Source organism: Pogoniulus pusillus, chromosome 35 (genome assembly GCF_015220805.1).
Source record: "Pogoniulus pusillus isolate bPogPus1 chromosome 35, bPogPus1.pri, whole genome shotgun sequence".
Taxonomy (NCBI): domain Eukaryota; kingdom Metazoa; phylum Chordata; class Aves; order Piciformes; family Lybiidae; genus Pogoniulus; species Pogoniulus pusillus.
Window position 1 is genome coordinate 3,558,647 of NC_087298.1, and position 140,959 is coordinate 3,699,605.

General features: G+C 51.0%; 1 protein-coding gene and 1 long non-coding RNA gene across 2 annotated transcripts; one reads left to right on the top strand and one right to left on the bottom strand.

Moving 5' to 3' along the window:
- The first annotated feature begins 29,433 nt into the window (after positions 1 to 29,433).
- Positions 29,434 to 78,544, top strand: LOC135190169 (uncharacterized). The gene is made up of 4 exons (XR_010308439.1): positions 29,434 to 29,470; positions 69,568 to 69,761; positions 74,576 to 74,736; positions 77,811 to 78,544. It is a non-coding gene; the product is annotated as an uncharacterized LOC135190169 (long non-coding RNA).
- A 1,345-nt stretch (positions 78,545 to 79,889) lies between these two features.
- On the bottom strand, positions 79,890 to 102,081 carry TNFSF15 (TNF superfamily member 15). Its single transcript, XM_064171185.1, has 4 exons — positions 101,915 to 102,081; positions 91,490 to 91,541; positions 90,794 to 90,841; positions 79,890 to 82,509 (listed from the first exon to the last, which is right to left on the bottom strand). Exons 1-4 carry the CDS (start codon positions 102,047 to 102,049, stop codon positions 82,082 to 82,084), a joined length of 663 nt encoding a protein of 220 aa, XP_064027255.1. The 5' UTR covers positions 102,050 to 102,081; the 3' UTR covers positions 79,890 to 82,081.
- Between the last annotated feature and the right edge of the window lie 38,878 nt (positions 102,082 to 140,959).

Consider the following 140,959-nt stretch of genomic DNA (forward strand, 5'->3'; position numbering starts at 1 on the left):
TCTGCCTCTGCAGGGCTGACGCCTTGGGTTTGCAGATGCATCCCTCTAGATGGTGCTAAGCTAAAGAGAAAAGGCAGGTGGCAAGAGGCCCTGGGGGAGAGATTGTCCTGCTGTGCGCATCTCAGCACCTCTGGCACTGCCCGAGGTCTCCTGGGTGAGGAGAACATCTCAGCTCTCTGCTTGCTCCCAACGAGGTACCCACACACTGGTACAGGAGCTCCTCCATGCTCCTCCTTGTGCCTATTTGCAGCAAACACTTAACAGGCTCTTCTTCCCCTTCATGGTTCCTTCCACAGTGTGAGGCTCCACAAATGGTTCATGGTTTTACTTGGTGCTTCTCCTCCCACCCATATCCTACATCACACCAGTTGGGTTTTAATGGCAAAAATCCATCTTGGCTACTTTTTCTGCTCCAATCAGTTTTGCTAAGCCTCAGCTGAGTCCTCTTCTACCTCATGCATCATTATCCAGAACTTTTACCCAATGCAAGGCCAGATAATGTGTGATTTATTGGTGTGGGCAACCAAGAGCAAGTTCAGCCTGGCTGCCAGAGAACAGCAAGGGTCATTGAGGATTGGAGGTGAAGGGAAAGACTTTTAGATCAACAGATTTGACTCTGGAGACTCAGAGGGGCAGTAAATCAGCTGCTGGAAGAGAGCTCTTGTTAGCAGAGGCCTTTGAAAAAGAATAGCTCAGGTCTGGTTTTTCTTCTCACTTGAGTATAAATAGAAGGAGAACAACTGCTGACCTCAACAAGACTGCACTGATGCAGTGCTGCTGGCAGAGGAGATCTGAGCTCCTCTCCTTGTGCCTTGTCCTGCTGAGGGGAAGGTTGCTCACAGCCACTGATGGTATCAAGGCAGCAGAGCTTTCTGCTGTCAGGAGGGCTGCAGGAGACAGCTCTTTGGCACAAGCCATGAGAGGGCCACAAAGATGCTGAGGGGCCTGGGGCATTGCTGTGAGGAGGAAAGGCTGAGAGCCCTGGTGCTGCTGAGCCTGGACAAGGGGATCTGATCAGTGCCCACCGAGAGCTAAAGGGGGCAGGGGGGTGCAAAAGGATGGGGCCAGACAAGGGGCAAAAGGCATAAACTGGAACCTAGGAGGTACTATGTGAGGAGGAGGAGGAGGAGAAATTTCTTTAGTGTGAGTGTGCTGCAGCCCTGGAGCAGGCTGCTCAGAGAGGCTGTGGAGTCTCCTCCTCTGGAGAGATCCCAAACCCATTTGGGCATTGCAATCCTGGGCAAGCTGCTGTGGGTGCCCCTACTTTAGCAGAGGGGGATAGGTTGGACTGGATGATCTTGGAGGTCTCTTCCAACCTGCTTGATTCTATGATTCTATGACTGAGTGATCTCCAGAGGTCCCTTCCATGCCACACCATGCTGGGATTCTCAGGTTTCAGGCTGGTGTTCAGCTCCCATCCAGGTGTGTAACCTGGAGAGCAACTTGGGAGGTGGCTTTCGGTGTGGATCCTGTTCCTGTGCAGTTAGCTCTGGCTGCTCCCCAGTATCACCACTTCCCTCAGCCATGGGGAGAGGCTGCTGCAGGTTTGAATTATGCCCCAATCTACATTTGTTGGCCTGAGCTTTGCATGTGGTTTCTACTGATAGAGTGGAGAAAGCCTGCTCTTGCCAAGTTTTCCTTCCAAGAATGGCTCAGCTCCATTTGTGATGAGCCCACAAACTGGATTTAGGAGCTCAGGGACAGATCTTCTGGTATTTGAAACCCATGATCTGGCCTGGGCTCTCAGAATAGCTCAGCCCCCTTGTAAGCAGCAAATTCTGGTCAGAGGTGCTTTCAGCTTGCACCTGGCTACTCAAAGCTCTGCTTTCTGTAGAGCACAGCACCCAGCACTGCAGGAGCTCAGGAGAAGCAGGGCAGGGCTCCAAGTGCTGATGTGAGACCTGAGCTTGTCTGAAGCACCTCTGCTATGGAGATAGGTTGAGAGAATTGGGACTATTCGGGCTAGAGAAGAGAAGGCTCTGAGGAGACATTATTGTGGCCTCCCAGTACCTGAAGTGGGCTACAAGAAAGCTGGGGAGGGACTTTTTAGGCTGTCAGGTAGTGATAGGACTGGGGAGGAATAGAGCAAAGCTGGAAATAGGGAGATTCAGATTGGATGTTAGGAAGAAATTCATCATGAGGGTAGCAAGAGCCTGGAAGGGGTTGCCCAGGGAGGTGGTGGAAGCCTCATCTGTGAAGGTTTTTAAGGCCAGGCTGGATGTGGCTCTGAGCAACCTGATCTAGTGTGAGGTGTCCCTGCCCGTGGCAGGGAGGTTGGAACTGGCTGATCCTTGAGGTCCCTTCCAGCCCTGACCATGCTATGATGAGATGAAATTTGTGAGTCTCTTGAGCACAAGCACCTCTAATAAACTCATCAGCAAACTAACCTATGGGCTGCAGACAAACTGTCATCCACTGACACCTCTGATATTGCCCACGATCAGAGCCTGTGAAGTTAATGTGGGACCTCATCTCCAGCCAGCAGCCTGACCCTCCTCTTTCAGATTATCTCTGCTGGAGCCACCTCCAAGACCTGGAGGTTCTGCAGATAGACCTGAAGACACCTTTGGTGTGAATGCAACTAGAGCTGAGGTAAGGAGCAATGTAGCCACAGCTGAATCATAGAATCAACCAGGTTAGAAGACTTCCATGATCATCCATCAGTCCAACCTAGCACCCAGCCCTATCCAACCAACCAGACCATGGCCCTAAGTGCCTCATCCAGGCTTGGCTTCAACACCTCCAGCCACAGACACTCCACCACCTCCCTGGGCAGCCCATTCCAATGCCAATCACTCTCTCTGCCAGGAACTTCCTCCTAACATCCAGCCTAGACCTGCCCTGGCACAGCTTGAGGCTGTGTCCCCTTCTTCTGTTGCTGCTTGCCTGGCAGCAGAGCCCAACCCCACCTGGCTACAGCCTCCCTGCAGGCAGCTGCAGACAGCAATGAGCTCTGCCCTGAGCCTCCTCTGCTGCAGGCTGCACCCCCCCAGCTCCCTCAGCCTCTCCTCACAGGGTTTGTGTTCCAGGCCTTTCACCAGCCTTGCTGCCCTTCTCTGGACACTTTCCAGCACCTCAACATCTCTCTTGAATTGAGTAGCTCAGAATGCCCACGACTGACCTAGTTTTGCTGGTGGGTTTTATCCTCAGCCTTTTTACACCTGCCCTTCTCCTGCTCCTTCAGCTTAGCTCCTCAGTGTTCTTTGAACCCCTTCGAAGAAAGAAGCTGTGAGAGATGTGCTCCGAGGCGTGCTGGAGCTCAGAAGAAAGGAAGGATGATGTTCAGCACCCAGGCTGCTGGCTCACTGCAAACTCTCTGAACATCCTGGCCACAGCTCTGGAGCAACAGGGCAGCAAGGAGGCAAAATGTGCTTCTGGTGCTGCTGCTGTTTAGAGCCATAGAATCAACCAGGCTGGAAGAGACCTCCAAGCTCAGCCAGTCCAACCTAGCACCCAGCCCTATCCAATGAACCAGACCATGGCACTCAGTGCTCCATCCAGGCTTTGCTTGAACACCTCCAGGGTCAGTGACTGCACCAGCTCCCTGGGCAGCCCATTCCAATGGCAAATCATACTTTACTCAAGGTCTGGGAAACAACTCCAGGCTGGTGAGATGTGTCAGGAACCTCACTGGCATCAGGAGGAAGCAAAACATCAGCAAGTCCAAACAAGGCTTTGCTCCAGATGCCTGGCATGAAAGACTGGAGGGGTCTTGGTGCTCAGGAGCTGGTGAGACTCTTGTGGCAGTTGCTCATGACTATGGATAGCAAGACAGGGAAAATCTTTTCCCCAGCCAAAGATGGAATAACTTTTTCCTGGCTGATTTGTTTTTTTGGCATCAGTGGAGGGGAATTCCTGTTGAATCAGATGTTCCTTGAGTGGGACTGGCTCTTGTCACCTTGGTGACCTTGGTGCTGTGGAATGGTGCTTGTTTTTCACAGGTTTGGACCATTGGCCCAACCCGGCTGCAGCCTGGATGCAGTCAGTGCAAAATACATATTTCTGAATAACTGGTATGGCATTTGTAAGCATGAGGAGAGATCAGAGGCTCACAGGATGTTAGGGGTTGGAAGGGACCCAAAGAGATCAAGTCCACCCTGCCCTGCCAGAGCAGGACCATACAATCTAGCTCAGGGCACAGAGGAACACATCCAGACAGGGCTTGAAAGTGTCCAGAGAAGGAGACTCCACAACCTCTCTGGGCAGCCTGTGCCAGGGCTCTGGGACCCTTCCAGGCAAGAAGTTCCCCCTTGTGTTGAGCTGGAACCTCCTGTGCTGCAGCTTCCATCCATTGCTCCTTGCCCTATCCCGGGGAGCAGTGAGCAGAGCCTGTCCCTCCCTCCTCACTCCCAACCCTCAGATATTTGTAGACACTGATTCAATCCCCTCTCAGTCTTCTCTTCTCCAGACTCAGCAGCCCCAGGTCCCTCAGCCTCTCCTCCTCAGGCAGTGCTCCAGTCTCCTAAGCACAGATGTTGCTGAAAGCCTTTCATGACAAAACACCCCAAAGCCTTTACCTGTGCCTTCTCCAGCCCTTGCTGAGAGGGAAGAGAGGCACCAGTGCAGCTCAGAAAATCATAACCATGGCACAGAAAGTGCCCAAGCATCATGGGGAGGGTCTCAGGAGGAGAGGAGGCTTGTGAGAGCCCCAGGGAGAGATGGTGGATTGGTTTGTCCCTGCAGAGTGAAGGCAGATGAGTGGCAGCAGTGCCAGCCCAGCCTGGCTCATCTCCAGGCACTGAGCAAATACTGGTAGTAGAGCCAACAGAGGAGATCCCTCAGGGTGTGCTTCATCTCCTGCTGGTTGCCAATCACTGCAGTGGTACGGAAGCTGTCACCCTGCCTGCCCCTGCTGCCATCATCACCCTCACTGGGCATTTCTAGCAGTCAGTCAGTTCACAGCATGAGCTGAAACTAAAGGTGGCTGTTCACAAAGAAGGGTTGGCAGGCCCTGGAATGGGCTACCCAGGCCAGTGGTGGAGTGCCCAGCCCTGGAGGGGTGGCAAAGCCATGGAGATGTGGTGCTGAGGGCCATGCTTTAGTGGTGACCTGGCAGTGCTGGGTTAATCTTTGCACTCAGTGACCTCAGAGGTCTCTTCCAGCCCAAGTGGGTCTGTAATTATTCTGTGGTTCTAATCCAGAAGTGTAAATTTGCCTTCCCTTTAAAAGCTGGGGTTGGTTTTTTTTCCAAGGGGTGTGGGCACCAGTGCCCACCTTCCACTAGAGCAGGCTGCTCAAGGGCTCATCCAGCCTGGCTTAGAACACCTCCAGGGAAGGGACAACCACAACCTCACAGGGCAACCTGCTCCAGTGTCTCACTACCCTCTCTGTAAGGAATTTCTTCCTGATTTCCAATCTAAATCTCCTCTCTTCCACCTTCAACCCATTCCCTCTCACTCAAGCACTACAAGCCCTTGTAAAAAGTCCCTCCACAGCCTTCTTGTAGGTCCCCTTCAGGTACTGGAAGTCGTTGCACTGAGATTTTTGGTGGTGTCTGACTGCATTTTGTCCAGTACCTTGAAAGGTGGTGGGGAAATGATGCATCCTCTTGGTCCTTAGCCAGGCTGCTAACTACAGCCCTGCTAGTGACAGCAATAAATGGGATTGACCAGGGGCCCAGCTTGCAGCCACTGATGGTGAGGTCTGGCAGCTTGGGGAGCAAGTTGAAGAAGAATGGTTTCTACTTGGTCAGAGAGAGGTGAGGTTTTAGTGCACCCAGGGATTTGACTGGTAATGCTGATGGAACATTTAGGGGGGAACTATTCTGGGCTACTCCACAAATCAGCCCAGGGTGGCTGTGGGCCAGGCTGTTGACTGCACAGACCTGATGTAACCTTGACTCAGAGTAGTTCTAAGTCTCTGGCATTGGCTCCTTGCCTTTTAATGTGGTTAGCTGGGATGTGCAACGCTCCAAGTGAGGCTGAAAGTAACTTTTCTCTGCCTGTTAGAGTGGAATTGGTGTCTTTGCAAAGGGCCCAGCCAGCCAAAGCTTCTGCCATACCAAAATCTCAGGGTGGATGGAAAGTGGGGTGTCCAGAACCACCAAGCAGACCTTCAGGGGGACTGATGGGTTGTGAGGCTTTGCAAATCCCAAGCTAGGACCTGACTGAGTCATAGATTCACTGAGTGCATCAAGTAAGAAAGGACCTCCAAAGGCCATCTTGTTCAACCTCCTTGCAGTCAGCTAGAGCAGGCTGCTCAGGGCACCACTGAGTTTCACCTTGAATGCCTCTAGGGATGAGGCCTCCATCACATCCCTGGGTAACCTCTTCCAGTGTTCCACCAGTCTCATTGTGCAGAACTTCCTCTTGATGTCCAACCTAAATCTGTCCTGCTCCTGTTTCAAACCATTGCCCTTGTCATATCACCACAGGCCTTGAAAACAGTCCCTCCACAGCCTGCCTGTAGGTACCCTTTAGGTATTGAAGGCTCTAAGATCTCTCTGGAGCCTTCTCTTCTCCAGGCTGAACAGTCCCAACTCTCCCACCCTGTCCCCATAGGAGTCTGATGGTTGCCTGCTCCATGCTGTGTGCAGCCATTCACCTCTTTGCAAATGCTGCACATGGAGGTGATCATTCAGAGCAAACAGGACCACTTATTGCTACATGATACTTGCCTGCATCAGGAGCAGTGTGGGCAGCAGGACAAGGGAAGTTCTTGTGCCCCTGTGCTCAGCACTGCTCAGGCCACACCTTGAGTGCTGTGTCCAGTTCTGGGCTCCTCCAGTCAAGAGAGATGCTAAGGTGCTGGAAGGTGTTGAGAGAAGGGCAGCAAGGCTGGGGAGGGGCCTGGAGCAGAGCCCTGTGAGGAGAGGCTGAGGGAGCTGGGGGTGTGCAGCCTGCAGCAGAGAAGGCTCAGGGCAGAGCTGATTGCTGCCTGCAGCTGCCTGCAGGGAGGCTGTAGCCAGGTGGGGTTGGGCTCTGCTGCCAGACAAGCAGCAACAGAACAAGGAGACACAGCCTCAAGCTGTGCCAGGGCAGGTCTAGGCTGGATATTAGGAGGAAGTTGTTGTCAAAGAGAGTGCTTGGCATTGGAATGGGCTGCCCAGGGAGGTGGTGGAGTTACTGCCCATGGAAGTGTTGAAGCCAAGCCTGGCTGGGGCACTTAGTGCCATGGTCTGGTTGGTTGGGCAGGGCTGGGTGCTAGGTTGGGCTGGCTGAGCTTGGAGCTCTCTTCCAACCTGCCTGATTCTGTGATTCTATGAGAGGTGTTTGGCTGTGCAAGAGTCATGCTCTGCTTCTCCAAGCCAGGGCAGGAGCTGGGCATTCAGTGAGCTCCTAAGACAGGCATCAGCCCCACGTGGACATGACACCAGGAACACAGCACTGCTGCTCAGATTGCTGAGGGAGAGCTGCTGGGGCACAGACCACTTCCAGCCTGCTCCTGCTCTCCCCATGGCACAGCAAGAGAGGCTCCCCTGCAGGTAACAGCAGTTGCTGATGTCTGTCCTGTCTCTGCAGGGCTGGGCTGACAGAGACAGGAATTGCTGCCTGATGCTGAACTCGTGTCCCAGTATCCCTGACTGAATTGTTCTTGGGCAAAGGGGATTGATAGCTCCTGAGGGGCAATGAAGTCAAGCAGACATTCCCATGCTGTGCAGCAGATGCTGTCTCCACAAGTCCAGCCCAGAGAGAGTGGTCTAACAGACTTAACTGTGGCAAGATAAAATCATAGAATCAGTCAGGGTTGGAAGGGACCACAAGGATCATCCAGTTCCACCTCCCCCTGCCATGGACAGGGACACCCTACTCTAGAGCAGACTGGCCAGAGCCTCATCCAGCTTGGCCTGAAACACCTCCAGGGATGAGGCTTCCACCACCTCCCTGGGCAAACCCTTTCAAGGTCTCATCACCCTCATGCTGAAGAACTTCCTAACATCCAGTCTGAATCTCTCCATTTCTAGCTTGGTTCCATTCCCCCCACTCCTGGCACTCCCTGAGAGCCTAAAAAGTCCCTCCCCAGCTTTCTTGTAGCCTCCTTCAGATGCTGAAAGGCCACAAGAAGGTCACCTGGGAGCCTTCTCCTCTCCAGACTGAACAGCCTCAACTGCCTCAGTCTCTCCTCACAGCAGAGCAGCTTCATCCCTCTGCTCCTCCTCGTGGCCCTTCTCTGGACACCTTCCAGCCCATCCATAGCCCTCTTGTCCCAGGGGCTCCAGATAAGTGAGCAGCCTGAGCTCTGTGCTGTGAGATGTGTCTGTGCTGTCCTGTTTGGGGCTGGGCTGCACTCAGCTCTCTGCAGGGATCATGAGATAACGTTTGCCACCTGCACATGCCAAGCAAAGTGTTTCATCCAACCTCTCCTTTCTGCTGTCTCATTTTCACCTCAAAGAGCAGTTCTTCAGAGCCAGCTTCCCCAGAGAGGGGTGAGGGAATTCAGAGAGAGAAGATCCTCAGGAGTCACCCCTGCGAGGGACTTAGGGATGCCTCCCAGGGTAGAGAAGCATCAAAAGGCCTTTGCCACTTGGCAAGGTCTGGCAATGCTTTGCCTGTAACCTGAGGCTGTCCTGCCCTCCAGGCTCAGCTCTTCCCGTGGAGCCAGCAGCCTTGCAGAGCTGGCCCCCCCTGCTCTTCTCCCTCACCATCAGACAAGGCAGACATGGAGGATGTGACAAATCCTGTGGGAGGTTTCCCAAAGAGGCACAACAGTTGGGTGCCCAGGGTTGGGCAGGAGATAACAGCTCCACTCCAGGCTCTACTCTCACTGTGCTCTTATGCAAGTGTCCTGGTTTGAGCTAGACCAGAGCTAATTCTGTTCAGTGATGTCACTTCTCACCTCAGGCTCTGCTCACTGAGGCACTTTCAGGGCAGGTTTGCACAGCCAGGAGCTGCTTCTAGCAGTGAGAAGCTGATGGGGAGAACTCCTGTTGGGCTGCAGAAAGGCTCTGGCTTAGAATCATAGAATCAAGCAGGTTGGAAGAGACCTCCAAGCACATCCAGTCCAACCTGGCACCCCTCCTGTGTGCTGGGTGCCAGCAAGAGGCATGGAGGAGGGCAGGACTTGGATGGGAGAGGGTCAGAGCCCACAGCCTGCAGGCAGATCATCACAGGCTCACAGGCTCACAGGATGTTTGGGGTTGGAAGGGACCCAGGGAGATCATCCAGTCCAACCCCCTGCCAGAGCAGGACTATACAATCTAGCTCAGGGCACACAGGAACACATCCAGACAGGCCTGGAAAGTGTCCAGGGAAGGAGACTCCACAACCTCTCTGGGCAGCCTGTGCCAGGCTCTGGGACCCTTCCAGGCAAGAAGTTGCCTCTTGTGTTGAGGCAGAACCTCTTTTGCTGCAACTTACACCCATTGCTCCTTGTCCTAAACCATCATAGAATGGTTTAGGCTGAAAGGGACCTCAAAGCTCATCCAGCTCCAACCCCCTGCCACAGCCAGGGACATCTCCCACTAGAACAGGTCACTCAAGGCTTCATCCAACCTGGCCTTGAATGCCTCCAGGGAGGGAGCTTCCACAACATCCCTGGGCAACCTGTGCCAGTGTCTCACCACTCTCACTGTAAAGAACTCCTTCCCAACTGACTGACATGAGCTGAGCTGCTTAAGGTCTTGTCAAAGGAGAGCTCTCCAAAATTCATCTTGAGCATTTCTCTTATTCCCCCTCCCATAGTAGTGAAGATACATTGATTCCAGGAAAATGTTATTTCCTCCTTGGTATAAATCTCACTAAATAATTCCCTACAAAGGCAATTAATCATCTCCTCCCAGACTTTGGGTTATTAAATATACACCCCTCAGGAGTTGCTGTCTCATCTGTTTTCATTCCTCAAGCCCATTCCTACAGCTGTTCACAGCAACTACCCTTCAGCTAGCTCCTATTTTCCCTTGGCCACCTCATCTTATTATTGTTCCAATTCTTCCTTTGTAAGAACCCAACATTAAAAAAAGGGGAAGAAAAAAAAAAAAAGAAAGAAAGAGAAAGGGAAAGAGAAAGGAGGTGATAAAACCCCACATGACAAAGTAGCAGGGAGATTAAATGTTGCTCTGATGAATTTTGCCAACACTGGAATTTCCTGGTGGGTGCTGTTGAATTAATTTCCTGTGATAGGGCTGTCTGATAAAAGGGGTTTAGCAATTTGCATTCAGCCATTATTGCTGTTGATAAAAAGCTCTGTGCCTGATCTGTCCCAGCAGCTCTGTTGTCTCACATCCCTTGGCACTGCAACCAGGGTTTTGTCATCTCTTTGCTCCTGGATAGCGCTGGAGGTCTGGACTGTGAATTGCTGCGGCAAGGAGTGTGCTTGCTTCATAGAGTCATAGCATCAGCCAGCTTGGAAGAGACCTCCAGGCTCAGCCAGTCCAACCTAGCACCCAGCCCTGTCCTATCAACATAGCATCAACCAGCTTGGAAGAGACCTCCAGGCTCAGCCAGTCCAACCTAGCACCCAGCCCTGTCCTATCAACATAGCATCAACCAGGTTGGAAGAGACCTCCAGGCTCAGCCAGTCCAACCTAGCACCCAGCCCTGTCCTATCAACATGGAATCAACCAGGTTGGAAGAGACCTCCAGGCTCAGCTAGTCCAACCTAGCACCCAGCCTTGTCCTATCAACATAGAATCAACCAGGCTGGAAGAGACCTCCTAGCTCAGCCAGTCCAACCTAGCACCCAGCCTTGTCCTATCAACATAGAATCAACCAGGTTGGAAGAGACCTCCAAGCTCAGCCAGTCCAATCTAGCACCCAGCCTTGTCCTATCAACATAGAATCAACCATGTTGGAAGAGACCTCCAAGCTCAGCCAGTCCAACCTAGCACCCAGCCCTGTCCTATCAACATAGCATCAAGCAGCTTGGAAGAGACCTCCAGGCTCAGCCAGTTCAACCTAGCACCCAGCCCTGTCCTATCAACATAGAATCAACCAGGTTGGAAGAGACCTCCAAGCTCAGCCAGTCCAATCTAGCACCCAGCCTTGTCCTATCAACATAGAATCAACCATGTTGGAAGAGACCTCCAAGCTCAGCCAGTCCAATCTAGCACCCAGCCTTGTCCTATCAACATAGAATCAACCAGGTTGGAAGAGACCTCCAAGCTCAGCCAGTCCAACCTAGCACCCAGCCTTGTCCAATCAATGTAGAATCAACCAGGTTGGAAGAGACCTCCATGGTTGAAGGGTGGTTTGGATGTGGTGCTTGGGGCTATGGTTTAAGGTGAATCTTGTAGAGTAGGGTTCTAGGTTGAACTTGGTGCTCCTGAGGGGCTTGGCCAGCTTGCATGTTTCTTGTGATTCTGTGGGAGGAGGTGACTCAGGAGGAGCTGCTGACCACTGTTGATACAAAACCCACCAGAAAAGAGCCTGCAGGGGCAGGATCTTTGGGGAAGTGCAGATGTGCTCAGCAGCTGCTGCTGCCACGAGCCCACAGCACACATAGGGTTGTGGCTTCCCACAATGTGCTCCAGGAAGCAGCTTTATTGGAGGATGCTGCTGCGTGGCTGTATCCACATGGAGACCTTTCCCTGGCTGCCAGCTGGCAGTGTCCTTGTTGACTCCAATTTGGGAAGAGGAAAACAAAATCCTCTGAGCAGCCACGCAGGCTGGAGGGGCCAAACCTCCTGGGAAGCTGATGAAATGCAGACATTCATAGAGTGGGTTGGGTGGGAAGGGATGATGAAGGTCATCCAGTTCCAACCCCTTTGCTATAGGCAGGGACACCTCCCACCAGCCCAGGTTGCTCAAGGGCTCATCCAATCTGGCCTTGAACACCTCCAGGGAGGTCGTGGAGCACAGAAGCACCCAATGTGATCAAAGATCACATTGGGTGCTTCTGTGCTCCACGACCTCCCTGGGCAACCTGTGCCAGTGTCTCACCACCCTCACTGGAAAGAATTCCTTCCTAATCTCCAGTCCAAATCTGCCCTCCTCAAGCTTTGAGGATACTTTTGCAGTCATTTCCCCCATGTTCATCTCCTATTTTCTTCCCTATATTGTTCTACTTTGAAGCTAGGTGGAATATTTTAGTGAGAGGAATCAGATGCTGGGCTGTACAAAGGAAACAAAGATGATGTCTGCTGCACTCAGAGGCTTGCTGAGGTGGATGAAAAGAAGAACATCAATATAGATGAGACAGAGTTGCTCTCTGGCTCTGGCTGCCTGCACTTCTCTCCCTAACCTGCTGTCTGTGTAACTAATCCTTCTGCTTCCTAACCTCCCTGGCCGATCCTCCAAACTCACCTTGCATGTAAGGCAAAGTAGAGGGATGGAAAGGAGGTGGAAGGGTGGTTGGAAGCCCCCCCTGGGGACTCTGGTTTCTGGGAGGGCTGCTGTGTTTCTGTATCACTTTTACCTTGCTGTCCATAGCTGTAGGTATTGCAAATCTCTGCTTGTGTATTGTGCTAAGCTGTACATAGGAAGCTCCACTCTGGTTTCCAGCTGGGCTTAGTCTGGGTGATTTTCACAAGAGTAGGGGGGCAGGGAACACCCAAACCATCACAAGGAACTACAGCAACAGGCACAAAAGGCAGAGAAACCTCCTCAGGGTGGTTTCCCTCTGCTGGTCTGAAGCTGCTGATGTCAAGCAGGGCAGAGTCAGACTGACAGAATGGTTTGGGTGGGAAGGGACCCTGAAGATCATCCATGGCAGGGGGTTGGAACACTTCCCACCAGCCCAGATTGCTCAAGGTTTCATCCAATGTGGTCTTGAACACCTCCAGGGAGGAAGCATCCACAGCCTCCCTGGGCAACCTGTGCCAGTGTCTCCTCACCCTCACTGAAAAGAACTTCTTCCTTATCTCCAGTTCCAACCTCCCTTCTCCCAGCTCAAAGCCATTGCCCCTCATCCTGTCACTACAGGGCCCTGTAGTGAGCCCTTTCCCAGCTCTCTTGTAGCACCCTTCATGTGCTGGAAGGCCACTAAATGGTCTCCCTGGAGCCTATGCTTGGTGTGATCTTTTAGATTTGATTTCCTTTTCCCTGTGTATCCCTGGTCTGGGGGAGGCAGGGAGTGCAGCATCCAGAGGTACCCAGTCCCCCTCTTTGGGATATTAGGAAACCAAAGAAGCATACAGGAGAAATGGAGTAGACTTTGGTGTAGGCATGGGCCTGTCCTTCCCAAAGAGGCTGCCAGTCTATATGGAGAGTGAGTTTCTAAGCCTCTACACCTGAAAGTGGCCTACAAGAGGGCTGGGAAAGGACTTTTCACAAGGCTTGTAGGGATAGAATGAGAGGAAATGGATCGAAGCTTGAGGAGGGGAGAGTTAGACTGGATTCTAAGAAGAAATTCCCTCCAGTGAGGGTGGTGAGACACTGGAACAGGCTGCCCACGGAGGCTGTGTGGATGCCCTCTCCCTGGAGGTGTTCAAGACCAGCTTGGATGAGACTTTGAGCAATCTGGGCTGGTGGGAGGTGACCCTGCCTGTGGCAGGGGCTTGGAACTGGATGATCTGTAATCATAGAATGGCTCAGGTTGGAAGGGACCTCAAGGATCATCCAGTTCCACCCCCCCTGCCATAGCCCAATCCCTCTGCAGTCAGCAGGAACTAGAGCAGGTTGTTCAGAGCCCCAAACAATTTGGCCTGGAATGGTTTCAATTCCCACCTCTCTGGGCAATCTGGGACAGGGCTCACAACTTGTGTGATGAATAATAAAATGGAATCATAGAATGGTTTAGGCTGGAAGGGAGCTCAAAGCTCAGCCAGTTCCAACCCCTTGCCATAGGCAGGGACACCTCCCGTTAGAACAGGTCACTCAAGGTCTCATCCAACCTGGCCTTGAACTTCTTTAGGGAGGGAGCAGCCACAGCCTCCCTGGGCAACCTGTGCCAGTGTCTCACCACCCTCACTGGAAAGAACTTCTTCCTAACATCTGGTTTGAATCTCCCCTCTGCCAGTTCAAACACCTTCCTCCTTGTCCTGTCATTACCAGACCTTGTCAGTAGTCCCTCCCCAGCCTTCCTGTAGCCCCCTTCAGATCCTGGAAGGCCACTATAAGGTCTCCTTGAAGCCTTCTCTTCTCCAGGCTGCAGAGCCCCAACTCTGTGAGCCTGTCCTCACAGCAGAGCTCTGCAACCCTCTGAGCATCTTCATGGCCTCCTCTGGACTCACTCCAACAGTTCCATGTCCTTCCTGTGTTGAGGGCTCCAGAACTGCACAGAGTAGGTGGGGTCTGATTAGAGCAGACTAAAGGGGTCTCTTCCATGCCAACTCGTTCTATGAGTGCATGATTAAGCAGTGCCCTCACCAGAGCTGGCTTGGGTTGGGTGAGCAGAGCCAAGCAGCAGCGTGGCCGAGCTGCTGGCTGTGACGTTGGGCTCCGTCCTCCCAGCTGGCTGCCTGTCCCGCAGCCAAGAGCCAGGGCTGCAGGCAGAGAGCTGCAACCAGCTATCTCCAACTGCCTTCTTTTTGCAGCAAGCCAGACTCATTTCTATTTAAAACCCAGATCCAGGACTGCCTTTCTGGGCTGCTGTGGTTATTGAGCTGCCTTACATCAGAGAGTGTTAAATATAACCTTGGCTACCGGATCTGAGCTCATCGCTCCGCAAGAGTTCATCCCAGGGCTTTACGTCTTCAGATAAGCACCTCACTGTTCAAACAGGAGCTCCCACTTGGCTCATCAGGACAGGCAAGCTGGGAAATGAGCTTTATTTACTGAGCTAAAAAGCAAACAAGCTGGGTTCCACCTGTCTCTTGTGCTTTGGTGGAAATCCCAGGTTCGTGACACAGCCAAAGGAGAGGGTTGAAGGCAAACCAAGTGCTGTGGGAGCAGAGGTCTCTTCCAGCTCTGCTCAGGCAGGCAGGCAGGCAAGCCACCTGCCTTTCATCAGAGCTGAGGTGCCTGTCTTCCAGCATGCCAAAGGCAAAGCTATGCCTCTTAAAATGCTTTCCCTCAGACCTCTGTCCTGAGGGATGGGTGGAAAAGAAATGCCTCCAGGGATTGGTGATGCTTCACTGGGGTAATGCTGAGGGATGTGCTCAGTGAGTCATAGAACCAGAGCTGTCAAGGTTGGAAGAGACTTCTGAGACCATCAAGTCAAATTGCCTGCCTAAAGCTCACAATCCCTTCTCTGCTGCTAAGATACTACCACTAAACCACATCCCTCAGCACCACATCCACACAGCTTTAAATACTTCCAGGGACAGTGACTCTGTTGGTTGGAAAAGACCTCTAAGATCATCGAGTTCAACCATCAAAGACCACCATGGCCATTCAACCATGTCCCAAAGTGCTGTGTCCACAGCCTTCTTGGACACCTCCAGGGACAGTGACTCCATCACCTCCCTGGGCATCCTGTTCCAGTGCTCAACAGCCCTTGTGGGGAAGAAACTTTTCCTAATATCTAACCTGGCACAACTTGAGGCTGTTTCCTCTTGTCCTGTCACTTGTTGCATGGGAGAAGAGACCAAACCCCTACCTCACTCCAAAGTCATACAGACCACAGAATCATAGAATGGGTTGGGTTGGAAGGGACCTCCAGAGGTCCAAACCCCTCTGCAGCCAGCAGAGGCATCCTCAACTATATCAGGCTGCCCACAGCCCTGCCGAGCCTCAGCTTGAATATCTCCATGGATGGGACCCCAACCACCTCCCTTGGCAACCTGTTCCAGTGTTCCACCATCCTCACGGTAAAGAGCTTGTTCCAGATGCTTTTAAGACAGTCCAAGTGCCTGTGCAGAGTCACTCAGAGCAGCCCCACGTGTAGTGGTGGGTGGTGCACGTGGGACTGCCTGCACACACCAGGTTTATCTGTGTTCCAGGTCCTTATCTGTCAGAAATGGGTGATAAAGGGATCCCTGCATGCTCAGGCTATGAGGCAGCTGCTCTCAGCCTTGTCATTGCAGTGCTGCCAACACACAGACAGGTCCAGGGCTTCACCAAGACAGTGCTGATAAGGCAGCAGCCTTGAGGGGCATTGCCCTTCTCCATGCAGATCTGTAGTGCCCCCCCAGAGGAGCTGGGCATGCAGAACATCAGCCTCTTATGGAAAGGATGGGAGATGAGTGCAGGGGGAGAGTGGCACACAGCTCTGTACAAAGCTGGCACAGAATGTGCCATAGAACCATAGAATGGGTTGGGTTGGAAGGGATCTTGAAGGTGATCCAGTTCCAACCCCCTTGCCATGGGCAGGGACACTTTGCAGTAGGGGAGGTTGTTCAAAGCCTCATCCAACTTGGCCTTGAATACCTTCAGGGAGGGGACATTCATAACTTGTTTGGACAACCTGTTCCAGTCTCTTATCATCCTTACTCACCTGTCTGTGGTGCCAGTGGATCCTCTCACACCATTTACAGAATCACAGAATGTCAGAGGCTGGAAGGGACCTGAAAAGCTGATCCAGCTCAAGCTCTCTGTCAGAGCAGGATCTCCTATAGCAGATCACACAGGAACACATCCAGGCAGGTTTGGAATATCTCCAGAGAGGCAAACCCCACAACCCCCCTGGGCAGCCTGTTCCAGGGTTCTGTCGCCCTCACAGGGTAAAAATTCCTCCTCATGTTTAAATGGAACTTCCTATGCCTCGGCTTCCACCAGTGCCCCTTGTGCTGCCATTGGGCATCCCCCAGCAGAGCCTGGCTGCAGCCTCCTGCACCACCTTAACATATTTGCAAACATTGCTGAGGTCACCTCTCAGTCTCCTCTTCTTCAAGCAGCACAGCCCCAGCTCCCCCATAACAGAAGTGTTCCATTCTCTTCATGGCTCTGTGCTGGACTCTCTCAAGCAGTTCTATGTCCCTATTGCAGTGGGGGGCCCAGAACTGGGCACAGTACTCCAGATGTGGCCTCACCAGGGCAGGGCAGAGCAGAGAGGCAGGAGAACCTCTCTCGACTTTATGGGTACCACTGCTAAACACTCAGCAAAGTGGTCAGGTGCAAGGTGTGGTGCTGTGGGTGACATCCTGCCTCCTGCCTGTCTCAGAGCCCAGGACTCTTACTGGAACTGTTTGACCAAATTAACATTTGCCTATTTATTTTGTTGGCTTTTCCCAGTGCCCCAGTAAGGACAAGTTTGCTGCTGACACCAAGCTGGGAGGCTTGGCTGAGACAGCTGCAGGCTGTGCTGCCATCCAGAGAGACCTGCACAGACAGAGCTGGGCACAGAGGAACCAGAGGAGGTTCACCAAGGCCAAGTGCAGAGTCCTGCACCTGGGGAGGAAGAATAAACTGCAGCAGTCCAGGCTGGGAGGTGACTGATGGAGAGCAGCCCTGTGGAGAGGGACCTGGGGGTGCTGGTGGAGAACATCCATGGCACAGCAATGTGCCCTGGTGGCCAAGAAGGCCAATGGGAGCCTGGGGTGTGTTATTGTGTCTAGCAGATCCAGGGAGGTTCTCCTCCCTCTCTACTCTGCCCTGCTGAGACCTCATCTTGAATACTGTGTTCAGGTTTGGGCTCCCCAGTTGAAGAGGGACAGGGATCTGCTGGAGAGGGTGCAGCGGAGGGCTATGAGGATGATGAGGGGACAGGAGGGCATGGCTGATGAGGAGAGGCTGAGGGCCCTGGGGCTGCTTAGTCTGGAGAAGAGAAGACTGAGAGGGGATTTGATAAATGTTTGTAAGTATCTGAGGGCTGCCAGGAGTGGGGGACAGGCTCTGCTCACTGCTCCCTGGGATAGGACAAGGAGCAGTGGGTGTAAATTGCAGCAAAAGAGGTTCCAGCTCAGCACAAGGAGGAACTTCTTGCCTGGAAGGGTCCCAGAGCCTGGCACAGGCTGCCCAGAGAGGCTGTGGACTCTCCTTCTGTGGAGCCTTTCCAGGCCTGTCTGGATGTGCTCCTCCATGATCTGTGCTAGATTGTGTGGTCCTGCTCTGGCAGAGAGTTTGGACTGGATGATCTCCTTGGGTCCCTTCCAACCCTAACATCCTGTGAGCCTGTGACTGGCACTGACACAGGTTTGAGAAGTTAGAAGTATCAGAGAGTTTAAATGAATCAAGTAACAGATACAACAGTCTGGGTGAGAAATGAACTCACTGCAAGTGATTGAGCACACATTAATAAATCCTGGGCACAAATCTCTGCAGCAGCTCCAATGAATCATAGAAAGGCAGCAAAGGTTCAGCTGTGTGCTGCAGGTAGAATTCTCACCAAGAAATGTGTCCCTCCCTTGAGTGGAGAGAAAGGAGCACAGCCCAGAGACCATCCTTGTGTCTGTTTAGATACACAGAGAGGACAGTGTGCTCAGGTAGCAGCAGTGTGCACAGGTAGTAGCAGTGTGCCCAGGTGGCCAAGAGAGCCAATGGCATCCTGGCCTGCATCAGGAACAGTCTGGCCAGTAGGATGAGGGAGGTTATTCTGCCCCTGTACTCAGCACTGCTCAGGGCACACCTTGAGTGCTGTGTCCAGTTCTGGGCTCCTCAATTCAAGAGAGATGTTTTGAAATGCTGGAATATGTCCAGAGAAGGGCAATGAAGCTGATGAAAGGCCTGGAACACGAACCCTGTGAGGAGAGGCTGAGGGAGCTGGGGGTGTGCAGCCTGCAGCAGAGGAGGCTCAGGGCAGAGCTCATTGCTGCCTGCAGCTGCCTGCAGGGAGGCTGTAGCCAGGTGGGGTTGGGCTCTGCTGCCAGGCACCCAGCAACAGAACAAGGAGACACAGCCTGAAGCTGTGCCAGGGCAGATCTAGGCTGGATGTTAGGAGGAAGTTGTTGTCAGAGAGAGTGATTGGCATTGGAATGGGCTGCCCAGGGAGGTGGTGGAGTTACTGCCCATGGAAGTGTTGAAGCCAAGGCTGGCTGGGGCACTTAGTGCCATGGTCTGGTTGGTTGGGCAGGGCTGGGTGCTAGGTTGGACTGGCTGAGCTTGGAGCTCTCTTCCAATCTGGTTGATTCCATGATTCTGTGATTCTATGATTCTTGAGCTTGGAGAGGAGCCTGAGGTGTGACCTCATTAATGTTTATAGAGATATGCCAAGAGGCTGGAGCCAGGCTCTGCTGGGTGATGCCCAATGGCAGCACAAGGGGCACTGGTGGAATCTGAGGCATAGGAAGTGCCATGGAAACATGAGGGGAAAGAAATTCACAGTGAGGGTGACAGAACCCTGGAACAGGCTGCCCAGGGGGGTTGTGGCATCTTCCTCTCTGGAGGTATTCCAAGCCTGCCTGGATGTGTTCCTGGGTGATCTGGTATAGGAGATGGCTCTGGCAGGGGGGTTGGACTGGATGAGCTTTTCAGGTCCCTTCCAGCCCCTGGCATGCTGTGATTCTATGATTCTATGATTTTGTGCAGCCTTAGCTAAGAGAGACCTTGGCAGCAAGTCAGGAGCCAAGGTAGATGTGATGGTTGGTGCATGCTGACAGGGTTTATGTGTGAGGTTAGTGCCAGCATGGTGATAGCATGCACTAGGCATGGAGCTCAGGTAGCCACTAGGCAATGGGTATTTCCCCTCCATGGAGTCTAGGGTCAGCTCTCTGTCCAGGTGTTGGGCAGGAGCCTCCTCCAAGCAGCTCTAGAGGCAGGGTAGTGGTGAGGACTGGTGGAGAGGAGTCTGCAGAGCTGTTCAGGGGATGCATTGTCCCAGAGGTGCTGTTCTGGGGATCAGAACATCTCTGTTGGGCTCAGCACTGAGTTCAGAGAGCTCCTTGAAGAGCTTGAAAATTGAGTGAGAGGAAAGCTGAGGCTGCAGGACTCTCACTGCAGTCCTGGCTCAAGAGCAGCATGAATTTGCACATAATGCTGCCAAGAGGCTGCTGTGGGGCACCTGCAGGAGGACAACTGTTTGGATACACCTTCAGAAATGCTTTTCTACCTTTTTTTGCAACCCATTGAGCAGTAGGCTCAGTCATGGCAGAGCCATGACAGGAGGGAAGTGTAAGGATCCAAAGGAAAGGGTCAGGTCTGCAGTTTTTGAGGGACTAAGAATCATGTAATGAAGCCATTGTGAGTGGTTGACTGGAAGCAATCCTGGGCTGAGCTGTGGCCTTGTGGAGAGGGTTCTCAGGAGAAGGAAAATCTCTCAGAGTAAGCAGTGGCACTGGAGGCTTCTGTGGTGAGTAAGCTCAAGTGGCAGAAGGCTTCTTTATCCCTTGGCAAGCAGAAGACTTCCACACCCTGAAGCTCTGGAGCTCCCAGTGGTATGAGAGTAACATCTATGTCAAAATCCAGATGTGCCCAACAGCTGGGAGCTGACTTCAGGCTGTGGCAAGGGAGGCTCCCTGCAGTGTCCCAACAGATGAGATCCTGTTGGATCAATGCCAGGGATGAGCTTTTGGGTCAATGCCAGGGATGGTCTGGATGGGATATCTGGGGAAAGGTTGATTTCTGCCCTCACTCTAAATCCTGGTTTTCCTTTCCCATGTCAGAATCAGAATCACACTCCACAAAGCTCTAAGAGACAGATTCATCAGCAACGAAGGGGACAAACAGACTCAGGTTGTGCCAGGGGAGGTACAGGCTGGATGTTGTTTAGCCTGGAGAAGAGGAGGCTCAGGGCAGAGCTCATTGCTCTACAACTAACTGAAGGGAGGTTGTAGCCAGGTGGGGTTGGGCTCTTGTGCCAGGCAACCAGCAAAAGAAGAAGGGGACACAGCCTCAAGTTGTGCCAGGGGAGGTCTAGGCTGGATGTTAGGAGGAAGTTGTTGTCAGAGAGAGTGATTGGCATTGGAATGGGCTGCCCAGGGAGGTGGTGGAGTCTGTGTGGCTGGAGGTGTTGAAGCCAAGCCTGGCTGGGGCACTTAGTGCCATGGTCTGGTTGATGGGCTAAAGCTGGGTGCTAGTTTGGAGTGGCTGAGCTTGGAGGTCTCTTCCAACCTGGCTGATTCTATGATTCAATCATTGCAAGGCCTGAGGGTATTTCTGCTCAGGGGTTCTGGGAAGGGTTGGGATGGCCAGGAAAATCAAAGAGCATTACAGAAATCCCCTGCCTGAGCACACATAGACCAGGAGGCACAAAGAGGCTTAGTCCTCTTTGTGCCCAAATGACTAAGGTGCCCTTAGTGCAAAGAGCAGTGAAGACACAACCAGGTCTGACCCAGAGCTGCCTTCCAGCATCACTCTGTGGAGGGAATGCTAGAGAAAAGAAACCAGAACGAGTGGCAAAGTGAGTAATTTGCCCAGGGGGATGATGCCTGAGTAAGCAGTCAGTCATTACAGGATTCAGGGTGCTGAAAAGCCCTTTCTGTGTGGTTACCTTGAAGGTCACAAGGGTGCGAGGTGCTGGGAAGCAGCCCCGAGGCTCTCTGCTGAAGCTAACCTCAGAACCTTCCTTCTTTGCTCCATTTCCCTTCTACCTCGTTTCATTTCGTAGGGGTTTTGTTTTGAAATGTCCTGATTGAACTTCATCTCCTCTGTGAGTTTGAAACTGAGAGAGCTGAAGAAGGGATGGGGAACTTCTGCTGGGACCACAAAGGTGCAAATAACGTTTGAACTCTTTTCTGTTTGTCAATGTTTATCTGACTGAATGGAAAGATGAGGTGGGATTTGGGGGTTGGCTGCTTAATATTTCCATGCTTTTTATGAGGTGATTTAATGTGAGGTTGCTGAAGTCACTTGTGGTAAATGAGTAAGAGGCATCAGACTCAGCATGTGCCCAGCCCAGACCTTCCCAGGGTCTCAGCGCTGATGGTTCGGACGCATCCATTAAGTGTCCTGGTGCTGATGGCCCTGATGCCACCTCTAAAGCCTTGCCCTCTGTGTGTGTGTGCACAGAGCTGGCTGCTGGGGATGAGATCAAATGCCAGGAATTCTAGGCCTGGCACAACCTCTGTTGGTAGGGGCAGGAGGTCTCAAAGCAGCATCAGCACTGCTGATGCAAAGCGCAGCACACAGAGGAAGGATGGGGACCTTGTGAGATGTCATCTGCAGTTCTGGGGCCAGCTCTGGAGCCCTCAGCACAGCATGGACAAGGACCTGTTGGAGCAGGGCCAGAGGAAGCCACAGCAGGGCTGGAAGGGCTCTGCTGTGAGGCCAGGCTAGGAGAGTTGAGGATGTTCAGCCTGGAGAAGAGGAGGCTCCAGGGAGACCTTCTGGTGGCTTTGCAGTGTGTAAAGGTCTGATCAGAAAGCTGAGGACAGGCTTTTGAGCAGGGCATCTTGTGACAGGACGAGGGGTGATGGTTTGAAACTAGAAGAGAGAGATTCAGACTGGAGAGAAACAAGACATTTTTGCCCTGAGAGTGCTAAGACTCTGTCCCATCTTTTCCAGAGAGGTGGTGGCTGCCCCATCCCTGGAACCATTCCAGGTGAGGTTGTTTGGGGCTCTGAGCTACCTGCTCTAGTTGCAGATGTCCCTGCTGGCTGCAGGGAGATTGGGCTGGAGGGCCTTGAAAGGTCCCTTCCAACCCAAACCATTCCATGATTCTGTCATTCTGTGATTCCATGGAGGTGCCTCCTAAAGGGCTGCAGAATCCCCCTGGCATCAAAACACTCCAAGCAAAGCAAGTGGCAGGAGCCTGGCTCAAGCTGCTTTGATTTTGGAAGCTCTCCAGTCCACTGTTTCAAATGATTGATTTTTTTCCCCTCTATATTATTTTTTATCTCCACAGCTTGGAACTGGGTAGAAAAGTAAACAAAACCTGGAGCAATGTCAGCATCCAGATGTCACCCTGGACTGCCCTGGTGTTTTCTCCACTGCTGTGACCTGCACATCCTGTCCCAGGGGCATGCACAGCTCCACATTCACCCTGTTACAGACACTTGAAGATATTGGAGAACCAGTATCACAGTATCCCAGTATTATCAGGGTTGGAAGAGACCTCACAGATCATCAAGTCCAACCCTTTAGCACAGAGCTCAAGGCCAGACCATGGCACCAAGTGCCACGTCCAGTCCTGCCTTGAACAGCTCCAGGGACGGCGACTCCACCACCTCCCCGGGCAGCCCATTCCAGTGTCCAATGACTCTCTCAGGGAAGAACTTTCTCCTCACCTCCAGCCTAAATCTCCCCTGGCACAGCCTGAGGCTGTGTCCTCTCGTTGTGGTGCTGGCCACCTGAGAGAAGAGAGCAACCTCCTCCTGGCTACAATGTCCCTTCAGGTAGTTGCAGACAGCAATGAGGTCTGCCCTGAGCCTCCTCTTCTCCAGGCTAACCAATCCCAGCTCCCTCAGCCTCTCCTCGTAGGGCTGTGCTCAAGGCCTCTCCCCAGCCTCGTTGCCCTTCTCTGGACACACTCAAGCATCTCAATGTCCCTCCTAAACTGGGGGGCCCAGAACTGAACACAGCACTCAAGGTGTGGGCTCTGCAAAACCAAGGCAGCATCAAACCTTCTTAAACTTCACCCAACCCCCACCTAAACACAAGCTGGGACCTTATAGGAGTGGGGTTGAGCTGGGTCTTGCATCAAGGCTTTCAAACCTTGCTTATAGCTGCCCTGCAGACACCTTGGCGTTGGTGCTGGGTGGATGAGATGAGTTTTGGGATGCAAGGCCTCAGTGGTAAGGAGCACAGAGCAGCAGTGCTGCCTTACTGCTGGTTTCCATTTCCCTGTTCTGGTTGTAACCGGAGGTTGCGCTTCTGAGCACCGAGATGGCAAAGCCTCACGCTTGCCCCTGTTTAACTCTGCTGAGCCAAGTGTGGTTGCAGCAGAAGTGAGCCTGGCACTGGGTTCTATTTTATTTTTAGCCTGACTGGAAGGAGAGAGCAAAAGAAATTTTGTCATTGAGCAATTTCTGGACTGGTTTTGCAAACTCTAGAAGATTCTGCTGCTCAGGTAGACATGCAAAGTACCCCAAACTTTCCACCTCTTTGTCATTTCCCATCACCTCTGTCTACCTCTAGCCACACTAAACTGAGGTGAAAACTTGAAGCAGTCATTTGGGGTTTAGCTGGCTGGCATGTTGAGCTTTTCATCACCCCAGACCCCCAGGGCCTTTTCCTCAGAGCTTCTCTTAGCCATTCACCATCCAGCCTGGATTTGGGCTTGGGATTGTCTTGTTTAGGTCTAAACTTAGAACAGAAAGTCCACACCCAGAACAGAAACAAGGGGATGCTCCATCTGATGGCACTTAAAAGAACTCATTTGCATTAACCTAGTGGAGAGGCCTGTGCCCCTTCACTGCATGGGGTTGATCTCTTCTCCCAGGCAACCAGCAATAGAACAAGGGGACACAGTCTCAAGTTGTGCCGGGGTAGGTCTAGGCTGGATGTTAGGAGGAAGTTCTTCACAGAGAGAGTGATTGGCATTGGAATGGGCTGCCCAGGGAGGTGGTGGAGGCACTGTCCCTGGAGGTCTTCAAAAAGCCTGGATAAGGTACTTAGTGCCATGGTCTGGTTGACTGGATAGGGCTGGGTGCTAGGTTGGACTGGATGAGCTTGAAGGTCTCTTCCAACCTGGTTGATTCTATGATTCTATGATTCTATGACTGCATCCCCAGTCCCACAGTCCCAGCATGGTGAGGGTTGGAATGGACCTGTGGAAATCATCCAGTCCAAGCCTGCTGCTAAATCAGGGGCACCCACAGCAGCTTGGCCAGGATCACAACAACCAGGTGGGTCTGGGATCTCTCCAGAGAAGGAGACACCATAATATCTCTGGGCAGCCTGCTCCTGATGGAGGATGCAGGGATGCTCTCAAGTTGGGGAGGTTGCAGGTGCTGTGGGAATGGTGACCATGTCAGTGGCAGCTGTCAAGAGCTGCCATGCTGATGGCATAAGCAGAGGCAAGTTTGAGCCTCCCGAGCGAGCGCGCGGCTGTGGCTTGACAGTAAAGCTGACACATTGAGTAATCCTTCGCCCGGTTACGTCAGAGCCAGGAAGCTCTTCTCAGGCAGAGAAATGTCCTTTCCATGACAAGATGCACCCATTGCTTGCTTGACTCACAGCTCTCTTAATCCCAGTGGCCTTGCCCAAACATCCGCTCAGGAAGGCTTAGTCTTGGAGCTGAGATAACCAGAGGCTGCAGGCGCTCAGCTGTCATCTGTGATGCCGTCTGTAGGCAGCCACAAGACAGGCTTTGGTCTTCTGCTGACTCTGGTGGTTTGCAATCAGGTCTGGCAGTAACTGGCTCAGGTGTTTGCTGCTTCCAGGAGCATCCCAGTTGCCTCTTCTGCAGCGATGATCCAGGTGGTACCACAGAGTGGGATGAAAAGAGAGCAGCTCACCCTAACAAGTCTGCAAACTGTCTGTTGAGTGCTTGTATTTCCCTTTTCCCTCTGAGATCTGCCCCCTGGCTCAGAGCTGGCTCATCTTCTGCTGCTCTTGCACCATGTAGGGCTGGGTGATAGGTGGGACTGGATGATCTTGGAGGTCTCTTCCAACATGGTTGATTCTATGATTCTATGTACACGCTCCTTATATGCACCAACACCTACAGAAGCACAAATGAAGTTGCAGTTCTCTTGGTTTCTTTCCCCAGTCTACTCCTTCAGCTACATCTCTGTGAAAATAACAGCTACTTCCATCCTCTGTGGCTGACTGTCCTGGGGACACCTTCCTCCACATGCTGATAGACCTATCTGAGAGTGAAGTGCTGCTTTCTTGGTCTACAACTCCAGAGTCAACAGTTATGTTCCTGTGCTGGTTCTGTTTTAGCCATCTGAAAGGGAGCTGTGGCTGTGCTGGACTAAAGCTCCTAGCTGGCCATCTGAAAGGGAGCTGTGGCTGTGCTGGGCCAAAACTCCTAGCTGGCCATCTGAAAGGGAGCTGTGGCTGTGCTGGGATAAAGCTCCTAGCTGGCCATCTGAAAGGGAGCTGTGGCTGTGCTGGGCTAAAGCTCCTAGCTGGCCATCTGAAAGGGAGCTGTGGCTGTGCTGGACTAAAGCTCCTAGCTGGCCATCTGAAAGGGAGCTGTGGCTGTGCTGGGCTAAAGCTCCTAGCTGGCCATCTGAAAGGGAGCTGTGGCTGTGCTGGGATAAAGCTCCTGGCTGGCCATCTGAAAGGGAGCTGTGGCTGTGCTGGGCTAAAGCTCCTAGCTGGCCATCTGAAAGGGAGCTGTGGCTGTGCTGGGATAAAGCTCCTAGCTGGCCATCTGAAAGGGAGCTGTGGCTGTGCTGGACTAAAGCTCCTAGCTGGCCATCTGAAAGGGAGCTGTGGCTGTGCTGGGATAAAGCTTCCAGCCCAACATTCAGCTTCATCACTCTGAACCTTGGCTAAACACTTCTGACTGTTCCCCTCCTTGCCCTACCTTTCAGCTTTAAACCTCAGCCTTGCTGCCTTCAGCCAACTGGTCCTGTCTGCATTTTCTTCCTTTATTTTAACCATTTCTGCTTCCTCATCTTCTGCCAGCCCTGCTGTTAGCTCAGCTCTGCAGAACTTGGGCAGAAGGTGCTGAGGCCAGAGCCTCTCCCAGCCTGCAGAACAAGACCAAGGTTGTTTGCTGGTATCACCTTTGAGTGCACAGTCTTGGTGAGAGTCGTGTGGTGTTGGCTTCAGCTGGTTTGGCTTGGCCTCCCACACCCTCACATCTTGCTGTTCCTGGTGAAGCTGCTTTGGTTTTGCCTTTCTTTACAAAAACATCTTCAAAGTCCCTCCAAAAAGGCACAGTTGGTGGTGACCTCTCTGCAGCCCCAGGACCTGCAGAGCAGCTGCTGGCGTGGCTGCTCTCTGCAGGCAGCTGTTGTGCACAGGGAGGGTGGTGCCTTCCAAAAGACAAGTGTGGGTGCCCCAACAAAGCTTCCCCTGCCTGTCTCAGCATGCTTCTGGTGAGGTTTCATGTGGAGCATTTGCTATCCTACACCTTCATTTGGCAGACAGAAAGCCGTTGAGGTTGAACCCCAACAGATGCAAGTGTCTCAGATGGGCAAAGGAGATGCTGGCTGTAGAGTGGAAACAGGCATTTGGAAGTGCAGTTTGCAGTGTGAAAGTCCAGATCCCTGGGCTGCATTGGCCACCATTCCATACTCTTTGTGTTTTCTTTTCCTGGGATATCCCTATAGAACTCCAAAGACAGACATCTCTGTTTCCACCTACTGAAAGCTCTCTCCAGAATGCATAGAAGTAATCAATGGTCATAGAATCACAGAATGGTGAGAGGTGGAGGGGACCCTTGGAGGTCATCTTGTCCACCCCCCCCCCCCCTGCAGTGAGCAGGGACATCTTTAGCTAGATCATCTCCAAGTTATTCTCCAACCTAAATGATTCTATGCTAAAATCACAGAATCATAGAATCAAGCAGGTTGGAAGAGAGCTCCAAGCTCATCCAGTCCAACCTAGCACCCAGCCCTAGCTAATCAACCAGATCATGGCACTGAGTGCCCCAGCCAGGCTTGTCTTGAACACCTCCAGGGACAGAGACTCCTCCACCTCCCTGGGCAGCCCATTCCAACAGCAAATCACTCACTCAAAATGTATCTTCCACTTTTCCTCTGAAGGAAAGACAACTCCTTCCAGTAGTTACAACAGTACCTGTACTTTGCCTAAGCTGTAGAACAGGAGGGTGGAGGAACCCTTTGCCAATGCCTTCCCTTTTCCACACAGAGTAATGCACAGTGAATTTCTCAGGCTCCATGCCAGTCTCCTCTCACAGATCCACAAATTGCATCAGGTTGGAAGGGATGCCCCAAAAGGTCATCTTGTCCAACACCTCTGCAGTCAGCAGGGACACCTCCAACTAGATCAGGCTGCCCAGGGCCACATCAAGTCTGACTATGGAGCAAAGCTGGAGGTGAGGAGATTCAGACTGGAGGTGAGGAGGAAGTTGTTGAGCAGGAGAGTGGTGAGAGGCTGGAATGGGTTGCCCAGGGAGGTGGTTGAGGCCCCATGGCTGGAGGTGTTTAAGGCCAGGCTGGATGAGGCTCTGGGCAGCCTGGGTAGGGTGTCCCTGGGCATGGCAGGGAGGTTGGAACTGGCTGATCCTTGTGGTCCTTTCCAACCCTGGCTGATTCTATGATTTGGAATGTCTCAACCATATCCCTGGGCAACCTATTCCAGCATTTCACTGCTCTCATTGTGCAGAACTTCTTCCTGATGTCCAACCTAAATCTTCCCTGCTCCAGTTTCAAACCATTGCTCCTCATCCTATCACTCCAAGCCAAACAGTCCCTCCCAGCCTTCAGATACTGAAATGTAGCTGTAAGGTCTCCCTGGAGCCTTCTCTTCTCCAGGTGCAACAGCCCCAACTCTCTCAGCCTACCTTCCTAGCAGAGGTGCTCCAGCCCACTAATCATCTTTGTGGCCCTTCTCTCCACCCACTCCACCAGGTCTGTATCCCTCTTGTGCTGGGGGCCCCAAGACTGGACACAGCACTCCAGGTGAGGTCTCACCAGAGCAAGAACATGCACTCATCTTGAGCCACCCAAACTCTACCTGCCTTGTCAGCAAGGAGGACAGCAGTTTCCTGTGGTAGGGCAGCTGGATCCCTGCAGCACAGCTGTTGTCTCCACTTCTCCCTCCAGAGCTGTCTTCTCCAAGAGCATCTCACCACCTTCTCACTCCATCAGCAGTGAACAAAGCACTGGCAGGAAGCCCCAGCAGGGCTTTCAGTTGGGCCAGGGAGGTGTCTGCAGGGTGGTTTCTTGCTCTGTGGTGAAGACTGCTCACACAGCAGCAGGTGCTGGAGCTCCTAAGGCTACTGCAGGCTCAGGATGATTAACTGCTTTGGTTTCTCTCTTGCCCACAGAGCTGACTGTGAGTGCTGACTCTTTCACTTCCGAGCTCAGGGGCTGGCTTTGTCAGCTTGGACAAGACCAAGATGTGAAGCTGATTTTCTCCTGTTGCAGGTTGGATTTTGCATTCCAAATTCTGACTTCCTTGTGCATGTTCACTGTTTGAAAGTGAGCCAGGCTGTTTGGATCATCTGAGGAGAGACAGAAAGGGTTTTCTTCCAGCAGGGAACATGACAGCTGAGCAAATAATGGGGCTTGTGATTGTATTTGCTCTGCACTGCTGAGACCACACCTGGGTGCAGTTCTGGAGCCCCCAACACTAAAAGGATATGGGACTGTTGGAGCCAGTCCAGAGGAGGCCACCAAGATGCCCAGAGGGCTGCAGCAGCTCTGCTCTGAGCACAGGCTGAGAGAGTTGGGGCTCTGCAGGCTGGAGAAGAGAAGGCTTCCAGGAGACCTTGGGGTGGCCTTCCAGGATCTGAAGGGGGCTACAGGAGGGCTGAGGAGGTGTGTGACTGTGCTGCTTAGGGATCTGGGATTGTTCAGTCTGGAGAAGAGGAGGCTGAGGGGAGACCTCATTGCTCTCTACAGCTCCCTGAAAAGAGTGAGGTGGAGGTGGCTCTCTTCTCCCTAGTATGAAGTGATAGAAGAAGAAAAAGGAATCACAGAATCTTAGGGGCTGGAAGGGACTTCAAGAGATCATCCAGTCCAACCCCCTGCCAGAGTATTTTGGGTTTGTTTTTTGGTGGTTTGGGTTTTTTTTCTTTGCAGCCCAGTTCTCATTTTCACTCTTTTTTAGATCTCCCTCCTTTCCTGTCCATCTTCTTCCTTTCCCCCATCTTCCCCTTTTCATCTCCATACAATCAGCACCACCTCCCCTTTCCCACCCCACCCCACATTTCTCCTAAACCCAGAACACCTGAGATCTGTTGGAGTCTCCTCCCACCCCAGGTGTGACCACTTTGCTCTCCCTGCCCAGTTGCCTTTATAATCAGCCCCAGGAAAGGCAGAAGCCCCAAGCTTGCCCAACTGAGCAGAGTGGTTCTCCTCCTGTCACTACTGGTGAGTCCCCAGGGTGCACACTGGGTGGTTGGGAGTGGGACAAAGGCTGGAGGGCCTGGTGGTCTCCTGGCTGGGCAGGAATGGGCTTGATGGTTGCTTTAGTAGCACCCATGGGTGCTGGCTGAGCTCCTCTGATTAGCTGCTTCTTTCTGCTCCCTTGTAACAAAGGCAGGGATCACAGAATCAGTGAGGGTTGGAAGAGACCACAAGGAGCAGCCAGTTCCAACCCCCCTGCCATGCCCAGGGACACCCTACCCTAGAGCAGGCTGCACACAGCCTCAGCCAGCCTGGCCTCAAACACCTCCAGCCATGGAGCCTCAACCACCTCCCTGGGCAACCCATCCCAGCCTCTCACATGTTGAGAGGCATTGAATGAGCATAGAGGAAATGTCTGACAATTCCTCCTCTCCAAGCAGGTTCATTTAACTTTCCAGCTACATGGCAGCCTTGGAGAAGGATGAGTTTGTAGACCTGGCTTCACAGAGGCCATTTAGCCCTCTGACTTCAGGAGGACAAGTTCTGCTCACATCCAAGTTGCCATTTGGGTACCCAGCTGTGGTTTGGCTGTGCAGCCACTCCACCAGCCCCCAGTTTGGCTGGGTTATGTGTATTGGTGGTGAAACCTTTAATTAGATAATCACCCAGTGGTTTTCAGCACCATGCACAAGCTCCCTGCCTCTCTTCATGAGCAGCTAATCAATATTTCTTCTTATCTGCATTTGTTGTGTAGCTCTGACCCTATTTATTACAGAGTCTGTTCAGTCAGCAAAACAACATCTATTTCTCTTTGAGCTTTATTGTGCTGACAGCAATATCACAAAGACAAACAATTCATCTCTGCAGCATCCTCAGCAGGGAAAACTTTTGGAGGGCTAAGACCTAGGAGAGGATTTCTGTTTGGTAGCATCTGAAAGTCTTTTGCTCCTGCTCTTTGTTCTGGAGTTCTCTTAAAAGCACAGAATGGCCTCACAGAATCACTAATGCTGGAAAAGACCTTTAAGATCATCAAGTCCAGCCAGAACCCAGCTACCATGACCACTAAATGATCTGAAGCACTCCATCTACAGCTTCTTGAACACCTCCAGGGAAGACAACTCTACCATCTCCCTAGGTGTGGAGCTTGTTCCAACCCTTTACCACTCTCTCACCGAAGTTTCTCCTCATGTTCAACCTAAACCTCCCCTGGCACAACTCAAACTCATTTCCTCTTGTCCTGTCACTGGTTACTTGGCAGAAGAGATGAGCACCAGCCTCATTCCAACTTCCTTTCAGGGAGCTGTGGAGAGCAATGAGATCTTCCCTCAGCTTTATCTTCTCTATGCTGAACAACCCCAGCTCACTCAGCTGCTCCTCACATGATGCCCTCCAAACCCCTCCTCAGCCTCACCACTCTTCTCTGGACACCCTGCAGCACATCAGTGTCTTTCCTACCCCAGAACTGAAACCAGTACTCAGCCTCAAGTTGCACAAGGGGAAGTTTAGGTTGGATATTAGGAAAAATGCTCAGGGATTGGAACAGGCTGTCCAGGGAGGTGGTGGAGTCCCCATCCCTGGAGGTGAGCAGGAAACCTGTGGCCATGGCATTTTGGGCCATGGTTTAATGGCTGTGGTTAGTGTTAGGTTGATGCTTGGACTCTATGGTCCTAAAGGGCTTTTCCAGCCAAAATGGTTCTATGATTCAAGGGTTTAGTGGCAGTGGCTTGGCAGTAGTGGTGGAATTGTGAGCTCTTAGTGAGTGGTTGGATTTGCTGATCATGAAGATCTCTTTAAAGCTGTTGAGGTTGGCTCTCACACAAGCAGGAGGCAGTCAGCTGAAGCTGCTCTCCTCGTTTATGCTGTGATATTGCCTGCTGTGGCATGGCATTGCCTCCTTCATGGCATGATACCTAACCCTCACTTCCCCAGAGGCTCATTTAAGGAAATGCTTGGAAAAACCCCAAGCTGGATGGTTTGGGAATGGTTGGCTTGGAGCTCTGGGGGTTTCCTCCACGCTTTGCCCTGCACAAGGGCACATCTGGCCAAACAGCTGTGTAGCAGAAAGTTAAACCACTGTAAATGCAGGCCTGTTTCACCTGAAGGTGTTCCTCTTGCCTGCACATGTCTGCTCCCCAGCCTGCAATGTGGCTGGGATGGGTTCATGCCTCTGCTGGCATTTGAGGAATGAACCTGTGAGCTCCCAGGGCCGCCTGCAATTCTCCTCTGTCATTCCCAACCATCCACACAGCTCTTCCCCAGAGGACATCCAAACTGGCTCCCTGCCTGTCTCCTTCCGGATGTTCTGGTGATAAGGATCAGCCTTTGGTCTAAGATCAGCTTCTCAGCAGGAGGCTGAGCAGATGCAAAGGTTGGAGGGCTGCTATTGCTGTCTTGTCTTGAGCAACTGCAAGAGGGCTTGGCAATGGCTTGAAAGAAATGTGGAGGGACTTTTGGGGCTGGCTTAGGTCTGATTTGAATAACTTCATCTTGCAAAAGCCAGGAGCAAACACTAGATGCACTAGTGCAAATAAAGGCCCCGTGGAGCTACAACAGTTTCCACCTGCACTGATTAATCTGGACACTGGAGAGCTTCATTGCAACGAGGAACATCTCTTCTGTGCCCCTTGGGACCATCCTGGGATCGTCCTGCCCATCAAGTAGGGGATTTCTCCCAGGAGATAGCACTGCCACCTTCTGCTATCCCCCTCTGTGTCTCCCCTGACCTTGTGTTCCTTTAGATGAGTTTAACCAGCCCCTACAGCCACCTCTCCAGGTGAGCATTCCCAGAGATCTGAAATGCTCAGCTGCTCCCACGGAGTCAGTCCCCCCTCCTGCTTCCAGCTGCCACATGGCTTGCTTGGCTTTGATTAGTTTAGATGAGCCTTAATTAAATTTGCTTTAAAGCAACACAAAACTGATTAAATTCAGCCAGAGCATCCACACTAGCTGTCATGACGACCTTTCAGCTGAAGTGAGAGCAGAGCAAGCCTGGAGTCTCTGTAGCCAGGGGCTGCATCCTGCTCTTGCCCCTTCCCAGTTCAAACCAGCTGTGGTAGCCAGGCAGGCACTGATGGGTGCAGTGTTTTTGGAACTGCAGAGCAGGGACCTTGCCTAGGCAGGTGACTTGGGTCTGCAGCAAAGGCAGGACACCTGAGAGGGCTGTGACCTTTCCACCCTTGCTGTCCCCTGAGTGTTACAAAGAGTGTGTCCAGCAGATCAAAGGAGGTTCTCCTCCCCCTCTAGACTGCATCTTGAATACTGTGTTCAGTTTTGGGCCCCCCAGGTGAAGAGGGACAGGGATCTGCTAGAGAAGGTCCAGCAGAGGGCTATGAGGATGATGAGGGGACAGGAGGGCATGGCTGATGAGGAGAGGCTGAAGGATCTGGGGCTGCTTAGTCTAGAGAAAAGACTTAGAGGGGGGTTGGTAAGTGTTTATAACTATCTGAGGGCTGCCAGGAGGTGGGGGACAGGCTCTGCTCACTGCTCCCTGGGATAGAACAAGGAGCAATGGGTGTAAGCTGCAGCAAAATAGGTTGTAGCTCAACACAGGGGGGAATTTCTTTACTGGAAGGGTCCCAGAGCCTGGCACAGGCTGCCCAGAGAGGTTGTGGAGTCTCCTTCTCTGAAGCCTTTCCAGGCCTGTCTGGATGTGTTCCTCTGTGAGCTGTGTTGGATACTATTGCCCTTCCAACCCCTAACATCCTGTGATCTCCATGGGGTTGTGTGTGCTGGTGTAAGCTCCTTGCTGGAGCACTGAGCTTTTACTTCGGGTTTCTTAGTGGTCATTGGAGGTGTTCTAATTCTGGCAGCACTTTGAAAGGCTTTTAAAAAGCAACACCATGGAAAGCCTGAGGACTTGTGACCCTTTCTGTTTCTTCATCTGGTCCTAACCTGCAGGTCAGAAGTACTCTGGCCAGTGGCTTGAGGAAAGGGATTCTCCCCTCTGCTTTGGTGAGACCCTACCTGGAGTCTAGCTCCATTTCTGGAGCTCCTAACACAACAAGGACATGGAACTATTGGAGCAGGTGATGAATATGATTAGAGGGTGAGAGCACCTCTTTTATGAGGACAGGCTGAGAGAGTTGAGGTTGTTCAAGCTGGAGGAGAGAAGGCTCTGGGGAGACCTTACAGCAGCCTTCCAGTACCTGAAGGGGGCCACAAGAGAGCTGTACAGCTGCTGCAGAGCATTTACCTCCTCCTCAAGTTGTCCCTCCATGTCTTTGTAAGAACAAGACAGGGGTAACTGCTTCAGACTGGAAGAAGCTGAATTTAGATAAGACATTGGGAAGAAATTCTTCCCCATAGGGGTGGTGAGGTACTGGAACAGGCTGCTCAGGGAAGTTGTGGAGGTTCAAAGCCAGGTTGGATGGGACCTTGGGCAACATGGTCTAGTAGGAGGACAAACCATTCTATGGAAGGGTTTAAAAACACTGTGTTGCCCTTGACTGCTGTAGCCACCTTCTCTTTAACACCTTTAACAGATGGAGAATTAATGGAACAGTGATATCCTGGCAAGGAGACTTCAGCCAGGCTGTTTAAAGTTACTTTCATTAGTGGTTCTTTCCTTCCTGCATTTTGCTCACAGCTCAAGCCTGCAATTCTTTCACTGAACAGATGTCACTTAGTGCTAATTAGAACTGGACAAGATTATTTTATGAATGGCTTATCCAGTGAAATGTCACATTTAGGTCGAACAGATCTGTCCAATTCTGCATTGACTTTCTTCTTTTGAAGCTCAAGTGCTGCTTGGAAGCATTTACCCAGTCCATGACAGCAGGAGCATCAGATCTGCCTGCAGCAGCAGCTGCCCTATGCACCATGCACTGGATGCATTTTAACCAGGTCAGGATCCAACATAACCCTAAATTAGTTGTCCCCTCACTACAAGATGGCCATGGAGTTGAGCAAAGGGCAGCAAAGCTGGGGAAGAGTCTGGAGAGCAGGGCTGGTGAGGAGCAGCTGAGGGACCTGGGGGTGTTTAGGCTGGAGAAAAGGAGGCTGAGTGGAGACATCATTGCTCTCTAAGTCCCTGAAAGGAGGCTGGATTCAGATGGGGATTGGTCTTTTCTCCCAAGGAATGAGTGATAGGACAAGAGGAAGGAGCCTCAAGTTAGAATCAACCAGGAATAATAGAATCAGCCAGGTTGGAAGAGAGCTCCAAGCTCAGCCAGCCCAACCTGGCCAGATTCCTTTGCACAGCCTTGCTCTCCTCAAGCAGATGAACACTCCCACCCAATTTCATGTCCTCTTTCCTCTACAGACCCATGGAGCTTTTCTTCCAGCCTCTCCTCATCCTCCCCTTCTAAATACATGTTCCCTTGAGTGATTCTGGTGGTCCAATTTCTGCCAGTACTAATGGCCTTGGGCTCTGTTTGTTCCTCAGGACTGGGACTTTGCTTTTACCAACAAAATCTATCTTCATCAGCAATATTGACAGCTGGGGAGATTCACCCTGGCACCTCTTATAATTGCTTTTGCCTTTTTACTCAGTGTCAGGAAGTAGGTTTGTGGCTCAGCAAAATAGTACCAAGGTCAATGGCAGAGTTATATATATTTTTGGGTGGTGGTTTTTTTTTTCTAACTAAAATGTCTTTGCAGCCAATTCATGAGCTGAGATGAGCAGGAGAAATTGGTGCAGCAGCCTCCTGCTTTGCTTTGGCCAACTGAGTTGTTTTAAATGTAAGTAATGATGGTAAATCAGTGGAGAAATCATAGAATCAATCAGGTTGGAAGAGATCTCAAAGATCATTGATGACCTGGATGAGGGGATTGAGTCCAGCATCAATAAGTTTGCAGATGACACCAAGCTAGGAGCAGGTGTTGATCTGTTGGAAGGTAGGAGAGCCCTGCAGAGGGACCTGGCCAGGCTGGATGGGTGGGCAGAGGCCAATGGGATGAGATTTAACAAGGCCAAGGGCAGGGTTCTGCTCTTTGGCCACAACAGCCCTAAGCAGCACTACAGGCTGGGGCCAGAGTGGCTGAGAGCAGCCAGGAGGAAAGGGACCTGGGGGTACTGGTAGATAGTAAGCTGAAGATGAGCCAGCAGTGTGCCCAGGTGGCCAAGAGAGCCAATGGCATCCTGGCCTGCATCAGAAGCAGTGTGGCCAGTAGGACAAGGGAGGTTCTTCTTCCCCTGTACTCAGCACTGCTCAGACCACACCTTGAGTGCTGTGTCCAGTTCTGGGCCCCTCAATTCAAGAGAGATGTTGAGGTGCTGGAAGGTGTCCAGAGAAGGGCAATGAAGCTGGTGAGGAGAGGTTGAGGGAGCTGGGCCTGTTTAGCCTGGAGAAGAGGAGGCTCAGGGGTGATCTTATTACTGTCTACAACTACCTGAAGGGACATTGTAGCCAGGTGGGGGGTGGCCTCTTCTCCCAGGTAACCAGCAATAGAACAAGGGGACACAGTCTCCAGTTGTGACAGGGTAGGTATAGGCTGGATATTAGGAAGAAGTTCTTCACAGAGAGAGTGATTGGCATTGGAATGGGCTGCCCAGGGAGGTGGTGGAGGCACCATCCCTGGGGGGTCTTCAAGAAAAGACTGGATGAGGCACTTAGTGCCATGGTCTGGTTGATTGGATAGGGCAGGGTGATAGGTTGGACTGGATCATGGAATCATAGAATCAACCAGGTTGGAAGAGAGCTCCAAGCTCATCCAGTCCAACCTATCACCCTGCCCTATCCAGTCAACCAGACCATGGCACTAAGTGCCTCATCCAGTCTTTGCCTGAACACCTCCAGGGATGGCAACTCCACCTCCCTGGGCAGCCCATTCCAATGCCAATCACTCTCTCTGACGACAACTTCCTCCTCACATCCAGCCTAGACCTCCCCTGGCACAACTTGAGACTGTGTCCCCTTGTTCTGTCCCTGGCTGCCTGGCAGCAGAGCCCAACCCCACCTGGCTACAGCCTCCCTGCAGGCAGCTGCAGGCAGCAATGAGGTCTGCCCTGAGCCTCCTCTTCTGCAGGCTGCACACCCCCAGCTCCCTCAACCTCTCCTCATAGGATTTGTGCTCCAGGCCCCTCACCAGCTTTGTTGCCCTTCTCTGGACACCTTCCAGCACCTCAACATCTTTCTTGAATTGAGTGGCCCAGAACTGGACACAGCACTCCAGAGGTGGCCTGAGCAGTGCTGAGTACAGGGGAAGTATGAGCAGGTGACTGTCAAAAGCCAACCAAGGCTTTGTGCTGCTGGTTGGCACAAAGTTAGCTTCTTTCTTTTTACCTAAGCAGAGGAAGCTTCTCTGAGACTGAGAATGGTTTGTTCTCCCTTTTGGCCCCTGTGCTCAGTCACCTGCCTGCAGCCAAATGGCATAGATCTATAGAGAGGATATAATCCTTCACATTCCAAACATTCCACAGCTCAGCTGGAAAGTCACTGCCTTAAATGCCAGACCTGCATTTTAGCTGCGGGGTTAGGCTTACTTGGCCTTTTCCTAGCAGTTTCCTCTTGCTAGCAACTCCTCCTGAGTCAGTCCCAAGCTGCTGGAACATGCAGCCTGTCCTGCAGGGCTGAGGAAGTCATTTCACTTGTAACAAGATGACTTCACTTTAATTCTTCTTAGTCTGCAGAGCACCAGCTCCATTAGCTTTCTTAGCCCTCCAGCTGATGGGTGGTCCAGTTGCACCTCCTGCCATTCTCTCCCTCTGCAGTTATAAACTCAGAATGGTTTGGGTTGGAAGGGACCTTTTAGAGCTCATCCAGTCCGACCCCCTTGCAATCAGCAGAGACATCTGCATCTAGAGCAGCTTGGTCAGAGCCCCAAACAGCCTCACCTGGAATGGTTCCAGGGATGGCATCTAGCAGCTCTCTGGAAAGCCTGGCACAGGATCTCACCACCCTCAGGGGCAAAAGAGTCTTCCTTTTATCTTGTCCAATACTCCCCTCTCCTAGTTTTAAACCACCACCCCTTGCCATGTCACAACAGACCCTGCTAAGAAGTTTGTCCCTATCTTTCTGTCTGAGCCCTTTAAGTATTCAGAGGCCACCAGAAGGTCTCTCTAGAGATTTCTCAAGGCTGAGCAATCCTCTGACTCCTGTCCCTTCACTGTGGGTGATGGTGAGGGCATGGAGTTGATGGTGAGCACTTGGAGAGTGGTTGGACTTGGCAATCTCAAAGGTCTCTTCCAACCTCGACAGTTCTGTGGTTTTCACATTTCAATCCAGGACTTGGATCAGTCCTGGTCAGACTAACCCCCTCCTTGGCTGCCAAGGCTTCCAGGCAGCATCACTGTCCCCTCCTTGGCTGCCAAGGCTTCCAGGCAGAGTCACTCTTCCTCACCCAGCCTCAGCAGCACACAGATGATTATGGTAAGGCCAGCTGTGGCTCAGCTTCACCTCTTCACCCTTTTGGCAGAGTTTCTCAGTTTGCCAGGTCTCTGCTCTGCAGCCAGGTTCCCCTTTCCTTGCCAACTGCCTGGCAGATGCATTTGGGAAGTGAGTAGTTCTGCTTTGGAGGTTTTGCAACCCTGAGTCCTTACAGCTACTCCTCACAGCCCTTGCACTTCTTGCCTTTCCTTCCTGCAGTCTGGCATGAGGTACAGCTGCTGTGACAGCGCTGGCCACAAGCACGGCTGGCAGCCAGCCTGGTCTGCAAGGCTCTATTCACATTGCAGCTCTTGTCCACAAATCATTCCTGACCCTAGGCTGCAGGAGGTTCACTCAGCAGGGTGTAGAAGGGACCTCTCCCTTCAGCAAATGGGTTCCCTGAAGCTGCAGGCATCACTGAGTGGTGTCCTCTGCTCTCATCCTTACTTTGATGCAAACATTTTGCCCAATCAGGATGAAGTCTTGAAGCTCTCTGGAGCTGCTGCATTTTTGGTGCCAGGGAATGGCAGGTGTGAGCAAATTCCACCCTGCCTGGTTCGAATCCCAGTGTCATTAACCACACTCCAGTCTCTCTCCTAGGATTATTCCAGAGCTAAGGACACAGGGAGCTATAGTTGGGACTCTGAGCCATGCCATACATCTTAAATAACATGGACTAACTCTTGCTGCACTACCCCAGGCTGCTTTCCCAGGGGTGCTGCTCAGCTTCCAGTATCCTTCTAGCCTCCAGTTACCATCTGCTTCTTATGTGACCTCCTTCTTCTCAGTCTATTTGATTGGCCAGGGCTGGGGGCTAGGTTGGACTGGATGAGCTTGGAGGTCTCTCCCAACTTGGTTGATTCTGTGATTCTCACAAGAGTACCATGGTGTATGTGGCTCTGTAAAGCCAGCAGCTCATCTCCACAGAGCTCATTCCCCAGGAGTGATCTCAGTGCTGGGAGCTGGCAATGTATTCACTGGGAGCAGGTTGGTGTGTGCTGGAAACCATTCTCCTTCATTCTGGAGCTACTTGGGACATGAGGCAACTTCTCTCTCCTGGAACAGAATCCATGGGAAAGTCGATTATGGCTGGTGAAAGGCAGTGAACCAGAACACAGAATCATAGAATCAAGCAGGTTGGAAGAGAGCTCCAAGCTCATCCAGCCCAACCTAGCACCCTGCCCAACCAACCAGACCATGGCACTAAGTGCCCCAGCCAGGCTTTGCCTGAACACCTCCAGGGATGGCAACTCCACCACCTCCCTGGGCAGCCCATTCCAATGCCAATCACTCTCTCTGACAACAACTTCCTCCTAACCTCCAGCCTAGACCTGCCCTGGCACAACTTGAGGCTGTGTTCCCTTGTTCTGTGGCTGGTTGCCTGGCTCCTGCTTCCCATATTCTCTGGGGCAATAGTGCCAATCTGTTACCTGCTGACAACCTGGCATAGGCTGTAAGCAGGCAACCAGAGCCCTAAGGATGCCTCTCGGAGTACAGCTGTCTCCTGATCCTCCTTATCTGGGAATGGCAATCAGTCACCTCCTGACAGCCCAGCACAGAGAATCACAGAACCATAGAAAGATTCTGTTTGGAAAAGCTCCTCAGGATCACCAAGTCCAACAGAGATCTCTACTCTACAAGGTGCAGCCTAAGAATCATAGAATCATGAAATGGTTTGGGTTAGAAAGGACCTTTAAAAGCCATCCTGCCTAACCCCCTGCACTCAGCAGGGACATCTGCAACTAGAGCAGGTTGCTCAGAGCCTCAAACAACCTGACCTGGAATGGTTCCAGGGATGGGGCAACTCCCACCTCTCTGGGCAGCCTGGGACAGGCTCTCACCATCCTCAGTGTCAAACATTTCTTCCTGTTTTCCAGTCTGAATCTTCTAGTTCCAAACCATCACCCCTTGGCCTGTCACGAGATGCTAAAATGTCAGCCCTTGAAGCACTGCAAGGCCACCAGAAGCTCTCCCTTCAGCCTTTTCTTCTCCAGACTGAACACCCCAACCCTCTCAGCCTGGCCTCACAGCAGAGCCCTTCCAGCCCTTCTCCAATGGGTCCCTGTCTGTGCTGTTCTGAGGACTCCTGAGCTGGTCCCAGCACTGCAGGGAGGAGGTCTCAAAGTACTAAAGATACACCAAGCATTCACATTGACTCCTCTGGCTGTGGCAGCCTGTTTATATTCACTGGCCCAAGTATTTCTGTCTGCCTCTGCATGTTTTGTGCACAGAGAGAGATCTTTAGGCTGCCCTGCAGTGACTTAATGTGTATCTTGCCATTCTGGAGCCTGTAGCTAAGCCAGCATTTGATTCTAACCTATTCCACTGACTCACTTGTTCCTCTTTAAATTGATCAGTCACTGAGTGCTGCCAAAAGTCAAAGTTCTGATTCATCTCTTACTGTTAAATACACTTTTGCTGCTAAATCATAACCCTGTCAAACACTTCATCCATGACCTGGTGCAGCAAAAGGGCAGCTGCAATCAGCCTGCTTGATTTTGCAAGGGAAACAGGAAGGAGTTAAACATTCAAGCTCCTTGAGCACTCTAAAAATGTTAATGTGGAATTACTGGGTTGTTTTTCCCCCCCATTCTTTAGTCACCTGCAGCACTTAAGAGACTTGGCCTTAAAATGCCAGGGTTTTTGTTTAGCTCTGCCAGTAGGAGTTCTGTCTCCAGTACTAGAAAGGCAGAAGAGGTTTTCTGCTCTTATTTGGCTCGTTCTGACCTCCTGGAATTTCAGCTGAGCAGGGAATGGTGTTTCCAGCAGTCATAGAGTTACAGAACCAAGCAGGTTGGAAGAGAGCTCCAAGCTCAGCCAGCCCAACCTAGCACCCAGCCCTGGCCAACCAACCAGACCATGGCACTAAGTGCCCCAGCCAGGCTCCAGGGACAGCGACTCCACCTCCTCCCTGGGCAGCCCATTCCAATGCCAATCACTCTCTCTGACAACAACTTCCTCCTAACATTCAGCCTGAACCTCCCCTGGCACAGCTTGAGTCTGTCCCCTTGTCCCCAACCCCACCTGGCTACAGCCTCCCTGCAGAGAGCTGCAGACAGCAATGAGCTCTGCCCTGAGCCTCCTCTGCTGCAGGCTGCACACCCCCAGCTCCCTCAGCCTCTCCTCACAGGGCTGTGCTCCAGGCCTCTCCCCAGCCTTGCTGCCCTTCTCTAGACACCTTCCAGCACCTCAACATCTCTCTTCAGTTGAGCCCAGAACTGGACACAGCACTCAAGGTGTGGCCTGAGCAGTGCTGAGCACAGGGGCAGAATAACCTCCCTTGTCCTGCTGCCCACACTGCTCCTGAGCCAGCCCAGGATGCCATTGGCTCTGCTGCCCACCTGGGCACTGCTGCCTCAGCTTCAGCTACTCTCTCCCAGCACCCCCAGGTCTCTTTCTGTCTGGTTGCTTAAAGGTCTTCATTTTCCTTGAAATTCTGTGGATTCTGTGGTGATATTTGTAGGAGAGATCAGGATAGGTTGGACTGGATGATCTTGGAGGTCTCTTTCAACCTGCTTGATTCTATGACTAATAACAGCTGACAACTTGGGCAAAACTCTGTAAATAAGGCTGCAGAAGTCCAGCCCAAATTTCACTGTCTGCAATTCAGAAGGAGAACAAAGGGATCTGCTGGTAAGAGTCCAAGGGAGGCCTAGGAAGATGATGAGGGGAGTGGAGCACTGCCTGATGAAGAGAGGCTGAGCGACCTGGGGCTTTTTAGACTGAAGAAGACTGAGAGGGGATTTAATCAATGCTTATAAATCTCTGAGAGCTGTGGATTGGGATGGTGGGACAGGCTCTGCTCACTGCTTCTTGGGATAGGACAAGCAGGAATGGATGGAAGCTGCAGCACAGGAGGTTCCAGCTCAGCACAAGGGGCAACTTCTTGCCTGGAAGGGTCCCAGAGCCTGGCACAGGCTGCCCAGAGAGGTTGTGGAGTCTCCTTCTCTGGAGCCTCTCAAGGCCTGTCTGGATGTGTTGCTGTGTGATGTGTGCTAGGTTGCATGGTCCTGCTCTTGCAGGGGAGTTGGACTTGATCTCTCTATGTCCCTTCCAACCCCTGACATCCTGTGAGCCTGTGAAAGCATCTCCTTGCAAAAGGTGATGGGGATGACAGTGCACATCCTTTCAGTGCTGCTGCCAGTGTCCCTTGGAGAAGCTTGTGACAAGTTCAGTGCTGCTGTCGTGGTGCTCCCACAGAGCCTAGGTGGTGCTCCTTGCTTGTGTGCTGCCCATCCTGCCTGAGCAAGCTTGTCAGTGTGTGGAGCTGGTCCAATGCTGCTTCTTTTACAAGCCTCAGTGTCTGTTGGATGTGTTTGAGTTCTCCCAGTCCCAGAGGAATTGCTGGCATGGCTGTGTCTGCCTGGCATTGCCATGTATGCACAACACCTGGAAGCTTTAGGAGGCTTCTGAGCCCCTTCATCCAGCACTTCCAAGGCAAGGTGATGTCTCCATTCTGGGCATCAATTACATGGGAAAGTTGGAAGCCTTTCTGGTCTCCTTGTTGGCAGTCTCCTGTCACTGGCAAATCAGCATTGTGTCAGGCAGTAGCTCTTCACCCTCCTCTTACCCCAAAGGTGTGGTGTGAGCTGGATGCCAGCCTTGTACCAAGGGAGAATGGACTGTGGCCAGCCCTTCATCTTCTGACATGCCTCTTCCCAGATGGCAGAGCCTTAGCATGGCCCCAGAACAGGCCTGGCTGCAGGCAAACATCATGGTCTGTCTTCTGCCTTCAGCTGGGATAAGAACCAGATGGGCTGTTTTGTAATCTCCTTGCAGCAGTGTCCCCATTACAAGAGTTATCATTCTACCACACTCTGCTTCCTCCTTGCCTCACATTCCTCAGGAAGGCTTCTGTTGTGTCTGGGTGTTCTAGCCAGGAAATCTAAAGCTGCAGCTCTTACAGAGCTCAGAGAGGCTGCAGCAGCTGCATGCCTGTTAAAGTCTTTCTACCTCATCTCCAAAGCCAGCCCACGTCCAGAAGCATTAAGAGGAGAGCAGAAAAGGTCATGCCATGACCTAGATCAGTATCAGACATCCCCAGCTGGCTAGCAGTGCTCTGCTCATTATGGCCAGATGACCTTCCTCTATCTCCTAGGCTTGCTTCATGGGAAACCCAAGGGCTTCTGACCAAAGATCATAGAATCAGTCAGGGTTGAAAGGGACCACAAGGAGCAGCCAGTTCCAAGGCCCCTGCCATGGCCAGGGACACCCTACCCTAGAGCAGCCTGACCACAGCCTCAGCCAGCCTGGCCTCAAACACCTCCCTGGGCAACCCATTCCAGCCTCTCACCACTCTCATGCTGAAGAACATCTCCCCCCCCACTCAGCACCCAGCCTGTGTCTCCCCATTTCCAGCTTTGTTCCATTCCCCCCAGTTCTATCACTGCCTGCCATCCTAAAGAGTCCCTCCCCAGCTTTCTTGTAGCCCCTCTTGAGATACTGAAAGGCCACAGTAAGGTCACCTGGGAGCCTCCTCCTCCTCTCCAGACTGATTCATGCATGCATTCCTCTGCTGCCCCCAGGTAATTCAAAAGGCCAGAGGCTGCACAGGGAGTTGGAGAGACAGGGAAGGAAAGCTTTGGGTTTTTTTGGGATGTGTTGATCTGCTGCATGTTTGCTGGAAGCTCTCTGGTGTTTCCTTCAAGGCTGACATGGGACTTCAATCACTGCTCTGATGGACAGCTCAGGAGCCTGAACTGTGCTGGCTCTGGAGGGCACATTTGATGTTTTGGCCTGCATGGAACTGTAGGTACCTCTGGAGATCATTGAGTCCAACCCAAAGCAGCATTACTCATGGCAGGTCACACAGGAGCCTGTACAGATGGCTCTCAAAAGTCTCCAGAGGAGGAGACTCCAGAACCTCTCTGGGCAGCCTGCCACAGGGCTCCAGCACCCTTACTGCAAAGAATGTTTCCCTTGTGTTAAGGTGGAGCTTCCTGGCTTCCAGTTTGTGTCCATTGCCCTCTGTCCTGTCACAGGACACCAGTGTGAAGAGCCTTGCCCCATCTTGACACCCACCCTTCAGGTATAAGCATTAATAAGATCTCCTTTTGGTCTCTTTCCCAGACTAAACAGCCCCAGGTCTCTCAGCCTTTCCTCCTCAGACAGATGTTTCAGTCCCCTCACCATCCTCATAGCCTCCATTGAACTCTCTCCAGTAGTTCCCTCTCCCTCCTAATATTGTGTCCAGCTCTGGACTTATCTTATTCCAGATGTGCTTTCACTAGGTCAGAGCAGAGGGGAAAGAGAACCTCCCTTCAGCTGCCACTGAATCTGTAAGCTGATGCAATAAGATGCTCTTTAAGCATTATGAAAGCAAATCTTTGTTCTCTCTGGACCACTTCTGCCTCTCAGAGCTGACAAACCCCTGCAGCTTCAGCTGCCCTTCACCTACCTCTGAGCATAGAAGGCTGCAGTTGTTACAAGCTGGGGAAGTGGGGGCTAGGATGCAATCCACCCTTGGCTTGCCAACCAGCTCATGTCATGCTCGTGTCCTGGGCACTCCAGAGACAGGCAGACACATGTCCACAGTGCCTGCAGCTCCCATCTTCCCCAGGCTTCGTGGGGCAGTGGCTGTGTGACCCTATTGGTGGCACAAATGGTTGTTGTATCTGTGTGCCACCAGCGTGGATGGCAGTGCCCAGAGGAATGTTGTTCTGAGGGTTAAGGCTGGCTTTGGAGAGTTTGGTCCTGTTGAAGGAGTTGCACAAGACAGAGAATAATTGTTCTGAGTGCTGAGAAGCTCAGACTTGTTAGAAGAGCTGTACAGGTCAGAGAGGAATGTTGTTCTGAGGGTTAAGGCTGGGTTTGGAAAGTTTGGTCCTGTTGGAGCTGCACAAGTCAGAGAGGAATATTGTTCTGAGGATTAAGGCTGGCTTTGGAGAGTTTGGTCCTGTTGAAAGAGCTGCACAAGTCAGAGAGGAATGTTGTTCTGGGGGTCAAGGCTGGGGCTGAGAAGCTCAGTCTTGTTGGAAGAGCTGCACAGGTCAGAGGAATGTTGTTCTGAGGGTGAAGGCTGGCTTTGGAAAGTTTGGTCCTGTTGAAGGAGCTGCACAAGTCAGAGGGGACTCACAGTGTCAGAGATGCCTTTGGTCTCCTCTATTCTTCTCCCATGGTCTCCCCATCTTCTGCAGCACAGGTGTGGTGTTTGTCCTCTGCAGACACTTGTGCAGCAAAGGGGGCAGGAGAGGCTGGCTGTGGTTGAGAGGGGTCACACTCAGCCAGGTCTCCCCATCCCACACAGAAATCTGGGGTGTGCTTTACCCCAGAGGGTGGACAGAGGTTATTCCAGAGAGAGGGAAGTGGCTGTGGCCCAACACCATGCTGTCTGTCCTCGTTGTGGTTTGGAAGGTGCCCATTCTGCATCTTCTTAGTGCTTTTGTGTCTCTGCTTCACCTTTGGAGATGAACTCTGATTCCTCATGGCAACAAACAGAGGCTGAGACCCTGGCAAACAGAGTTTGCCTGTGGCAGAAGGAACAACTGCTGACTTTAACCATAGCTCTTCAGAGAACACCAGTTCATGCATTCTATACCATGGGAAAGCAACTTCAGTGACACACTAGAAAGGCTCAATTTAAATACATCATTTCCCTTCTGTTTTCCTGCTTGAGAAGCTCCAAATTCTCTGCATATTCTGTTCATGTCTCATGCCTTTGGGCATGCTTATCTGGTGCTCTCCCTCCTTCCTCAAACAGGTTTGGCTTTTTATTTCTGGGCAAGAACCTAAAATTTTCCATGAGCTTTCTCCTGCAGACTTAGCCCTGGGGATGTAAAGTCACTGCTCAAGTTGAAAGGAACATGGGAGTTATGCCACTGGGTCTGGGTGTCACTGGAGCAAGGCAGGGTTTTGATTACACAGTCTGCTCACACTCTCTGATGCAGGCTTCTCTCTTCACCTTTTGCATCTCTGTCTCCTCCCTGGAGCTGCCTCCCTGCCTCCCTTTCACAGCAACATGCAGGTAGGCAAAGCCCCTCAGGAGCACCAAGTCCAACCTAGAACCCTACTCAACAAGCTTCACCTTAAACCATAGCCCTCAGCACCACATCCAAACCACTCTGAAACACATCCAGGCTGGGTGACTCCACCACCTCCCTGGGCAGCTCTTTCCAGTCTCAGTGAAAACCTTTCTCCTATTGTCCAGTCGAAACCTCCTCAGCTTGAGGCCATTCCCCCTTGTTCTGTCCCCACCCTCTGTGGGAAGTGTTTCTGGGAAGGTGGCCCTGGCTTCCTACCAGCCCAGAGGCACACATCTCCCCTTCCTCTTTACGCCTCCTCCCTGCTGAGGAAGAGCCACAGGGTTTCATCTGAGATGGGGATTCCCAGCACTGCTGATCTCATGTCTGAATTCCTCCCAGAAACTGTTTACAAAGGGGACCCCAAGGAAGGATCTGCAAAGTTTCTCGTTGGCATCTGTTGGCATTTGTAAAGAACTTAGAGAACAACCTCCCCAGTGGAGCTTGGCTTCCTTTTTACTACGGGGCTGAAAGAGGAAGAGCTTGCTCAGTGACCAAAGAACTGGCACAAGACACTTCCTTGGTTATTGGGTGCTTCCTTTCATTCCATTGCAGAAGAAATTCCCTAGGGAACATGAGAAATGTGATTTTCCTACCTTGATGCCAAAAGCAGAACTTGATTCAAGCCCATAGCTAGCACAGGACTGTGGAGGAGCTGAGTCCCTGAGCACTCAGTGGTCTTCTGCCTCCTCCATCATGGGATGGATGTTGCTCATGTGTGCATTTCACTTGCTGCATGCAGAACTTTCCTACTTTCTGTTGAAGCAAGCCCTTTGGTGGTATGTAAAGCTCCACAGATGACAAGCAGATGTCTTTGATGTTCTCCAGCAGGGTGGAAGATTTAAAAGTAACAGAAGTTGACCAGGACCACCCCAATTCTAAGTCAGTGCAGAATCCATTGGGTTCCCAAAGTCCAAAAGGTTTCCTCTAGAACCATAGCATCAGTAGAGTTGGGCAGAGAGTAACCTCCTGGAGATCAGCAAGGGCAAGTGGAGGCTCCTGCCTCTGGAGAGGACCAACCCCTGCACCAGGACAGGTGAGGGGGGACCTGCTGGGAAGCAGCTCTGTGGGGAAGGAGCTGGGAGTGCTGGTGACAAACAGGATGACCATGAGCCAGCAATGTGACCTTGAGGCCAAGAAGGTCAATAGTGTCCTGGAGTGTATTAAGAACAGTGTGGCCAGCAGGCAAGGGAGGTTCTTCTGTCCCTCTGCCCTGGTGACAGGACAGAGGATGATGGTTTCTATTAAAAGAGGAGGGACTTAGGTTAAAGAAGATGGTCTTCACCTTTACTCTGCTCACCTGAGACCCCACCTGGAGTCCTGTGTACATTTCTGGAGCCTCCAACACAAGAAGGCAATGGAATTGTTGGAATGAGTCCAGAGGAGGCCATGAAGATGCTCAGAGAGCTGCAGCAGCTCTGCAATGAGGACAGGCTATGAGAGTTCACAGGGTCACAGGATATTAGGGGCTGGAAGGGACCCAAGGAGATTGAGTCCAACCCCCTGCCAGAGCAGGACAATCCTATCTAACACAGATCACAGAGGAGCACATCCAGACAGGTCTTGAAAGGCTCCAGAGAAGGAGACTCCACAACCTCTCTGGGCAGCCTGTGCCAGTGCTCTGGGACCCTTCCAGGCAAGAAGTTCCCCCTTGTGTTGAGCTGGAACCTCCTGTGCTGCAGCTTCCATCCATTACTGCTTGTCCTGTCCCAGGGAGCAGTGAGCAGAGCCTGTCCCCCCCTCCTGACCCCCAGCCCTCAGATGTTTATAATCATTGATTCAATCCCCTCTCAGTCTTCTCTTCTCCAGACTAAGCAGCCTCTGCTCCCTCAGCCTCTCCTCAGGCAGTGCTCTGAGCCCCTCATCACCCTTGAAGCCCTCTGCTGGACTCTCCAGCAGATCCCTGTCCCTCTTAAACTGGGGAGCCCAAAACTGAAGGCAGTAGTCAAGGGCAGAGTAGAGGGAAAAAAAATGAACCTCCCTTGATCTGCTGCCCACACTCTTCTTAATACACCCCAGGATCCTCTTGGCCACAAGGGCACAAGAATTGGCTCTGCAGCCTGGAGAAGAGGAGGCTTTAGGGAGACCTTACAGTGGCCTTCCAGGATCTGAAGGGGGCTACAGGAGGGCTGGGGAGGGACTATTGACAAGGTCTTGTAATTGCAGGAGGAGGAGGAATGGGTTTAAACTGGCAGAGAGGAGATTGAAAGTGGATGTTAGGAGGAAGTTCTTTGCAGTGAGGGTGGTGAGACACTGGCACAGGTTGGCCAGGGAGGTTGTGGCTGCTCCCTCCCTGGAGGTGTTCAAGGCCAGGTTGGATGAGGCTTTGAGTGACCTGTTCTAGTGGGAGGTGTCCCTGCCTATGGCAGGGGGTTGGAACTGGCTGAGCTTTGAGCTCCCTTCCAACCTAAACCATTCTATGATTCCACTTTATTATTCATCATGCAACTTGTGAGACCCTGTCCCAGATTGCCCAGAGAGGTGGGAGCTGAAACCATTCCAGGCCAAATTGTTTGGGGCTCTGAGCAACCTGCTCTAGTCCCTGCTGCCTGCAGAGGGGTTGGGCTAAATGACCTTTAAGGACCCTTTCTAACCCAAACCATTCTATGATGACTTCAGTCTGGTGAAGTCTGGAGTAGGACAGAAGCATTTTCCCACTGAGTAGAAACAGATTCAGGTCAATTAGAAGTTTCCTTTGCCTATCTCTCTCCCTTCTCTAAGTTTCAGTCAAGACCTTCAAAACACTGTAGGTTTTCCAACAACCTAAATCTTTTACTTCAGGTGAGGTAAAATGTCATCATAGACAGCTTTTCATCATTGCAGCTGGAAGGGGTTCAAGCTTTTGCCTCATGTTTGAGAGCAGTAATGCAAGAGCCAGACTGAAGCCAAGGGGAACTACTTAATTCATGTGAGAGAACACAAGAGATGAGCAGACACAGGCTGGTTTTGGTGAAACTCTTGCTTGTATGACATACAACCACCTCCCCTGGGAACTAGAAACAGAACCTGTGAGAGCTTCTCTCATCTGCAGCCTGCTCTGCATGATGGATGTGAGCAGACCCACAGGCACCCAGGGACAGAACAAGAGGACACAGCCTCAAGCAGCTCAAGGGCAGGTTCAAGATGGATGTTAGGAAGAAGTTCTTCACATCAAGAGAGATTGATATTGACATGGGCTGCCTGGGGTGGTGGTGGAGTCACCATCCCTGGAGGTTTTGCCCATTGGAATGGGCTGCCTGGGGTGGTGGTGGAGTCACCATCCCTGGAGGCATTGCCCATTGGAATGGGCTACCTGGGGTGGTGGTGGAGTCACCATCCCTGGAGGCATTGCCCATTGGAATGGGCTGCCTGGGGTGGTGATGGAGTCACCATCCCTGGAGGCATTGCCCATTGGAATGGGCTGCCTGGGGTGGTGGTGGAGTCACCATCCTTGGAGGCATTGCCCATTGAAATGGGCTACCTGGGGTGGTGGTGGAGTCACCATCCCTGGAGGCATTGCCCATTGAAATGGGCTGCCTGGGGTGGTGGTGGAGTCACCATCCCTGGAGGTATTGCCCATTGGAATGGGCTGCCTGGGGTGGTGGTGGAGTCACCATCCTTGGAGGCATTGCCCATTGAAATGGGCTGCCTGGGGTGGTGGTGGAGTCATCATCTCTGGAAGTGTTTAAAAGCAGGCTGGATGAGGCACTTAGTGCTATGGCTTAGTTAGTTACAAGAGTTAAGTGATAAGTTGGACTTGATCTCAGAGGTCTTTTCCAACCTGCTTGATTCTGTGGCCTTCCCTTTGGGTCCCTGACCTCAATCTCCACTTCTTTCTGCTCTTTCTGCTTTTTACTCCCTTTCATGGGTCACTCACTGATGGAGCTTCATTGAGAAGAGCATCAACATTTATCTTACCTCAGTTTCATGTTCAGAGATGCTCTACATGTGATTTCAAGTGTGCAGGTGCTTTTACTTGACCCTGATGGAAAGTCCCACATGTTTTGTTCCTGTGCAAATGCTCTCAGGACTTGTAAGGGCATTTCACTTGCTGCAGGAGGCTGCTGGGCATATCTGCCTTGTGTTAGGCTGGGCTGTAAGTTCTTCAGCAAAGGTATGTCCAATCTATCTATCCCTGTTTTTTGAACTGGATGATCTTGCAGGTCACTTCCAACCTGGTTGATTCTATGAACTGTGTGGTATAGAATCACAGAATCAGTCAGGGTTGGAAGTGACCTCAAGGATCAGCCAGTTCCAACCTCCCTGTCATGGGCAGGGACACACTACCCTAGAGCAGGCTGCACACAGCCTCATCCTCCCTGGCCTTAACACCTCCAGGGATGAGGCTTCCACCACCTCACCTCCCTGGGCAACCCATTCCAGGGGCTCACCACCCTCATGGTGAAGAACTTCTTGCCCACTTCCAGCCTGACTCTTTCTTCCTGACTTCCAACCAGAACAGGCTGCCCAGGGCCACATCAAGTCTGATCTTGGATGTCTCCAGGCATGGAGCCTTAACCACATCCCTGGGCAACTTGTTGCACTGTTTCACCACCTTCATTGTGCAGAGCTTCCTCCTGATGTCCAACCTACATCTGCCCTGCTCCAGTTTCAAACCATTGCCCCACATCCTATCCACACAAGCCCTTCCAAACAGTCCCTCCCCAGCCTGCTTGTAGGTCCCCTCTTCCAGCTTCAAACCCATTCCCCTCCTCCTATCAGTGCAAGCCTTTTCCTCCCCAGCTCTCCTGTAGCCCCTTTCAAGTCCTGGAAGGCTGCTCTAAGGTCTCCCTGGAGTCTTCTCTTCTCCAGGCTGAACAACCCCAAGTCTTTAGGGTCACATTAGGTGGAAATCAGAGGTCCACTCACCTGTGAGCTGATGAGTATAGGCTTGAGAAGAGCTACTGGGAAGATGACTCAAGCTATGTCAGGAGTCCCCTGGTTTGGATGAGATGGGAGAAGTGCCAATAACTCGGCAAGCAGTGGTGGTGTTTCTGAGGAATGATTAATCCCTCTGCGGGATGCTTGTTTGGAACAGGAAGGGAGAGGCTCTGTGCTCTGCTGGCTGTAAACAGGAGACTGCTGAGCAGGGAAAGTTTCATTTGAAGTTTTCTCTCTGTCATTTGCCTGAAACAGTTTATACCTTTGAGGAAACAGGATGGCCCACGGGGCAAGGTGTGCTTGCTGCTGCCTACACGGCAGTATTTATAGCAAGGTCATTTCAATGAGCAATGCAGAACTGACATTCTGCTGCCCCCAGTGCAAGAAGGTCATCAAACTACTGAGTCAGAGGAGCTGGAGGTCAAGGGGCTGGAGCACCTCTCCTAGGGGGACAGGCTGAGGGAGTTGGGCTTCATCAGGCTAGAGAAAAGAAAGCTCCAGGGAGACCTTTGAGCAGACTTCCAGGACCTGAAGGGGGCTACAGGAGAGCTGGGGAGGAAAGGGCTTGTAGGGATAGGATGAGGGAGAATGGATTGAAGCTGGAAGAGGGGAGATTGAGACTGGAGATAAGGAAGAAATTAGTTGCAGTGAGGGTGGTGAGAACAAGAGGTACAAGCTGGAGCACAGGAGCTTCCCCCTCAACAAGGGGAGACACTTCTGTAGGGTGAGGCTACTGGAGCTCTGGAGCAGGCTGCCCAGAGAGAGGTTGTGGAGGCTCTCAAAACTCACCTGCATGTGTTCCTGTGTGACCTGGCCTGGCTGACCCTGCTTTGGCAGGAGGGATTGGACTGGATCATCTCTGGAGGTCCCTTCCAACCCCTACCATTCCATGACTCTACCTGGTGAGGTGTCCCTGAAGCTGCTGTGTCCTGGGCTGAAGTTGCAGAAGCAAACCCAACCTGAGTGTGTTGAGTGCCTCCAAGTCCTTGTGCTGAAGCTACACCCTGAGAGTTCTGCAGGTTAAATGGGGCAAGGTTGTGACCCCAGCAGGACTCAGGTCCCATACTGAGTGCCTCACTTTGCTTTCACTGAAAGAAAACCAAAGCAAAAACCCCTTTGTGACTTCTCTCTGGTTCATGTTGGGAGCCAAAGGTGTAGCCTCAGGACTTTTAAATACCTTTTTTTAACTGAAACTCCTCATTTTGAAGAAGTTTGCCCCTGGTGCCACTGTTTGCCCCTGGTGCCACTGTTTGCCCCTGGTGCCACTGTTTGCCCCTGGTGCCACTGTTTGCCCCTGGTGCCACTGTTTGCCCCTGGTGCCCCTGGTGCCACTGTTCTCTCTCTGCTAAGTGTGAGGTTTCAGCTCAGCACCTCCCCTGCTTTGTCCTGTGCTGATGCCCTGCTGGTTGCTGGTTAGGACATCCCACTTCTCCATTTCTGCATGTGGCCCCAGCCACAGCTCCTACTGCTGCAGGACTTTCCTGCTGTGTCCTGACCTTGTGTGACACCCATCAGTGACTGGAGATTCCTGCATGGCTTCTAGGTTGCCAAAGCCCATCTGAAAGCTGTTTTCTTACCTTGCTGCACTATAAATACACCATCCTGCTTCTGTTTAGTGCTGAGATAAGGTGGAGATAAAAGTAAATAGCAAAGAAAACCCCCCAGACTTCCCAGGTTTGCCCTAAGGTCTCTTCTCCTGCAGCAGGCTTTCCACAGAAACATCTTGGAGCAGCTCACTGAGCAAAAAAGGATCTCAGCCAGGAATAATGGAATGAGCATCAGGTCCTTTGTGAGCCAAAAGCAATTAGGGTTGGTAAATGCAACAGGAGGCAAGGGAATTCTTTGTGGCTGTGGAGAAGCTTCAGTCCTGGACTAGGTCTATAGAATCACAAGATTGTCAGGGTTGGAAGGGACCCCAAGGGTCATCCAGTTCCAACCCCCCTGCCATGGGCAGGGACACCTCACACTACATCATTGCTCAGAGCCATACCTGATCTGCCCCTTAAAGACCTACAGGGATGAGGCTTCCACCATCTCCCTGGGCAAACCATTCCAGGGTCTCACCACCCTCATGCTGAACAATTTCCTAACAACCAGTCTGAATCTCCCCATTTCTAGCTTGATTCCATTCCCCCCAGTCCTATCCCAACCTGACAGCCTAAAAACTCCCTCCCCAGCTTTCCTCTAGCCCCCTTCAGATATGTGCTTCAAGTGAACACATCAAAAGAAAGAAGCCACATTTGGTTGTGACACTTGGTGGTCTCTGCAGGTTAGTTGGAGATGTTATTTGTTAGAGGTCAAAGCAGACATTAATGCTGGGGTTCAGAGCTCTGGGTGTGTGTAGGAAATGCCCTCAGCTTTGCAGCCAGTGCAAATACTTTGCTGAGGTTGGAGTCAATCTAGCTGTCAGGTTTTGGCATGCTCTGGCTAAGCTTCTGTCAGTGGTGTAACCAAAATTAAAACCTGTGGTATGTTAACAGTGGTGAATTGGAAATGTTCTGAGTGGAAAAGAAGCAGTGAGAAGAAACAGATCCCTCTGTGGGTGGCTTTCTCCTCTGCCCATCCACCTTTGCCTTTCCAAAGTGTTCTTTACTTTCCACCTCCCCTTTTTTTTTGTGACCTAAAGGATGTTCTGGGGGAAGCTGTCACAGCATCATAGAATTGTTAAGGTTGGAAAAGACTTCTAGTGTCAGTGAGTCCAAGCAGCAACCCAACACCACTGTGGACATTAAACCCCAAGTGCCATGTCATAGAATCATAGAATCAAGCAGGTTGGAAGAGACCTCCAAGCTCATCCAGTCCAACCTATCCCCCAGCCCTAGCCAGTCAACCAGACCATGGCACCAAGTGCCTCAGCCAGGCTTTTCTTGAACACCTCCAGGCAGGGTGACTCCACCACCTCCCTGGGCAGCCCATTCCAAGGCCAATCACTCTCTCTGCCAACAACTTGCTCCTAACATCCAGCCTATTCTTGAACACCTCCAGGCATGGTGACTCCACCACCTCCCTGGGCAGCCTCTTCCAATCCCTGACCACTCCTACAGCAAAGAACTCTTCCCTAATATCCAACCTAAACCTCCCCTGATGCAGTTTGAGGCTATTGCCTCATTCTATCACTGGATACTGGAGAGGAGACCAAAGCCTGTGGGTGGCTTCCCCCTCTGCCTATTCACTTTCACCTTTCTAAGGGTTTCTTTACTTTTGGTTTTCCTTTTTGATGCCCTGCAAGGATATCCTGAGGGGAAGCTAGAGTGTACAATGCAAAGGTTTTGGTGGTTTGATTTGATTTGTTGGCTTGCTGATAGATTTCCCAATTCCTTCTCATTTTCTCATGTCAGCTTTTAATACATTCCAGGCCCTCAGCTGTAAGCTTCTCCCTCTGACAAACAACATGAGTCATTTTCTGGCTCCTTCTCAGTGGCAAAAGCATGCCTAGAGGTAGCAAAAGTCTCCTCCACCACCTCATGCCTTTTTCTTTGAGGTTTGCCATGTTTCTTTGTTGATGTGAACTGGGTGGCAGCAAAACACAGGCACATTTGGAGGCAACTAAATTCATTGTAATCACAATCCAGGTTGGATGAGACTTTGAGCAACCTGCTCTAGTTCCACCCACCCTGCCATGGTCAAGGACACCCAGGTTGGATGAGACTTTGAGCAACCTGCTCTAGTTCCAACCACCCTGCCATGGGCAGGGACACTCAGGTTGTGCATGTGAGGTGCTTTGGGCAGCAGTGTGGAAAGGTTTATTAAGAGAAAGCCTTTAACCAAGGTTCAGCATCTATTGCTGAATTGAACAAAGGGTGAATAGAATGTTTTCACCTAGAAGAATCATTCCTAGAATGGTTTGGATTGGAAGGGACTTCAAAGGTCATTGAGTTCCAACCACCCTGCCATGGGCAGGGACACCCAGGTTGGATGAGACTCTGAGCAACCTGCTCTAGTTCAATCACCCTGCCATGGGCAGGGAAACTGAGGTTGGATGTGACTTTGAGCAACCTTCCACTGGAAGGTGCTCACTAGAGCAAGTTGCTCAAAGTCTCATCCAACCTGGCCATGAACACCTCCAGGGAGGGAGCATCCACAGCCTCCCTGGACAACTTGTGCCAGTGTCTCACCACCCTCACTGTAAAAGAATTCTTTCTAAGCTCCAGTCTAAATCTCCTCTCCAAGCTCAATCCTGATGAGCCATTGGGATGCATGGGAGCAGAAATGTTTCATGGGAGCATCATGGTTAGAATCATAGAATGGCTCAGGTTGAAAGGAACCTCAGAGGTGATCTTGGAGGTCTCTTCCAACCTGGTTGATTCTATGATTCTATTCCAACCTCTCCACCATGGGTAGGGACACCTCTCCATGAGACTTAGCTGCTCAAGATCTCAAACATCTGCGTTTGAGATAAGGAAATAGCTGTGGGGGAGGCATTTTGAAGCATGGATATTGGAAAGGGAACCTATTTGGCAATCACAGAAGGTTGAGTTTCACCCTTTTCAAAGAAGGAATACAAATCTTGGGTGTCTGTCCAGTGAACTTCTATAGTTTTAGGTTTTCACTTTCAGGTAGAGAACTCAAATGTCAGAAATTACCCTGGGGTGTAAGTTCTCTTTTTGATTGTGGTAAACCAAGGCCACAAAGTCTCTCAGTGTTTCCATCTTGAAGCTTGCTTAGGAGACAGAAAGATCCCTTCCTTTGCAAGGATTCCACCTGCCCTTCCCTGCTTGCTGAAGTGGTTTTACATCTTTGAAGGTGAAATGTTTCAAAGCTGTAAGGAGCTTTACCTGAGGAGTGACATAGAGGAAGAAAGATGCATTTGAGATGGTTTATCTCATTTGTTTAGCAGAGCTGTGCTTGAAAGAGGACAGGCAAAGTGTGTGAGCTGCAGAAGGAGGCTGCAGAGTGCTTTCAGAGGTGGAGGAAGGCCAGAAGATCCCTGAACAGCAGCACTGGGAGCTTTCCAGTACTTGTTCATCACCAACACATTTTCCCCAAGCCTCAAACTCTGAAAGATCAGGTTTGGGCCAAACCAACACAGAGCCAGCCCTGAGCATGGCAGGGAGATTCAGAGGTTACTTCCCAGGAGAAACAGCTGTTCTGTGACCAGCTACAGCATTCAGAGGTTCATAGAATAGTATGGGTTGGAAAGGACCTTCATAGAGACACAAAGCAGCCCCTGATGGCAACGATGTCACCATTGGCACTGCTGATGCTGGGGGCAGGCACTGGGCAAAGTCCAGACTGGACTTATCAGCAGATGGGAACTGGATTCTGGAATTGGATTCAGGAAGACAGAGATCAGAATGGAAGGCAGGAGGGACAAAGTCCTCCTGGGACACTGGCCAGAGAAGGAGAGGCTTGACCCTGGTTATTGGTGTTCAATAGCTCCAAGTGCAGGGTGCTGCACTTTGGCCTCAGCAACCCCATGCAGAGATACAGGCTGGGGTCAGAGTGGCTGAGAGCAGCCAGACAGAGAGGGATCTGGGGGTGCTGATTGATACCCACCTGAACATGAGCCAGCAGTGTGCCCAGGTGGCCAAGAGAGCCAGTGGCATCCTGGCCTGCATCAGGAATGGTGTGGCCAGCAGGAGCAGGGAGGTCATTCTGCCCCTGTGCTCTGCACTGGTTAGACCACACCTTGAGTGCTGTGTTCAGTTCTGGGCCCCCCAGTTTAGGAGGGACATTGAGATGCTTGAGTGTGTCCAGAGAAGGGCAACGAGGCTGGGGAGAGGCCTTGAGCACAGCCCTACGAGGAGAGGCTGAGGGAGCTGGGATTGGTTATCCTGGAGAAGAGGAGGCTCAGGGCAGACCTTATTGCTGTCTACAGCTACCTGAGGGGAGGTTGTGGCCAGGAGGAGGTTGCTCTCTTCTCTCAGGTGGCCAGCACCAGAACAAGAGGACACAGCCTCAGGCTGTGCCAGGGGAGATTTAGGCTGGAGGTGAGGAGAAAGTTCTTCCCTGAGAGAGTCATTGGACACTGGAATGGGCTGCCCGGGGAGGTGGTGGAGTCGCCGTCCCTGGAGCTGTTCAAGGCAGGACTGGACGTGGCACTTGGTGCCATGGTCTGGCCTTGAGCTCTGTGGTAAAGGGTTGGACTTGATGACCTGTGAGGTCTCTTCCAACCCTAATAATCCTGTGATACTGTGATCCCTCAGCTTGCTCCTGAAGGTGATGTCAGCTAAGGGTCACCTGTCCTGTCCACTGCTCTCCACAGATGCCACCTCTGACTTCCTGGTGCTAAGCTGTGGCAGTGCCTTTGGTCTGCCCTGGAGCAAGTCTCAGGCAGAGCTTTTCTGCAGCTCAGCCCTTGGCAGGAGCTGTCCCCACCAGCTTCACCCTGCTAAAGGCAGCTCCTGGCTGTGCAGAGCTGCCCTGAGCTGCAGGAAGTGCCTCAGCAAGCAGAACTTGAGCTGAGAAGTGACATCATTGCACAGATCAGTTCTGGTCCAGCTCAAACCAGGACAGACGTACAGACAGGATGCAAAGTTTTTATGTCCTTGGGTTTTGAGTTTTCTCAGCACACTTTGTTTATTCAGTGGCTCTGACTCAACCCTCAGGCATCTCAGGGTGGCATGCCTTGAATTTGATCCTTTAAATAAACCCTTTTGAGGACAAAATTGATAGTGATGAGCTACTCAAGGAGCCTTCTTACATAAGAACCTCCTTGTGTGACCACTTGGGTCAGTTTAGCTTAAAAGCAGATGGAAAATGGGAATCCTTCCCACATTCTCATGTCTCTTTCAGCATGACCAATGCTCTGCTGAACCTGTCCACTGCCTGCCATGCACTTTCTGCATGTCATTGTTAACTGCTGGAGCTCAGCAGCCTTCCAGTATACCTGAAGGGGGCTGCAGGAGAGCTGGGGAGGGGCTTTTAAAAAGGGCTTGTAGTGATAGGATGAGGGGAAATGGATTGAAGCTGGAAGAGGGGAGATTGAGACTGGAGATTAGAAGCAATTCCTTGCAGTGAGGGTGGTGAGACACTGGCACAGGTTGCCCAGGGAGGCTGTGCCTATCCCCTTGCTGGAGGTGTTCAAGGCCAGGTTGGATGAAGCCTTGACCAACCTGAGCTAGTGAGAGGTGTCCCTCTCTATGGCAGGGGAGCTGGAACTGGATGACCTTTAAGGTCCCTTCCAACCCAAACCATTCAATGATTCTATGATGTGACTCTATGAACACTCTCAGGGCAACACTCAGTGGACAGATCTCCCCTGCTGATCCATTTTGCATCCCCCCAACCCAGCTGCCAGTGGTGAGGGCAGATGCTGAAGTCCAGGTGTGGTTTTGTGTGGCCCAGAGCCACCAGCCTTGCTGCTTCTCACCAGCACCCCTGCAGTCACCCAGGCTCTGCTCACTGCATCAGACAGTCTGTTCTGATGCAGATCTTGCTAAAAATAGAGCTTCACTCCAGCATCCTAAACTCCCCAAAGAATAACTCTCTTAACATCACACCAAATTGGTGCAGGATTTATGGCTCTGTCAGACATTGTTCAGCTGGTTTCTATTTTAGGAGAGATTGGGCAAGTAAAAGAAGATCATCAAGGGGAGGGGAAAAAAACCCCAAACCACTTCTGATGCTTAATCCTGAAGCTTCCTATTAAAAACAAACAAACAAACAAAATTAAAATGACATATTGGAAAATTCAGAGCCTAATCTGCATGAAATTTGCTGGGACAAGAGGTGAGCCTGTCCTGCCACAAGCCCCAGCCCTGAAGCTAGGCTACTCTGTAGTGTTTTTCCCTCTTTCTGATGGTGCTCCAAGAGGGCAAAAGCTCTGTGAGGAGAGGCTGGAGGGAGCTGGGGGTGTGCAGGAGAAGAGGAGGCTTAGAGCAGGCTCATTGCTGTCTGCAGCTCCCTGCAGGGAGGCTGTAGCCAGGTGGGGTTGGGCTCTGCTGCCAGGCAAGCAGCAACAGAACAGGGGGACAGAGTCCCAGGTTGTGCCAGGGCAGGTCTAGGCTGGATGTTAGGAGGAAGTTTTTGGCAGAGAGAGTGATTGGCATTGGAATGGGCTGCCCAGGAAGGTGGTGGAGTCTCTGTGGCTGGAGGTGTTGAAGCCAAGCCTGGCTGGGGCACTTAGTGCCATGGTCTGGTTGGTTGGGCAGGGCTGGGTGCTAGGTTGGGCTGGCTGAGCTTGGAGCTCTCTTCCAACCTGGCTGATTCTCTGATTCTCTGAAGATGCCTATAGCAGAGTGAACACCTCTGATGCCAGTAGGTTGACCTGAAGTCTGGGAGAGGACCAAGACTCCTCTCTGCAGGCTGGCCATGTGTACGTGCAGGCTCTGGCATCCTGTCCCCTCTGGGTAAGGGTGGGTGATGTGCAGGCACCCATAACACTCACAGAAACGTTATTTAGGGGACTTCTCAGGGCATTCTTGAACAGCCCCTGGTAATTATTCACTGGCACATATCTCTGCTACTTGTTACAGCAGTTGCTGAAGGTGATTCATGCCAGCAGGCTTCTTGGAGGCTCTGCTATGGCACAACATCATCATCTGAGGTCTCCTTGGCTCTGCCCTACTCCCAGCTCAGCCCCAGGGACCTCTGATGGCTGCCTGGGAGGAAATGTGGGTGGCTAAATCTCAGGCACTTTCCCAAAGGAGAAATGCTGCTTTAGAAGTTCACTCACGTCACAAGATAGCTCGAAGCTGGGACAAATATTTACTGCTCAGAGAAACTGCAAGTGGGATTTATTTCTGCTCCAGTGCCTCCAGTGGCTTTGTGGGATCCCAGGGGAATCATCAGGGAAGCCCTGACCTCTGCAAGGCTCGCCCACTCTTCAAGCCTTGGCTGCCTGCCTGGCTTCATATCCTTCCCACCTGAAGGCTCCAAGCTGGTCCTCCTCCCCAGCATCTCCAGCTGGCCTGAAGACACTGCAGGCAGCTAACAAAGCTGGTGGCTTCCTTGCTGGTGACTCTCTGCAGTGAGACCATAAATGGCAGTCCCTAATTATAGACTTTTGCCCTCTCTGGATGATAATAAGTCCAGGAACAAAGATGGATGGCAGTAACCAAGAATGGATCAATAACTTTAATTCTAGGGCAAAGACAGCCTGTGTTTATTCCAGGTAAACCTCTCCAAAGCAGGGACTTAGTGGCTGGGAAGAATTACTTTTGAAAACTCCTTTGTTTCCTTGTTGCTTTCTTCTCCAGTGCAACGTTTCTGGCAGAGAATGGGTTCCTCCCTCCAGAGAGGAATATTGCCAGCACTATGTCCAGCTTCCCCATGGATACAGCCACCAGAGCAGGCAGGAGCATGGGGAGATGCATGGCAGCTCTCCTGGAGGCAGCATGTTCTGTGTACAGCTTCCTTATGGATACAGCCACCAAAGCAGGCAGGAGCATGAGGAGATGCATGGCAGCTCTCCTGGAGGCAGCATGTTCTATGTCCAGCTTCCCTATGGATACAGCCACCAAAGCAGGCAGGAGCATGGGCAGATGCATGGCAGCTCTCCTGGGGGCAGCATACTCCCCCCAGCAGAGTGTTCCCATGACAGCAGGCAGACCCAAGCTGCAAGGACCATGCATGCAGCAGGTTTGGTGCCTAGAAGCCAGCCTGGAGACTTCCCAATGGATTTCCACTGTTGCTGACCAAGTGTCTAGAGATCCAAGTGAAGGTCCAGGCTCTGTGCTGGCCTCAGTGCTGGGTTGTTTTTGCTGGGCTCCTTTACCCCAACTGCTTCTTGCTCAATTCAAGAGAGATGTTAAGCTACTGGAAGGTGTCCAGAGAAGGGCAGCAAGGCTGGGGAGGGGCTGGGAGCAGACCCCTGTGAGGAGAGGCTGAGGGAGCTGGGGGTGTGCAGCCTGCAGCAGAGGAGGCTCAGGGCAGAGCTCATTGCTGTCTGCAGCTCCCTGAAGGGAGGCTGTAGCCAGGTGGGATCTGATCTTTTCTCCCAGGCAGCCAGCAACAGAAGAAGGGGACACAGCCTCAAGCTGTGGCAGGGCAGGTCTAGGCTGGCTGTTAGGAGGAAGTTGTTGTCAGAGAAAGTGATTGGCATTGGAATGGGCTGCCCAGGGAGGTGGTGGAGTGGCTGTGGCTAGAGGTGTTGAAGCCAAGCCTGGCTGGGGCACTTAGTGCCATGGTCTGGTTGGTTGGGCAGGGCTGGGTGCTAGGTTGGGCTGGCTGAGCTTGGAGCTCTCTTCCAACCTGCTTGGTTCTGTGATTCGTTTTGGGTGACAGGAGGAGGGTGTGCAACCTGTGATGCCAAGAAGGGTGACAGCAGTGTCCACTCCTGACTCAGCCTGTGTAGGATAAGAGAACTCCACAGAGAGACTCTACAAGACCCTAGTTCAAGAGGGACATAGAACTGCTTGAGAGAGTCCAGCACAGAGCCACAGAGGTGATTAAGAGGATGGAACATCTCTTACGAGGAGAGCCTGAGGGAGCTGAGGCTTGGAGCTTGGAGGAGACTGAGAGGTGACCTCATCAATGGGTATCAGCACGTGCAGGGTGAGTGCAGGAGGCTGCAGCCAGGCTCTGCTAGGGGATGCTCATTGCCAGCACAAGGGGCAGTGGTGGAAGCTGAGGCACAGGAACTTCCATGGGAACATGAGGTGCAAATTTTTCCCTGTGAGGGTGACAGAGCCCTGGCACAGGCTGCTCAGGGGGGTTGTGGAGCCTCCCTCTCTGCAGATATCCAAACCATGCCTGGATGTGTTCCTGTGTGATCTGGTCCAGATGCTCCTGCTCTGGCAGGGGAATTGGACTGGATGAGCTTTTCAGGTCCCTTCCAGCCCCTGGCATGCTGTGATTGATTGTGTGAAGCTCCCCAGGCAGGGGCTCTCATTATCCCCTGCCCAACAACCCCTCACAGGGTGCCAGGGGACAGAGAAGAGATTAGCAGACAAGTGGGGGACCTTGACAGATCTATCTGATTCCCTTATCTATCCTCACCAGAGATTTCCTGTGTGACTCCAGATGAGTCACTCAGTGTCTCCATGGTTTTCCATCTGCAAAAGCAGACTTCCCATATCTCACATGGATGATGTGAGGATAAATACAGCAAAGAGCCTCGGATGCTCTCTCGCTGCAGAGTAACCCAGTCCAGTTAAATCAGTACCTCGTGCCAACAGCCAGAAAAGGTCCTCATTTTCTGGGAATGCTTTATTCCAAAGAAAACAAGTAATATTTGGAGTGACTTCATCAGAGCACGTGGTGCTGTTTGGAATTCATTCCTGATAACTAACTCCATTTGTCATTTGTGAGGCATTGTAATGTGTCTGCTTGGAGTCCTTCAGTGCATAAAGGGAAGGCTGTCAGGGCAGAGAGGGCAAAGAGTAAATCACAAGTAACATATTCTCTGATGGAAGCAGTAAATATTCTTGCTGAGATCAAGGTGGGGTTGGGCTTTTCTGCCAGGCAAGCAGCAATAGAACAAGGGGACACAATCTCAAGCTGTGCCAGGGCAGGTTCAGGCTGGATGTTAGGAGAAAATTGTTGTCAGAGAGAGTGATTGGCATTGGAATGGGCTGCCCAGGGAGGTGGTGGAGTCACCCTGCCTGGAGGTGTTCAAGCAAAGACTGGCTGAGGCACTTAGTGCCATGGTCTGGTTGGCTGGATAGGACTGGGTGCTAGGTTGGACTGGATGATCTTGGAGGTCTCTTCCAACCTGGTTGATTCTAAGCTCACTTGGGAAGGGAGAGGCTTTGATACCTCTGGATGGGTGTGCTGGTTTGAGGCTAAATGGAGTATTTTACTGAGGGAAATGAAGTCCTTAGCTGTGAGAAGAAAGAAAACCCAAAATGGCCTATATCCCTCATTCTTCTGCTGAGGAATGCAACTAGGCAAAATCTAGACAAGATACTCACTGCTCAGCTCACAGTTCTGCTCCTCCTTTCTGGCAGTCTGGTCTCTGGGGTTGCCTCTGCCTTAACTCTAATCTGACCTAACCCTTTTCCCTCTAACCTCCTTCTTGTCTTTTTGACATCTCACCTCAGATCTCTCCAGATTTATCCCGTGAGATATATGTGTCTTGATCTGGTTATTTCCAAAGGGAAGGAAAGAGAGGAGTGGAGGCAGAGGGGGTTTGGGTTGGGAGCCCTCCTGGCAATCTGATCCCTGGGAGGGGCATTGTGTTTTCTGTGTTACTTTTAACTTGTCTATAACTGTAAACATCTGCTTGTAAATTGTGCTAAGCTGTAAAATGTAGCTTCATTCCTTAACTTCCAGCCAGCTGAGTCTAGTCTGGGTGATTTCATTGGGGGGTGGTGGGGAACTCCCAAACCATCACAGCAGGGCTCAGGGCATCATTCGCAGGCAGGGGGCAGAAGTCTAATGGTTGGTTCCTCTTCACTGCATCCAAACCAGAGCAAATGCTCAGGCAGAAAAGTATTTAGAGGAGTAAGAACCTGCCCCCTGCTTGCAAGCTGAGCTCCTGTGTTGAGGGACAGGGATAGTAAATGTTGAGATACTGGAATGTGTCCAGAGAAGGGCACCAAAGCTGGGAGGGTACTGGAACACAAACCCTATGAGGAGAGGCTGAGGGAGCTGGGAGTGTGCAGCCTGCAGAAGAGGAGGCTCAGAGCAGGCCTGTTGCTGTCTACAGCTCCCTGAAAGGAGGCTGTAGCCAGGTGGGGTTGGGCTCTTCTGCCAGGCAACCAGCAACAGAAGAAGGGGACAGAGTCTCAAGTTGTGCCAGGAGAGGTCTAGGCTGGATGTTAGGAGGAAGTTCCTGCCAGAGAGAGTGATTGGCATTGGAATGGGCTGCCCAGGGAGGTGGTGGAGTTGCCTGGAGGTGTTGAAGCCAAGCCTGGCTGAGGCACTTAGTGCCATGGTCTGGTTGGTTGGGCAGGGCTGGGTGCTAGGTTGTGCTGGCTGAGCTTGGAGCTCTCTTCCAACCTGCTTGATTCTGTGATTCTGTGATTCTAAACATCTCTGAAGACTATGGAAAGCACCAAAGCAGAGCTGAAGCATTTTGGTGTGGTTTTGTCAACTGCTGTATTTTCCTGAAGAGGAAGGTGCAGAGGGACCCAGACAGTGTTGGGCTGGGGAATTCCTCCCAGGGCAGTGACACATGCAGGTGGGCTGCCAGGGTGGCTGAGGCCTGCTTTGCTCAAGAAAGTGTTAATGAGACCTAATTGGCTCTGCCTTGCCCTGCTCCTGCAGGTGTGTGTATTGGAGTGGCAGATAAAAGGGGGAGTGGGAGAGGAAGGTGGCTCTGTCGTGGGGGGATCATTGCAGGTTAGGAAGGAGATCTGCAGTAGGTGGTGTGGAGTGAGGCTTGGATGTGTGAGCATGCTGATGCCTCGAGGTATGGAGGGATGCTGAGGTGTAATGTACATATAGGGTGGCTGTAAGGATAATGAGGGGACTAGAAAGGCTGAGGACCTTGGGGCTTTTTAGCCTGGAGAAGAGTAGACTGAATGGGATTTTATCAGTGTTTATCCACACCTAATGGGTGGGTGCCAGGAGGATGGGGACAGGCTTTTGTGAAATGGTGCCCAGTCACAGAACAAGAGGTAATGGTCACAGATGTGAACATACAAAGCTCTATCCAAACATGAGGAGGAGCTTCTTTACTTCGTGGTGGTAGAGCAGTGGAATGTGCTGCTCAGAGAGGTGATGGAGTCTCCATCTCTGGAGCCATTCCAAACCTGCTAGGATGCCATCCTGTGTGATCTGCTCAGGGAAGCTGTAGCCAGCTGGGGTTGGGCTCTGCTGCCAGGCACACAGCACCAGAAGAAGGGGACACAGTCTCAAGTTGTGCCAGGGGAGGTCTTGGCTGGATGTTAGGAGGAAGCTGTTGGCAGAGAGAGTGATTGGCATTGGAATGGGCTGCCCAGGGAGGTGGTGGAGTCACCCTGCCTGGAGGTGCTGAAGCAAAGCCTGCATGAGGCACTTAGTGCCATGGTCTGGTTGACTGGCCAGGGCTGGGTGCTAGGTTGGACTGGCTGAGCTTGGAGCTCTCTTCCAGCTTGGTTGATTCTATGATTCTAGAGGTCTAGAAGACCTCTGGAGGTCCATTGCAACTCCCCTCCATGCTGCTATTCCATGAAGCTAAGGGAACCTGATTGCTTATTGGTCTTTCTATTTTCTTTTAGCTACTTAATTCTGATTCCTCTTAGTACCCATGTGGAAAACATTCCAGGGACATAATTTTCCAGCTTGTGTGTATCTGAGGTTTCCTGTTGAGTTATGCTTCTTCAGCCAAACACTTTCTCTGGCCCACAGAAGTAATTGATAGTGGTGGCTGCAGGAGAAATGGGCAGGTGTCATCCTGCTGTCTGAGCCTGCTGGCATGACTTCTGGCATTCCCTCTATATCCTGCTGTGTGGGAAGGCTGTGAGGTGGCAGAGAGCAGCCCTCAGCCACTCTCTGCTTGATTGCCCAGAGCACAGCTCTCTAAGAACTGGGGGAGTAAGCTCCCAGCTGACTGCCTGGCCCAGAGTAAATGTGGGAGAGAGGGAAGGAAAATAAATCTGGGTTTGGTGAAGAGCCAGGTGGGAAGGCCCAGGAAGGGGAGAATGGTGACAAGCTGGTGTGTCCAGTTTTGGGCTCCCCACTTCAGGAGAGACAGGGACCTCCTGGAAAGAGTCCAGCAGAGAACCATGAGGATGAGTGGGGGACTTGAGCATCTCCCCTGTGAAGAGAGACTGAAAGCCCTGGGGCTGGTTAGTCTGGAGAGGAGAAGGCTGAGAGGAGAGCTGAGCAATGGATGTAAATATCTGAGGGGTGGGGGTCAGTGGCTGAGGCCAAGCTCTTTTTGCTGGTCAGCAGCAATAAGCCAAGGAGCAACAGCTACAAACTGAAACAGAGAAGGTTTTGCCTCAACGTGAGGAGGAACTTCTCTGGTGTGAGGGTAACAAAGCCCTGAAGCAGGCTGCCCAGAGGGGCTGTGGAGTCTCCTCCCCTGGAGACTTTCAAACCCTGCCTGGATGCATTCCTGTGCTAACTACCCTATGGAGACCCTGCTTGACAGTGAGGTTTGGACTGGATGATCTCTGGAGATGATCTCTCCCCACCTCTAAAGTTCTGTGACTCTGTGTCCTGGCTGATCAGTGCAGAGACACTGGCACAGGTTGCCCAGGGAGGTAGTGGATGCTCCCTCCCTGGAGGTGTTCAAGGCCAGGTTGAATGAGGCCTTAAGTGTCCTGTGGTGTCCCTGAGGTGTCCCTGCCTATGGCAGGGTGGTTGGGACTGGATAATCTTTGAGGTCCTTTCCAAGCTAAACCATTCTATGATTCCATGGCATACAAGAATGGCAGGCTAGAAAGAAATGCCACCTGCTCCCCTCGTGTTGGAGTCTGGATGCTAACTGATGCCCTCACTCCCTCATGGATAAGAGATGTCTTAGCAGCCCCTCTGCCACAGGGCCCTTGTAGGGAGCTCTCTGGAGCATGGCCTGGCACAGTGCAGCAAGACAAGCAGTCTATGGGTTGTTAGCTGCTGTGGTTGTCAGTTATTAATGCCTGTGGCTCCAGAACAAGTTTGGTAGCCAAGGAGCTGCACAGGTTGGGCAGTGGATCCCTGTGAGAGTGGGTGTGCCTGTGGCTGCTGCTGAGGTTTCTGTCGTGTGGTGCAGGCTGCTGAATGATGAACAAATGGAACCATGAATGCTGGCACACAACTGTCATGGTCCAAAACTTCAGCCAAAAAGGAGAACCTGACTCAGACAAGGCTTGATCTCACATCTCCTGTGCTCCAGGTGAGTGCTCAGCCCCAGCCTCAAGGGCTGTGTGCATCTGCAGGTTGTTCTTAGGCAGGGACAAGGAATTTAAGGAATCTGCCACAGGAGACTGAAGGAACAAATAACATCACAGAATCAGAGAATCAAACAGGTTGGAAGAGACCTCCAAGATCATCCAGTCCAACCTAGCACCCAGCCCTAGCCAGTCAACCAGACCATGGCACTAAGTGCCTCATCCAGGCTTTGCTTCAACACCTCCAGGGATGGCAACTCCACCACCTCCCTGGGCAGCCCATTCCAATGCAAATCACTCTCTCTGACAACAACTTCCTCCTAACATCCAGCCTAGACCTCCCCTGCCACAACTTGAGACTGTGTGCCCTTCTTCTGTTGCTGGTTGCCTGGGAGAAGAGACCAACCCCCACCTGGCTACAGCCTCCCTTCAGGTAGTTGTAGACAGCAATGAGCTCTGCCCTGAGCCTCCTCTTCTCCAGACTGCACACCCCCAGCTCCCTCAGCCTCTCCTCACAGGGCTGTGCTCCAGGCCCCTCCCAGTCTTGTTCTTCTTCTCTGGGCACCTTCCAGCACCTCAACATCTCTCTTGAATTGAGGGGCCCCGAACTGGACACAGCACTCAAGCTGTGGCCTGAGCAGTGCTGAGTACAGGGGCAGAATAACCTCCCTAGTCCTGCTGGCCACACTGTTCCTGATGCAGGCCAGGATGCCATTTGCTCTCTTGGCCACCTGGGCACACTGCTGGCTCATCTTCAGCGACTATCCACCAGCTGGGGGTGTGATTAGTGCATTGATGGAGCTGTTACTCAGGAGCTTACTGCTAAAGGGAGCAGATGTGGATGTACCTCTGAAGCCACAGCTGTGGCAGGTGTGAGTGTGGATGCAATGGGGTGGAAGGGACATGAGGCACCTCCATGCTCTCTCTTAACACCATCTTCTGCCACTGGTGTTTGAGAGCTGTCCTCCAGGGACAGCTAAGCTGATTTTCTAGAGTGTCACTTGTACTTTTAAAGGTCTGCAGTCCATGATTTACTGGGGGAATGCTCTGCCTGGCTCACTGCCTGGCAGCAAGACTTGTGTCCAAGGCATGGGCTCTGCCTGCCTAGCAGAGCACTCTGTGGGTCCTGCCTGCTCCCTTGGCATGTAGTCTATTCCCCTGGAGCCTAGGGAGAGGGGAGATGGCTCTGTGACATGGTTCTTCTTCAGGTCTGTCTTTGAGCTGTGCTTTCTGGGGCTCCACAGCTGTCTGCAGGCTTAGCAGTGCTCCTGGCTGCTGCAGTTTCTGCTCTGCAGAAGAATCACTTTCTAGTGGCATGACCTTTGGAGAAAGGGTCAAGGCCTCATAGAGTCTCTCTGGAATGTGGTTAGGCCTTTTGGGAGGGCATCTTTGTGCCAGAAGAACCAGCAGGGTAAGGACTCTGTCCCCAGGCATCTCAGAGGCAAATCCCTTCTGAGTGCAGAAACCTTTCCCAAGAACTTCCATTGAAGCTTCTCTCTCTTCACACAAACTCCCTGGTTTTGGAGATGAGCCCTGAGCTGAGGGCAGTGCACTGCACCTTGCCACCACTGTAGTTCTGATTAAGATTTAAATCTTCTTGGGTTTGGGTTTTTTTTGGCTCTGAGTGGCAGAGGGTACCTTAGCCACCACATGGGGAAAGCCACTGAAGATGGGATGTTCCCAGGTGCTGGGACAGGGATTCCAGAGGCCAGCAAAGGCTATCAGAGCCCCTCAGAATCACAGAAACATGCAGGTTAGAGAAGACCTTCAGGGTCACCAAGTCCAACCTAGAACCCTACTCTACAAGACTCACCTGAAATCATATCCCTTAGCACCACATCCAAACCACCCTTAAACACATCCAGGGTGGGTGACTCCACCACCTCCCTGGGCAGCTGTGCTGGCTTGAACCTAGCTGGGACATTCTGGTGAGAAGAATTAGACTATAGGCTGTGAAAAGGAAACAAAGATGATGTCTGCTTCACTCATAGGCTTGCTGAGATGGATTAAAACGAGAACATAACCATAGATAACAGAGTTGCTCTCTGACTTCTAGCTGCCTTCCTTCTCTCCCTAACTTGCTAACTAATCCCTCTGCTTCCTAACCCCCCTGACCAACCCTCCAAACTCACCTTGAACATAAGGCAAAGTCTGGGATAAGGCAGAGGGGTGGGAAGGAGGTGGAAGGGTGGTTGGGAGCCCCTCCTGGCACTCTGGTTTCTGGGAGGGCTGTTGTGTTTCTGCATTACCTTTACCTTGTGTATGTCTGTCTGTAACTGCAGATATTGCAAATCTCTGCTTGGATGTTGTGCTAAGCTGTAAATGTAGAGCTTTGTTCTTTAATTTCCAGCTGCTGAGTCTAGTCTGAGTGATTTTCTTAAGTGTGTGTGGGGGTAGGTAACACCCAACACATCACAGTAGCTCATTCCAGTCCCTGACCACTCTCTCCATGAAAAGCTTCTTCCTAATGTTACTAATCAACACCTAAAGGGTGGGTGTCAGGAGGATGGGGTGAAGTAAAGGTCCTTTGCAGCCCTCTCTACCTCACCTCTTGATTAAAGTACTAGAAAGGAGTGACCTCTGAAGGTAAATGAGTGAGATTGGGATTGGTTAGCCTGGAGAAGAGGAGGCTCAGGGGAGACCTTATTGCTGTCTACAACTACCTGAGGGGTGGTTGTGGCCAGGAGGAGGTTGCTCTCTTCTCTCAGGTGGCCAGCACCAGAACAAGAGGACACAGCCTCAGGCTGTGCCAGGGGAAATTTAGGCTGGAGGTGAGGAGAAAGTTCTTCCCTGAGAGAGTCATTGGACACTGGAATGGGCTGCCCGGGGAGGTGGTGGAGTCGCCGTCCCTGGAGCTGTTCAAGGCAGGACTGGACGTGGCACTTGGTGCCATGGTCTGGCCTTGAGCTCTGTGGTAAAGGGTTGGACTTGATGATCTGTGAGGTCTCTTCCAACCTTGGTGATACTGGGATACATCCACAAGGCTGTTGGCACCAGAGCCCTAGGAACTGTCTCGTTTCAGTGCACCTAGAGACTTGGGTGCAGATGTTGGACTTTTCCATATGTTGTAATGTCTTTCCCATTTTTTCACCAGCTAGCTCAGTAGGAGGAGGAACAGCCTCACTGCTGGAGCAAAAAGCTCTTTCATATCTCCTTGGGGTTGTTCCAGAGACTCCCCTGATTTACATACAGATGTCCTACTTCCTTTTCTTCCAGGGGTGAAGTCATCTCGCTAAAGGGCTGGGGCATGGGCAGTGCTTGCTGCTAACCCTCTCTTTGAAAGGATGGCGTTTCTCACCCTTTGCTTTCAGGCACTGAGGAGAGAAGAGGAGTGGAGAGCAAGCACATATTTGGTGTGATTTCCCAGAGAGCTGTGTCCTGGCAGCTGCTTGCTTGATCATGTCTTGATGGATCTCTCCCACTTTGATCTCTGCACGCAGAAATGTGCTTCTCTGCCCTGTCTGCAAAGATGAACTCAAAGCTGAGGGAGATGCACTCAGCACTGGTGAGTTTGCAGCTTCCATACTGAGGTGCTGGAATGTTTCCAGTAAGGGGCAATGGAGCTGGTGAAGGGCACAAGTCTTGTAAGGAGCATCTGAGGGAACTGGGATTGTTCCATCTGGAGCCAATGAGGCTGAGGGGAGACCTCCTGGCTTTCTACAACCCCCTGAAAGGAGGATGAAGCCAGGTAGGGGTTGGATCTTTTCACCCAAGGCCAAAGCCATTAGACAAAAGGAAATGGCCTCAAGTTGTGCCAGGGAAGGTTTAGGCTGGACATGATGAACAATTTATTCCCTGAAAGGGTTGTCAAGACCCAGCCCAGACTGCCCAGGGCAGTGGTGGATTCCACATCCCTGGAAGGATTAAAAAGCTGTGTAGATCACCCAGGCAGTGCTGAGTTAACACTTGGACTTGATGATGCTGAAGGTCTCTTCCAAGCAAAACCATTCTATGACTCTGCCACTCTATATTGTTGTGCCTTTAGAGTCACCACCTAGCTGGACCCCCTGAACCCGTTCTCCTCCTGGCACATCGGACAGTGCTGTTATTCAAACAGCTCATCCTCCTCAAATAAGAGAGGGAGAGGAGGATGAAAACTGGATGCTTTGTTGTCATGCAGGTTATGAGGGAGAAGAGCCACATCAGCTGGTGCAGTAGTTCTGATTCTCAGGAACACTGAACTGCTGTTTCTGGAGAGCACAGACAGAGCTGCCCACCCCAGCAGGCACTCCTTCAGCTCAGAGATGAAGTGCAGGCTGTGATTCCTGCTTCTCAGCTTGAGCTGCACTGGAATGTTTCTAACCTCTCAGCAATTAACAGAGAAAGGGAGGTGGCCCCTGAGAGAGAGCTGACCCATCACTGTTAGTCTTTAGAAGAGGCCAAATCCACCTCCAGCTTGCAGATTGCAGGTCAGAGCTGCCTCTGTCATTTTTATCTGACACCCAAGAACAAGATTCATTACTGCAGAAAACAGAATTGCTTTTTCCCTTCAGAGTTCTTACAGAAATAGCAATTTCTGGGGTTGGTCAGGTGGATCCTATTGCAAGAATGCAGAATTTAGTTAATCCACACAAAGTCTTATTTTCTGCACCATAAAGGTGCAGTTCTGCTCCAACTCTTCTCAGCTTCCAGAGGAATCTCAAAGCACTGTGAGGTTTTACTACCTAATCTTATTATTGTTCAGCAGAAAGCTGCTAAATTGGATGTTTTTTTTCCCCCATTCTAAGTCAAGGTACAGCATCTTTGGGGTGCAAGCATCTCTGGGGTGTGTGGTTTGGGATGCCAGCCATAGGCAGGGACACATTCCACTAGATCAGCTCCTTAAGGTCTCATCCAGCCTGACTGGGAAGAGAGGAAACCTTCCACAATCCAACCTCCAGGGAGGGAACATCCACAATCACTCTGGACAATCTGTTCTAGTGTCTCACCACCTTCACTCTAAAGCATTTCTTCCTAATCTCCAGTCTGCATTGACAGACCTTGCCAGGCTGCAGGGGTGGGCAGAGGCCAATGGGATGAGATTGAACAAGGCCAAGGGCAGGGTTCTGCACTTTGGCCACAATAACCCCAAGCAGAACTACAGGCTGGGGACTGAGTGGCTGAGAGCAGCCAGGCAGAGAGGGAGCTGGGGGTGCTGGGAGAGAGGAGCTGAAGAGGAGGCAGCAGTGCCCAGGTGGGCAGGAGAGGCAATGGCATCCTGGGCTGGCTCAGGAGCAGTGTGGGCAGCAGGACAAGGGAGGTTCTTGTGCCCCTGTGCTCAGCACTGCTCAGGCCACCCCTTGAGTGCTGTGTCCAGTTCTGGGCTCCTGAATTGCAGAGAGCTGTTGAGGTGCTGGAAGGTGTTGAGAGAAGGGCAGCAAGACTGGGGAGGGGCCTGGAGCAGAGCCCTGTGAGGAGAGGCTGAGGGAGCTGGGGGTGTGCAGCCTGCAGCAGAGGAGGCTCAGGGCAGAGCTCATTGCTGCCTGCAGCTGCCTGCAGGGAGGCTGTAGCCAGGTGGGGTTGGGCTCTGCTGCCAGGCACCCAGGGACAGAAGAAGGAGACACAGTCCCAAGCTGTGCCAGGGGAGGTCTAGGCTGGCTGTTAGGAGGAAGTTGTTGTCAGAGAGAGTGATTGGCATTGGAATGGGCTGCCCAGGGAGGTGGTGGAGTCTCTGTGGCTGGAGGTGTTGAAGCCAATCCTGGATGAGGCACTTAGTGCCATGGTCTGGTTGATTGTCTAGGGCTGGGTGCTAGGTTGGGCTGGCTGAGCTTGGAGCTCTCTTCCAACCTGGTTGATTCTATGCATCCCCCCTCTTCAGCTTCAATCCATTCCCTTTCATCCTACCACTACAAGCCCATGTCAGAAGTCCCTGCCCAGCTCTCCGGTAGCCCTCATCAGGTACTCTGATATCTGACGTCTCCCTGGAGCCTTCTCTTCTCCAAGCTGAACAGCTCCAGTTCTCCCAACCTGTCCTCACAGGGGAACATGCAGCACACAGCAGACTCCAACCACTTTGACAGGGGTCAGTGTCTGCCCATCTGTAAGTGTCTGCCCTTGGTGGGTGCTTATTAGGATAAAGAAAGAGTCAGAAGCAAACTGCAATCAGATGAATCAGTTTTATTCTGGGCTTTAAGATGCACAGCCCATTTGAAAGAGCTCTCTGTACACTTCATCAAGAGACAGCAGCAAATCTATTTCCTGCAAGAATTAGCTGTGAAGTGTAAGAGATGCAAACTTTATGCCATGGTTCTTAGTTTCTCTTACATAAAACTAAGACCTCTCTAGGTCCAGTACCAATAAATATGCAGCAAACATTTTCAGTGCCTTTTGTGGATGTGTTAATATAAAACTCTACAATCAGTGAGAGAATCTCTGATTTGTGCAAGAAAAAGAGCATGTGGAGAGCTACTTTAGTTTGTCATTCAGAAGGAAACAAACCCCAAGCACCCCTGACTTGTGCTTCTTAAACCTGGTTCTAGCATCTCAGGTTCTCAGGCCATGTCTTTCATGCTGTTCCCAAGGGTTCAGCAGTAACATTTGGGAGTCCAAATGAGTTTGGAACTGTCACTGTTGTCGAACTTGGCTCTTCTTTTTGCACTTCTGAGGAGAATCATACCTAGCTTTGGCACCAGATCTCAAAGGATTGAGCAGTGGAGTCCTCATTTCCTCTGAGAACCTCTCTGACAGTTGCTGAGTGTGTTAAAAAACGTGGCCCTTGTTCAGCTGCCTGCCTGTGAGCTGAAATGTTCATAGCAGAGGACCTTCCTGTGAGTGCAGATCTCTTCCACTTCATCTCAGCTTATGCTGCATCCTACAGGATGCTTAAGGGACAAAGACTCATAGATGATCTGGATGAGGGCATAGAGTCAGTCATCAGCAAGTTTGCAGATGACACTAAGCTGGGGGCAGATGTGGCTGGGTTGGAGGGCAGAAGGGCTCTGCAGCAGGACCTTGACTGCCTGGACAGATGAGCAGAGTCCAAGGGGATGGTGTTCAATAGCTCCAAGTGCAGGGTGCTGCACTTTGGCCACAACAACCCCATGGAGAGATACAGGCTGGGGTCGGAGTGGCTGAGAGCAGCCAGACAGAGAGGGATCTGGGGGTGCTGATTGATACCCACCTGAACATGAGCCAGCAGTGTGCCCAGGTGGCCAAGAGAGCCAGTGGCATCCTGGCCTGCATCAGGAATGGTGTGGCCAGCAGGAGCAGGGAGGTCATTCTGCCCCTGTACTCTGCACTGGTTAGACCACACCTTGAGTGCTGTGTTCAGTTCTGGGCCCCCCAGTTTAGGAGGGACATTGAGATGCTTGAGCGTGTCCAGAGAAGGGCAACGAGGCTGGGGAGAGGCCTTGAGCACAGCCCTACGAGGAGAGGCTGAGGGAGCTGGGATTGGTTAGCCTGGAGAAGAGGAGGCTCAGGGGTGACCTTATTGCTGTCTACAACTACCTGAGGGGAGGTTGTGGCCAGGAGGAGGTTGCTCTCTTCTCTCAGGTGGCCAGCACCAGAACAAGAGGACACAGCCTCAGGCTGTGCCAGGGGAGATTTAGGCTGGAGGTGAGGAGAAAGTTCTTCACTGAGAGAGTCATTGGACACTGGAATGGGCTGCCTGGGGAGGTGGTGGAGTCGCTGTCCCTGGAGCTGTTCAAGGCAGGACTGGACGTGGCACTTGGTGCCATGGTCTGGCCTTGAGCTCTGTGCTAAAGGGTTGGACTTGATGATCTGTGAGGTCTCTTCCAACCCTGATGATACTGTGATGTGATACTGTGACTCCACACCCTGCCAGAGTGAACTCAAAGCTCTTCCTAAAAGCTGGATGTGTTAACTGTGACATAGAACTTGTGCCAACCTTGCAGCAGGGATTTTCATGTGAGAACAAAGCTGATGTGCAGCAGATCCAGCTCTGCTTGGACATCGTGGGAGTGCTAAACTGAGAACTCAGGGGTGGTGTCCTGCTCTGCAGGATGAGTTTCATGGAATCATAGAATCAGGCAGGTTGGAAGAGAGCTCCAAGCTCAGCCAGTCCAACCTAGCACCCAGCCCTGCCAATCAACCAGACCATGGCACTAAGTGCCCCATCCAGACTTTGCTTGAACACCTCCAGGGACGGCAACTCCACCACCTCCCTGGGCAGCCCATTCAGATGTGTAACAACTTCACTGTGTGAAAGTGAGGTTCTCCCTTCCCTCAAGATTCATTCCCCTGCATGTATTTGTTAATACTAAACCCTCCAGGGGTTCTGCTCAGGCAGTAGCTGGGCAGCCTTAGGCAGCTGTCTGAGGAAGTGAGTGCAGTGCAGGGATTGCTTTCACTGACTGCTGCTATTATCTCACTTGCATTTAGCTACAAAAATACTACATATACACTGCTGGGAGGGAAGCAGCTCCATTATCCTCACCTTCCCTGGCTTGTGCAGCCCTTCTGAACTTGCCATCTCTCCCCTCACCTTGCTGCAGAAGGAACCTGGAGATGGAGTGGCATGGAGAGCTTGTGTCTGCTGAAAGGTAGGTGAAACGAAGCACAGTGCTTGCAAGCAGGGGCTTTGTGTACCAGGGTATTTAATCACCAAGGTGTTAACTGAAGCCATTAAACTGTCTGTGCAAAGCACAGAGTGAAATGGCAAGGGAACAAATGGATTCTAAGCTCAAGTCAACAGGAAATACTGAAGTTGTAACTTGCTTGTGCTATTTTTAAAGGTGAGGTAGCTGTTGGATTAAAGGGGGAAAAAAAGCCCACATCTTTTTGGTGCTGCAAGAGGGAACAATCTGCTTCCTTCTGTCTAATTAACTCCTGGGTGACCTGCAGAGACTGCTATCAAAGCATCTCAGGTCTTTGTAAGTGGATGGAAACTAGAGAAGCATATGTGCTCCATCAGAGAAACCTTGAGTCAGGAGAGCCCTTGAGCCAGAAACCTTTTATGGACCAATTTAGATCTGGTTTGGTGACTTTTGGAAAACCAAAGAAACATTGGAAGCACAGAATGATATGCCCAAGGGGAGAATGTTTCTCAGTTCTGCTAGTGGGGAAAACTGAATTGGTGTTCTTGGCAGCAGTGGAATTGCAGATAACACCACCCGGGATAAGAAATGCAAATCCAGTGGGTGCTGCTATTGAGCTGAAAGGGTAAGGGCAGCAAAACTCAAGCTAGTAGAGGTGCCTGCAGATCTGCCTTTAAACAAGACTTTGACACCACCCCCCCGACTCCCTCCACTGGCCAAAATTTCCTAGATGGGTTGTGCCTGGCAGCCAGGAGCTGAGCCATGGGAAGCTTTCCATCCCCAAGGTGCTCTTCTGTATGGGGGTAGAAAGGGCAAACCTGGCTTTTTGGTGATGCTGAGGTGCCTGAATCTCTAAGATGCTCTTCTGTATGGGGGTAGAAAGGGCAAACCTGGCTTTTTGGTGATGCTGAGGTGCCTGAATGCCCAAGCTGCTCTTCTTCATGGTGGTAGACAGGGCAAACCTGGCTTTTTGGTGATGCTGAGGTGCCTGAATGCCCAAGCTGCTCTTCTGCATGGTGGTAGAAAGGACAAACCTGGCTTTTTGGTGATGCTGAGGTGCCTGAATGCCCAAGCTGCTCTTCTGCATGGTGGTAGAAAGGGCAAACCTGGCTTTTTGGTGATGCTGAGGTGCCTGAATCTCTAAGATGCTCTTCTTCATGGTGGTAGAAAGGGCAAACCTGGCTTTTGGTGATGCTGAGGTGCCTGAATCCCTCGAGTGCTCAGTGAGGAGCAGCAGTCCCTGACTCAGCTACCGTGCAGGTTCTGATGAACTTTGCTTTCCAAGCAGACTAAGAAAGCAAAAGAGGGAACCAGCTGCAAACAGAAAAGGGGCTGGAAAATAAAATCTACTCAGGCTTTGCCTTTTGAAATGCAAGTTTCTAGAATCCCTGGGGGAATGTCTGAATCTGAGTTCAGTCTGGTGAGGGATGTGCAACCATTCCTAAGCCATGATGATTCACATGTTAGCACACAACAGAGCAGGCTTCTTAGGCATCAGCATTATCTAGTGCTATCAGCTGATGGCTCTTCCTTGTGCTCTTTGGTTAGTGTGTGTTGGAAGGGGACCAGGATCACAAGTGGCCATGGTTAGTTAACTTAAATCTTTATTATCACAAAAGTTGGCAACAAGAAGCTCAGTCAGTTCTAGTGGTAAGGACACACTTTGGTGCCGAAGCACGAGACAATATACAGTCACTTCTCTAAAATCCTTTACAGTAGCAAAATGCTATACTGGTGGTTTACACCCAGATCTGGGCAAAAAAAAAAACCAAACCACATTCTGGACACTTTCCAATTCTTCTAAAGAATGAATTTTCTCCTTTCTCATCAGAAATGATGGCCCACTCAGGAGAGTAACAAACCCAAATGCAGCGCAGTCAGTCATAATACACAGAGATGGGGGGAGGGAAGAAAAGAGATTCCTTCTAAATTCTGAACTACCTGGGCTGAAAATCACAAGTGAACACCTCAACCTGTTCCACTTGGTCTGTGCTACATGTCTTTGATCCAGAGCTCTGCTTATCCTAACATCTACTCAACTATCCTGTGCGAGTCCCTCTCAGCAGCATTCTTTTTATCATTGGGTTCCCCTTTACTGAGGCACCTGACCTTCAGCTTTACACCTCTAGACCCTATACATGTGCTGGAGAAGGACCATCTAAGGTGCCCTTGATTTGGAGGGTTGCCTGTAATGATGCAATTGAGGGTAAACACCAGCAAACCACTTAATCTGCTTTTAATTTAAGCCATAGGGACTTTACTCCTCATTTACACTAAATAGGGGAAAGTGAGGTGGCTTTTCCCCACTGCCAAAGCTGCCATTACAAGAGTCCTTCCCCCTCCTAAAACAGTGGGGTTCCTTAGTTGGTGTTAAGCATTAGTGATAGGTTGGATCTTAGAGATCTCTTCCAACCTGGTTGATTCTATGACTAATAACAGCTGACAACTTGGATCTTAGAGGTCTCTTCCAACCTGCTTGATTCTATGACTAGTAACAGCTGACAACTTGGATCTTAGAGGTCTCTTCCAACCTGCTTGATTCTATGATTAAAGACTGGATAAGGCACTTAGTGCCATGGTCTAGTTGACTGGATAGGTCTGGGTGATAGGTTGGACTGAATGATCTTGGAGGTCTCTTCCAACCTGGTTCATTCTATGACTAATAACAGCTGACAACTTGGATCTTAGAGGTCTCTTCCAACCTGTTTGATTCTATGACATCCTAACCCCTTAAGGCCCATGCTCAGGGCTAAGCACAGCACAAGTGTTGGCCAGAGGAGCTGTGATCCTTAGAGCTGGAATTGAATTTACCTCTATATATATCTGAAGAGAAAGTTAATGCTTAGTTAGCAATCTACAGTTTTTAAGGGGAAAGATAGCAGAAAATAAGGGAACCTTCTTATGAATTTGGGTTATGCTTAGTGTTAGGTTTGCTGGGGCTTAAAGAGCTCAGGGAAGAAGAGAATTTAGAAGAACTAAAACACTTTGTTCAGACTGCATACTAAAAATCAAATCAATCTGTTGCTTTCTTCCCCCCCCCAATGTTTTGTTCTGAAAAGTGCTTATCTTTTTTTGCCTAGGGAACACGAAGACCAAAAGCTGAACTCACATCTTCTGCACTCATTTACCATGAGCTGCCTATTTAATCCTTTTATTTTGTTGTCATCAGCTTGGATTTTCTTGTTTTCTTTTTCTTCTCTCCTAGCTGGTTTTTTTAGTTTCACATCCACCCAAAACAAAGCTTAGTTTCAGTCTGACCACAGACTGAAAGGTCACTGGTTCACATGACCACATTTCATCATCATCCCCTGCAATCAAAAAAGCTGAGGCCTGTGAGCTCTCCCATCCCCAGAAATGATTTCTCTTAAGGACAATTTTCTAGCTCAATAAACAGAGATTTCTGAGAGCACTTTTGTCCTCATTTAGCTTTGGAAAAGGGTGAGAATCCACAGCTCGGGTTCAGCCTCTCTGATAGAGCTCCCTTTAAGCTTGACCTCTGTCTCACTTAAGTGGCTTTGCTCTGACTTCATGTTATTGCCTTTTCTGGAGGGATAGCTGATGTACAACAGGGTCAGCATTGACCTCTGTACCCTGACTATATTTTCTGATCACTGTTATTAGCTTTGAGGTGGGGAGGAAAAGAATTTCCCATGGGGTAAATGTGTGGGGCTTAATATGGCTGCACCACTTTAAAACAAGTAGCGGCAGCTACATGACTGTGCATCATGCCAAATGTGCTAAGAGCCTGGGTGTGTAACAAGGTGCAAAAGCTTGCTCTAAATAGACTAAAATAAATAATTTGTGCTAAAATAAATACATGTTTGTTTTTTTTTTTTAGTGTGGCTACTGTATTCAGAGAGTCACATCTGTACTGGAGCTGCAGCAGGCAAGAGAGTTTGCTTGTGGAGTTTGGTAGCGTAGCGGACAGCAGAGATGTGCTTTGTGCTAGCAGAGGCTCAGAAGCTTCCCAGAAGTCATGTGGAATACACACGGGTCCATGTGGCCATGCAGATATGTGCAGGTATCCCACAGAAGGCTGTGTTGTTGGGTTCAGCACACCCAGCCCCTCAGGCTGACCAGCCCTCGGCACAGCAGGCGCTGAGTGGTGATGACTTTAGAGAGAGTTCTTATGGAGATCTGCTCTAGGAGCCTGTCTGGGTTGTGTTCTGGATGCTCCATCACCTCCTTTGCAGAAAGAAGGAGCTTTCTGCATTCCTGAGGCTGCCTCAGAATTTGCACTCCCATTTTCTCCAAGCATGAACTGAGTTAATCATAGAATGGCTTAGGTTGGAAGGGATCTCTGAGGTCATCTACTCCAACCGCTCTGCCACGGGCAGGGACATCTCTCAACTAGACTTGGGATGCAACACTTCACAGAAGCTTTCCTACCTGGATGCTAAGAATCACCTGTCCTAGACAAGTCATCAGACAATCACAATCACAGAATGGCTTAGCTTGGGAAGACCTTAGAGATCATCTACTCCAAACCCCCTGCCATGGGCAGGGACCCCTCTCATTTTAAGTGCTCCCTTGGAGACCACATTGTTTCCTGTGCTTTACAAGGTGGTGTGCAAGAGCTGCAATTTCCATGTTTTCATGAGCTCAGATCCTATTCTGGGCACAAACCCAAGGGATCAGAAGTTCAGAGGAACTCCCTGTGAGATGATTAAAGACTGCTGTAGAAAAGCTGAGAGATGGAAACTGTTGGGGGTCTCCCAGAGCATAACCTGGTCTTGAACTGCCAGGAGATCAAGGTCTCACTGGATTTTACTGTGATGTGGGGAGTTTCTGGGCAGTAAGAAGTGTCTTGCTCAGGAGCTAAATGCCCTTTCTTGAGAAGCAACAAGGAGACCTGGATGCATATAAACAGATACATGAGGAATACCTGCTCAGCAATTGCAGCTTAAAAGAAAAGGCTGAACAAGTGGAAGGAAAGGCAAGAATAAAGACTTGGAGAGGAAAGTGAATCTGATAATAAAGATGAGGATGCCTAACAGTGTGTTTGCACCTGCCAGCAGGATCATCACCTTTACTTTCTGCCATCCTAACCTATTTTCAGCTCTCACTATTCTTGGTGCACTGAGGTGATGCTAAGAGAGAGGCTGAGCATAGGAAATTTGAGTTGGACAAAGAGGTGTCCTTATACCTGATGGACAAGGCTAAGAAGGCAGGAAGGTACCTGTGGGAGAAAGGGATCAAGAGGGCAGCTGAGATGTGGGTGTGGGGGCAAGGAAGGGCATGTCAAAGAAGGGTTGAGGAGCCAAAGTGTAAAGAGGTTTTGATGCAAGGCCATTGTCAAGGTCTCCTAGATGGGAAGTGTTGTGCAGTAAACCAGCACCCAATGACTAGACTCAAGGAGAACCTGGAAGAAAGATACCTGCAGCAGAAAGAAGGGCAGGGCAAGAGGGCAAGCTGCTGGCTTTTGCCATGTATTTAATGCTGCTCTCACTGTAGATAAAACAGTGAAGGAACAGAGACCTGCTATGGGACCCAGAGACTGCAGAACAGGCAAGGATGGTCAAAAAGCCTTCTACTCTGAGATGAATTACTGCACAAAGGTCTGCTAGATCTAAGAGATGTAACCATGCATTCAGCATGAAGGTGCTTACACTGAGCCATGAAGAGGCAGAGATCCTGCTGCTCCCTGAATCTCCTACCTCCTGCTGTGCTTCTCTCCTCTCTTCACCATTAATCTTTCTTGGCTTTTCATTCTGCTCCTCACTTCAGCTGTCACTTTTCCTTGTCAGCTCAAAGAGATCTTTATATAACAATAAGTTGTCTCCCACTGGGAAGACATGGTGGGCAAAGCAGCCTGATTTCACTGCTGGTTGGACTGCAGTATCTCACATGGGTTTTGTAGCAGAGAACTTCTCTGCCTGTTTGAGATCTTTGGCTACAATCCCTCATCCCCATAGCTATTCCCAAGCTTCAGTGCCTCGCTGGCCAGTGGCTCCCACCATGGCTTTGAGTGGAAAGCTTAACTAGGCAAGCAGGGCTTACTGCCACTGCTGGTCAAGAAGTGGGAAATGGAGGCAATCCAACGAGGTGAGGCAGGAAAAGAGGAGGAGCTGCTAAGAGTGAATGCTGCAGGTGGTAGGTGCTCAGGTGTCAGCCCTCTTGGCAGTTGAGAGAGTAAAGTCTGAGCTTTATGAGAACAGGACTTGTCAGTGATGTACTCATGGTGGGGGGAGAAGGAAAGATGAAGGATTGCCCTGAGAGACAAGAAGGTCTCTGAAAATAAGCAAGTGCAAGGTGGGAAGCTGAATGTTCCTGAGCTCAACACCAGGCTCTGGCACACCATGGCTGTTTCTTTGGACCTCTTGGCCTTGTGTAGAGACTGCTGATCGCCAACCTTCACCCAGGGCAAGGCTGGAGAGTGCCTTGTGCCTAGGGGACCGCTGCAGCATTGGCAGTGGTTGCAAGGGGGAGCAGCAAAACAGTGCTGTCTTTGGTGGCACTCCCTTTGCACTCAGTGTCATGGAAAGCAGAATATTGCCAGGCTTTGCCCCCAGGATTTCTGTGGTTGGTTTAAAGAGCATGGAAAATTGTCCTGCTTGTCTCTCTCTGCCTCATGTTAGGAGCTAGTGAGGAGATTCCACTTTTGTGCTGAAGCAGAAATTGTCTGCATGTGTTGCCTTGAAATTTTCTGTGCAGGTTTGAGGCTGTTCATTGGCTTAATGCACTGCAGGCCATTTTCTGGGTGGGGTGAGGGGTGGGGAAAGAAATTTCAAGTAGGTTCTGCAAAACACACAACATAATTTTAATCTACTTTATAGGTACGTTGGAAGGGGTTAATTAAGCAGTTAATGATTAATCTGAGCTTTCTGTTAGTGCAAAGTGCTGAGCAGATCTGTTTGTAAGGAGATGATGAAAAGTAATTTACCTTTTAGACCCGAGTATCTGAAGAAAGGTCATGCAAAACTATACTGCAAGTGCTGGAGAAAGTTCAGAACACATCTTTGGGGGTTGAAGAAGTTGTACATTGAAGGTGGAATTAGTGATGTAGCCTAGCTGCAATACTCCAGATCAAATATTCCTACCCACAGCTATGAACTGTTCCTCCTCAGCTTACAATGGTTTGAAGAGCTCAGTTGCTACTTCCAAAAGTATTGGCTTTTCCTTTCAATTGGTCTTTCCTGTTCCTGTTCCCTTTGCTTTTGGTTTGCTTTAATTCAGCCTGTGGTTTTTAGCTTTCCCTACCCCTTAATTTAAGGCTGCAGGGGCGTGACAGTACAGAAGAAGGATATAACAGCACAGAGGTTGCACCCCAATGCATGCCCACAAAGCCAAGAAACAACAAGGTCACCCCAGGGCCTTGAAGGGAAGCGTCCCACCAGCTGCTGCCAGCAACCTACAACAAAAAGGCACCAAAGAAGGTGTTGTGCTCCTTAGTGTAATCCACCAGCCTGATGTCGCTAACGTTGACCATCAGCTTGTCTCCTGCTTCTAAGGAGACCACAGCACCCAGATAAATGGGCTGGAACCACCTCTTCCCACTCTCACTAAGGGTCTTGGTGCCAGTCAGCAGCCGAGTGGGCTCAGGGTAGCTGTCAGTGACTTTGGTGATGATCTCAGTGACAGAACTTGGTTCGCTGTAATTTTCAATGGGCCCTCGGAAAGTGACCTGAGCATAGACATAGTAGTCCCCGGACACAGGTATCACCAGTGAGCTGCTGGAATAACTCAGGTTGTTCTTGGTAAAGGCCAAGCCTCGTTTGTCTTCCCACTGCAGGATGGGCATGTGTTTTCCCATGGTCTTGAGGGCATTTTGTTTCTTCACTAGGGGAGGAAGAGAGAAGGAGAAGAGGTGGGTTAGTGTGATACAGCCAGGGGTATGGGATCATAGAATTGAGCTGGTTGGAAGTGACCTCTGAGATCACTGAGTCCAACTATCTAACACCACCATGGCCATTAAGCCATGGCCCAAAGTGCCACTTCTTGAACACCTTCAGGGATGGTAAGAGGTGCTGCAAGCTGGAGGTCAGCCCCTATTCCTCAGCAAGGTGTAGTACTCTGCACTGACTGTGCATTACTGCCCAGGAGGACTGTGGAGTCTCCCCTCTGGAGACATTCAAAACCTGCCTGGATGTGCTCCTGTGTGATCTGGTACAGCTGATCCTGCTCTGGCAGGGGGGTTGGACTGGATGAGCTTTCAAGGTCCCTGCCAGCCCCTGACATTCTGTGACTCTGCTATATCAGACAGCAGGTTCCTGGGAGCTAACCAAGCAGTGTCCCACACAGTGTGGCAGTATCTGGGGATGGGGAGATGACTAATATGGACAGGAAAACAGGGGCAGCCACGAAGGTTAGAATCACAGGACCACACAATTGTTTAGGTTGGAAGAGACCTCCAAAATCCTTGAGTCCAACCATCAACCCAACATCACCATGGCCACTGAATTACGGCCCAAAGTGCCATGGCCACACATTTCTTCAGCACCTTCAGGGATGGAGACTCCATCACTGCCCTGGGCAGCCTATGCCAGTGCCTGACCAATGTGCTGCTGGGTGCAAGAGCTCTGCTCCAAAGGGTTAGCAATTGAAACTGGATAATCAGAATGCTTGTGCAGAAAGGTTCTGATTTTACAGCTCACAAATGGAAATGACCTGGCTGTGGGCCAACTGTCCAGTGGTATTTTTGGAGGGTGTCCAAATGTGAGCAATCAGGAGTGAAAGCCAAGGATGGTTTTAGGCAGTTCAGGCTGCCTGAAGGGCTCTGCTGTGACTGAGTACCCTGGTTGTGGACCAGGACCTGAATGATGAGGTTGTCCTTCCTAAAGGCTGAGTCTCAGGGCACTGAGGAGCAACACAGGTCTCTTTACCCTGCAGGTCTAAGGTCTTCTCTTACATATTTAAACTGGAAGAGGAGAGGTTCAAAGTAGAGGTTAGGAAAGGGTTCTTTACAGTGAGGGTGGTGAGACACTGGCACAGGTTGCCCAGGGAGGTTGTGGCTGCTTCTTTCGTGGAGGTGTTCAAGGCCAGGTTGGATGAGGCCTTGAGTGACCTGTTCTAGTGGGAGGTGTCCCTGCCTATTGCTGGATGAGCCTTGAGGTCCCTTCCAACCTAAACCATTCTATATTTAGAGAGTAAAAACCTTGACTTCAATTGAAACCAGCACTGGGGCTGTCATACCTGTGAGCACTATGACTGTGGAGCCTAAGAAGCCTGGATAAGGATAGGAAATATCAAAGCATCATTTCTTCAGTGGCTGTGGGTTGGAGTTATGGTCCCTTCACAGCAATCAGCATGACCTATCACCAAGCACTGAGACACTTGGACATCTCTTCCTGCCAAACTGCTTCTGGAAGAAGTTGGGCTTTGTCAGCCCTTTTGCCATGCTTTTCTTCCTGAGGGTTTTGTGGTGCTGTAGAATTACATGGAATGGTAGGGGCTGGAAGGGACTTGTGGAGATCATCTGGTCCAACACCTCTGCCAGAGCAGGTTCACCTAGACCAGGCTGCACCTAGAACATGTCCAGGCATATTTTGAATGACTCCAGAAATGGAGACTCCACCACCTCTCTGGGCATCCTGTGCCAGTGCTCTACCACCCTCAAAGTAAAGAAGTTCCTCATCATGCTTAGATTGAACTGCCTATGGCAAGGGGTTAGAACCAGATGATCTTTGAGGTCCCTTCCAACCTAAACCATTCTATGATTCCTATGTTCAAGTTTGGGCTCCTTACCTCATCTCTTGTCACTGGGCACCACTAAAAAAGACTGGCCCTGATGTCACCAAATCAGCACAGCCCCACTGTGCTTTAAAAGAGCTAGTTCCAGAGCAGCACCTTCTCTAGAAGCTCACTCTCTCCTTTTTTCAAGTGCCTTGCTGGAACAAAACACTAAGCTTGGTGGTACCCTCAGCTTCCCTTCAGACTTTCTCCCAGTCCTATGGCTAGATGATGACCCCAGCATGAGTCTGATCCAAGCTAAAGATGCCACCCAGGCTGCAGGTGTCTTGGGAAGAATCAGGGGTGTGCTGCCCTATTCCCTTCACCAGTCCTGCACCATTGGGATTTCTCTCACCCAGCAGCCAGGAGAACAAGCCCTAGCACTCACTTTTCTGCAGGGAGGCAGAAGAGTTTTCTCTGCTCTTGGCTGACTGCCACATTAAATTGTTGTGGTAAAACAAGAGCAATGAAAAGGAAGAGGAAAAAAACCATTGAGATTTTTGTAGAATCATAGAGTCATTCTGGTTGGAAAAGACCTCTGATATCATCAAGCCAACACCATCAAAGCTGTTAAACCTTGTGCTGGAGTGCCCTGTCTACATATTTCTTGAACACCTCCAGGGACAGTGACTCCACTACCTCCCTGGGCAGCCTGTACCAATGCAAGATGTTCAAGTGAATCCACAAAGTTAATGTCAAATGCTGAGAGATACCAAGGCCATGAACTTCCAGGTAGTGAGACCTTGTATGTGATCCTGAGTTACTGTTTGAAGTTGATTTTGATTCAGTATTTGGGGAAGGAGTCTGTATGCAGGGACATGGAGGCAAATGGAATCCAGGTAAAGGAGAGGTTTGAAATTCTCTGGGAAGGGAAGCTGGGAAGGGACATTTTACAAGGGATTGTAATGATAGGATGAAGTGGGATGGATTGAAGCTTGAGAGGAGGGGAGATTTAGACTGGAGATTTGGAAGAGATTCCTTAGAGTGAGGGTGGTGAGACACTGAAACAGGTTGCTCAGAGAGGCTGTGAATGCCTGGAGGTGTTCAAAGCCCTGAGTGACCTGGGCTAGTGGAAAGTGTCCTTGCCCATGGCTTGAGGGTGGAACTGGATCATCTTTAAGGTCCCTTCCAGCCTAAACCATTCCATGGATAATAACCATTAGGTTTATCCTGGTTGAAATGAGGTTCAGAAAAAGCAGTGTGCTCAGCTCCCAGCAGCATCCATTTCCCTCTCTTTCCCTAGCAAGAGCTAATCCAGAAGGAGAGAGGAAGGTGTTAGCAGCTGCTGTCTCTTCTCTATCCTCTGAGCAGCACAAGAAGATGCTGCCTGCTTTTCAGCCTGCCTGTCAGTGCTGCTCAAGCCTTTCTGATCTTTCCCCAGCAGGCAAAGTGCAGGAGGAGAGCATTTCCACGTGTGCAAACAACAGATAGGGATTGTGACAGCAAGCCAAGCTACATTATCCAAGTATTAGAAGGACTACGAGGCTTAGAGCCAAAGAGGCCAAAGGAGAGAGAGGGATAAAGGAAAGTGAAAGTGCTGCTAGTCTGCCTTCCTCCTCTTCTACCTCTTGAGTGGGTAGGGACTGATCTGAGTGGTGGCAAAAAGCATCTGGGTCACTCTGAGGTTTACAAGAGCTCAGAGATCAGCTGGTAGCAGGCAAACTCTTGTCTGAGGTGGGAAGAGGCAGAATAAACCTCAGAATTTCCAGCAAATGCTCCTGGCTCTTTTCCATCTTGGGGAGTTTGGGGGGAAAACTGAAGGGAAGCTGATGTGAAATGTTCTTTTCCACCTAGAGTGACACATTTAAAGTGACAGTGACACTCCACCTCCAGTGCTTTTTAGAGCTAACAGGCATCCCAAGTGCAGCACATGATTTCATAACCTCTAGAATTAGGCAACTCTGAGCTTCACAGCTAGAATCTCCCCTTTGGGATTCACAGATTGCATTGGGTTGGAAGGAACCCTCAAAAGTCATCTTGTCCAACCCCCCTGCACTCAGCAGGGATGCCTCCAACTAGATCAGGCTGCCCAGGGCCACAGCAAGTTTGATCTTGATTGGCTCCTCAGATGGGGCCTCTACCACATCCCTGGGCACCCTGTTCCAGTGTCTCACCTCACTCACAGTAAATAACTTTCTCCTGATGTCCAACCTAAATCTCCCCTGCTTCAGGTTCAAACCATTGCCTCTCATCCTATCACCACAGGCCCTTCTAAACAGTCCCTCCCCAGCTTTCAGAATCACAGAACCTTAGAGGTTGGAAGGGACCTCCAGAGATCATCAAATCCAATCCCCTGCCAAGCAGGGTCACCTAGAGGTAGCTCACACAGGAATGCATTCAGGTGGCTTTTGAAAGTCTCCAGAGCAGGACACTCCACAAGCTCTCTGAGCAGCCTGCTCCAGGGCTCTGGCACCTTCACTGTAAAGAAGTTTCTCCCCATGTTGAAGTGAAACCTTCTGTGTTCCAGTTTGCATCCATTGCTCCTTGTCTTATTGCTGCTGGCCAGGGAAAATTCCTGTATGTCCCTTTCTCAAATGAAGCTATAAGGTCACCCCAGAGACTTTTCTCCTCCAGGCTGAACAGCCCAAATTGTTCCAGCCTCTATTCATAGGAGAGGTGGACAAGAAAGATAAAGCTCAGTCTATTGATGTTCTCAGTGTTGAAGTAAATTAATTTTTCCCTCCTGTTACCAATAGCAGTCAGGATGTAAAATGCATGCTCAAGTGCCCTTGAATAGACTACAGCTCCTTTTGTAGCAGCAGGTCTTCATTTCTTGCATTTCTGGAGCTATATTCCCTGCAAATGTACCTCTTGGGCTAAGTCTTGGAGTAAATAAAACCTGCTTTGAAGAAGAGATTCATTGCCACAGCTTCTGTGACTTTCCCACCCACTATCAATTTTTGGCATCCCTTACATGTGCAATGACTTCTCCTTTCCCCATGTTGCTTGGCAGATTTGGGGTACATTTGATGGCATATTGCTGGATTTGGAGGGGGTGGGGGGGGTGGTCTACAATTCTTAGCCCTCACTGGTTTGAGAACCTGGTATTGAACTCTGAGGTCAGGCTCCTGGTCCCCTAATCTCAGCCTGGGCTTATAGTCTCCTGCTGTAGTGAAGCCCTTGCACAGCACACACTTCAAAGACCCACAGCTGCAGGGTCTCCTCTCTTGCTCAAGGTTGTGGCCAGGCAGCTTAATAAGTGCCCTCAGAAGGTCATTAATTCCAGGAGCCAAGTGGAAGCAAAAAGGTTGGACTTGATGATCTGTGAGGTCTCTTCTAACCCTGATGATACTGTGATACTTCTTGTGGCCTTCCAGTATCTGATGGGGGGGCTACATAAAAACCCTGGGGAAGGACTTTTTAGGCTATCAGGTGGTGATAGGACTAGGGGGAATGGAGCAAAGCTGGAGGTGGGGAGAGTCAGAGGAGGAAGTTGTTGAGCAGGAGAGTGGTGAGAGGCTGGAATGGGTTGCCCAGGGAGGTGGTTAAGGCCCCATGGCTGGAGATGTTCAAGGCCAGGCTGGCTGAGGCTCTGGCCAGGCTGATCTAGGGTAGGGTGTCCCTGCCCATGGCAGGGGGTTGGTACTAGATGATCCTTGTGGTCCCTTCCAACCCTGACTGATTCTATGATTCTATACTCAGATTTAAGGGGACATTTGGCTGCCTTTGCAGCATGACAAGCATGAGCCAGCTACCTGGTAGGGTTTCTGCAGCATAGTTCATGTTGCAGGCTGGTGACAAGAGGGCATAGATATTAAGCTGTATCTTGACCTCACAGTGCCACCAGGTAAGTCAGAGGGGGAGGTGATGGCATGGCCTGGCACAATCTGCACCATCAGTGCACAGGAGGGAGAGTGGATGGAGAAAAGTCCTGGGGAGGCATTCCCATGGACTGTGCTGCTCAAAGCTTTCAAAACCTGCCTGCATGTGTTCCTGTGCAACCTGGCCTAGGTGGACCTGTGTTAGCACAAGGGCTGGACTAGATGATCTCTAGGGGTTCCATCCAACTCCTGCCATCCCAAGATTCTATGATACTATGATTCTTCATTAGCTGTAGCCACCCTGGGAGAGGAGATCCTGGTGCCAGTTCAAAATGCTCAGTGTCTGCTAAAATGTCCAAGAGCTGGTAGAGGAAATCATCCCAAAGGAGCAGGGACCACAACACTGAGTCATTCTGCTACTTCAACTGTTGTGTCCCCATGACAGGACCGTGGCTACTTCTCATTCCTCTCACTCCTCTGCTCTCACTTTCACAACCTGTGCACCTCAAACTAGGAAAAGCCAGAGAAATCAGAGGTCTGGAAGAGATTCCTGCAAATGAGAGTTTGTGGCCTCCCAGTTTCACGTTGGAAAAGGTACCTGAGGTGGGGGAATGTAACAAAGATCTGAAGAACAATTACTCTTGCTTCACTTTCTACACCCAAGAGTCATGGTTTCTGAGAAGAGAAACCCAGGATGGCAGCCAAGGAATGATTATGCAGCAAGCCTGAAACAACAGGAAACAGTTTCTGATGGTGATGCACCCCCCAGGCTTGGGAACTCATCACTGCAGGGCAGAACATCAAATGTATGCTTGGGCTAAAAAAAGGTCAAAGATAAGTTCATGCAAATTAGGTTCCCTGATGGCTACGTAGCACAGCAGCCTGGGTGTAGCCTTTGTGCACAGAAAAGGAGTAAGCAAAGCTTCCTTTTCATGCTCCTTGCTAAGGCAAACAGTGACTGGTTGGGACTGTGCAGCCTGGAGAAGAGAAGGCTCCAGGAAGACTTTATAAAGGCATTGCTGTATCTGAAGGGAGTCTGCAAGAAACCTAGGCAGAGAGCTTTTACAAGAGTTTGTTGTGATGGGAATAGAGGCAACGGTTTTGAGCTGGGAGGGGGGAGATTGAGACTGGATGTTAGGAAGATATTCTTTACAGTGAGAGTGGTGAGATACTGGAACAGGTTGCCCAGGGATGCTGCAGATGTCCCCTTCCTGGGAGAGTTCAAGGCCAGGTTGGATGAGCCCTTGAGCAACCTGTGCTGGTGGAGAGTCTCCCTGCCCATGGCACAGGGGGGTTGGAACTGGATGATTTTCAAGTCCCTTCTAAGCCAAAGCATTCTGTGATGGGCACCATCCTGGGGATACTGCTTGGGAAGGACAGCAAAGGAGTTTTTGCAAGTGGGGAGCTTGAGGAAATTTGAAGCAAAGTGTTGGGTGCTTCCCTCTGGTAATTGGACTTTTGTGGAAGGCAGGGAAGTTCCCATCAGCAGAGCTGGGCTTCAGCTGCTCCTCTGAGTCAGCCACAGAGGCAACCTCTGGGTTCCTCTGCCAAGAGCTGACTGAAGGAAAACAGAGAGCCTCACACTAGCAGACATGGTCCTAGTGCCCTTGTGAACTTGCACTTAAGGCAGGATATGATTTTCAACATGAGCAGGACAGTTTTGGAGCTCTGACAACCCACATTGTTAGAAAGGGGATTGAGACCAAGGATGTGCATGAGGAAGGAGCTCCTGGATTAAGGAAAGTAAACTATGCTGGGAAAGAAATCAGCCCTGAAATTGGTTTAACCCTGTTGGTGAATGTGATGAAACCTCACAGCACATCTTGCATGCTTCAGGTTACTAAAGGGCTCCCCTGGGAAGGATACAGGGTGCTGAGGAAGCCTCTGCACTGAGGTGCAAGTGAAGAGCTTTCAACCCTCAACTCCACCCCATGGCAAAGAGCCATGAACCCTTTTCTTTTGGTGACACCTACCATTTCAAGGTTGCTGGAAGTGGCAAGGATGGGAGAGGGCTCAAGACGATGCCCTTAGTGTGGTGACAGCTACACCACCGAGGCTAAGGTGGTGGGATGGCCTTGCAAATGTTGGCAGCACACCCTGGGCCAGTGCTTTGCAATAGCACCCTCTGAACACAAGGTAAGGGCTTGGAGGGCTTCAGTTGGATTAGCTCTTCCCTCAGTCTAAGTCAGAGATGAAACAGGAGGCTATTTGATGGCAATATGGGCCCAGGGGAGGTCCTGAAGAAAAATCAGAGCCCTAAAACTGGTCTTATTTGGGTAGTTTATCCCAATTTGCAGCTTCATGGGGGCTCACTTGGGCTCCTTCCACTCCCTTTTCAAGGGGATTCAGCAGATCACTACGACAGCAACAGGCACCTATTTAAGTTCAGTTCCAAGAGCTGCTCATTTAATGAAATGAGCAGCTTGGAAAAGTGGCAAGAAGTTTGCCAGCTACCTCCTTTGTGGGACTTTGTCTGCAAAGAGAAGCTGCAGTAAATCAGGCATGGTCAACACGGCACAGCTGAGGATTCCTGTAACATCTGATCCTATCAGACCCACGTAACCCAAAAGATCCCATCAGACCCAGACAAACCAGCTACGTTTGGAAACACTTGAGTTTGGAACAAGCATTACCTGTCAGGTGTGCTCTTGGCTTTTCTGCACTGGCAAGTGTGACTGTAGCTGAGGAGAAAAAAAAAGAGAGAGAGAGGGGAAAAAAAAAGGTGTGTAAGAAGGTTTGCTGCTGCTCAAGTCAATGGCATGTGAGTGGTAGGTGATGGCCAGAGGTGGCATGTGCAACTCTCTTCCATTTCTGCACAGCTCTGAGTCAGGATTTATTTGCTTTGATTGTTTGTTGACACCACTGAGGCCATAAAAACCTCTTTGCAAATGCCCAAGCTGATGGAGATGTCAAGAGGGCATATTGCAACCCTGTCTCAGATTGCTGCAGAATGAATGGAGAGCAGGTGTGCTGTGCATGGGTGGGGGTGTGGTGTCCATGGGCTCTTGAATCCCTGCTTTTGGATGCTCAGGGTGAGTTGTACCCATCTCAGAGAGCTGCAGGGGAAGTCTGTGCCTGCACTAGAAGGAGCGAGCTTGCAGAGCCCTGGGATTAGAAACGCTCACACTTTAGCTAGGACCACACTTATCTCCCTGAGTCTCACCCAGGTTTGCCTCTGTCTGCCCTGGCTTGTCTGGCTGAGGAGTGATTTGAGTGTTCAGAGAGCAGAGGAGGGGAGGGTAAGGGTGAGCCAGCAGAGTGCTGCAGCTGTGATTGCAAAACCTGGGTGTGCAGAGGAGCTGGGGCTGGGGGGAGGCTGCGAGACTTACCAGTGTCTAGTGCCCGTTGCTTCAGAAAGCGAGAGCCCCTCTCCTCTGTGACCTGTAGGAGAGAGTCACCGGCAGTTAGCTCAGGGCTCCAGGGCACCTGGGAACCACAGGGGGGTTGGGTTGCGTTATGCAGAGAATGGAACCCTATGGATGTGATTTCTGCCCTGATAATCAGTCGAGTTCAGCTGGAACTTTCCTGCAGAAGGACAAGCCCTGACAAGGCTTTGCTTCCCCGCAGGAGTTTTCAGCTGTTTGAAACTGCTTGTGTCTCTTAAAGGCTGCTAGGGACAGGACCTGCTGCCCTGTGGTGGTGGTTGTGTTAAACTCCAGTCCTGTTCAGAGGCTGGACAAGCTCCTGGCTTAGGCAGGAGATGACTGGCATACTGGCCAGTGTGAATTGCAGGAGCATGGCTTGGAAGGGACCTTAAAGATCATCTAGTTCCAGCCTCTTTGCCAGGGGCAAGGAATTAGCCATTGCTAACCCTCCTTTGGGATGGTGTCTCCCCCCCAGCATTGCAGGAGCACCTTAGAGACTCTCCTGTCCCTCTACCTGTGCAGAGCAAATGGAGCAATGCCAGCGACTCTTCCCTGTCTCAAGACTCAGCAGGTCTGAGCCTTTGCAGGATCAAAGGTTCCTCCATAATGCCACTGAAGAGACTAACCAAGGTGCATCAGCTACACTTGCTTGGATTTCTGCATCTGGGGCATTTCAGACAGTTGCTTAGGGCAGTCTGGAAAGTTGGTTCATCTGCTTGGGTAGTGGCACTGGATGATGCCAAGGAGATGCTCAGCTCTGAGTGCAGCTGGCACTGCCTGACCAAGGGAGGGCAGAGTGATTTGTGTCTCCTTGCTTCTTAGGTTTTCTTCTAGAGCCAAACAGCAGCACACTCACAACACACCCTCGTGCCAGCCTCATCTGCATGGCAGCAGGGCATGGCCCTGGGCAGTGCCAGGCGGTTGTGACGTTTAGGTTGAGCAGTTCAAAGGGAAGCTGCTGTCTGTCACATGCCAACCAGGGCTGGTCCTTCTGAATCAGACTTGGGCACGGCTGGTGGCTTCTTGCCAGGTGCCTGTCCTCTTAGGGCAGCACACACAACAGCATGGCTCCTCGCTGGAGGTTTGCTCCTGGATGCTCTGGCTCTGGCCTCCCTGGGCTGTGAGGGGCATTCCTTACACCTCCCTCAGGGCACAGTGCATCACAGGTCTATGCCAGTGGTGTAGCAGACAGTCTGGGTTAAGCAGCCAGCTCAGGGCTGGCTGAGAGGGCTGCCAAGAGCCCCTATCACACAACACTCCTCAGGGGCACGCTGGGCTGGTGCTGTGTTTTATGGTCAGCTACACTAAATGTGCTGAATAACACCCAAACCATCACATGGTGGTTGGCTCAGACAGCTCCAAGTACTGCAGGAGAAGTAGAAAATAGATCATTTCTGCTGTCCAAGAGGAAGTGACCATGTCCCTGTACTTGTCACTGATGAGGCCACACCGTGAGTACTGGGTTCAGTTTTGGGCCCTAGAGAATGGCAACAAAGATCTGGAGAACAGGTCTGGTGAGGAGCAGCTGAGGGAACTGGTGGTGTTTAGTATGAAGTAGAGGAGGCTGAAGGGAGACCTCATCCTCTCTACAACTCCCTGAAAGGAGGTTGGGGTGAGGCAAGAGGGGCAGTCTCATCTCCCAAGCAACAAGTGCCAGCAAGAGGAGACAGCCTCAAGTCGTTGGGGAGGTTTAGGTTAGACATGAGGAAGAATTTCATTGCTGAGTGATCAGGCATTGGAACAGGCTGCCCAGGGAGGTGGTGGAGTCACCATCCCTGGAGGTGTTAAAAAGACTTGTGGACATGGCACTTTGGGCCACAGTTTATTGGCCATGATGGTGTTGTGTCGATGGCAGGACTTGATCTTAGAGGTCATTCCCAACCCATAGAGATCCCATGGTTCTAAAATGAGTGTGGGAGAGGATTCAGGCTGCCTGGGTTTGGGGACTCTAGCAATCCCAAGGATACTCCAGCATTTCTATGGTCCTGCTCTAGCAGGGAGGTTGGACTCAATGATCTATGGAGGTCCCTTTGAACCCCTAAGATGCTGTGAGCCTGTTTCTCTGGCAGTAAACATGTGCTGCTGCAGAAAACCATGCTTCCTGAAATAGTTTCTCCAGTTCACTGGGGAGAAAGAAGAAAAGAAAAGGAAAGAAAAGATAGCATGAAAAGTGCAGGGGGAAAAAAGAGCTCTCTTTTAACTCCCTTCCCCTTACGCACACACACAGGTATAGCCCAGCCACAGGTGTCTGCTGCTCTGCTGCAGGAAATGTCACCTGGAAGAGAGGGTGGTGTGAAAGCTCAGTGTGTGGCTGACAGAGAGATGGTGCTGGGCTGTCAGGGAGCTGCCTGAGCCCTTCTTTCTGATGAGTGACTTTCTCCAAGGTCCCACCTGTGTGCTGCAGAGTGCACTGCTGTACTTGGGATGTGACACAGAGACCCAGGCAAGAGACTTTGTCCTTCCTGTGCTTGGAGGTGCAAGGTTGGTGTGGAGGATTCCCTTCCAGCACTCCCCTTTTGCTTTTGGCCAGATGCATATCCGTTTCCATCACTGTTTGTGTGCCACTTCCTCCCTGTTTATCAGGTGGCAGATTTTCTAACCATGCTAAGTGCTGCCATCAGCTGCAAATCCATCACAGCCCTCCAGCTACTCGGGGAGCTGCAGTGGGGCTGTTTACATATTTAAAGCCTTACTTCTGCTGAAGTACTTCATATAAACTTGGATGTTGCAATACAAGCAGAGGTGATGGGAAAGTGGAGAGGATATCCAAAAGAAAAGTCTCCTTTGTTAAAAATAGCAAAACTATTTTGACTAAAAAGTGGGAAGAAGCTCCTTAGGAAACCTTGGTTCACTTCTTTCCAAAGAAGGCCAGATGGAAGCTCCTTGCTGTGGCCTTCTTTTGGACCTGCTGGATCTTTTGGAGTGGGACCAGAAGAGACCACAGCAATGATGCAAGGGCTGGGAGCCCTTTGTTATGAGGCCAGGCTGAGAGTTGGGATTGTTCAGCCTGCGGAAGAGAAGGCTCCAAGGAGACTTTCTGGTGGCCTTGCAGTGCTTAAAGAGACTGATCAGAAAGCTGGGGACAGACTTTGAGCAGGGCCTGTTGTGACTGGAGAAGGGATGAAGGTTTGAACTAAAAGAGAGAGATTCAGATGAGAGGGAAGAAAGAAAATGTTGAGCCTGAGGGTGGTGAAAGCCTGGTCCAGGTTGCCCAGAGAGGTGGTAGCTGCTCTATCCCTGGAGCCACTCAGGGTGAGGCTGTTTGGGGCTCTGATCAGCCTGCTGTAGCTGCAGATGTCCCTGCTGGCTGCAGGGGGATTAGAATAATGACCTTTAAAGGTCACTTCTGACTCAGGCCAATCTGTAATTCTGTGAAACTGCAGGTGCAGGACCTGTGTTCATAGATGCTAAAGGACAGTGTGATGCAGTAGGCAGGGCAGGGTGTTGCAAGGGCTGAAATTCTTCTGTTACTTGCCAAAGGTAGGAGATATTTTTTGCCATAATTGTGTTGCCTCCTAAGGATGCAAACCTGAATCTCCTTCAGAAACTCTTTTGCCATTTACCAATGCTACCTAATGGCCAGGGATCAGTAATATTCCCCCTAAGCAGGCACAGAGGCACGTTGATGGTGTAGATGAAGCAGAGCTAAGCAGCACAAGACCATAGGGAGATCACTTACACAATTAGTGGTTTTCTCTCTTTTCTTATCTTGCTCAGCTGTGATTCTGAAAAGTTCACAGCATGGCTTTGATTTTCCCTTGGATTCCTGGGGAGAGCCTGCAACCCACACTGGGTGATGCTGAAAACTCCACCTTGCAGCTGATTTGCAGCCAAACCCCCTCCTCCTCCTCCCCAGCCAGGCAGGTGATTGCCCTGAAGTCTGTGCTATGTAGAACACTTCCAAATTGTTTCAATACCACCCATGTCCAAAAGCCCCACTGCATTTCTGGCCATGCTTTGCTAGAGCCAAACTAAAGCTTTGAACATCCTCTTTTCATACATTTTGCCTCTCACACCTCCAGGAAGAGCTGGGAGTATCCAGTAGAGAACAGCCCATCCCAGCAGGCAGACAGACTCCCCCCAGTATCTCCATCCCCTCTGTTTAAGCACAAGAGGCTATTTGACAGGCAGGGTCTCTGCAGGTCATACATAGGGATGTGGTTGCCCCCCCCTCATCTCAGCACTGGTGAGGCCACATCTCAAATGCTGCCTTCAGTTTTGGGCCCCTCACTCCAAGAAGGACATTGAGGGGCTGGAGCAGAAAGGCAAGAGAGCTGGTGAAGGATCTTGAGCATAAGTCTTATGAGGAGCAGCTGGGGGAGCTGGAATTACTTTGTTTGGAGAAGAGGAGGCTGAGGGAAGCCCTCATTGCCCTCTACAACTTCCTGGAAGGAGATGGGAGTGAAATGCACAGTGGTGTCCTCTCCCAAGAAACAAGTGACAGGACAAGAGGAAATGGCCTCAAGTTCTACCAAGGGAGGTTCAGGTTGGATATTAGGAAAAAAAGATCTTCACAGAAAGGGTTCTGAAGCATTGGAACAGGCTGCCCAGGGAGGTGGTGGAGTCATTAACCCTGGAGGCATTTAAAAGATGTGTGGTTGTGGTGCTGAGAGTTGTTTAGTTGTAGCAGCTCAGCAGCAGGGGTGGGACTGTGAGCTCTAAGCAAGCAGTTGGACTTGATGAACTCAAAGGTCTCTTCCATATTCAACAGTTCTATGCTTCTATGATTCACATACCCTCAGTTTTTCCAGCACCAAGAGATACTGCATGGCCTGAACTGGGCCTTTTTGATAGAGGCTTGTCCCATGCCAATAAAAACTGGCCTCAGTGGGAGCATTTCATTTGGGCTCCAGTGCCCAGCAGAAGCACTCACCCAGGGCACCTGCTCGCAGGCTTCTCTGCCTACGAGGACTACGTGCACCAGGCAGCAGTGCCAATCAGGAGCTTTACTGCTGCTGAGTTTTGCAGGGGGAATCCCACACACATGGGCCTAAGTGCAGGGCTCCCTGCTCCTCCTCAGGCATTTCTTTCCCCACAGATCAGGAAGCCATTTCCCATCTGGGCAGGCTATGAGGGCTTCTGGCTCTGCATGCCTGCCTGTTCCGGCAGTCCTTTCCCAAGCTGGCTTTCTGGCTTCATACTTTCTGGACATGATCCAGGTGGAGCTGTTGGGACTTCCTAGCTTTGCTCCTGCAAACTAAGGCAAAGTTCCTACATTCCTCCTAGGCAGCTAGTCTCTACCTTCCCCAGTTTAAGAGGGGCAGGGATCTACTTGAAAGAGTCCAACAGAGGGCTATGAGGGTGATTAAGGGGCTGGATCACTGCTTTATGAGAAGAGGCTGAGAGACCTGAGGCTATTTAGTCTGGAGAGGAGAAGAATGGAAAGGAATCTACTAGATGAGGCACTTAGAGCCATGGTCTAGTTGATTGGATAGGGCTGGGTGCTAGGTTGGACTGGATGATCTTGGAGGTCTCTTCCAACCTGGCTGATTCTATGATTCTATGATTCTGTTCTATGACTTTGAAGTCTGTCCTGTACTGCAGCAGCTCCCTTCTCCATTGCAGGGCTGACAGCACAGGTTCACATGCAAGCCTTTGCAGAGGTTTTGGAATTTCCCATTATGATGTTTGTCATCCTGCCGTGCCAAGGGTACCACAAACACAAGCCCAAGCACCACCATCTGCAGTCCCCCTGACTTGATGGGCTGCTGTGTTGAGCTGGCTGAGCACATTGCTAAGGCAGCCACAGATGCTCTCTTGGCTGCTCTGCTGCTCCCTTGCTAGGCTTACACACTCAGACTGAAATTTGGCCTCCTTTTTGGGAAGGATGCACAGCAATCCTAGCCCATCAAGAATGAGAGCAGTTGGAAAGGACTTTTGGAGATCATTGAGTCCCACTTTGCTGCCAGCTCAGGTTTACCCAGAGCAGGTTGCACAAGACAGCATCCAGAAGGGCTTTGAATGACTACTGAGGTGGAGACTCCATCACCTCTCTGGGCAGCCTTGTGCTTGTCTGAGGCTAACTGGAATATTTTAATGAGAGAAAGACTCTAATTAGTCTCAAACCAGCACAAGCCTGTTGCAGTGCTCTACCATCCTCAAAGTAAGGAAGTTTCCTCCTCGTGTTTGGATGGAATATGTTCCAGTTTGTGCCCATTACCTCATTTTGGGTGACAAAGCTGGTGAGGGGCCTGGAACACAAACCCTATGAGGAGAGGCTGAGGGAGCTGGGGCTGTTTAGCCTAGAGAAGAGGAGGCTCAGGGCAGAGCTCACTGCTGGCTACAACTACCTGAAGGGAGGCTGTAGCCAGGTGGGAGTTGGCCTCTTCTCCCAGGCAACCACCAACAGAACAAGGGGACACAGTCTCAAGCTGTGCCAGGGGAGGTCTAGGCTGGATGTGAGGAGGAAGTTGTTGGCAGAGAGAGTGATTGGCATTGGAATGAGCTGCCCAGGAAGGTGGTGGAGTCACCATCCCTGGAAGTGTTCAAGCAAAGCCTGGATGAGGCACTTAGTGCCATCATCTGGTTGATGGCCAGGGCTGGGTGCTAGGTTGGACAGGATAATCTTGGAGGTCTCTTCCAACCTGGTTGATTCTGTGATTCTGTCACTGGGCACCTAGCCCCATCCTCCTGACACCACCCTCTCAGTATTGATGAGATGAGATCTTCCTTCAGTCTTCTCTTCTCCAGGCTAAATAGTGCCAAGTCCCCCAGCCTTTCTCCCTAAGGCAAATGTTCCAGAGCACTAATCTTCCTCTGAAGAATACCACTAGAGCATTTTATAGACTTCCTGATAACAGCATGAGCTGGTTTATTGTTTCAAGAACCCTATTTCCTCAGCTTACTCTGTCTGGAAGCACAAAAGAAAGTGTTTTCTGCTTTCCAAAGGGAAGCAGGGCAGTGAGCCTGGGAGATGCCCAGGGAAACCATCATCAGACCTGAATTATCCATGCAAGACAAATTATACCATGAGAGAGAGAGAGCTGGTGGCTCATAGGTGTTGCTGTAATGACATAACTTGCCCTGTTTTCTTCCTGAAAGGAACACTTCCAGAGGAAAAAGTGAGTTTGCAGCCCTTTGGAGGCAGAATGTGACACCATTTGCACCCACACAGAGGCAGAGATGAATTAACTGCCTCACCCCAGAGGCGAAGCAGACGCACCCCAGTTGCACAAACTTTCCCAGGCTCCCTTTCTCCTCCTCCTTGCTCCAGGAAGACCAGACTCAGGAATTTACTACATGTGCTTCTCAGTTGCTCAGCTGTTGAGTCCCTCTCTCCTCCCAGGACTTTTTCCAGTGCGTGAGAAGTTGATAAGCTGGCATGTGTGGGCTGAACTCTGGTCCTGGCGCAAGGAGAGGACTCCTCCTGTGGGTTCACTGCTCCCAGGATCAGCAAGTGAATGTGCATCTGGTGCAAACACAGTTCTGCCAGCTTGCTCTCAGTATGCTCAGGGCACCTGCACCCCAAAAGCACAGAAGGGTCTGGCACATGTGCCTTGTCCCAACCTAGTCCTAGGGCAATCAGTGGTGCACATGGGAAAGGCATCCTTTAGTGATCCAGTTCTAACACTCCAAAAGCAGACATTAAATGCAAAAAGGCATTTTGCCAAGAGATCTTTTTGCCCAGAAATGTTCCCATGAACAGAAGCAGCTTACAGCCATGCCACAGGACTCAGCAGCAGGGCTCAGACTGTGACAGGGCTCTTTGGGGAATTAACCAACAACTTCAGGAGCAGACAACTCTACCTCCCCACAGACAATATCGGCCATAAAGTCACTAGCAGGGTGCTTGAGTTCAGAAGGTGCAGGATCCAGCTGAACTGTAGCTGGGCACTCCACCCACTGGGTTTGGCAAGAAAGCAGCAGGCAGTCAGCCAGCTCCAATGATTTTTCTCTTCCTCACTGAGGCTTGCAGAGGCTCTAAGTCACCTGATCAGCTCATTACATCACTGTGGGAATACTACGAGCTAATCATTAATTCCGTGCATGTGCACAGACATACACACTGCTGCAACCCAGGCTAGAGCAATTCCATTGGCTTATGTTCTGCTTTTTCCTCTTGAGAAGCCAAACCCACTCAGCAAAATACTTCTCTCCACTTGCTCTGCCAACAGAGCCCAAAGCCAGGAACACATGAATCCACTCAACCAGGCTAACGTTTTAGGATTCCACTCTGAAAGCATTCAAAGATTTAAACTCCTCTGCTCTGTACTACCTCACAGGACACAAACAAGGAGCAGTGCAGCTGAAACTGTTCAAAGAGTCTCTTCACTCCAAGTGCAGCCACTCCAGCTGGTCTAAACAGTAGCAGCAGGGGCAGTGCAGCAACAGGCTGTCAGATGTGCAGGAAGGTGGCAGCTCCAGCAGATCCAGAGAGGTGATTCTGCCTCTTTGCTCTGGTGAGACCTCACCTGGAGTACTGTGTCCAGCTTTGGAGCTCTCAATATAGGAAGGACATGCACTTAATGGAGACAGTCCAGAGGAGGGCCATGAAAATGATCAGGGGGTTGGGACAGCTCTGCTGTGAGGACAGGCTGAGGGAGCTGGGGGTGTTGAGTCTGGAGAAGAGGAGGCTCTGGGGAGTCCTAATGTCGACCTTTCAGTATCCTACATGAAGGCTGGAGAGAGACTGGTTACAAAGGCCTGCAGTGACAGGATGAGGGGCAGTGGCTTCAAACTAGAGAAGAGCAGATCTAAAGTGAATGTTAGGAACAAGTTCTTCACTGTGAGGGTGGTAGACCACTGGAACAGGTTGCCTAGGGAGGTGGTTCAGGCCTCAAGGCAAGGCTTGACAAGGATCTGTGCAACCTGGTCTAGTTGAGGACACCCCTGCTGACTGCAGTGGGGGTTGGACTGGATGACCTTTGGAGTTCCCTTCCAAGCCAAACCATTCTACAGTTCTATGACTTAGGCTGAGGTGCTGAGCAGGGCTGCTGCAGCTCCTTTCAGATGTGCACAAAAGTCTAACCACCAGAGAATGCAGAAGATGCTGCACTTAGCAGCCAGCATCACTTGAGCACGAGGCAGCAGCTGTGCAGACTCGATGTCAGCCAAGGGCTAGCAAGCCTGAGCAGCTGGGAGCATGCAGGCAGAGCCGTGGGGACAGCTGTCACCTGCAGCCCAAACTTCTGTGGGCAAAATATGTACTAGGTTAGGAATCTGTCTTTGAGGCCACTGATAACACTGCTTTACTCAGCAGCTCCTAACTGAGAGCATAGCACACAGGGTAATTAGCTGGGAGATTTCAGACCTGAAATTAAAATTCAAACCTTAAATCCTAGGGCCTAATTCCAGACCTGAACCTAAAATTCAACTCTTAAAGCCCAAGACCTAATTTCTGACCTGAAGCTAAAATGCAAACCTTAAATCCTACAAGCTAATTTCAGACCTGAAGCTAAAATTCAACCCTTAAATCCTAAGACCTAACTTCAGACCTGAAGCTAAAATTCAGGTCTTAAATCCTAAAGCTTAATTTCCAATCTGAAACTAAAATTCAAGCTTTAAGTCTTAAGACCTACATGCATCCTTCTAGCATGGGGAAGACCTGCTAAATTCATTGACTGCCATGGAAGAAGGCAGTTGTATGCAGGCTGGCATGAGAAGGATTGAGGTGACAGAAGAGCAGTAGAAGCAGCCACACCAGCAAGTTTGTATTGCTGGGAGCAAAGTTAGCTCAGCTCTTTGTCAAAAGAGATGAAAAGATCCTTGGGTCTAGAAAAAGTTCTGATGGACAGTAAAAAACTGGGATGCAAAATTTAGGGTATCACAGTATTATTAGGATTGGAAGAGACCTCACAGATCATCAAGTCCAACCCTTTACCAGACTCCTTAACTGTTTGAGATCACATCTCTGCAGGAGTTTGCATGAATGGCATACCAGAGCTTAGCTGTCTGCCTGGTGAGGGATGACGAACACTCACTCACTGACAGCAGCAGCCTCATCAGCAGATGTCTGCTGAAATAGGAGCCTGGAAGGGGAAGTCTCAAAGCTAAACTGAAAGAAAGGAGGAAAATGAGACCCGGTGCCAAAGTGTGGCTGCAATCAGTGCAGGCACAGTGGTTTCCATCAACTAGCAAGCTTGTTAAAAAGCATTCCCTGCAGCTTGTCAAGAAAAGTTTAAAAGTTGTGCCTTTTACTGTGACATGAATGAAGTTAAGTCAAGAAGAACAGAAACCGTTAGTTTAAAAGGCCAAACACTACTAAGAGTTACTGCAAGCAGATTTTCTCTGCCTAAGGAAAAAAGGAAGGTGACAGTGAGTGTCTTGAGCTCCCTTAAACATGAGAAACTCACAAACAGTAAAGAAAGAACCAAGCAAACCCCAGCTCTGGGATGCGGTGTGGTCCTCCTCACAGCGGGGCAGGACAGCAATCAGTCATCATCATCTTACCTGCTCCACGCAGGAGCTGGGAGCTCGGAGGTTTCCAACCAGCAGGTAGGCAGTGGGCAGCATGAGGACCATCACGGAGAGCAGGCACAGCAGCACCGCGCACCGGATCCTCCTCATATCCTCCCTGAAGTGCATCCTGGAAGTTTGGTTGATCCCAGGAGCTGCCTCCTCCGTAGTAACCTCGGCCAAGCGGAGCTCGCCGGCGCCTGCCATGGGAGCTGCTGCTGCTGCTGCTGCTGCTGCTGCTTCTCCTGGATGGGAAGTGGGGACTGCACCAAACCTTCTGCTGTCTGCCCTGCATGGAGACCCCCATTAAATAAGAACTGGTCCGAGTGTGGGAAGGCACCGACACAAGCACACCCTCCCTCCCGAGGAATGCACCGCCTACAATAGAAACCTAGCTCGGGAAGGGGAGCACGGCGGCTCCCGGGCTCCCCGAGCTGCCTGCCGCACGGCTCCCTCTGCCTTTTTTTTCTCTCCCCCTCGCCGTGCAGAAGGAAGCCAGGAAAGTCCCAGTGGGTGGAACCAGGATAAAGTCTGCTGCTGGGCTGGATAAGCTTGAAAGCTTTTCCGCATGGTACAGGGAATATGAAACCAATGGGAGTGAAAGTGAGAAGCGAGGGGAGAGCGAGAGCGAGCCGCAGGGCCAAGCGAGTGCCCCAGAGCCCGGCGGTTTCAGCGCAGAGCCGCAGCATCAACCTCTAGCATCATCGAGTCCAACCTAGCACCTAAGCCTTCTAATTAACTAACCCGTGGCACTAAGTGCCTCAGCCAGCCTTCACCCCCAGGGATGGCGATTCCACCACCTCCCCCGGGCAGCCCATTCCAATGCCAATCACTCTTGCTGTCAAGAATTTCTTCCTATTGTCCAGCCTAAACCTGCCCTGGCACAGCTTGAGGCTTGGCTCCTTGGCTTACCTCCTTTCAGATAGCTGTAGAGTGCAATAAGGACTCCCCTGAGCCCTGTGAGAAAGGGGAAGAATCTTTTAGGGAAGGTGAGAGCACTGCAAGTGACCCCAAGGAGGGATCTGGTGCTCTCAGATGTTGCTTCACTGCTACCTTATAGCAGAACTTAGAGGTTGCTCAATGTACGTTTTGCACCGAGTTAGTCCAGCATCAGGCCCAGCGCAGGATGTGTAGCCACTGTGGGGGTCACCCTCTCTCCAAACTCCTTACCTGTGCTCTTTCAGGAGCCTGTCATTGCTGCCTGGGAGAGCTGTGAGTTTATTTCAGTTGGGCAAAGTTTATCTCATCATAACTTTCTTAATGGCTGCAGTGGCAGGTTTAAAAGGACCTGCTGCGTACTGATAACCTCAGGAGCTGCTCAGCAGCTGATCCAGGAAGCAAGCTCACATGGGACCCAATGTCCAGGTGGAAGAGGTTCCCTTCTCCCAGCCAAGACTTTGTGCATGCTCACCCTCTGCAGCACATCAGCATGGACATTAGTAGAGTGAGGGTGCTGAGACACTGGAATAGATTGCCCAGGAAGGCTGTGGCTGCACTCTCCCTGGAGGAGTTCAAGGCCAGGTTGGATGAGTCCTTAAGCAACCTGGGCTAGTGGAAGGTGTCTCTGCCCGTGGCAGGAGGTTGGAACTAGATAATCTTTAAGGTCCCCTCCAACCCAACCCATTTATGCTTCTATCCCACCCTCCATCCTTGGCAAGGTTTAGGAAGGACTCAGCAGGAGGTGGAGTGGACATGTTGCCAAGCTGGTTTATCTAAATTGCTGAAGCTTTTATTTTCTTCCTAAGAAAACCAAATTCTCATCCAAGTGGACATTTTCTTTGTGTTGTGTTTTAAGCCCAGCCAGCAACCGAGCACTGCACAGCTGCTCCTCACCCTCTCCTCCCTGTGGGATTGGGAGAGAATTGGGAAGAAGAGTTAAAACTTGTGGGTTGAGATAATGACAGCTTAATAAGGCAGAAAAGGAAGGAAATGCTAATAGCAGTCATAATACTAACACTAATGCTACTAATGAATGAAGTGATGCACAGTGCAGTTGCTTACCACTAGCCCAATGAGTTTCTGAGCACTCCATCCATCTTTTCCCCCAGTTTGTGTACTTACTGGGTGTGACATCATTTGGGACATCCCTCTGTTCAGTTGGAGTCAGCTGTCCTAACCATGTCCACTCCCAACCTCTTGTGCCCCTCCAGCCTTATCTCTGTTAGGACATGAGAAGGTAGGAAGCTGTTAGCTTATAAACGCTGCTTATCAACAACTAAAACATCAGTGTACTATCTTGCCATGAAGGACAAAATGCCATGCCAAAGCAAGTGTTATCATGCCATAAAGGAGAACGACTTCACCTGTCTGCTACTTTGCTTGTGTGAGGGTAAACCATAGAGCTGTTAAGGTTGAAAGAGACCTTTGACATCATCAAGTCCAACTGCTCAACTAGAGCTCACAATCCTACCACTACTGCTAAGCCACTAAACCACAGCATCACAGAAGTGTTTCAGTTGGAAAAAGCCCTCTCAGATTATGAAACTGAGCCACCAACCTAAGACCACTATGGCCATTAAACCATGTCCCAAAGGACCACATCCACGTGTTTCTTGGACACCCCTAGATAGTGATCCTGCTGTGTCCCTGTTCCAATGCCTGACTGCTCTTTCAGGAAAGAATTTCTCCAGCCTAACCCTCCCCTGGCACAATTTCAGGGCATTTCCTCTCGTTCTATCACCTGATACTGAGGAGAATATCAATATTCACCTCGTGGTAAATCCAAAGCACAGCACTGAACCAGCTACTAGGAGGAAAATCAGTTCTATCCCACCCGAAGCCAGGACACTGTTTCACACAACACTGATATGCAGGAACTTCTTTTTCCCTGCATTAAGAAACAAGGTGGGAACTCACCTTTTAGTGAGAGAGCAACAGGATTTCTTCCTCCTCCCCAAGAAAAAGCACTTCAGATCTGTGTTATCACAAAAGAATATCAAGGAAAGACAAGTGCTTTCTCATGCCCCAGTCAGTCTGCAGCATTTCCCCTCTAGTAGAAAGTCAGCCAACTCTTAGCACTTGTACTTTAATTACACTGCTGGAAGTCTTCTTATTACAATAGTCCAGTACTAGAAAGCTAAAAGTCATTCTTGAGCAGCATGTGTCATTTATTTAGTGAGGCTGGCTGAGGCACCAGGCATGGGGAGCCTTGCCAGCAGCCTGGGCAAGGAAAAGACCAGGGAGAGGGGAAATGTGAAGGAGAAAGGGTTTGTGAAAGCCAGTATGGTTCAGGGAAACAGAACAATAGGGCTGGTAAAGCCCCAAAGGATGTGTGAGCTGATCCCAGCCAAGCCACAGAACTCCTTTGTGACCTTAGGCTAGTGGCTGGCTTCATTTCTGTCTTTAATTCGTTGTTTGTTTTGATTTTGTCTGGCAGACTTTGAGGACAGGGACTGCTGGCTGTTCTTACAGCAGCCCAACCTGACTTCATAGCAGGTGTGGCTCCATCTGGGCTAAATTTAAAACCCAGATGGGCAGGAAGGTGCTGCTAAGATGAGTAGAAGGAAAACTCTTCTTTCTGTGGAAGTGCTCTGTAGGGACATGATTTGGTGTGGTTTTGCTTTGTTTTTCTAGGGTCCCAGTTGCCTACTCTAGGGCAGAATGCTGAAAAACTAACAGTGATATTTTGGAAACGATTTTCTCTTAGTTTTGAGTGCCATTAAAGGCTTAATATGTACTCAAGGCACATGACTCACAAGGAGACAGCTGCAGATTCTCTCAGTCTGCAAGTTAGAAAACCCTCTGGAGTTTATTTTATTTTCATTTTTCCAAGGAATTTCAGTGGAGTAAGTTCTGAATTAAAGCATCCTCTAAGAGCTTTTATTAGCCTGAAGCTGCTTGCCACGGTGTGTGACCTTCATAGCCTTAGCTGGAAGAGACTGAATAGCCAAAGCCTTGGAGAGCAAGGGCTGGGCTCTTGAGACAGACACAGGCTCACACTCATTACTCATGGACATTAGGAAGAGGTTCTTCACAAGGAGAGTGGTGGAACACTGGAATAGGTTGCCCTGGGAGATGCTGGAGGCCCAGTGCCCACAGATATTCAAGGTCAGCTTGATGGAGCTCTGAGCAATCTCATCTAGTCGGGGATGTCCCTGCTGACTGCAGAGGGGTGGGAGTAGAGGAGCTTTGAAGGTCCCTTCCAGCTTTGCCAATGCATTTCTGTGATTCAGTCATTCTGTGATTTGGTGATGCTATGACTCTATGATTCAATGACTCCTTACTCTGCAGAGATTGTGAGGCCAAGCTGAGGATTTGTTCTCAAAAATGGCCCCACAGGAAGGAGTCATTTTCTTTCCCTCTCCAGAGCACAGGTGCATTTGGCACACCACTCACCTTTTCTTTGCCAGGAGGTGATTTGTCCAAAAGGGCTGACCAAGGGAGTTTTGGAGCTGCCAGAATAAACCCAAGCCTGCAGACCTTCCACATCAGCGCTCACCTCCTGTTTGGACCATTCCCAACTGTGCCCTGAGTGCAGAAAAGGCAATGGTGACCTTTAGTGGCTAGGATGAGCTCATCTTTTCCATGAATGGAGCTGGAGCAGAGCAGGCAGGGTGCAAGCAGGAGCATTCCTACTCAGTGACTGTCACTGCAGTCCAAAAATTCCTCCTGCAGTTCCCCATTTATCTGCAGGTGAGCTCTCAGCCTGCTTGTTGGGTAAATTCCTCTGCTCATGCCAGGCATGTCCCAGCCTGTGATCTTTGCCTGGTTTCTACTGATTAGATAACACTGCAGGGGCTACCAAACATAGAATAACAGAATCGTTTTGGTTGGAAGAGATCTTTAAGATCATCCAGTCCAAGCATTGAAAAACTTGGCAGTGCCAGGTCACCACTAAATCACACCACTGTCTCCAGATGAAACAACCTCTCAGTGCTCCTCACCAGCCCTCTTCTCCAGACCCTTCACCAGCTTCATTGCCCTTCTCTGGACACGCTCCAGCCCCTCAGCGTTCTTCCTGGAGTTAGAAGCCCAAAACCTGGACTCATTCCTGTGTGATCTGGTATAGGAGATCCTGCTCTGGCAGAGGGCTTTGGTCTGGGTGAGATTTGAAGGTCCCTTCCAGCCCCTGACATTCATAGAATCATAGAATCATAGAATCAAGCAGGTTGGAAGAGACCTCCAAGATCATCCAGTCCAACCTAGCACCCAGCCCTAGCCAGTCAACCAGACCATGGCACTAAGTGCCTCATCCAGGCTTTTCTTGACGACCCCCAGGGACGGTGCCTCCACCACCTCCCTGGGCAGCCCATTCCAATGCCAATCACTCTCTCTGTGAAGAACTTCCTCCTAATATCCAGCCTATACCTACCCTGGCACAACTTGAGACTGTGTCCCCTTGTTCTATTGCTGGTTGCCTGGGAGAAGAGGCCACCCCCCACCTGGCTACAATGCCCCTTCAGGTGGTTGTAGACAGTAATAAGATCACCCCTGAGCCTCCTCTTCTCCAGGCTAAACATTCTGTGAGTCTATGAAGTGCTCATGGTGTGGAAATTCCTACTACAGCAGGGTCAGCCTCTCTGCCCCAAGCCTGTAGCACTGCATGGGGTTGTTGTGACTCAAGAGCATTTGGCCTTGTGGAACCTCATCCCATCCATCTCACCTCTGTAATCCACCAAGCCTTAAAGAGGCAGATGTCTTAGTGTGGAGTTAAAGGTGAGACTCAGCCTTGTGGAACCTCATCCCATCCAGCTCACCTCTGTAATCCACCAAGCCTTAAAGAGGCAGATGTCTTAGTGTGGAGTTAAAGGTGAGACTCAGCCTTGTGGAACCTCATCCCATCCAGCTCACCTCTGTAATCCACCAAGCCTTAAAGAGGCAGATGTCTTAGAGTGGAGTTAAAGGTGAGACTCAGCCTTGTGGAACCTCATCCCATCCAGCTCACCTCTGTAATCCACCAAGCCTTAAAGAGGCAGATGTCTTAGAGTGGAGTTAAAGGTGAGACTCAGAGCTTTAAAAGTGCCACTCAGAGCTATTTTTAAAGAGAAGAAAAAGCATAAAAGGAATTAAGCATCCAAAGAACCAGCTTGCCACTGGGGTATGCCCCTTCTGTGCTGCTGAGCTTTGTCTTCTTTCTGCATTCCTTTTTGTTCTTTGTGCATTCCTGTGTGTGATGTTTGTAAGGACATTTTGTATGAGGACAAGTGAGTTGAGTCATGTATCTAGTGGGGATAAAGTAATCCACACCAGGGTGGTGGTACAGCTGCTGCTGTCTTTACCATGGAAGATGCTTATGCTTTGCATATTGTTTCTTTATTCCTTCCTTATCTACGTTGGGTAAATGCTGGTGGGTTTAGTTTCAAGCTTGCAGTGAGTATGGAGAAAAAGCAGTTGGGCATTCAAAGGCCATTTCAGACTTTTTCCTCAGAGTTTTTCCAAGTGATTTTTGCTCACCGTGACCAGAATGGTTAATGTTCTGTCTGCACCACTCTAGATGAAGTCTGTGAGATTCCCCTCACAAAGACAAAAGGCAAAGCTTCCTTCAGCTGGGAGGAGAGGAATCAGTGCATGATGTTCATCGAGTCAGTCATCAGTAAGTTTGCAGATGACACCAAGCTGGGGGCAGATGTGGCTGGGTTGGAGGGCAGAAGGGCTCTGCAGCAGGACCTTGACCTCCTGCACAGATGGGCAGAGTCCAAGGGGATGGTGTTCAATAGCTCCAAGTGCAGGGTGCTGCACTTTGGCCACAACAACCCCATGCAGAGATACAGGCTGGGGTCGGAGTGGCTGAGAGCAGCCAGACAGAGAGGGATCTGGGGGTGCTGATTGATACCAGCCTGAACATGAGCCAGCAGTGTGCCCAGGTGGCCAAGAGAGCCAGTGGCATCCTGGCCTGCATCAGGAATGGTGTGGTCAGCAGGAGCAGGGAGGTCATTCTGCCCCTGTACTCTGCACTGGTTAGACCACACCTTGAGTGCTGTGTTCAGTTCTGGGCCCCCCAGTTTAGGAGGGACATTGAGATGCTTGAGCGTGTCCAGAGAAGGGCAATGAGGCTGGGGAGAGGCCTTGAGCACAGCCCTACGAGGAGAGGCTGAGGGAGCTGGGATTGGTTAGCCTGGAGAAGAGGAGGCTCAGGGGAGACCTTATTGCTGTCTGCAACTACCTGAGGGGTGGTTGTGGCCAGGAGGAGGTTGCTCTCTTCTCTCAGGTGGCCAGCACCAGAACGAGAGGACACAGCCTCAGGCTGTGCCAGGGGAGATTTAGGCTGGAGGTGAGGAGAAAGTTCTTCCCTGAGAGAGTCATTGGACACTGGAATGGGCTGCCCGGGGAGGTGGTGGAGTCGCCGTCCCTGGAGCTGTTCAAGGCAGGACTGGACGTGGCACTTGGTGCCATGGTCTGGCCTTGAGCTCTGTGCTAAAGGGTTGGACTTGATGATCTGTGAGGTCTCTTCCAACCCTGATAATACTGTGATACTGGGATACTGTGATACTGTGATGCTTGCTCCCCTTCATCTTCCTGCTCGGTGTTTTACTAGGTCATCTGAAGTCTCCCACCGGAGGCATCATGTGTGTAGAGATGCGGCATGGCAGACTGCAGCTGTGTCTTCCGAGGTGACATTTTGCCCTTCCCTCTTGCTGCTGCCTTCATGTTGTGGCTGTTGGTTACTGGCACAGTGAGTGGTGGTTCCCTGCTGAGCTGTGCTGTGGCTGTCTGCATCCTCCAGCACATGACTCACTGGAGCTGGGCACTGGGGCTGCATGGGGAGCGATGGGCAATGCCTGCTTACACCAAGCAGCCCATGGCCTGGGCCAGGCGAGGGGAATGGTGAGAGAAGGAAGTTTCATTTAAACCTAAGGTGGAATTTTTTTCACTGTGAGGGTGACAGGACACTGGAACAGGCTATCCAGGGAAGCTGTGGGATCTCCCTCTCTGGAGATATTCAAAACCCATCTGGACTCATTCCTGTGTGATCTGGTATAGGAGATCCTGCTCTGGCAGGGGAGCTTGGACTGGATGAGCTTTGAAGGTGCCTTCCAGCCCCTGACATTCTGTGAGTCTATGAAGTGCTCATGGTGTGGAAATTCCTACTACAGCAGGGTCAGCCCATGGACATGCAATGCACTCAAGTGCTGCTAGCTATGGCTGCTGGGAGCAGCATGGCTGGAGGGAAGGCAGAGGGATGGGGGCTCATAGCATGACCAGCACTGCCTTGGGAGAGGAACAGGTCCTCCTCTGTGCACAGTGGTTGTGGGAGGGTTTTGCCATAGGCATGGTCAGGTATGGATATGTGTCAGGAGGGGCTTTTCAGGTCAGTCACTGCTCTTACACAACTCCTGACTACCAATAAGCAGAACTATGCCAGAGCTGGTCACTATGTGGAAATGTCACTCAGTTGAACTGGGTTTGTCACAAGACAGAAGATGGGGACCAGCTCCTTGAGCTGCCTCTTCTGCCAGGCAACCAGCAATAGAACAAGGGGACACAGTCTCAAGTTGTGCCAGGGTAGGTCTAGCCTGGATGTTAGGAGGAAGTTCTTCACAGAGAGAGTGATTGGCATTGGAATGGGCTGCCCAGGGAGGTGGTGGAGTCGCCATGGCTGGAGGTGTTGAAGCCAAGCCTGGCTGGGGCACTTAGTGCCATGGTCTGGTTGTTTGGGCAGGGCTGGGTGCTAGGTTGGGCTGGCTGAGCTTGGAGCTCTCTTCCAACCTGGTTGATTCTGTGATTCTATGATTCTATGATGGGGTCGAGTAGGAGGCTACAGCATGTCCCTGCTGTGACCTCCCACCTCTCTGCTGCTGAAATCCTTCTGCTATGCAGCATATGCCCTGTGAGCCTTTCCCTCCCTCCCACACGCCCCAAGTGAGACAAGCAGCTGGGTGGTACTCTCGAGGTGTCAGAGGAATGTCATGGCCCCAGGGGATGCTACTCCCATGGCCTTGGCTCCAGCCAACAGCTGTGGAGAAAGCCAGGGGCTGTGAGATGGGAGCTGTGTTATGCCAGGGAGCTACTTTCAAAACAAGTCTTGGTCTATCCCCTTGTGTACACTGTGCCAAACCCTGGTGCTGGTCTATGTGACATAGATGCAGGCACTCTGAAACTGCTAGAATTGGAAGTGGCTGTGCAGGACACCACGGTTTTTACTGTGCTAAACTGCTTCACCTTCAACTGCTGCTGCCAGAATTTTCCCAGCAGCAAGACCCCAGGTGAGACACAGACAGACCAGAGCTTTGGTCTCTTTTGATACCCAAGTAACTTACCTCCTTCAAGGAGAGAAAGGCAAATAATACACAGGGTGTTTTTTGCTGCACCAGGCTTCTTGTATTGAGTGCACTGGAGCAAAGTGGGATGGCATGAGGGGAGTGCAGGGGTACCAGGTCTCCTAGAGTAACATTGGTGCAACATAGTGAGTAGTGAGATCCTGAGGCCCTCAACTTAAGAAGGACATGGACCTGATGGAGAGGCTCCAGTGGAGGGCCATGAAAATGATCAGAGGGCAGAAGCACCTCTCCTATGAAGGCAGGCTGAGAGTTGGGGCTGTTCAGCCTGGGGAAAAGAAGGCTGCAGGGACACCTTACAGCAGTATCTGAAGGGGACCTACAAAGAAGCTGTGGAGGGACTGTTTGCAAGGACATGCAGCACTAGGACAAGGGGCAATAGTTTTAAACTGGAGCAGGTTAGATTTAGTTTGGGCATTGGAAGTTCTTTACTGTGAGGGTAGTGTAACACTGGAGCAGGCTGCCCAGGGAGGTGGTGGAGTCATCATCCCTGGAGGTGTTCAAAAACTGCCTAGACATGGCACTTGAGGACATGCTTTGGTAAGCATGGTGGTGTCAGCTTGATGACCTTTTCCTACCTTAATGATTCTATGATTGGTATGGAGAAGTTGAGATCAGTGAGGTAAACCAGTGCACATCATGTAAGGATGGACTTCCCCAGCTTTCTGCACATGAGAGTCCCACAACCTACCTGTGCATGGGTGCAAAGCCTGAATTCTGACCCTCGTTCATGAGGATGTTTAGGGAGGAGACAATACCAGCAGGAAATGCAATGCTTAGGTCGAATGCAGGAGGTTTTCTCCTGTGCTGAGCACAAGCTGTGTTTACAGAGGTCCTGCTTGCTCCTCCCTGATGCTGGAGCAGCTTCTTGCTCAAGTTCTTGTGCTGCCAGGGCCAGGTTAGCTGTACATTTTTCCACCTGTTTCAGTGCATACAAGGAAGCTGGCTCTGCAAAATATTCCCTTCATCAGCTAGGGCTTTGTTCTCCTTGTTACTGACAGGCCCAGGGGAAGGATCCAGCGAGGCAGAGCCCTTGACTCTGCTCTGCACCAGCCTCTCAGCCCTACATAGGTGGTGGTTTATGAGAAGCAGAGCACAAGGAGTTATTCTTGTATGAACATGGATACAAGAAAAACAGCATCAGTGCTGCATGCTTCTGGGTGGCAAATGCAAGCAAATGGAGAAAATCTGATTAGAGAGTGCAATTCCTGGTTAGTTTGTAGAAAGGATTAGACAGCATGGACTGGGGGAAGGAAGACTTTGTCTTTACCTTTCCTATGGCACACCTGGGCTTTCCTTCTCCTGTTGCCTTCTATGGGAATAATACAGCCTAGAAAGTGGCAGTGATGGGCAATGGGGTCCATATAGTCATGGATTCATAGAATGGTTTGGGTTGGAAGGGACCTTGAAGATCATCTAGTTCCAATCCCACAACAACCCCAAGCAGTGCTACAGGCTGGGGACAGAGTGGCTGGAAAGCAGCCAGGAAGAAAGGGAGCTGGGGATGCTGGTAGAGAGGAGCTGAACAAGAGCTAGCAGAGTGCCCAGGTGGGCAGCAGAGCCAATGGCATCCTGGGCTGGCTCAGGACCAGTGTGGGCAGCAGGACAAGGGAGGTTCTTCTGCCCCTGTGCTCAGCACTGCTCAGGCCACCCCTGGAGTGCTGTGTCCAGTTCTGGGCCCCTCAATTCAAGAGAGCTGTTGAGGTGCTGGAAGGTGTTGAGAGAAGGGCAGCAAGGCTGGGGAGGGGCCTGGAGCAGAGCCCTGTGAGGAGAGGCTGAGGGAGCTGGGGGTGTGCAGCCTGCAGCAGAGGAGGCTCAGGGCAGAGCTCATTGCTGTCTGCAGCTGCCTGCAGGGAGGCTGTAGCCAGGTGGGGTTGGGCTCTTCTGCCAGGCAAGCAGCAACAGAAGAAGGGGACACAGCCTCAAGTTCTGCCAGGGGAGATCTAGGCTGGATGTTAGGAGGAAGTTGTTGTCAGAGAGAGTGATTGGCATTGGAATGGGCTGCCCAGGGAGGTGGTGGAGTGGCTGTGGCTGGCGGTGTTGAAGTCAAGCCTGGCTGGGGCACTTAGTGCCATGGTCTGGTTGATTGTCTAGGGCTGGGTGCTAGGTTGGGCTGGCTGAGCTTGGAGCTCTCTTCCAACCTGGTTGATTCTACAATTTTATGCCCCCCCTACCATGGGCTAGAACACTTTCCACTTGACCATATTGCTCATGGCCTCATCCAACTTGGCCTTGAACACCTCCAGGGAAGGGGCAGCCACAGCCTCCCTGGGCAACCTGTGCCAGTGTCTCACCACCCTGGCTGTAAAGAATTTCTTCCTAATCTCCAGTATAAATCTCCTCTCCTCCAGCTTTGTTCAAGATCAGAGAATCTTACAGCCTACTTGCTCCAGACTCCAGATTCCCCTGAGCAGGGCAATGGTGACATAGTCTCAGCTTAAGGTCTTAGTGTGTTCTGCCCAAGGAAGCTCTCAAACCCTGAAGGCTCAGTCTGCTGAGCCATACTTCTGAATGATTCCTGCTTCACTTCGAAGAGAGGGTATCAAGTTCTAGGCTGCTACTGACACATGAAGTGCACACCTTAAAACCCTGGGAATTTTTCTCTGGTCTTCTTTCCTGGTAGGGATGCCCTCTGCTTCCTGAGACAAGCCCCAAGTCTGCCTGCATAGTCCCAGACATGGCTGAAAAGGTGCAACAGGATGCTGCTGGTGTGCCAAGTGATGTGGCTTCATGCCAGCCAGGCAAAGGGAGCCAGAGCTGAGCAGAAGCAAGGTGTCAGTTCCACAGCTGCCATTGTCCCTGCTCCCCTGGATCACTGGACTGTCACCAAAGCATGCAGGGATATTCTTACAGGAAAGGAAATTCAGGAAGCAAAGCTCAGCTGGTTTTAGACAAAGGAGAAATGATTGCACAATGAAGCAGAGATTTTGGAGGCCCTTTCTAGATGTGCTTCAAGGAACTTTGTGATGGAAGCTTCATGTCAGATCCAAGCTTTTCCCACTGTATTTCTGATTCAGCTGCAGCCTTTTATCAGTGCTGAAAAACCTAGTGAGAAAGGACAAGGTTCTGACATCAGAGCTGGTGCAGTGATTCAGCAAACAGAGCTGGCTCTGGAGCCACAGAAGGAATACATAGCTCTGAAAAAACCCACAGTCCTCTGAGTAAGTGCAGAGAAGATTAAACTCAGGCTCTGAATTCCTATGCACTGGGGAGCAGGATCATTATTTGTGATGAAAGAGAAGGCTTGCTATACTTGTGATATGATGGCACATTGCACAGCTCATGTGTCATCCTTGCCATCATCTCTGGCACCAGGCCCTGGCCAAGGCCATAGACAGGAAAGGGATCAGTCAGATTGGCCTCAGGCTCTCTGTCCCTGTGTGCATGTGGTAGGACAGCAAACTTCAGCTTTTGCATCTGGCAGTAATTCATGTCCCTCCCTGTGCTGACAACGTCCCAGTGCTGATGTGACCCAGGTTTGGGGTTTCTCTTACAATGGGAACCGTGGGGTATGCTTACTCCTTATTTACACACCCTCTGCACACTGCTGCTAGTAAATGATTTGCCCTTTGTGCCACTCTGTAACATCTTCATGGCTTGCTTTGGCAGAGTCTTTATGGACCATTTCTCACCAGGCAGATGAGCAAACACAGAGCAGCACTCTGCTCACACTCATTTCAGAGTCCTCTTTCCCCAGCAGCCAGATCCCACTGTCCTAGGACATGTGAGAGAGCAGGAGATACAATTAGATTCCTACATTGGGCCCTGACTCCTTAGCACAGATCTTGGAAGCAGGACTTGCCTTCAGCAGATCTTGGAGCCGTAGTGGAGAGGTTCTGGGAACTTGGCTGGAAGGTTGCATTGGCTCAGCAGGGTTCAGCAGAGAGTAGGTAAGGGAGAAAACAAAAGCCACCTGCTGTGTATCTGTGCCAGGAGTTTGGAAGGAGCTTTGGCTGTGTGAAACCAGCAGCTTGCCAAGGAGAAGCAAACGATCTCCTGTGAGTTTTGGTATCAGAGAATCATAGAATCAGCCAGCTTGGAAGAGAGCTCCAAGCTCATCCAGTCCAACCTAGCACCCAGCCCTGGCCAAGCAACCAGAGCATGGCACTAAGTGCCCCAGCCAGGCTTGGCTTCAACACCTCCAGGCACAGAGACTCCACCACCTCCCTGGGCAGCCCATTCCAATGCCAATCACTCTCTCTGCCAACAACTTCCTAACAACATCCAGCCTAGACCTCCCCTGGCACAGCTTGAGACCGTCCCCCCTTCTTCTGTTGCTGGCTGCCTGGCAGAAGAGCCCAGCCCCACCTGACTACAATGTCCCTTCAGGTAGTTGTAGACAGCAATGAGCTCTGCCCTGAGCCTCCTCTGCTGCAGGCTGCACACCCCCAGCTCCCTCAGCCTCTCCTCACAGGGCTTTGCTCCAGGCCCCTCAACAGCTTTGTTGCCCTTCTCTCAACACCTTCCAGTACCTCCACAGCTCTCTGGAATGGAGGAGCCCAGAACTGGACACAGCACTCCAGGGGTGTCCTGAGCAGTGCTGAGCACAGGGGCAGAAGAACCTCCCTTGTCCTGCTGCCCACACTGCTCCTGAGCCAGCCCAGGATGCCATTGGCTCTGCTGCCCACCTGGGCACTCTGCTAGCTCCTCTTCAGCTACTCCCTACCAGCACCCTCAGGTCCTTTTCTGCCTGTTGTCTGATGTGTTGACCTGTGGCCTGTCACCATATGGAGGTTGTTAGCAAGCACCATGGTACAAAGAGAACACTTGGCATGGAGAGCATGTGGTTGGTAACTGTTCAAGAACAAGCCCCAGTGAGGTCCTGCTCTCTCTGGGTTTGGGCAGAATGCTCAATCTTCAGTAGAGCAGAGTTCTACAAATGCTGCTGCTGGTGGGAACATCTACACCTTGGCTCCACACTGGCTTCTGGGAGCACCAGGGGAACCTGCACATAGATCTTTATGATCAGCTTTCAGTGCCAGGTCTTCATGGCCACCATTACCCAAACCAATGCAATTAAATAAATGGTAGGATGAGTCCTAGCACTCACTGAACATCAAAATCAGCAAGAGGAAGGTCCAAAACACCCCAGCAGTCCACCCTTTTAGCTGTGTCCTTTCTGTAGGATAGTGTGGATGCTGAAAATTGGCACCTCTAAGATAGGTTTATACAGGAGTAGCTTTATACAGGAGTAGCTTTATACAGGATAGGTTTATACAGGAGTAGCTTTATACAGGGGTAGCTTTATACAGGATAGGTTTATACAGGATAGGTTTATGCAGGAGTAGCTTTATACAGGGGTAGCTTTATACAGGATAGGTTTATACAGGATAGGTTTATGCAGGAGTAGCTTTATACAGGGGTAGCTTTATACAGGATAGGTTTATACAGGATAGGTTTATGCAGGAGTAGCTTTATACAGGGGTAGCTTTATACAGGGGTAGGTTTATACAGGGGTAGGTTTATACAGGAGTAGCTTTATACAGGGGTAGGTTTATACAGGATAGGTTTATACAGGAGTAGCTTTATACAGGGGTAGCTTTATACAGGATAGGTTTATACAGGATAGGTTTATACAGGAGTAGCTTTATACAGGGGTAGGTTTATACAGGGGTAGGTTTATACAGGAGTAGCTTTATACAGGAGTAGCTTTATACAGGGGTAGGTTTATACAGGATAGGTTTATACAGGGGTAGGTTTATACAGGAGTAGCTTTATACAGGATAGGTTTATGCAGGAGTAGCTTTATACAGGAGTAGGTTTATTCAGGATAGGTTTATACAGGAGTAGGTGTATACAGGATAGGTTTATACAGGACAGGTTTACACAGTCTGTGGGACTCAAAGACTCTGTGTCTCAGGGAGTCCTTGGGCCTCCCATTACAGGGAATGTTTTGGGGAAGCCTTGTGCATGTTTGCCCTCTGCATCTACATCTGCACCAGGGCTGTGGTGATTTGGGACCTGCCTGTGGAAATGCCCTTGTGGTAGACCTCCAGCTGCAGGCTGCAGACAGCAGGCTGGGACGCTTCTGGAAATTACTTCAGTGTGGTTCACTGATGCTGGTGACTTGAACAGAAGAAGTCCCTGTGCCAGGGCTGGCAGCTGTAGCTGCAGAGTGGTGTGGCTACACCTTTGTGAGCAGCAGAGGACGGGTGCCCACATGAAAGAGGCCACACTTCCTTCTCTTGCTCCGTACCAATTACCCATTTCCTGATGGGAGCCTTTGAACCTACTTATTTGGCCTTTCCAGAAACCTGGTCATCTGAGTAATAGCTCCATGCTTTTCCCAAGTGGGTTGTGGAAGAGTATCCCCAAGTGGGTTGCTGGCAGGCATCCCGTGCACTTGGCACAGGAGACTCCTCACTTGTATCACTTTTCTCCTCCCTCCAACACACCCTTTCTGTTGGCCGCAATTCTGAGGAACCTGCTTGCCCACACAAAACCTGCCTTGGATGAAATGAGGGATTAAGAAATAAGTGCACTTCAGCTAGAGGCCAGAGAGTGAGTTTGCTAAAGGTCCTGCAGGAATGTGATGTGCTTTGGGAGCTGACCTTCAAAGCGATGTTCTCATGAGCATCGTGTACCGTGAGTAATGCCAGGGTGCCCAGAATGTTCTGGGCCAGTTCTACATTGCCACATCCATGGAGCAAATCACAGAACCACAGAACCTTAGGTGGTTGGCAGTGGACCTCCAGAGATCAACCTTGCTGCCAAGCAGGATCCCCTAGGGTAGTTGGCACAGGAATGCATCCGGGAGGCTTTCGGACATCTCCAGAGGAGGAGGCTCCACAGCCTCTCTGGGCAGCCTGCTCCAGGGCTCTGGCACCCTCACTCTGAAGTTTTGCCTCATGTTGAGGTGAAACCTTCTCTGTTTCAGTTTGTAGCCGTTGCTCCTTGCCTTATTGCTGCTGACCACCAAAAAGAGCTTGGCCTCAGCTACTGGTGCCCACCCCTGAGACATTTGTGCCCATGCACATCTCAGAACCAAAGCAGGAAGGTTGTGCATGGCTTGGGAGAGATCTTTTCATTTTGGGTTTTTTAAGGCTGATCTTAACGTCTGACAGCAAGCTGTGTGGTGTGGCTGACAGGCTGGAGGGAAGGGATCCGTCCAGAGGGACCTTGGCAGGCTGAAGAAATGTGCCCAAGCCAACCTCATGAGGTTCAACAAGACCAAGTGCAAGGTCCTGCACCTGGGTCAGAACAATCCCAGGCACCAATATAGGCTGGGCAGTGACTGCTTGAGAGCAGCCCTGAGGAAAGGGGTTGGAAGGGACCCAAGGAGATCATCCAGTCCAACCCCCCTGCCAGAGCAGGACAATCCTATCTAACACAGATCACACAGGAACACATCCAGACAGGCCTGGAAAGGCTCCAGAGAAGGAGACTCCACAGCCTCTCTGGGCAGCCTGTGCCAGTGCTCTGGGACCCTTACAGTAAAGTAGTTCCCCCTTGTGTTGAGCTGCAACCTCTTTTGCTGCAACTTACACCCATTGCTCCTTGCCCTATCCCAGGGAGCAGTGAGCAGAGCCTGTGATAGGATCACCTGCTGTAACCTCACTGCCATGAGCAGGGACTCTCAGCTAGACTTGGTTGCTCAAGGCTTCATCCAACCTGGCCTTGAACAGCTCCAGGGAGGGTGCCTCTGCATGTATGGTTTCAGGCCAGTTGTCAGCCAGCTTTAAGGTTGTTTCCATCTATCCATAAAGGGCTGAGTTTGTTTTTTTGGCCCCAGAAATTCATTTGTCCCCAGGAAAGGAAAAAAGGAAGGAAAAAGGAAAGGAAAGGGAAGGGAAGGAAAGGAAATGGGAAAGGAAAGGAAAGAAAAGGGAAAGAAAGGAAAAAGGAAAGGAAAGGAAAGGAAAGGAAAGGAAAGGAAAGGAAAGGAAAGGAAAGGAAAGGAAAGGAAAGGAAAGGAAAGGAAAGGAAAGGAAAGGAAAGGAAAGGAAAAGAAAGGAAAGGAAAGGAAAGGAAAGGTTAGGTTAGGTTGTGCATGGCTTGGGAGAGATCTTTTCATTTTGGGTTTTTTAAGGCTGATCTTAACGTCTGACAGCAAGCTGTGTGGTGTGGCTGACAGGCTGGAGGGAAGGGATCCGTCCAGAGGGACCTTGGCAGGCTGAAGAAATGTGCCCAAGCCAACCTCATGAGGTTCAACAAGACCAAGGGCAAGGTCCTGCACCTGGGTCAGAGCAATCCCAGGCACCAATATAGGCTGGGCAGTGACTGCTTGAGAGCAGCCCTGAGGAAAGGGACTTGGAGGTTCTGGTGAGTGAGAAGCTCATCATGAGCCAGCAGTGTGCACTTGCAGCCAGGGAGCAACCAGAGCCTGGGCTGCAGCAAGAGAAGTGTGGGCAGCAGAGTGAGGGAGAGGATTCTGCCCCTCTGCACCACTCCGATGAGACCCCACCTGGAGCAGTGTGCCCAGTGCTGGAGCTCCTGGTGCAAGAAGAATCTGGATGTGCTGGAGTCTGTCCAGAGAAGGACCATGAGGATTATCAGAGGGCTGGAGAACCTCTGCTATGGAGGCAGACTGAGAGACTTTGGGCTCTTCAGTCTGGAAAGAAGGCTCCAAGGAGACCTTATTGTGGCCTTCCAGTGTCTGAAGGGGACTACAAGAAAGCTGCTGAGGGACTTTTGAGGGTGTCAGGTAATGATAGGACTGGGGGGACTGGAGCAAAGCTAGAAAGGTCAGACTGAGAGCAAAACTAGTAGGGTCAGATTGGGTGTTAGAAAGAAGTTCTTCACCATGAGGGTGGTGAGACACTGGCACAGGTTGCCCAGAGAGGTGGTGGAAGCCTCATCCCTGGAAGTTTTTAAGGTCAGACTGGGTGGAGCTTTGAGCAACCTGATCTAGTGTGAGGTGTCCCTGCCCGTGGCAGGGGGGTTTGGAGCTAGATGATCCTTGGGGTCCCTTCCAACTCTGACAATTCCTTGATTCTATGATTCTCTTTCAGCCCCCCTCTGTAAGAGGCCTTGTGTGAGACTGGATGAACTTCTGCTCTTTTCATTAATGCATAGGGATTTTGCTTCTATCGACACAGAGGTTACAAACCCACCACAGGCACTTTGTTGTTGACTGTGAAGCAGAGAGAAGCAACTGCAGCTTGATATTCTGCTGCTGAAAAGAAAAGAAGCAGGCACAGCTATCAGCCAGGCTTGAGCTGCTGCAGTTTCCCTTGCAGGGGGATAGTTGCTTATTGTCTATTGATTCTCCTCCTGTAAAAACATATCCTGAGCTGTTAATGAATGCAAAGCTGTCATGGTAGTGGAGTGCAAATAGTGCTTTGTGGAGATAAGAGCAGCAGATTGCTGGGCTTTTTCTCTCTCCTTTTTGCTGAAGAGTGGTTGATAGGCACAGAGTGTGGCCAGGTGTGCAGGTGATTCATGGAATTGACCAGGTTGGAAGAGAGCTCCAAGCTCAGCCAGTCCAACCTAGCACCAAGCCCTGGCCGAGCAACCAGACCATGGCACTAAGTGCCCCAGCCAGGCTTGGCTTCAACACCTCCAGCCACAGACACTCCACCACCTCCCTGGGCAGCCCATTCCAGTGCCAATCACTCTCTCTGACAACAACTTCCTCCTAACATCCAGCCTAGACCTGCCCTGGCACAGCTTGAGGCTGTGTCCCCTTGTTCTGTGTCTGCTTGCCTGGCAGCAGAGCCCAACCCCACCTGGCTACAGCCTCCCTGCAGGCAGCTGCAGGCAGCAATGAGCTCTGCCCTGAGCCTCCTCTGCTGCAGGCTGCACACCCCCAGCTCCCTCAGCCTCTCCTCACAGGGCTCTGCTCCAGGCCCTTCCCCAGCTTTGTTGCCCTTCCCTGGACACCTTCCAGCACCTCAACATCTCTCTTGAATTGAGGATGTTCATCTCTTGCTGGGGACACAGTGATCTCTCAGGGTCAGCCATTTGTAGATCTGTATTTGGGTGCATGGAGGAATAGATTTCTCTTTTGCAACACTTAAGTTTAGTCTACACAGAATCATTTTGTCTGTAAGAGACACTTAACCTTGTCAGGGCCAACCATTAACATAGCACTGCAAGCTCACCACTAAACCATGTCCCTCAAGACCACACCTACACAGCTTTGAAACCCCTCCAGGGATGGGGACTCCATCACTGCCCTGGGCAGCCTATTCCAGGACTTGACAACCATTTTGGGTAGACATAGTGCTTCATGTCCAACCTAAACCTCTCCTGCTGCAACCAGAATGGCTGAGGTTGGGAGAGACCTTAGAGATCATAGGATCATAGGATGTTAGGGGTTGGAAGGCACCCAAAGAGATCATCCAGTCCAACCCCTCTGCCAGAGCAGGACAATCCTATCTAACACAGATCACAGAGGAAGACATCCAGACAGGCCTGGAAAGGCTCCAGAGAAGGAGACTCCACAGCCTCTCTGGGCAGCCTGTGCCAGTGCTCTGGGACCCTTACAGTAAAGTAGTTCCCCCTTGTGTTGAGCTGGAACCTCTTTTGCTGCAACTTACACCCACTGCTCCTTGCCCTATCCCAGGGAGCAGCGAGCAGAGCCTGTGATAGGATCACCTGCTGTAACCTCACTGTCATGAGCAGGGACTCTCAGCTAGACTTGGTTGCTCAAGGCTTCATCCAACCTGGCCTTGAACAGCTCCAGGGAGGGTGCCTCTGCATGTATGGTTTCAGGCCAGTTGTCAGCCAGCTTTAAGGTTGTTTCCATCTATCCATAAAGGGCTGAGTTTGTTTTTTTGGCCCCAGAAATTCATTTGTCCCCAGGAAAGGAAAAAAGGAAGGAAAAAGGAAAGGAAAGGAAAGGAAAGGAAAGGAGAGGAGAGGAGAGGAGAGGAGAGGAGAGGAGAGGAGAGGAGAGGAGAGGAGAGGAGAGGAGAGGAGAGGAGAGGAGAGGAGAGGAGAGGAGAGGAGAGGAGAGGAGAGGAGAGGAGAGGAGAGGAGAGGAGAGGAGAGGAGAGGAGAGGAGAGGAGAGGAGAGGAGAGGGAAGGGGGAAGGGAAGGGGGAAGGGAAGGGGGAAGGGAAGGGGGAAGGGAAGGGGGAAGGGAAGGGGGAAGGGAAGGGGGAAGGGAAGGGGGAAGGGAAGGGGGAAGGGAAGGGGGAAGGGAAGGGGGAAGGGAAGGGGGAAGGGAAGGGGGAAGGGAAGGGGGAAGGGAAGGGGGAAGGGAAGGGGGAAGGGAAGGGGGAAGGGAAGGGAAGGGAAGGGACGGGACCTTAAGGATCATCTAGCCCAACCTTTCAGGGTAAGAATATAGTTCAAATGAGGTGGCCTAGCACCCTCTCAGGCTGCTCTGTGGGATGAAAGTGTGCTCATGTTCATTGTGATTCATTGGAATTGTGCTGCCCAGAGCACCAGACATGCAAATCAAACTCACAGACACTATGTAAGGGTCTGTAAGGTCTCACAAGCCTTGGCTGTCAGTGGTCAAGCACTGCTTAATGGTGAGCAAAGAAAACCACAGCCTCATGCTAGGCTGAGAGATGAGGTGGGCCAGGGGAAAGGAAATTACAACGGGAGAGAGGATATTGTTTTCCTGTTGTCATGGCTTCGAGTGAAGAGTGACATAAGTGCGAGCAAGGGGGCACTGACTCAAGCCTTTGCTGTATTTAATGAGCAGATTCATGATCTAAACATCTGTGCAGATGTGACCTGCAAAGCCAAATCATCCAAGTTGTGGAGCCTTGCAGAGGAAGCAGGTTAGCTGTGTGCATCACCTGGCTTCTGCCCGGGAAGGACTCTTGAATGCTCTGCCAGTGTTAACTCACTGAGCCCCTCAACACCTGTGAAATGCAGGTAGCACATGAAAAATTCCTGAGATCTGCTTTTCTTGGACAGTTTAGGTCTGTTTTTCTTGAGATGATTCTTTCCCTCCCCCCCCAAACAAGTTGAACAAAACTGTAGCTTCCACCAAGGGGAAAAATGCTGCGTTCCTGAGGTGCACCATTAAGAGTGGAGGAAAGCAGGGGAATTCCTCCTGGCTTTTTGAGGTGATGTTTGTGCAGAGGGAAGTCCATCTGAACAGTCATGAGCTTGAAACATGTCCTCCACTTGCTTTGAGTGTTTTGCCTTTGAGATTCATCATTTTATTTAAGGTTTTGGGTTGAGAATCAGAATGGTCTGGAGAACTGAGAATTAGTTCTCTCCATGAGTGACTGGAAGAGCAGAACAAGCTGGGAGAGGATGCCTGCAGCTTGCCCTGGCTAGCTGTTAACCTGGGACAACCTGGGACAGCCACAGCCTCATGGTACTTGCAAAGTGTTGATTACCCAAGTACTGAGCAGGGAGGAAACAACTATCTGCTCCAAACCTAGTTGCAGACTACTACAGTGGGTAATAGCAAGAAGGAACCATTCAGGAGAGCTGTCTGACTGATCCTGGGGCCATATGAGCCTGATGCTGATGTGAGCTGCTCAGTGAGGTTCCTGTCACAAGAGGAGAGTGCTTGGAGTGGGTTGAGAAACTTGCTCCCTAACCATTAAGATTTACCAGACCAGCTCACAGAATGGTAGAATCACAAAGGCAACCAGGTTGGAAGAGAGCTCCAAGCTCACCCAGCCCAACCTAGCACCCAGCCCTGCCCAAGCAACCAGACCATGGCACTAAGTGCCCCAGCCAGGCTTGGCTTCAACACCTCCAGGTATGGTGACTCCACCACCTCCCTGGGCAGCCCATTCCAATGCCAATCACTCTCTCTGACAACAACTTCCTAACAACATCCAGCCTAGACCTGCCCTGGCACAGCTTGAGGCTGTGTCCCCTTGTTCTATTGCTGGTTGCCTGGCAGAAGAGCCCAACCCCCACCTGGCTACAACCTCCCTTCAGGTAGCTGCAGAGAGCTGAGGTGGCTTGGAAGTGAGCCCAAGCTCTCTTTGCACACAATATTTCCCTAGATTTGCAATTGTACACAACATAGAAATAAGGCAGAAATCCAAACTTCCCTCCTAGACAAAGAAACTGCCCAGAAGGGGCTCAAAGCCACCCTCCATCTCTCCCAGATAGAAAAACAATCAGCAAAGCTTACTCTGTTGCCTGGAAATGTTAGCTGGGGTTAGTGGAAGAGATTAGAGAGAGCAGTGAATAGATCCAATGCTCAGGAGCAAAGAAGGCTAAAGAGCAACCAATTGTTTACACTTTGGCTTTTTATCCCTTTCAGCAAAGCAATGAATGATGAAGACTGTGGCATTGTTTTCTTTCTGCAACCAATGATCTAAGTTCTCTCATTAGAATATTCCAATTTGCCTCAAACCAGCACAGTGCTTAAGGGAGTTAGGAGACAAGGCTGAAGTATGAACAGGTTTGGCTTCGTGGGTAGGTTTGGCAGAAGGGCAAGGGAGCAGCCTGGGAAGGAAAGACCTGTGGAGGCCACAATGGCCAAAGCTCATGGTCAGTCTGTGCAGAAGGACCTGGTGGAGGTTGTTAATTGGTTAATCACTAGGGTCAAGGTTTAGGGGGGGCTGAGGTGGGGGGAAAGAGCCAGTAAGCTGCTGAGGTGTCTAGAGCACAAGTCTTGTGAGGAGCAGCTGAGGGAAGTGAGGTTGTTCAGGCTGGAGAAAAGGAGGCTGAGGCAAGAACTTCTGGCTGCCTACAACTCTCTGAAAGGAGGTTGGAGAGAGATGGATGTTGTTCTCTTCTCCCTAGTAACAACTGATGCAACGAGAGGAAATGGCCTCAAGTTGCACCAGGGGAGGTTTAGGTTGGGCATCAGAAGACACTTCTACACTGAAAGGGTCCTCCAAGACTACAACAGGCTCCCCAGGGAGGTGGTTGAATCCTCATCCCTGGAGGTGTTTAGAAGAGGCAAAGATGTGGTGCTGAGTGCCATAGTTTAGCAGCAGACTTGGTGGAATTAGAGAATGGTTGGACTCAATGAACTTAAAGGTCTTGTCCAACAATTCCATGCCTCTGATTCTGCATGGCTTAAAGCAGTCCCTGATACTGTGCAGGTGTTGGCAAAAGCAATGGTGCAATTAGGATGATGTTGCACCTCTGAAGCCTACCTATTTGGCATGGTGGAAGAACATTGAGAGGAGTTGCTTCAGCACAAGGGAAGACTGCTGGGGTGTGGTTAATGAGGCAATTCACTGAAAGGCATAATTTCTTTGTCAGCTTCATGGCTTGAATGACATCTTGAGTGGGTGGGGAGGGAGACTTGTTGGAACAGCCCAGCCTTGGATGAACACATCAGTTAGAAGTCTCTGTAAGGCTAATCTTTCTGGCTCCTTTCTAAGGTCAGGAGTTTGCTGCTCATAACTGAGCCTTTCTCAAGCAGCAAGGAAGCTAATGAGACAATTTCTGAGACTTGTCAGCAGGTCTGTATCCCTCTTCTGGAAAGGGCTGCCCAGGGATGTGGTGGAGTCACCATCCCTGGTGGTGTTTAAGGACCAGTTGGATGTGGCACTTAGTGCCATGGTCTGGTCGATGCAGTGGTGTTAGGTCATAGGCTGGAATTGACGACCTCTAGAGCTCTATTCCAGCCCCAATATTTCTGTGATTCTGTGATCTCTTCCCCTGGGATCCCTTAGCAGAATCTCACCTGTGGGATGAGGAGCCCTCTGCCACAGGCACCACCACACTGCTCTCAGTCCATGCCCACACTGCAGGCCAGAGCAAGGGCTGGGACCACACCATCCGCTGAACGCTCGAGGATGTGCGGGTGTGGGCACATGCATGAGGAGACAGAGACATCATGTGCTGCAGTGTGCCCATGAGCCTGGAAGAATGATGCAACAGCCATCACCTCCCAGTCCTCTTGCATGGGCAAACCCAGTGAGTCAGTGACCTGTGGGAAAGAGTCCAAATGATTTGCAGTGAGCACTGGAGCTGAGATTTCCTGTGGGTGAAATAACAACAGAGTCACTGGAGTACAGCCGTGGTTCTTAGAAGGATCCCTATCGCTCGATACAGGATGTGACTCTGCCACATTCACAACTTTGACTTTTTGATTACCTGATAAGGCAGATTGGCTCTGAGGAGAGCTCATGACTATTGTGGAATTGAACTCTGAGCTAAGGTTGTGAGAGAAGAAAAAAGAAAAAAAAAAAAGAGAAGAGAGAAGAGAGAAGAGAGAAGAGAGAAGAGAGAAGAGAGAGGAGAAAAGAGAGAAGAGAGAGGAGAGAAGAGAGAGGAGAGAGGAGAGAAGAGAGAGGAGAGAAGAGAGAGGAGAAAAGAGAAAAGAGAAAAGAGAAAAGAGAGGAGAGAGGAGAGAGGAGAGAGGAGAGAGGAGAGAGGAAAGGAGAGGAGAGGAGAGGAGAGGAAAGGAGAGGAGAGGAAAGGAAAGGAAAGGAAAGGAAAGGAAAGGAAAGGAAAGGAAAGGAAAGGAAAGGAAAGGAAAGGAAAGGAAAGGAAAGGAAAGGAAAGGAAAGGAAAGGAAAGGAAAGGAAAGGAAAGGAAAGGAAAGGAAAGGAAAGGAAAGGAAAGGAAAGGAAAGGAAAGGAAAGGAAAGGAAAGGAAAGGAAAGGAAAGGAAAGGAAAAAGAGAAAGAAAGGAAAGGAAAAAGAGAAAGGAAGGAAAGGAAAGGGGAAAGGAATGGACAAAGGGAAGGAAAGGGGAAAGGAAAGGAAAGGGGAAAGGAAAGGAAAAAGGGAAGGAAAAATGAAAGGAAAAAGGGAAGGAAAAATGAAAGGAAAAAGGGAAGGAAAAATGAAAGGAAAAAGGGAAGGGAAAATGAAAGGAAAAGGAAGAGAAGAGAAGAGAAGAGAAGAGAAGAGAAGAGAAGAGAAGAGAAGAGAAGAGAAGAGAAGAGAAGAGAGAAGAGAGAAGAGAGAAGAGAGAAGAGAGAAGAGAGAAGAGAGAAGAGAGAAGAGAGAAGAGAGAAGAGAGAAGAGAGAAGAGAGAAGAGAGAAGAGAGAAGAGAGAAGAGAGAAGAGAGAAGAGGAGTAGTTAATAAGTGGAGAGAAAGTAGGCTTGCGGCAGATGTGCCAGAGAGTGTGGCTATAGAATCATAGAATAAGGTGTCAAATCCAACTGCCAACCCAACACCACCATGGCCACTACACTATGTCTTGATGTGCTGCATCTACTCATCTTTTGAACACCTCCAGGGGTGGTGACTCCACCACCTCCCTGGGCAGCCCATTCCAATGCCAATCACTCTCTCTGACAACAACTTCCTTCTAACATCCAGCCTAGACCTCCCCTGCCACAACTTGGGGCTGTGTCCCCTTGTTCTATTGCTGATTGCCTGGCAGAAGAGCCCAACCCCCACCTGGCTACAACATCCCTGCAGGTAGTTGTAGACAGCAAAGAGGTCACCCAGGAGCCTTCTCTTTTCCAGGCTAAAGTGAGGCACTGGAACAGGTTGCCCAAAGAAGTTGTGGTGGCTACAATCCTGGAAGTGTCCAAAGCCAAGTTGGATGAGGGCTTGGGCAATTTGGTCTAGTAGGAAGTGTTCTACCAGACCAGACTAGACTAGACTAGAACTAAAGTAGTCTTCACTTCTACTAGACTAAAAGTGAAGAACTTCCTCCTACCATCCAGCCTATACCTCCCCAAGAGCAACTTGAGACTGTGTCCCCTTGTTCTGTTGCTGGTTGTCTGGGATTGCCTCTTTCCTTTAGCTCTTTCTGTTCTTACATCTCACTTCTTCCAAGCTGAAGAACGTGGACCAGGACTTGCAGAAGTACCTGGAGAATCTGAGCAATTTGGAGTACTTGGACAGGATTTATGGTGTGACACAATATGAGTTTGAATGAGAGAATGGACACAAACTACAGCCTCTCTCCCTCCCTTCTGCTTTCATAGGTGGATCCAGCCAAACTAACAGGGCTTCCCCCAACCCTTGCACAACAATCTTGCCCTGTGTTCTAGTTGCATGGATGTAGCTGGAGGACTATGCCCATCAATTAGTAATTATTATTGATTAAAGTCTCCCCATTAGTTGCTGGAAGGTGAATTATTGTGGAAAGCTTTAAACTCTGCCTGTAACCTGCCATAAAACTCTTGCAGCAATGCCATGCAGGCTGCCACATCACTGCCAGGAGCTTTACTTGTGATCTGAAATTGTGAAGTATACTGAGTGGGGAAATCACCCCAAATCTAGGCTGGGTTGTGAATGGCTGAGAGCAGCCCTGAGGAAAAAGACTTGGGGGTCTGGGGTGATGAAAAGCTCCACATGAGCCTGCAGTGTGAGTGCAGCCCAGACACAACCCTGTGCTGGGCTGCAGCCAGAGCAGTGTGGGCACAGGGCAAGGGAGGGGATTCTGCCCCTTGGCTCTACTCTCCTCAGACCCCACCTGGAGTCCTGGGGGCAGTTCTGGAGCCCCCAACAGAAGCAGCACATGGAAGTGTTGGAGGCAGTCCAGAGGCCACCAAGATGCTGAGAGGGCTGCAGCAGCTCTGCTCTGAGGACAGACTGAGAGAGTTGGGGCTGTGCAGCCTGGAGAGGATACCATGGAGTGGCCTTGCAGTGTCTGAAGGGGGCAACAGGAGGGCTGGGGAGGGACTATTGACAAGGTCCTGTTATGCCAGGAGGAGGAGGAATGGGTTTGAAGTGTCAGAGGGGAGATTCAAACTGGATGCTAGGAAAGGGTTCTTTGCAGGGAGGGTGGTGAGAGACTGGCACAGGTTGAGGGTGGTGAGACACTGGCACAGGTTGAGGGTGAGGAGACACTGGCACAGGTTGCCCAGGGAGGTTGTGGAGCACAGAAGCACCCAATGTGATCAAAGATTGGGTGCTTCTGTGCTCCACAACCTCCCTGGAGGTGTTCAAGGCCAGGTTGGATGAGACCTCGAGCAACCTCTTCTAGCAGGAGGTGTCCCTGCTTATGGCAGGGCATTGGAACTGGCTGAGCTTTGAGCTCCCTTCCAACCTAACCCATTCCATGATCTCATTTGCCAGTAAAAGCAATGATCTGAAGGTAATGAAGCTGTTGCAAACCACGGGAGGATCATCACAGTCACTCCACCAACTTTCAGCAAAGAAACTTTGGCAGGAAGAATATTGTCTGTGTGTGTCCTTTTCCAGTAGATCCTTGGTGAAAGATATCTTTGTGCTTCCTTTATCCTGTTCTACCAAGTCTTTACAAAGCAGCCTTCCCCACTTCATGGGAGGAGAGGAATCACAAAGCTGCTCCTGCCTTCCCTCCCTGCCTGGGCTAGCAGACTCTTTTGTTTTCCCATTCAATTTTCCACCATTATTTTGCATCATTTCCCTTCTCTTCCCAACTTAATCCCTTCCCTGTTCCTCCTCCCTTATCACTCCTCCTCTGAGGCATTCCAGTAATGTGGGGTTTTTTTTTCAGTCACTGGATGTCCTTCCTCTGTCTTTCAGTCCTTAATCTCAGACTCACAGTGTCATGTTTCTTTACTGAACACTCACAGTTTTGCATGAGCTGCCTGAAGTCTTTGAGATTCAAGAGCAAAAGCTCCTGTGGTGGATTATCTACAACTGGTTCTTAGAATAAGTAATGAAAGGGAATTTGGGGCCCAATGGTATCAGTACAGGGAATGAGTGATTGTTGTCTCTAATGGTAATCACAGACCTTTGCTCCAAAGCCCTTGTAAATCCAGGTTGAAAGACTTCTCTCCTATCAACATCTGCTTTGTTCTTTCATTTTCCTCCATGCCTTTCACAGTGCTGCCACAGGCATGAGCCAGGAGGCTGCAGCACATCTGCTCTGCTGCATGTCTCAACACAGCAATGCAAAAAGGACTTCTTGTAGGCACTGAGCATCCCATCCCTTTCCATATTCATGGCTTTGGACTGAGCTTGACTGCTCACAGCAGCCAGCTAACACAAGCAGGGTAAGCAGTTCTCATTCTAGAGGCTGTTCTCATGGCAGGGAAGTTGTCTTGCTCCTGGAAATCACCACCACTGCTTGCACAACCACTGGCACCCAGAGCACATCATCACCTCCTGCTGAAGTGCCAGGGGAGAGATATGCAGCAAGCATGGAAGCTGAGGACACTGTGCTGGGGTGACTCTGCTTGCAGGCTGAGGGAGCTGGGGGTGTGCAGCCTGCAGAAGAGGAGGCTCATGGCAGACTTCATTGCTTCTACAGCTACCTGAAGGGAGGTTGTAGCCAGGTGATGTTGGTCTCTTCTCCCAGGCAAGCAGCCACAGAACAAGGGGACATAGTCTTAAGTTGTGCCAGGGGAGGTCTAGGCTGGATGTTAGGAGGAAGTTGTTGTCAGAGAGAGTGACTGGCATTGGAATGGGCTGCCCAGGGAGGTGGTGGAGTCGCTGTGCCTGGAGGTGTTGAAGCCAAGCCTGGCTGGGGCACTTAGTGCCATGATCTGGTTGCTTGGGCAGGGCTGGGTGCTAGGCTGGACTGGCTGAGCTTGGAGGTCTCTTCCAACCTGGTTGATTCTATGATTCTAAGGAGGGCTGTCCAGGAGAGGGGTGATAGGAATCATAGAATCATAGAATGTCAGGGTCTGGAAGGGACCTCCAAAGCTCATCCAGCCCAACCCTCCTGCTAGAGCAGGATCTCCTATACCAGGTCACACAGGAACACTTCCAGGCAGGTTTGGAATCTCTCCAGAGAGGAAGACTCCACAATCCCCCTGGGCAGCCTATTCCAGGGTTCTGTCACCCTCACAGGGAAAAAATCCTCCTCATGTTCAAATGAAACTTCCTATGCCTCAGCTTCCACCAGTGCTGTCATTGGGCATCACCAAGCAGAGCCTGGCTCCAGCCTCCTGGCACTCACCCTGCTGAGGTCACCTCTCAGTCTCCTCCTCTCCAAGCTAAGGAGCCCCAGCTCCCACTGAAAGGAAACTCAGGCTGCCAGTGCCAAAGGGACTTTCACACAAGGGCAGGGGCCCCAAGGATCTAGGTGATAGTGTAGTTGAAATGAGCTGGCCCAGCACCCTGTCAGACTGAATCTTCAAACTGTCCAGCCTAGGGGACTCCACTGCTTCCCTTGGGAGATGGTTCCAGTGTCCAACTATTCTGGTGGGGAAGCATTTCCTTCTGCAGTCCAGTGAGAATTTCCCCAGCAGTAATTTCTCCCCATTCCCCCTTGCCTTGTCCATGTGACTCACTGTATAAAGGATGTCTCCATCCTCCTGGCATCCACCCTTTATTTCTAGCAGCAATTAGCTCATGGGGCTCCTCTGCTAGGTTGATTGGAAACCACTGAGCTGGAGTTAATAGAAAGATCTGCCTAGGTCCAGGCAGGCCACTTGCTGCCTGTGCCTTGCTAGAATGATCAGCTCAGCTGGCACTCAATTAAAATGAAAAGGTGAGGAAAATGAGCACCACAGACCGAGGCACAGCCCAGCCTGCTCTTATGTAGTTGGGAGAATTAAGCTGGCTTAGTGCACAGAGGGTGAGATGCAGAAACTCCACCCCAGGGTGCATCCATCCCTTGCTGCTTTGCTTTGAGTCCTGTCAGAGCTGACTAGAATACTTATGGCAAAATTATTTTCCCTCTGGAAGGAAATGTTGCTGGAGTGAGCTGAAAACTCTTGGAGGAGTGGCAGTGGCCCTGCCTTTGTCAAGAACAGTCACCCATTTGCTTTTAATTTCAGTGATGAATGTCCAGTGGAGGCCATGAAGATGTTTAGAGAGCTGCAGCAGCTCTGCTATGAGGACAGGCTGAGAGAGTTGGGGCTTTGCAGCCTGGAGAAGAGAAGACCTTGGAGTGGCCTTCCAGTATCTGAAGGGGGCTACAGGAAGGCTGGGGAGGGACTATTGACAAGGTCTGGTAATGACAGGACAAGGAGGAATGGGTTTGAACTGGCAGAGGGAAGATTTAAACTAGATGTTAGGAAGAAGTTCTTTCCAGTGAGGGTGGTGAGACACTGGCACAGGTTGCCCAGGGAGGTTGTGGCTGCTCCTTCATTGGAGGTGTTCAAGGCCAGGTTGCATGAAGCCTTGAGCGACCTGTTCTAGTGGGAGATCATAGAATCATAGAATCAGCCAGGTTGGAAGAGAGCTCCAAGATCATCCAGTCCAACCTAGCACCCAGCCCTGGCCAAGCAACCAGACCATGGCACTAAGTGCCCCAGCCAGGATTGGCTTCAACACCTCCAGCCACACAGACTCCACCACCTCCCTGGGCAGCCCATTCCAATGCCAATCACTCTCTCTGCCAGCAACTTCCTCCTAACATCCAGCCTAGGCCTCCCCTGGCACAGCTTGAGGCTGTGTCCCCTTGTTCTACTGCTGGGTGCCTGGCAGCAGAGCCCAGCCTCACCTGGCTACAACCTCCCTGCAGGTAGTTGTAGACAGCAATGAGCTCTGCCCTGAGCCTCCTCTTCTGCAGGCTGCACACCCCCAGCTTCCTCAGCCTCTCTTCAGAGGGTTTGTGTTCCAGGCCCCTCCCCAGCCTTGTTGCCCTTCTCTGGACACCTTCCAGCACCTCAACATCTCTCTTGAATTGAGGGGCCCCTGACTATGGCAGGGGGTTAGAACTGGCTGAGCTTTGAGCTCCCTTCCAACCTAACCCATTCTATGATTCCATTTTATTATTCATCATGCAAGTTGTGAGGCCCTCTCCCAGATTGCCCAGAGAGAGGTGGGAGCTGGAACCATTCCAACCATTCTATGATTCTATGTTTGGCTGTCCCAGTTTGAATCAATTTGACTTAGTTGCAAGCATCTCATATTTTCCCTCTGTCTTAAAATGCTAAAGAAGCTTCTTGACTCTTCTGAGGTTAAATCTTAGGGAAATTGAGGAATTCTACTCAAGAATTTCCAGGTTTTCACTCTCTACTGGAAGAAAACAAAGTGAAACCTCTGCACCCTGCCCACAGAAAGGAAATTCCAAGCATCATCTCAATTTAGCAGTGACAAAACAAAACCTGTGACTGTCAGAGCATGAGACAGTGCCCGTGAGAAAAAGGCCATTTGGGGGAGTAAGACAAACAGTATTTGGTGCTTAACTTGCACAACACACAGGAGAACATTTCCAGAGTTGCCAACTATGTCTTGGTTTCACAGGGCAGAAAGCTTTTGCACTTTTGTTTTCCTGGGCAGTGTCTTTATTCCTCTTATTCACCCAGAAAGAGATGTGCTAAGAGAAGCAGGATTTTAAACTGCTCTGATACAGCTACCTGCAGGGAGGCTGTAGCCAGGTGGGGTTGGGCTCTGCTGCCAGGCAAGCAGACACAGAACAAGGGGACACAGTCTCAAGTTGTGCCAGGGGAGGTTCAGGCTGGATGTTAGGAGGAAGTTGTTGTCAGAGAGAGTGATTGGCATTGGAATGGGCTGCCCAGGGCTGTGGTGGAGTCTCTGTGGCTGGAGGTGTTGAAGCCAAGCTTGGCTGGGGCACTTAGTGCCATGGTCTGGTTGGTTGGGCAGGGCTGGGTGCTAGGTTGGGCTGGCTGAGCTTGGAGCTCTCTTCCAGTCTGGTTGATTCTCTGATTCTGTGATAAGTGTCTGTGAGGTGAACCCAATGGTACAGTCGTGCCTACATCCTTCTCATGTTCTTGTCTATGGATCTTAGCACATATTTGCCATTTGAGCTATTCCAAATGCACTCTGAGTCTACAAAAAAGGAGCTGGACTAGACCCCAGGGAATGATTTAACTTCTCATTAACCTCATTCATGTTTATGAAGATGTGCAGGGTGAATGCCCAGAGGCTGCAGCCAGGCTCTGCTGAGTGATGCCCAGTGACAGAACAAGGGGCAATGGTGGAAGCTGAGGCAGAGGAGGTTTCATGGAAACAAGAGGAAATTTTCCCTGTGAGGGTGACAGAACCCTGGCACAGGCTGCCCAGGGGGATTGTGGAGTCTCCCTCTCTGGAGATATTCATGACCCACCTGGATGTGTTCCTGTGTGACCTGCTTTAGGTGATCCTGCTCTGGCAGGGGAGTTGGACTGGCTGAGCTTTGGAGGTCCCCTCCAGCCCTTGACACTCTGTGGGTCTGTGACTCTAATCATTAACCTGACCTTCCATCATTTCTCCCCAGAAAAGCCTAGATTAGAAATGACTGCATGTGGGCATGTGGAAGCTTGGGGCTGAGCTGAAACCCAGGCACTCTCCACATGTCAGGTTTTGCACAGCTGGGTTGCTTTATCTTTTATTACTTCTCCCTAAACTCTTCAAAGCAGATCTGCTCTCTGTGGCAAGCTACAACAGCACAAAGGCTCCTCCAGTATGTGCTTGCAGCCAGCAAAGCTGAGGCCAACACCCTGACCTGAGGTCTGCTCTCTGAGAGCTACACAACTTGCTGTTTCAGTGTGTCTGCTGATACCCAGAGGTGCTTGCTTTTGTGTAGTAGTCCTCAACAAGGCTTCTGCTGAGAAGCCCAACAGGAAAACCTGGCTTTCTCTGCTCTTCCATGGGATTGGCCTCCTTCTTTAGCAGTTGACAGCCTGTGCTGCTCCTAAGGGGACCCAGGAGTGCCAAGAGCTCTTAGGTGCAGGCTGATGTTAAGGCAAGTTCCATCTGGTGACTCCAGCTTTGAGACCACTTGAAACTCTGCATACTGGTGTCAGTGTCAACACTCTTCCCCTGCTGCTCAGAACTCTCTGAGGAGTGGATTACCTATCATAGAATCACAGAATCAATCAACCAGGTTGGAAGAGACCTCCAAGATCATGAACTGAATCAGAAGCTTTAGTCCCTGAGGTCACTTTGAGCAGCCTGAACTGTGCAGAGGGGACACTTCATTGCTTATATCCTGCAGGGAATGCTCTGGGGTCAGAGGTGATGAGCACAGGATGCTAGGACTTCACCTGGGTTCTAGTGAGGATGTGGTCCCTGATCAACACTTGTCAGAGAATAGATTAAGCCAGAAAATATTGAAGGAAGTCCAATTTTATTTGCTCTTTGATTTGAAAGCCCACACTCAGTTTTCTTACTGATGGAAGCTGCAGCACAGGAGGTTCCAGCTCAACACAAGGGGGAACTTCTTGGCTGGAAGGGTCCCAGAGCCCTGGCACAGGCTGCCCAGAGAGGCTGTGGAGTCTCCTTCTCTGGAGCCTTTCCAGGCCTGCCTGGATGTGTTCCTGTGTGATCTGTGTTAGGATTGTCCTGCTCTGGCAGCGGGGTGGGACTGGATGATCTCTTTGGGTCCCTTCCAACTGCTGACATCCTGTGAGCCTGTGATGCTGTGATGAAGCAGAGCCTAGGGAAGAGAGGCAACCTGCTTCATCCATAAAGGTCATCAGCCATGCTGGGGGGAAAAAAAAGAGAGGAACATTCCAGAAACATGGCAAAGCTTGCTGTTCTTGCACTGCTATTCACATTTCCAGTGAAAATGTGAATCCTGTGTTCTGGATTGTGTAAACAAGTAGCTGAAGGGGGAAAAAGAGGAGAGTAAAACCCTGGAAGCCCACGCGGGGTGAAATTCCCACTGCCTGCCTCAACACGCCCTCTGCAGAGTGTTTCCTCTCCTCCCCCGTGGCCGGGGGCAGCTGAGAAGGCCACCTCCACTCGAAGAAACTGCTCAGCATCTCCTTGGCAAACAGGGAGCCCAGGAATGCCGTGGGCGTTCCAGCCACAGGGAGCTTCCCTGCTGCCAAGGGGGAAGGCAGCTCATATAAACTCTGCTGCGTGATGGTTTGGCTGTTCCCTGCCCCCCCCCCCCCCCCCCCCCCCCCCCCCCCCCCCCCCCCCCCCCCCCCCCCCCCCCCCCCCCCCCCCCCCCCCCCCCCCCCCCCCCCCCCCCCCCCCCCCCCCCCCCCCCCCCCCCCCCCCCCCCCCCCCCCCCCCCCCCCCCCCCCCCCCACACTTTAGAAGTCACCCAGACTAGACTCAGCAGCTCTGGAAATAGGAATGAAGCTGATAGTTACAGCTGGCACAAGATACAAGCAGATAGTTACAGTATGCACAGTTCTAGACAGAAATAGACAAGGTAAAGGTAATACAGAAACCTGAGTCCCCAGGAGGGGCTCTCAACCACCCCTGCACCTTCCCCCTGCCCCTCTCAACTTTACCCCAGTGCCAAGGAAGAATAGAGGTGCAGCCAGAGGTTAAGAAGCAAAGTGGCTTAGCCCAAACTGGAGGGTGAGGTTAGAGAGATGCAGCTCAGGCAGCAGCCCCAGCGAGAGTGGTGCTGAGTGTGTTGTCTAATGCTTTCATTGCTTGTTCCTGTACAGCTCAGCAAGCCTGTGAGTGAAGAAGACATCACCACTGCTTTCCTTTCACACCCTGGAATCCAGTCCTTCTCACCCAACCATTCTGGCCTGCTTCAAACTAGCACAAGAAGGCACACAGCCACAAACAGCATGTTCCTTGAGCCCAGCCTGGCAGCAGCCTTCAGCTAACCCACCAAGGGGAAAACACCAACATCCAGGGAAAAGAATTCCAGCTCCTGCTTTGTTGGCACTGCCAGTGACATCAGGCTTGTGGCAGCACCAATGAAGTTGTAGAGTCATAGAATCAGCTAGGTTGGAAGAGAGCTCCAAGCTCAGCCAGCCCAACCTAGCACCCAGCCCTGCCCAACCAACCACACCATGGCACTAAGTGCCCCAGCCAGGATTGGCTTCAACACCTCCAGCCACAGAGACTCCACCACCTCCCTGGGCAGCCCATTCCAGTGCCAATCACTCTCTCTGACAACAACTTCCTAACAACATCCAGCCTAGACCTGCCCTGGCACAGCTTGAGCCTCTGTCCCCTTGTTCTGTTGCTGGGTGCCTGGCAGCAGAGCCCAACCCCACCTGGCTACAGCCTCCCTGCAGGCAGCTGCAGGCAGCAATGAGCTCTGCCCTGAGCCTCCTCTGCTGCAGGCTGCACACCCCCAGCTCCCTCAGCCTCTCCTCACAGGGCTCTGCTCCAGGCCCCTCCACAGCTTTGTTGACCTTCTCTAGACACCTTCCAGCGCCTCAATATCTCTCTGCAATTGAGAGGCCCAGAACTGGACACAGCACTCCAGGGGTGGCCTGAGCAGTGCTGAGCACAGGGGCACAAGAACCTCCCTTGTCCTGCTGCCCACACTGCTCCTGAGCCAGCCCAGGATGCCATTGGCTCTGCTGCCCACCTGGGCACACTGCTGGCTTATCCTCAGCTACTACATAAATGCCAGGAGGAGATCATTGTGAGACTATATGTGGAATATCACATCCATTTTGGCTTAGTGGAAGTGAAGGGAAGGAAAGGAAGGGCAGAGAATATTGAATCAGTTGGAAGACATCTACAAGGATTATCTAATCTAACTTCCTGACCACTTCAGGGCTGGCCAAAAGTTAAAATCAACTGTTAAGGGCATTAAAATGCTTTTTAAACACTGGCAGGCTTGGAGCATCTATTGCCTGCCTAGAAAGCCTGTTTTATTTCTTGACCTGTAAAGAAAATCCTTTCTGTAATAAATGCTTCCTCATGTGAAGCCTAAACCTCATCTGCTGCAGCTTTGAACCATTCCCATGCTTCTATCTCTCTATGATTCTATCATACCAGGAAGAGACCAGCACCTCCCTTTCCACTTCCTATTGCCAAGGCTGTTCACAGCCATTAACTGCATGCAAGGAGCTTGGTTGTGGAATGTGGGATGACCCTTTTCTCTGTAAGGGTGGTACAGCACCCTCTGAATCTCTTCCCTGAGAAGCTGTCAAGACTTGGCTAGAGAAATCCACGATCAAGCTGATCTAATGCTGGTGACAGTGCTGCTTGGAGCAGGAGGATGGAGCAGAGATCCCCAACGATCCAGCTCTACCAGTATACATATATAGAAATCTATTTCAGCCAAGGGCTCTGAATAATTAATGTTATTAATAGTCATTTGAATAGCATCCCTGCATTATCAAACTGCTTAGAGATTGTGTAATGTGAAAACCAGTCCTTGGTTGTGTAGCCAAGTTACTGCCAAACCCTAAGCTGACTTCCTCCAGCTTCACTTAGTTTAGAGCTGAGATGTGACCAGCAAAATGCTTTATCAGCAGATGGCTCTGGTCATTGGTTCAAGATGGATCTGATCATCACTGCACTGAAGTTTCCACACCAGGTGTTTGTCTGAGAGTTTCTGGGAAGATGCCCTGGTGTCTTTTGAGATACAGCTGCAAGGGCAACAACTGCTGAGTGTAAGAGGAGAGCTGGCCACACACCAGTAAGAGAAAGCAAGGGTGCATGATGCAATAGTGGCCAGCAGGGCAGGCAGCCATGTGCAATGCTACACACGTCACTGAATCACTGTCCTGATCCTGGAATGGTAATTGTCATCTGAGATGAGGGAAGCAGAAGAAAGAGTAGCTGCAGCTGCTGTGAGTCACCAGATGCTGAGTTTAGTGGAGCTCTGCATTGCCTGATTTGCTAGAAGACCTGCCAAGACCCCACTGGTGCATAGAGGGGACCCTCAGAGACCAAGTGAACCTCTGACAGTGTGTGCTGAGCTGCTGAGATGGCAAGGGGGGTACTTCAAACTTCTTTTGACCTCTTTTGGGGTAGGTGAGATGTTCACCATCTGGACACTGAGCTGCATGTAGCACACACCCCAGGGAAGATGCAGGGCCAGGGAGGCAGGAGGCTTCACCTGACATGTGGGCTGTGGTGGCAGTTGACTGCCTGGCCATAGGAACCTACATACCAACTGTGACTGGCCCATGCACATGAGAGTGAGGACCTGAAAATCACCCAGGAGAGATGTGGGAATGGGTTGTCACCAAGAGCACACAGGAGCTGTAGGAGGCAGGAGCTCACTGGGACAGGGCTCAGCCCTTCCCACAGCACTTTCAGACCTATGGTTGTGCTCAAATCAAAGTTCCTTCAGCAGGGAAGCAAGCATGGAAAAGGCTGCCTGTTTCTGGGGCACCAGGGCCAGGTGAGGCAGCAGACCTCTGTCTTCAGAGCTGAAATACCCTTTGGCTTTTCCCCTCTCCTTTTCTGGGGGGGATGCAGTGTGAGGGAGCTCTGAGCCACATCGGGATGCAGCTTGAGGGAGCTCTGAGCCACATCGCACTGCTTAGGATGGATCTGGACCAGGGGGCTGTGTAAAGCAATTTATTTCACTACATGCAGCCATTCTTCTCTTGTCCTTCTTTATTTTGTTTTTAATCCCCAAAGCCAATCTTCCTTTCCTACCAAACACAGACTAATAGTTTTCTGGATTGGCCCAAGGCCTGGACTCATTCAGAGCCCTGGCAAGCTCCTGCACGTTTTGCAATGTCTGCTAGTCCCTGCCCAAATGTCATACTTCTTGTTAAAGAGCCCAGTGCTTGTGTGCTGAAGAGAGAGACCAAGAGCAGCAGGAAGCATGTGCAGGCCTCCTTAATGGGCACAGTGCAGATTTAAGTGCAAATAAAAGAAGCTATGATGGGAAATAAAAGGGGACCTTGAGGGCTTGCAGTGATGTTGATGAAAACGCTCATGTAAAAGTAACATCAGAGTCTTTGATTCAACTGAAGGCTCTTCTTTAGTTAGTATTTCCATCCCTTTGAGCATCTCCCCTATAAAGAGAGACTGAGAGCTCTGGGGCTGTTTAGTCTGGAGAAGAGAAGGCTGAGAGGAGATCTCATCAACGGCTACAAATCTCTGAGGGGTGGCTGTGAAGTGGCTGAGGTCAGCAGCAATAAGAGAGCTATGAACTGGAACGTGGAAGGGTTCACCTCAACATGAAGAGAAACTTCTTTAGAGTGAGGGTGCCAGAGCCCTGGAGCAGGCTGCCCAGAGAGACTGTGGAGTCTCCTCTGGAGACTTTCAAACCCTGCCTGGCTGCATCCCTGTAAGAACTACCCTAGGGGATCCTGCCTTGGCAGGGGAGTTGGACTGGATAATATCTGGAGGTCTCTTCCAACTTCTAAGGTTCTGTGGCATTGTCATTCTGTGAGAAGCTGCTTCAGGACACTGTGGCTGTAGTGGAAAGGCAGCAGAAGTGAAATGCTGTACCTCACAGGCATGTCTAAACACATGTGCAATGGAAATGAGCAAGATCTGCACTGTCACAACGTCACTGCTCGCAGGAGATTATGCAAGTTGTTTTGCTTGATGGTGAGCAAGAAGCCAGGCACAAAAGGGGAGTATGTCAGGCAAATTGCTTTAGCTTCTGAGCTTGTGGTCTTCCCTCAGGTGCTTCTCACCCACACCCCCCTTACACCACCACCACCCCTCTTCCTAATGGATTTTCTTGCTCAGTTTCAGAAGAAAGCAGCAAAGATGCTATCATTGCCTCTTCCGTCATGGAATGGAGCCTGAGAAGAGTAAGTGCATGAACTGAGCTGGTAGCAGGCTGAGGAGCAGCTGCTGGCTCATGGCTGATGAGACAACACTCATTCTCTTGGAGTTGGTCATGCCAGATGTTGCTACAGGGTTCTTCACTACCTGAGTTCCACTTGCACAAGACTTTCTGGTAGGCCTCTTGCTGTCACTGGAAATGATCAGAGCTTTTGGGTAGACTCACAGGATCCTCTCCTGCATGGTGTGAAAGTTGCCACAAGAGCCTTGCTGTTGGACTGTGACAGACTCACAGTATCACAGTATCCCAGTATCATCAGGATTGGAAGAGACCTCACAGATCATCAAGTCCAACCCTTTAGCACAGAGCTCAAGGCCAGACCATGGCACCAAGTGCCATGTCCAGTCCTGCCTTGAACATCTCCAGGGACGGCGACTCCACCACCTCCCCGGGCAGCCCATTCCAGTGTCCAATGACTCTCTCAGGGAAGAACTTTCTCCTCACCTCCAGCCTAAATCTCCCCTGGCACAGCCTGAGGCTGTGTCCTCTCGTTCTGGTGCTGGCCACCTGAGAGAAGAGAGCAACCTCCTCCTGGCCACAACCTCCCCTCAGGTAGTTGCAGACAGCAATAAGGTCTGCCCTGAGCCTCCTCTTCTCCAGGCTAACCAATCCCAGCTCCCTCAGCCTCTCCTCGTAGGGCTGTGCTCAAGGCCTCTCCCCAGCCTCGTTGCCCTTCTCTGGACACGCTCAAGCATCTCAATGTCCCTCCTAAACTGGGGGGCCCAGAACTGAACACAGCACTCAAGGTGTGGTCTAACCAGTGCAGAGTACAGGGGCAGAATG

What these genes read in the sequence shown, in the direction of transcription:
- TNFSF15 (XM_064171185.1), bottom strand. Translation starts at nt 102,049, where the DNA reads ATGCACTTCAGGGAGGATATGAGGAGGATCCGGTGCGCGGTGCTGCTG. An exon ending in CCAGCTCCTGCGTGGAGCAG is followed by an intron (nt 91,542 to 101,914) that starts GTAAGATGATGA and finishes TCTCTCCTACAG; the next exon opens with GTCACAGAGGAGAGGGGCTC. An exon ending in GCAACGGGCACTAGACACTG is followed by an intron (nt 90,842 to 91,489) that starts GTAAGTCTCGCA and finishes TTTTCTCCTCAG; the next exon opens with CTACAGTCACACTTGCCAGT.